General features: G+C 43.2%; 7 protein-coding genes, 1 long non-coding RNA gene and 3 pseudogenes across 10 annotated transcripts; 8 read left to right on the top strand and 3 right to left on the bottom strand.

Moving 5' to 3' along the window:
* The first annotated feature begins 32,402 nt into the window (after window positions 1–32,402).
* On the top strand, window positions 32,403–41,419 carry LOC136487434 (extensin-2-like). The gene is made up of 2 exons (XM_066484577.1): window positions 32,403–32,502; window positions 40,773–41,419. Exons 1-2 carry the CDS (start codon window positions 32,403–32,405, stop codon window positions 41,417–41,419), a joined length of 747 nt encoding a protein of 248 aa, XP_066340674.1.
* Window positions 41,420–60,797: 19,378 nt separating this feature from the next.
* LOC136487685 (extensin-2-like) lies at window positions 60,798–61,867 on the top strand (annotated as a pseudogene).
* Window positions 61,868–73,537: 11,670 nt separating this feature from the next.
* Window positions 73,538–74,611, top strand: LOC136487432 (extensin-2-like). Its single transcript, XM_066484576.1, has 2 exons — window positions 73,538–73,637; window positions 73,965–74,611. The coding sequence occupies exons 1-2, from the start codon at window positions 73,538–73,540 to the stop codon at window positions 74,609–74,611; spliced, it is 747 nt and encodes a 248-aa protein (XP_066340673.1).
* A 1,575-nt stretch (window positions 74,612–76,186) lies between these two features.
* Window positions 76,187–77,248, top strand: LOC136487436 (extensin-2-like; annotated as a pseudogene).
* Window positions 77,249–81,646: 4,398 nt separating this feature from the next.
* On the top strand, window positions 81,647–82,716 carry LOC136487425 (extensin-2-like). Its single transcript, XM_066484572.1, has 2 exons — window positions 81,647–81,746; window positions 82,043–82,716. Exons 1-2 carry the CDS (start codon window positions 81,647–81,649, stop codon window positions 82,714–82,716), a joined length of 774 nt encoding a protein of 257 aa, XP_066340669.1.
* Window positions 82,717–87,847: 5,131 nt separating this feature from the next.
* Window positions 87,848–88,920, top strand: LOC136487429 (extensin-2-like). The gene is made up of 2 exons (XM_066484574.1): window positions 87,848–87,947; window positions 88,274–88,920. Exons 1-2 carry the CDS (start codon window positions 87,848–87,850, stop codon window positions 88,918–88,920), a joined length of 747 nt encoding a protein of 248 aa, XP_066340671.1.
* A 1,320-nt stretch (window positions 88,921–90,240) lies between these two features.
* Window positions 90,241–91,524, top strand: LOC136489142 (extensin-like; annotated as a pseudogene).
* A 2,306-nt stretch (window positions 91,525–93,830) lies between these two features.
* Window positions 93,831–94,280, bottom strand: LOC136489141 (glycine-rich cell wall structural protein 1.0-like). Its single transcript, XM_066485858.1, has one exon. It carries the CDS (start codon window positions 94,278–94,280, stop codon window positions 93,831–93,833), a length of 450 nt encoding a protein of 149 aa, XP_066341955.1.
* Window positions 94,281–101,913: 7,633 nt separating this feature from the next.
* On the top strand, window positions 101,914–102,983 carry LOC136487435 (extensin-2-like). Its single transcript, XM_066484578.1, has 2 exons — window positions 101,914–102,013; window positions 102,340–102,983. The coding sequence occupies exons 1-2, from the start codon at window positions 101,914–101,916 to the stop codon at window positions 102,981–102,983; spliced, it is 744 nt and encodes a 247-aa protein (XP_066340675.1).
* A 3,743-nt stretch (window positions 102,984–106,726) lies between these two features.
* On the bottom strand, window positions 106,727–116,767 carry LOC136486907 (uncharacterized). Of its 3 annotated transcripts, XR_010767036.1 has the most exons (4): window positions 116,589–116,767; window positions 109,884–110,244; window positions 107,391–107,484; window positions 106,727–106,927 (listed from the first exon to the last, which is right to left on the bottom strand). It is a non-coding gene; the product is annotated as an uncharacterized lncRNA (long non-coding RNA). The 3 variants fall into 3 exon arrangements; XR_010767035.1 differs by lacking the exon at window positions 116,589–116,767 and having other exon boundaries at window positions 109,884–110,942; XR_010767037.1 differs by lacking the exons at window positions 109,884–110,244; window positions 116,589–116,767 and adding an exon at window positions 107,572–109,851.
* Window positions 116,768–117,802: 1,035 nt separating this feature from the next.
* LOC136489140 (glycine-rich protein DOT1-like) lies at window positions 117,803–118,135 on the bottom strand. Its single transcript, XM_066485857.1, has one exon. It carries the CDS (start codon window positions 118,133–118,135, stop codon window positions 117,803–117,805), a length of 333 nt encoding a protein of 110 aa, XP_066341954.1.
* Window positions 118,136–144,179: the final 26,044 nt, after the last annotated feature.

The following is a 144,179-nucleotide window of genomic DNA, read 5'->3' as shown; positions in this document are numbered from 1 at the left end:
TGACAAGTACTCCAACTTCACATAGAAATCTGTACCAACATGTGAAGTTTCGTGGTGCATGCTATACATGATTGGAAAGCCTAACCCAACAAACTGAGCATCTTTTGGACTTCCCACTAAAGAGTTATGGTTGATTTACTGAAGGCTGCGCAGAATCTCACAAGATGTGCGAGAACCTCAAGTGACTTCATGGAAGCTGAACCAATTGGTCTCCCACTTCCTCAAGTGGTGGCCTGCGCCCATAGCCTTCTATAGGAGTTGTTTTCTACTATAAATATCGCCTATGTACTGCTAGAAAACTTGGGTTGCTTAGATTGCATCTGCACACTTTGTTTGTGAGATTTCGCCTCTGTAACGGACCGACTAGGCTGCTACATTGGTTTGTGATTCCCCAAATTGCAGTTTCAGAATGCCTTTACCTGTTCTAGTTTGTGTTCTCGAATCGCTTGCAAGGACTAGCCTTCTTGGCAAGGTCATCCGGGTTTCGTGCTCGGTTGATAACCATCGGAGCAGTGGTGTTGTGATTGCAAGGGAGTCGATCTGCTCGGTCGGAGTCCTTGGATCAATCTACGTCGTGATGTCCACAATTCGACTTATCATCTACCTACTGGAAGATTGGGCCTCAGCCTGATTGGACGCGGTGACTCCGCAATCGATGTGCTCACGAATGAACATGACCGTTGGTGCCTAGAAGGAGAATCGTCAACTCGCCACCTATATATGTGGGGGAGTTGGAGGAGGCCCCCCCGTGTGCTAACTTAGCCGTCGCTTTTGTTGCTTTTCAGTTTCAGAGCTCTCTTTTTGCCTTCTTAGCCTCTGCTCAGTGCCGTGCTGTCTTCACTCTTCTCCTGTTTCGCTATTTGCTTTTTAGTGGTGGCTCCTATTGTCAGTCCTCCTCCTCACCGGGCTACCATCTTTGGTCCCAACTCCTAGCTTCGAAGAGTTAGGGCCAACGGGTGGTCTGCGCATTTCGAGGAGAGCATGATTGCTAGCGCGGAGGCTTAGGAGCTTGAGGAGGATCTTGCTAGGGTTGAGGCTTCCGTTGGTGATTTCATTGGAGCTAAGGAAGTGGAGGCCATGGCCGGAAAGACCTAGGACTTTGGGACTTCGTTGATGATCAAGAAGATGGTCCTTCAACTTGAGAAGGATGAGTGCATCCCCCAATGCCGGGCTAAGCTTCCACAAGACGAGATGGTACCTAAGCTTGGTAAGGACTATGCTGTCGTTTTCAAGGACTCCTTTGCCTATGGCCTTCGCCTTCCCTTCGTTAAGTTCCTGCATCAAGTGCTTGAGGAGTTTGAAGTCCAGATTCACCACCTGACCCCCAATGGTTTTCTTACTTTGAGTAAGTTTTGCTGGGCTTGCGAGTCCAATGGTGCTGAGCCAGATCTGGGTACCTTTTGCACTTATTATGAGCTTCAGTGCTAGCCTAAAAAGTTGGGCGACAATGATCTCATAGCTCAGTATGGCAGTTGCGCGTTTACGGTGAAGAGGCAGCAGGGAGAGTCCCGGCTAGAAATCGCATATTTTTCAGAAGAACAAGTGGGACAAGGACTGGATGCGCTATTGGTTTTACGTCCAAACCTTCGGTGTTACTTCTACCCATGAAGGCAGGGAAGAAGATTACTCGTTATCCCCTTGCCTCCGTAATGACCGAAATGAAGCCATTGACGAAGGTGGCTCCTAGTGAAGAGATTACGCCTCTTAGAGAGACTTGCTATAATGCCTTCGCCTTGGCTTGCCGGTACTCCGAAGGCCGTGACCTTGTGGAAGAAATGGTTGCTGCCAAGTTCTGGCCCCTTGGGAAGTCTAGGCCTTCATTCAAAATGGATATGGTGAATCTCCCTGTTTATGGCAAAGCTGATGGGGTTCCTTTTCCCTGTTTTCGGATAGCTCTATCAGAGGAGGAGACTTCCAAGGATTTCATTGTTGTCGTGGAACAAGAGGCATGGGAAATTGTTGGTGATATAACTGACAAAGAATTTCTTGCATGAAGGGCTATTGCGGGCACTATGCCCTGGCTAAATTGCGTGTTCGAAGAGTTGGGGATACACCACACGGAACACAAGGTTCCTGCGAAGGTGCTGAAATCCCTCGAGGATAAGGCAAGGAAGGCCACCGCAAAGAACACAACTGCTACAGTGGAGACGAAGAAGAGGAGGGGGGCTGGCACTTCTAAGGTTGTCAGCAAGAGGCGAAAGATCGCGCCCACCTCCGTCGCTGCCTCTGCTGATGCCGAGGAGGAGGTTGCAAAAAACATTGGTGGAAGCTCTACCTCCGTGGGTGCTGGGATGGATGGCTATCGCTCAGATGCCTCTTTGGATCTTAGAGGCGACGACTTCATCGAGACTGCCCTCCAAGGAATGGGTGGCGGTGCTACTATTGAACCCTCCGTCGTGGTGCCTATGCCCAGTGTTTTGGTTGATGATTCTTCTGGCTCTGAAGAGGAAATTGGTGGAGGCGATGCCTCCCCACCAAAGAATGTGGAGGTCGATAGTACGGAGCACCGTCGACAAGCTATTGCTCCTACTGTGGAGGTTTCCAAGGATGAGGCAGAGGCTCAGCCTCTAGCTGGTCTATTCCGTAGCGTGGTGTATCGGGCCACGATGCAACGTACCAAGGACGCTGGTGCCACGGATGTCATTCTAGACCCCATACATCTGGGTGAGTTGTCCTTTAACTTTATTCTTCTTTGTTGTTTGTGTTTTTATTTTATCGGGACTTGACTTATTTTGATTGCTTCAGCGGGTTTGACCAAGGCCCTTGGGAACCCTAATGAGAACCCTAATGATCCTTTGGGTGTGGACCTCACTAGAATCGGCTTGGGAGCGCTTCCGAGGCCTCCGCTGGTGGGCGCGACTCCTTGCCCATCTACCCCAGGCCTGGTTGGTGGTGAAGGTTGGTTTTGCTTATTTTCTGTTTCTACGCTATCTCCATTTTATTTAAGTTTTGCTGAGGTTTAGTTATTGTTTCAGGTGCTTTCGACAGCACAATAAGTGGGTGGTCGGATGCCCTTGAAGCTGTTTATAATGATAGAGGAGGTTGATATTTCTATTTTTTCTTGCTTTTGGTCTTACATTTCTTACGTTTGAATTGCTGTTAGGCCGCCTCCGTCACCACTTGAAGAGTGTTGATTACTTCAAGCTATTGCGGATGAATTTGGAGCAGCAATGCGTGGTATGTTTCAATTTTTTTCCTACCATTGCTTCGTTGTGCCATGGCTGACCTTCGTCTTGATAGAGCCACTATCTTTTGGAGGCCATCGAGGAGCGTGGCACACATGAGGTGGTTGACCACAATCTAGCTATCGAGACCCTGAAGAAAGAGGTGGACACTCTTGAGGCCATGAAGACCCGGCTTGCAGGGGAGGTTGGTGGCCTCCGCGCTGCGCAAGCTGACTTGGAGGGGCTACTAGAAGAATGTTGATTCGCTAAACAAGGCGGTGGATGGCGCGAAGGCTGCCAAGCAATTGGGTGTTGAACGCGCCCTTAAAGCTATTGAGATGGCTGATAACCTTGGCAAGGTGGTGGACGCGGCGAGAGAGTCCAGCGCTGCCTTGAAGGCGCAATTGGACGTACTGACTAAGTGCCTCGAGGATGCTAAAGCTATTGGATTGGGTATAGCTGAGCTCTATGTGGGTGCTCTCAAACAATTCGGAGGCTCTACGTCGTCGCTGCCTTCTGAGCCTTCGACATTCAACATCTTTTCATGGATGAAGGCCAACTTCCTGAAGCTCCTTGACTTCCTTGGCGACGCTACCTACTTTGGAGCCCTGGCCTCCACCACCAACCTTTTCCAAGATGCTGGCACAGGACGGCTGCCCGCACGTCAAAGACATGAAGATAAAGACCTTGAGTGCCTTGCCGAGCTTGGAGTGACTTCGTGCAATGTTAGAAGATCCATTCGTAACTTCATGAAGTCATTCTGGGTGAAGTATGGCTAGGGCGGAGGCTTGCTCGATGGTGGTGGCACGGCGTGCTACGGTTGGTTTTATGTGACTTGTTTTTTCTCTGGTTTGTATGTGCTTCGTTCATTGTGCTTTCATGCTTTGTTTTACTTTGTAGGAGTTGCAGAAGGTGGAGGCTGCGTGTGGGCGCACTCTTCCCAGGCTACAGAGGCGCCATCCTAGAAGGCTCCCTCCTATGGTGCTGAGGTCCCAAAGTCCAGGGAGCCTACGCCTAGCCCTTGCTAATCCAGAGGTGTAATGCCTAGGTTTTAGCTAGTCTCTTTGGTTTGGAATTAGGCGATGTGCTGTAAATGCCCGCCCTTTTGTGTATATTTTTAGGTTTAAAATGTGAACTTGTCCTGCGTAGGTTTCCTTTTCTAGGCCTGTGCAGGATGTATGTCCTGTGACTATGTATCAAAACAATGTTTCTGTTAGTTGTGAACTATGGCAATTTTGGCGGGAAGCTTTCCCCCGGCGTTCTGTTTGTGATATGTTTGCATTCGTGAGGTATGATATTAATGATGAACATTCGAAGTTTACTAGGTCGCTGGCCTGGCGAGGGCCCCAACCTCCTGTTTAGTATTAGGTTTATGCCTTCTGGGTTTTTGCCTCATGTATTGCCTTCGGTCTTTTGTATACTTGCGCTTGTAATGCGCTTTGTTGTAATATGTCTATTTCCTTTGATATAATATCCTTGCAAAGTTTGGCTCCACACTTGTTTTATTGAAGATTCTTGCTAGGAGTACTAGTTAGACTGAAGGGTTACATTTTGCGTGGCCTATTTCTTTTCCCTTGCCTCCGCTTCACTCTTCTCTGGTCGACGTTGAGTATGAGTCTACACGTCTGTGCGGAAAGTCTGAGGTGCTAGTCTCCGACCTTGTGTCTTGTGCGGAGGCTCTATTACATACTTGACTTGTTGTAGTCCCCGCTTCTTGGTCTATAGCTGTCAACAAGGAGGTTCTAGCACGTCACAGCGGAGAAGCTGAAGTGCTCATATTTGACCTTGCAGTTGTGCGAAGGCTTTGGTACAATTTGAGCACTCATCGGGGGTGTTGGTCTTCGATCTTGATGCTTCTCTAGAGGCCATAGAGCAATTTGGGCAAGCAGCGGAGGTTGATGAAGCATTTCTTGGACATTGCCTTCACTTGCATCTAGGTTGCTTTGGTGTTGCCTTCGGCCATGCTGAAGCAACTACGCTCCCATTGAACATGGTTGATGCCGGGTTGCACCAACTGATGTCTTCGGTTGCGAGGGGATGTTATGAGTCTTCGTGTGATACCCACCCACAACCTCTGACACTGACTGCTTGCTGCCGGACTATGGTCATAGACCACCCCATGGAGGCTGCACAGCATCATGTGGAAGATGCATACAACCTCAATGTGACCTTCGTCGTGTTGCGTGAGCTACTGTAGTTACGAGTCTTCGCATGGTATCTTTTGTTCTCTCGCTTCTAAGGAAACTCCAGCCTCCATGGCTCTCTCACTTTGCTCTATAGTGCACTGGCTCTTGGTTGGCTTAACTTTCCCCCTAGCGCTCTCTTGAAGTTAGGGATATGATAATGCGCTGACTGAAGCTAGTGCTGGGAGAGAACACTGTGTTTTATAGTCTACTACTTGTACGATTTAATAAATCATGGTGGTTGGCTGAGGTTTATTACTTAGATATGTTTTGAAGTTGTGACTGGACTGACAGATGCCATATCTTTGGCTCTTTACTCCTGTTGTACGTTAGTTATTAATTAATGATATTCACCAGGTGCCTGATAGAGTCAGGTCTTCGCTAGGTATTTTCTTGCCCGATGCCTATGGTGAAGGTAGGTCTTTGTCGGGTTTTTTGGCCTTTTTGCCATTTTGATGAATCCTTGATGCCTAATTGTGGATAGGGCTTTGTCAAGGTTGTGGGCTCATTTTGTCATAGAGGTCATTCCATGCTTTAGAGCCTTCTGCTAAGGCAGTGGAAGGTCCTCTTTTTCGTGATGTCATTGTCAAATGTTGTGGCTCCGTGGCTAGCCACTTTCGACCTTCACTTTCCATAGTATTTTTCTGGGTAATTCCTCTTTATATTTTTAGAGGATTTTACATGGGTCCTGCCTTATTAAAACCTCACCTCTGCTAGGAGCCCCCTTTGTGAGGAAAAAAGTACATGCCCTTTTTCAGGAAACTTGAAGAAAATGCTAATGTTATGAAAATCAAAGTGAGGTCACCTTCGCTTATATTCCACGGAGGCCACCCCTTACATTTATACATAGAACCTATGCAACTTGTCAATGTTCTAAGTGTGAGTTCTTGTTTTACCTTCAGCGTCTGTCAGGTGAAATGATCCTGGTCTTCCGGCGGCCTTCGTTGTATATGGGCCTTCCCATTTGGGCTAGAGCTTTCTAGTATTGGCCACGTTGGGCTTCCTTCTTAGCACTAAGTCTCCATCCTGTATTAGCTTTTTGACTACTTGGCTATCTCTCCACTTCCTAGTTTGTTCTCGATATTTGGCAATGTTTTCCACTGCTTCCAATCTTGTGCCTTCGATCGTTTATTTGGAGTATTCTTCATCTGCTGCCAAGGCCTGTTTCATCGCTCGGAGGCTCTAATGCTTGATCTCTTCGGGTAGCATCACCTCTTCGTCATACATGAGCTTAAACGGTGTAAAGCCTATTGTTCTGGACGCTGTGGTGTTGTGAGACTGAAACATCCTCAATTTTTCGCGAAGGGAAAAATCCACAGAATGAATTATAATATGATGAAACCAATAGTTGATTCCATCATATTATCATATATCAGTCGATATCACAGTCATACATCGTAAGATTACAAGAATACAAGATATTACATCACTGGGGAACACACCTAATACAGAGTTAATCTAGCGGAAGACTATCGAGTGAAGGCTCCTCCTTCACGGGTCATCATCAGAGTTGGCGTAGTGCAGTGTAGATTCCATCTCTGAACCAAACTTGAGCGTAGGCACGAGACCTCCTAATCCTTCTAAAGTCAGCATCTCTGTGAAATAGGAAATCTGTACACCGCTAGATGTGTGCAGGTCATGGTCAGCACCGATGAGCTTTAGTGGAAAAAGATAAACAAGGGATCTGGCGATCCTAATATTTGGCTGTAGTTTGTATTCTTAGCGCATGAGAAGTAAATAGCAACTGTATTATAATAACATTATCCAAGTTTTAACACATTCACCACCACACCATCCATATCCATCCACCAACCATCCACCCCAAACCATCTCCACACCACTACACCATATCTCATCTCACACACTCAGGTCGACAGGCCGACTCCCTCTCGGCACTTGTCTCAACGGCCCGCAGCCCCTGGCTCATGGCCGGAAAATACCCCAAACCCTAGAGGGAGGAAAGGACTCATCTCCTATCTAGTTTAAGCGAAACCCAGGAAAAGTCCATAGCCGACAAGTCGGCATATGTATCGATCGATCAACCATACACTCTGCAGAGGTTTTACATACCCACAAGATAGCCATCCTCGACGGTGCCCCTTCTAGGCAGATTCTGGCTGCTTGCTAGCCAAGAATGATGCCACCCTACCTCTCAGCCCTGGTACATCCCAAGTCTAGTCTGGGATGGCTGATACTATGAGTCGTAGACAGAGCCGGGGCCCTCTGGATGTCAAGAGCCATGTCCACAAGGCCTCCTAAAGTCTCGGAAGGGTGTGGGGGAAACTACGCACCCCGTACCTCCTTGCACATGTTCGCCTAGCAGTAGTGGCATTGTTCTACCAAGTAGTCCGACCGTCCCGCACCATATAGGGCGAGTGGGATGTAAAGGATTCCCGGTGAGTCTGAGTACTAGTAAGTCCTTAGGGATTGACCAAGCCGGAATGTCTTCATCAGGGTTTCCATTTTACATGCCACCACAGCACCTCTACCCCAGGCTCCACCTCTCCGAGGTTCACACCCAAGGACACCTCCAATTACCATTTACCTGCCATAGGTATTCCACATCCAAGTGCCCAGGTAGAACCGACATGGCAAGACTCGCCCCTAGGCTCGTCGTTATTCCAGCTCGGTCGACACAACCCTCACTCTCCATGCACCCAAGACACACGCAGCACGCTCACACACCACTAAGTCTGGCACCCATAGCCAAACCATTCCCCAGGGGTTCACCACCAGCATCACATCCCCGATATAATGTGAAGTGGAGTTAATAATAAGTATAGTGGTATAATATGCAAGCAAGCAGGCAAGTAAGCATATATAAGTGAGCGAATGCACAAAGCAGGGTGACGTGGTAGAGTGGGTTGCATCAGGGTAATAATGGCTCAGGTAGTAGCATGCATCAAAGTACTATCAAAGGAATAATTATAAAGTGCTAGCAGTTCTAGATATTATGCAATGTCTAATAGGATTCTCTAAAAGAGGGTGCTGCCATGACACCTGCGATGTCGAGGTAGTAGTGGTACAAATCTTTGTTAGTTGATGTAGTCGATCAGCAGAGTCTCCTCTTCTCAGGGTCCTGTTGTTGATCACGTTCTCCTTCTCCATCGGGTTCCGATCCAACATTGTCCTCATGGCAATTACCTCCAAAACACACTCAAGGCAAGAAAACAAACAATATTCCGAGAAGGTGACAAGACCTAGAAGGAGCGCAAAGAGGAAATGACTTGGCCCTCTCGGTGGATGTACGATTTCCTCGGGCCAAGAGACACTGAGTGGTGGTTTGCTGAGCACAAGCTTAAGTCATGGCCAAGGCCTAGTATGGCTTTACGATAAACTGGTTTAAGCCAGAGATTATCCAGAGCAAACACCACGGCTCACGAGCTTTCGATCCGGTGTCATTGAATTTGATGGGGATTGGAAGTCGGGCCCCAAGACAGAAGAACGACGGGGTTCGGCTCATGTAGCCTTTCCCCGCAAATCACAATTAGATGTGAGATGCAAACAAGAACAAGTAACACTATTGTGACTTGGCTCCAACGTACTTCAGCTCACCCGCTATGGTAGAAAGCAGTAGCGCAGAGAGATTGGACAACGATGGATCCTCTCGATCCATGCGACACAATAACATCGGGAACCAAGAAGAGAGTCGCTCAACACGGCAAAAGAAGCAGGGTTTGCCAGGCACATCCATGTCATGTTCTCAGGCACATCTTCGGGAAAGATGGTTTTAGATGGTCGATCGGGTCAACACGCACGGGTCCGAGGTATGACATAGACCATAGCCTTGCTAACAAAAGGGAATAGTCCGGTCTTTGATCCAATCATCACGGGCAAGACGGGGTCGAAGAGAGCGGGCTATCAGGGCAACCAGAGCAAGAACGTCCAAGAGCAAGGTCCACTTCTTCTAACGCACATGCTACGACAAAGACGGGGCATCAGAAGGAGCGACACTCAAGAACACCAAGTGCGTAAGCCACTCGTAGGGTACTCGACCTAGGTGTATTGGCACTGAGATATCTCTCGGATTTGAAGCGGTGCGGTTGTCACCGCGAGAATCAGAGAAACGTGATGGTCAAACGGGGTACAAGCATACAAGGGCTTGAGCACGAGGAAGCAGCTAAAAGCGAAAGAGAGGCGTAGCTCCATGGTCATGGCGAGGTGAACTCACGGCCACAAGCTATACCAATGAGTTGGCATCCATCGTTCCACGATTGTTATCTCCCAGGTCATCTCCCATAGGACTTGGTCATGGAGGGCTCAAGGTGTGCGGGTGATATCCGCATCGATGTTAGTATCAACATCGAATCCATCACGACCATGTTCCAGGGCCAAAGACAGGTGCTAACACTCGTGGTATTATGAAGTCAACTAAAAAGTGAGGGGTCGAATTACACTCGGCATCACGGTCATGACGAGACGGATCCCGTGATCGTAACGTCCGAACGAGGTACGATCCCTCAACCGGCTCGAAGGCTCGGCACACCGGCAATAACACCAACAATCAGCGATAAGAACCAAACACGACCGAAAGACGCAACAACTCGACTCAACTACAGAGTAGCACATTCCATAGCTAGGTGATGGATAGATCCTGTAAGATAGTCATGGGCAGATAGGTCGTAAGATTAGGGCCCAACAAGGTAGACATGCGCATACGGAAAGATGCGAGATGGGGCTCTCCAAGGTCTTGGTAAGACATACGACTAGGGTTCATGGTCCAAAGGGTATGGCTTGCAGAAGACGGGGTCATGATATCTTCTCAACGGCACACACTTGCAAGGCAAGGCGACCGGAACATCAAAAAGACTCCACTTGTCATCGGTACGATGCTAGGGATCACGCAGTTTCTCAACGACTCGCCCTCGTTTAAAGAGGCAGCCGGAATGTTGGGAATGGACTTAGTACAATGACGGCACGGTGCTAGGTCATGCGGTGTATACCAGGGCTTTGTCCGTGACTTGTGCAATGTGACTACTTCAACAGGCCTTTAGTGTGGGTCCCGGTAGATCTCGACGGCATATTCTCATGACCCGAGGTAGCTAGGAACAGTGGTGAAACACGGACACAGGGTTCCACGGAACTGTTAGGGCAACCAAAGAAAGGAAACCTGCAGTCCATGATGCGGTGATCAATGCCACATGGTCCAATTACAGCTTCGGGGTTCATGATGAGGTCATGGTAACTCTTCATCCGTGGCATGGCTTGGCCACGATGGGTTTTATAGGTGACAAGTCCTTTCCGACGTCTCCTACACTGTGGATCTATTTGGCTAAGTCTGGTCTCATGCTAGTGGGTGTGGGCGTGTCTAGGAGTGGTAGAGCTCCATCGTAACATCAGAGACGGCGATCAAGGCTTGACTCAATCGGGCATGGTTCATGGTGGACGAGACATGGCTTTAGAGAATGCTTCAATGGTGGTCGGCAACCACACCAGTGTTCTTGGAACTCCGGTGGTTCGATTTGGCTTGGGTTAGTCACAGTGTGTGTGCTTGTGTGTCCAAAGGCCGAAGGTGGCCTCGGTCTACGCGTTCCATGGTTGGAACGCCATGGCCGGTAAGCAAAGTCGGGGTTTTAAAAGAGGGGCACGGTGGTGGCTCACCGAGGTTTGTCGAAGTGGGAGAACGTGACCCACATTGCTCAGCATCGTGATCTTGGCGGAGCTTGTAGTTGGTCGCACCGGTGATCATCTAACGGCTTCGGCTCATCCGAGTGATCGGACGACAAAGACGTAGCACCTAATCGAAGCACTTGGGAAAAAGAATTCGTGGTACAAGAGATAGACACGCGTAATAGATAGATCGGCATGAAGGGAAATGGAACAAAGAAGTAGACCAGCAGCAAAGGCACAGCACGGGCATAGAATAAATAAAGATCATGATCATGTATCGGCAATGGATATTGATAGATCAAATAACAATGTAGATAAATGTTATTGATGATCAAGGTCAACAAGTACAAAAAGAACATGGAAAAGAAAGGCAAGGGTTTTAGGCGTTGGTGGCTCACCGGTTGTTCGGGCAAGGCACGGATTAGCGGGGAGGTGGTGCGGGATGGCGACCATGTACGCGTCCACGGCTCAAACGAGGAGACAGAGCATAGTATTATGGTAGCATGGATTTAGTGAAGACGAGGCATTGCAGTATGCGCTTATGCTTGTCGTGGCCAAGACAGGGTTGAGGCTTGGCACAGCCATGGCCTAGTGGTGGCGCTCAGCATGGTGTAGCAGGGCAGCGAGGCCGATAAGGTCGAGGTTGCAGCTCCGGTTGTGGTTCCGTGTCGAAGCAGGGGCACGTCGTGGTCGGCTTCATGGTCGAGGATGGCATCGGTGGTCATGGCCGCGGGCTCTGCTATGGCCGGTTAACGCTGTGTCATGCCCTGTCGAAGCCCTCGTGGTGGTGAGCGGTAACATGTAGAGGAGCCCGACGCGGTGCAGCTCTGGAGATGGGTACTATAGAGACGGGGCATAGAGGCCAGCGAGGCATGGTTGGCGTGGCTCGGCGAAGGAGAGGAAGGCGACGGTGGCTCATGGCGACGCGGTTGTGGTTGTGGCATGTCGACGCCATGGCCACGCTGGTCGTGCAGCCGCACAATGAGGACAGGATGGCTTAGGCAGGGAGGTCGATGGCGTCTGCGATGAGAAAAGGTGAGGCTTGTCTGTCACAGCGAGGTGCTCGGTGCGGTGGAACACGTCGTGGCGGATCGGCTTGGAGCAGCGATCGGTAACGAGGCCATGGACGAGGCGTGGAGCAGAGGCAGATGCGCGGTGGTGGACGGAGGATGGCGAAGGGTGCCACAAGGCCTGCTGCTTCCCTGCGAAGTGAAGGATTGTGGCACGAAGGCTGGGCTCAGCATGAGTATCGGTGGGAAGGGAAGGATGGGGTCCTGGGCTTTGGGTGCTCACCGAGGTCGAGGCAGACGGTGGCGATGCCGGCTTGATGTGGGAGCGGCGACATGGCCAACGGTGAGGTCACGGCTACAGACGTGATGGCGCGACGCTGGCTTGATGGTGGCATCGTCACAGCGCAGGCGCGCTGCTCTGAGGTGAAGCGGGCTCGGCGCCGAGGTCGCGATGGCGCTTCTGTGCGTGGGCACGACGAGGACGGCGTGGGCGCGGGGGCACGGCATGGCTGTGGATGTCGTCGCCATGGCGAGGCGACTGATGGCGCGGTGGCTCCCCATGGTGGCGTCGCGATGTGCTCCGGTGTCCCAGCCTCTGGTGCGGTGGTGGCGTGATCGTGCGGCCATTGCCGGTCATGGCACAGAAGGCTATTGGCGGATCATGCGGAGGAAGAGGGAGAGGGATGGCGCTGTGGGGGAGGAAGAATGGGGATGGCGGCGGCTGCTGGGAGGAGCGTCTGCGACGGCGTCGGGAGGGTACTTGTAGCGCGCTAGTTAGGGTAGCCAGGGGTCACGGACGGTGGCGATTCTCAGGGTCCGCGCTCCCCGGCCACGCGGTGCGCATCGAGCGAGGTGCGCGGGACTGGCGTTGCGCGCATGCAAGTGGTCTGGCAGCGGCAGCTGGGAGCACCTAGAGGCCAGGGCGCTGCCCTAGGGTTGGCAAGGGGGCGCCTGTTTTGGTTGCTGGCCGGGCTGGGCCATGGCTTGCTGGGTCGGCCAGCTGGCTGCGCCAGTTGGGCCAAGGCGCTGGCAGGGCAGGCTGGGCCGAGGCCAAGGGCGAGCGGACGGGCCGAAGGGGAGGAGTCGGGCCAGGCTAGGCTGCTGCGCCAGTTGGGCCAAGGGAAAGGGGATGGTGGGCTTGGAGGTATAAAAGGAAAAGGATTTTTCCTTTTATTGTTTCAAGGAATTTGAATGAGTTTTTAAGAGAGGTTACGTGGAATATAAAGAGAAGTTGTAGTACATCACAATGAATTTCAAGGGAAGTTCAAAATAATCAGAGAGGTGTGATTTTTATGATTTCGGATTAAATGAGTTCAAAGAAATGTGACAGGGATTTATGAGACATTCCAAAAGGAAATTAAGAGGGGTTGCTACGGATTTGTGCACTCCAACACAAAATGCTAAACCAACAAAAGAACTCCGGCAAACTCCTACAAGTAATTCTATATGTATGCAACAATTTATTTATAAATTGTTCTTAGTTTGACCTAGCATCTATATGTTTCACACATTGTAGGAAAATTTTTAAAAAGTTCGTATTTTTGGCTTCTCCAAAAGCCTGGGTTGTTACAGAGACCATACAACCTTCAGCAGTTGTTCTATCCATTTGCCTTTATGAAGGTTGAATAATGTTTTTGAGATTGCTGAGGACACTATTCTATTGGCTCTTTCCACCGCTCCATTTGACTCTAGGTGGTAGACTTTTGCAAAGGCTATCTTTGTGCCTATGCTTTGGTAGAATTCTTTGAACTTGTCTGAGTTAAACTGTTTCCCATTGTCTACTATTAAGGCTCTCGGTACTCCAAACATGCAGATTATGTTCTACCAAAAGAATTTCTTCACTATCTCTGAGGTGATTGTTGCTAGTGGCTTGGCTACAATCCATCTTGTGAAGTACTCGATTCCCACTACTATGAATTTGTTCCCTCGTGTGAAGGTGGTAGTGGGCCGGCCAGGTCCATACCCCATCTTTGCAAAAGGCAAGTGGGTGGGATGAGTTGTACTGCTGCCGAAGGTTTGGACTGGTGTGGGGATGTGGTCCGGCATGCTTTACATGTCTTAACAATTTGTTCTACATCTTTGATATGCATGAGCCAATAGAATCCCTGCCTCATAGCCTTCGTAAACAATGCCCTTGGACCAATGTGAGAGCCACATGTCCCTGAATGGATTTCTCAGATGGAGCTCTATGCCTTCGTTCTGAGTTATGCACTTGAGCAATGGTTGGACTACACCTTTTTTGTACAAGATGACATCTATTAGCGTGTAACTCCTTGCTCTTGCTACTATTCTTACTGTGCTTGCTTCATCTTCTGAAGGATGGACATTGTTCAAGTAATCTATAATTACCTGCCTCTAGTCTTCAGATTCAGTGATCAGAATTGTTTTGAATACCTTCATAGTTGCTTGGGTTGCTGGTGCTTGTAATATTTGGTAGAAACATCCCTCTAATATGGGCAAATTGTTTGTTGCTGCCTTCACCAGTTCATCTGCTTCTATGTTTTCTGTTCTTAGTATATATGCTTTAGTGTAAATCCCTCGAACCTCCGCTCGAGTGCCCTGTACTGTGGCAAGGTATTTGACTAGCTCTAGTTCTCTTGCCACATTTTCCTTTTCGACGTGCCCAGCCATGACTTGGGAGTATGTTTTTGCTAGTACTTGTCTTTGCACCGAGTGCCTTCATCTTGTTGAGGCCTAGTATGAGGCCTTCATATTCTGCTATATTATTCGTTGCTTTGAATTCCACCCTTGCTACATACTTCAAGTGGAGGCCTGATGGTGCTATCAAAACAGCGGAGGCCCCAACTCCTAGGTGTCCCTAGGCTCCTTCTGTGTAGAGTGTCTAGATTTGAGGTTGAGGCTATGGGGTTCGACATGTCAAAGGCATCTAGTCTATCATAAAGTCTACTAACGCTTGTGATTTGATTGTTGTTCTCGACACATAGCTGATTTCAAATTTGGATAGTTTTGTTGCCCATTTTTTGATTCTTTCGGAGGCCTCTTTTATTACTAAATATGTCCCCAAGTGGTTGCGAAGATGGCACTATAATCTCATGTGCTTGGAAGTAATGCTTCAGCTTCCTTGATGAGATAAGTACAATGTACACTATTTTTTTATCTCCATGTAGTTCAGCCTTGCTCCTAATAAGGCTACTGAGATATAGTAGATAGGCTGTTGAATGACCTTCGACTCTTCTTCCTTTTCTTGAACAAGCACCCCACTGACCGCATGGTCGGAGGCTGTCACATATAACAGTAATGGCGCCTCCGGATTTGATACTGTTACTAAGAGTTTGCTGGCCATGTAGTTTTTGAGTTGCTAGAAGGCCTCCGACTGTTCTGGTCCCCATTTCACCTTGTCTCCTGCCTCTTAGAGCTTTGAAGATTGGGAGTCTACTCTCTACAGCTTTTGAGATGAATCTATTTAGTGCTGCTATTCTTCTAGAGAGTTTTTGCAACTCCTTTTTGGTTGATGGTTCCACCATTGAGATTATAGCCATCATCTTCTCTGGGTTAGCTGGAATACCTTTTGGTCCTATGATGTACCCTAGCATCTTCCCTCTTCTGACACCGAAAACACACTTTTCTAGGTTTAGCTTTAGGCCTGCTTCCCTAAGGTTGGCGAAGGTTTCCTTTAGATCTAATATATGATCTTCTTCGTTCTTGCTCATTACCACAATATCATCAACATAAGCTATGATGTTTTTCTGCAGTTGTGGGCGAAGTACTGCCTTCATCATTCTTGCAAAGGTTGAGCCTGCATTCTTTAGTCCTTCATGCATTCTGGTGTTACAATAGGTTCCAAAGGGAGTAGTGAAACTTGTCTTCTCCTCATCTTCTTTGTTGAGCCAGATCTGGTGATATCCTAAAAAATAGTCCAGGAGGGAAAAGTGCTTGCATCTTGCCACCTTATCGATGGAGGCATCTATCCTTGGAAGCGGGAACAAGTCTTTTTTTTGCATGCTCTGTTTAGATCTACGAAATCTATGCACATCCTCATATTTCCATTTTTCTTTGGTACCAATACTACGTTTGCCAACCATTCTGAGTACTTGACTTCTCTGATGATGTTTGTGTCTAATAGTCTTCGTACTTTAGCCTTCGTTGCTAAGATTATATCCTCTAACATTTTCCTTTGTCGCTGCTTTCTTGGCTTCATTCTAGGGTTGATGTCAAGATAGTGTTGGATTATATCTCTGCTAACTCCCTTCAGGTCGGAGGCTGACCAGGTGAAGACGTCTTTCTTCTTGGCTAAGTTTTCTATGAGTTCTGCATCTTCTTCTCTGGACAGGTTGCCTCTTATTTTCTTGTCTAGGACTGCATTCTCCAATGGTACTAATTTTGTTTCTTTTTGATCTTTGAGATCTGTTTGACCCTTTGGCATATCCAGAGGCTCTGGTGAGTTACTTGTGGCCACCTCGATAGAATTGATGTTGCACTGTGATTTGTAGATGGCTCTTTCTATGTTTCTTGCCTCCTTCTGACTACCGTGGACTGTGATGGTCCCATGTAAGGCTCGCATTTTCATACACAAATAGCCCATATGGATGGCAGCATTGAACTTGTTTGCAAATCCTCTACCGAAGATGGCATTGTAAGGGTAGTAGAGATCTACTACATCGAAGGTCACATACTCTATTCTCGCATTTTCCTAGCCTCTAAAGGAAACTGGCAAGGGATATTTTCCTAGTGCATCGATCCTCTTTCCTCTGAATCCAATTATCGGCGAGTCCAAAGGCTACAACTGACTCCTGCTTAACTTCATCTAGGTCGAAGGCATTGACAAAGATGATATCTGTAGAGCTTCCAGAGTCTATGAGAACCCTATTGATTTCCCATCCTACAATGTTAGCCTTGATTACCATGCCGTCTGTGTGAAGGTAACTTTTTCAATTGTAGATCTTGCTCTTAGAAAGTGATTGGCGTCTTTGACCAATCTGTGCAGTGCACTAGGCCTTGGACTGCTATGTTGTTGACAAGCCTAAGGTGGTCCTTCTTCTATTTTTTTGTTTGGAACTCCATTAAAGAGCCTCTGGCTATAGGCAGTATCATGCCGATGGTGGGTAACGATGTATGGGGGTTGAGTTGGTTTTCCAGGGTTGGGTTCATTTTTGGGTGTGGGTAGCTATGGAGTTGGAGGAGGTAGAGGCAAGGCTTCTATCTGCCTGCTGTGTACTTGAGATGGCTCGTAGGTCTCAATGAATGTTATATGCGGAGGCCTCGGGTTTACGTAGGTGAGGCTGGCTTCTACTTGTTGGTTGCTAGCTTACCCTTGCTAGCTGAGTACTTGGTCGCCATGCAAGTCAGAAATTTGGATAGTAGGCGGCAACTAGGGTGGATGGGCTGAATTTTGGTGGAGTTTAGGCTTGGGTATATTGGGTAGTATTGCTGCTGAGATGCAACGAAGGTATGGTTTACCTCTCTTGTAGGTTGTTGTGGCGGAGGCTGCGGGTTTGGTCTATTTTTGATCCTTTCTTGGGTCTCCTTAGCATCTGGACAATCCCTAGTGATGTGTCCCTTGTTCTCTCCATGAAAGAAGCAATACTACCTTCGTTGCTTTTGATTTTGGTTTGTATTCTAGTTCTTGCCTTGGCCATTTCCCTTGACTTCGAATTGTTTTTGAGGCCTGTTGTTTGGACTTGACTTCGCTACCTCCTGCCCTTGCTAGCTGCTTCCTTGCTATTCTATATTGAAGACTTGATGGCTTTGCCCTTGCTGTGGATGTGGCTAGCCTTGGCTTCTATTGCCCCTCTAGGCATTCCTGTTGTTTCCTTGTTATTGCCTGTTATGGTTTTGTTCTTCTAGCCTTCTACGGAGGTCATTGTCAGATCTACAATATTTTTCAAATTTGCTATATAGGTCTTGAACGGTCCTTGGTTTTTCCCTGGCCGGGTGAGCTATGAACGGTCCTATGCAGAGGCCTTTAATTATTGTTTCATTGGCAACGTCTTCCTTGACATTGGGTGCCTTTGCCTTCATTTGCACAAATTTCTAGAAGTAATCTTTTAAAGTTTCTCCTTGATTTTGCTTACATTGAAATAGATCCATGGAAGTCAAAGATTCACGAGTGAATCCCTTAAAGTTTGCTAGGATCTTGTCACAAAGGTCTTCCCATGAATACTCTAAACTTGCCTTCATCATCGAATACCAGGCCAGCGCATCACCTTCGGCTACAATAACCGAAAGACTTGGCCAGCACAACTTCGTTTCTACCGACGGAGGCTACTGCTGCCTCATAGCTTATAATGAATTGGCGTGGGTCTGATCTTTCATTGAATTTCGGAAGGGTGATGGGTTTGTAGGAAGGAGGCTAGGGTGAGCTCTAGATGCCTTCAGGATAGTGGTGATTTGAAATCAATAGTTCTGTGGATTTGTGGCAAACTGTAGGGCATACCGAAGGTTGGTTGAGCTATTGTACTTGGCGGGGGGTTGGGTTGGCTTTGACTTGCTGAGTAGAACTAGGTTGGATGTGTTGAAGATATATTGCGGAGGCTGCATACTTTGTATCTCAGCCTATAGGACGACTAGCTGTTGCCTGATCTCCACTTGCCTGAGCTGATGTTTGGGATGCCTGTTGATTAGCGGCCAAGGCTACTGCAACCCTATCCCTTTCTTGCAGCATGCTCTACAACTGAGCATATAATTGCTGAAGCTCTTGCTTTGGGGTGGGATTTGGGGGTTGCTCCTCTTCGGATGCCGGAGGCTGGTCTTCGATGGCCGACTCCTATGTGGCCTGGTCTTCTGGGGTGGTGGTGTAGGTGCTATGGGTGCTATACCTAGGTCTTCCCCTTGGTGCGGGGTCCGTAGGTGCTCTTGCAGAGGCTGCTCTTTTTCTTGTCATTGTGGGTTTTGCTTGGCCAACATGCGGTGGGCGCCAATGTTGGAAAACCACAGGGCTCCCAATAGATGAGACACGATGGAGCCTTCACCTAGTCTATTGCTCTGAGCAAAGGTAACAAGCATGGAAGGTTGTTCCAGTCTTAATTAGGGTTTCATAAATGTATTCTCCAACCTCTCCTGCCATAGGGTTTTAGTCCCCCTTTTATAGGGCACTGTTAGATATGGCTGCTTTTTACAATTCCACCACCTGTCAGTTATGGTACATCCTTAGAATATTCTTATGCTAGTGCAAGCCACTAGGGCAGTTTGGGTGTCCTTCTTCTTCAACCGCCTTTGCTCGTTGGGCCTCCGTCATGGCCCACCATTGGCCCATGGTTCAACATTGCAACCGAGTGGGAGCTCTCCTAGGTTCCGGGGCCTCCGCCCGATACTCCTTCGTCGGGGCCTCCGCTCATCGTCACCTAGACTATGGCCTTCGCCTGCGCCGGTGGAGCCTTCGCCATGGCCTCCCAGGCGTTCGCCTACTAGTAGCCGCTCGCTCGGTGGCCTCCATCTCTTTTCCCTATACTAGGTAGCGTGCCCGTGCGTTGCTATGGGATAGCTAACATTTTGTACTAAAAACACACGGATCGCACGAGAATATAACAATACTGTAAAAATTAAATACCAACATTAAAGTGACATTTAATCCAAAAAGCAAAGTTTATGAATTTAACACAGTCACGGAGTGCACTGGCGTCGTAGGCTCACAAACTCTACTTTATAGACCTTTCCCTGATGCAGGCTAAGATAATGTTTTATATTGGTAGGAAGAAATCTCTGATATCCATTTCTTTCGTGCTCACAAACTAATGACCCTGGTGCAACAATGGAAAATACAAAGGAGCTATCCTCGTGAATGCGTGGAACCAATGCCACTACGATCGTGCCATCCCAGGACCAGTGGTATGGTGTTGTTTAGCACTATTGTTCACTATTATCGCTAACTTGCTTTGTTGGTTTTATTCAAGTAATTTATGTTTGTAATTATGCAGGTGCTAATTCGGTTGATCCCACATTGGCACATGAGAAAAGTGGGGAAAGTCGACCAAACTCATGGTTTTGAGAACATACACATGTAATAGTTATGAATGGTTACAAAATGAAATATTATGAACAAAACACTCCAAGTGTCATTTTTATAACAATAATATAACATATGTTCAATTTTCATTATGCCATCACACAAGTGTATATACAACATCTCCATATAGAGTCTGATAAACCATTTAAAAATACCTGGGAACAGCAACAAATATGGCATTAGTGAGATATTATTTGTACAATATAAATTGAATGGAAAAAATGCATTGTATGCGTTAGTAATGTTCTATTACCTCGCCTATGGCGTTAGAACCTCCTTAAATACAATATTCTTCATGAAAGTTCCATCTGCTATTGGGGTCTTCTTATCCTTATCTTTTTTATTTGATGCATTCTTATTTTTTCCCCTTGGCATTCTTTTTAGCATTTTTCTTCTCTATCTTTTTGGCCTCCTCCTCTTGTGCCTCCACATCATGTGGGAGGGCAACGATCTTAATATTGGTTCTTGATGTGGCTCTAGACATCGCAACGTACAACTGACCATGAGAGAACACCGGTGTGGGTAGGTACACACCCACGTTCGAGATAGTTTGGCCCTATGACTTTGTTGACCATCATGGCAAAGCTCAGCCTGATAGGAAACTGCTTCCTCTTAAACTGGAACGGGAACATCTCATCATCAGACGGGCATAGCAGTATTCGAGGAAGGAATACGTGCTTCCCAGCATGTTGCCCCACCATGATTTCAGCATCGATTTTATTTCTTCGGAACCCCCACACCACATGCCTTGTACCTGTTGCATAGCCCATTGGCAGGGTCAATATTCCTAAGCAATATGATAGGACACCCGAGCTTGAGCTTCAAGACGTGTGGAGGCAGCCCGTTCGGGGGTCAAACCTGTTAAGGAACTCTGATGGATAGTAGTTATGTGGATCATCTACCACGGAGTCAAAACTGTGATACACCGTCTCGCCGCCCTAGAACATATCAATCATTTTCATATTGATCATATCCACCCAATCGTTACGTGTAGATAAAATCGCTCTAGTGGTGATGTAGTCTTTGTCCGTCATGTTTGCATTTAGATCTGGAAAGATGATGTCGATCAATGTATGAAGATCTTTCTTGGTATCTCCAGAGTACGAGACACATATCTCGTATGGAATACGTACATTGCCATCTCCGTTAACCTCTTCCGTTCCACCACCAATGCGCAATAGATAATCTACAAACCACGGGTCACTCTGAGCCCTCATGTTGCGGACAAGCTTTAGGTGGCGCATGGAATCCCAAAGATACGACCTTTCGTAGAGAAGCACCGACTATTTGAGCTCTAGATCCTTTCCGCACAATAGGGAGGACCTGTCTGAAATCCCCACCAAGGAAAATAGTCTTTCCACCAAACAGTAGGTTTGACTAGCCCATTATATCCCGTAGGTTGTTGTCTAGTGCTTCCACAATTTGCCTCTGTCATAGATGCCTCGTCCCAAATTATGAGAGCTGCTTGCTGCAGCAACTTGGCAGTACCACTCTGTTTCATGAAGCTACAACAACTGCCCTCTTGAAGAGTGAGGGGTATCTTGAAATGCGAGTGCGCCATGTCCTCCCACCTAGCATTATGGCTGCTGCGACTCCAGATGTAGCTGTAGCCATGGCAAGCTTGTCCTGGCTGCGTAGTTTTTCAAGAAGTGCCCTATACAAAAATGTCTTTCCCGTCCCGCCAGGTCCATCCACAAAGAACGACCCAGCCTTGTTTGCTACAGACAGCGGCCATTATCTCATCATAGGCAGACCTTTGCTCGACGTTGAGTGAGTCGCACAATAGCACATCTTCGAGATTCTGCTCGACGCTAGCTTCGTCAAATATCTCATGAGGAATATGGCTAGCATCGTCATATGAGTGATAAATATCTGGAAGAGGAAATGACTTTATGTCCTTCCCTATAGACTGCAACATGTTTCTAATGTCTATCAAAACCATTTGTTGCACCAGATCCGGGGATGGATGATTGTGGCTGATTGCGGCTGTAGTCCTCTGACATTACATCGTAGTGTTTTTTCCACAACCCCATCACATCATGCGGCTCGTAGAATACCAATATTGTTGCAAATAGCCTCCGCAGTGAGGAAGGCATCATGGAATAATGTAGCTTTCAGTTAGACATTCATCCAGTGTATTGTCTTCTTCGATTAGATGCCTCCTTTCTGTAGCTTCACGGAACGAAGGTAGTAGCATGCCATCAACCATCCTTAAATGTTCATATGAGGTAGCACCAGTAACATTGTTCAAGAGAAGACAACGAAAGTAACGTTCTCCCTTAGCAGGATGAGCCGAGATGACACTTCCAACTTGAAAAATGGAGTTTTTCCTTTTCTACTAGAATTTACCATCAGACTGCCAGGTAAAATGCTCCAGGAAGTCCCGATACAAGATTCTGTGGGCTTCCTTATGATGCCTGTTTGCATCGAAGTATGCTGTCAATATTGACTCTTCTACACCTAGCCTATTAACGATTTGTTCGACCTTATCCCGTTTATGAAATGCCACCATGTGCATGTCGGGTAGATGACGCTGCAACTGCTGTACTGGTGGATGGTTCTTGCTCAAGTCAAAGCCATATATCCTCCATAGTGCTTCTAGAAGCATCACCCAACAGGCATCTCTATACTACTTGATCTCATCAATGTTCTCTTTCTCGTCTGCTTTGTCGGTCTCCCTCATCACCACCGATGCCCTGTCATGTCCCTTGTATATGTATTTGAATAGATACTTTACTGATTTAATGCTCCCATAGGCCTCAACATTGATATGGTAGTTGAAGGTACGTAGCAGGCAAGGGTTATAAGGCACAACCCATTGATTGTCTAGGTAATGGCCTCGAACGTTTAGCGTGCGGCCATCATTGCATCGCCGATAGATGGGGTACGAATCCTTTCCCAGTGATGTTGCCTCACAGAATGGGTGCGGGTAGCGGTTCTTGCATGACCCACAGCCTACCATGCAAGGACAGTATGGATTTAGCGTCCCGTAGGGACCATGCATCATATGCTTCGTCACCATCTTGTAGAGCTCAGGGTACTTCTTGTTTGGTAGCTCTACACTGATAATCATGTCATATTGCTCGGGACATGTGAGCTTGTACTTCTGTTCCATTATCAGCAAGAAGTGTGCATGAGGCAAGCCCCTCTTCTAGAACTCCACTACATATATGAAGGCCTTCACCTTCCCAAGTATGTCTTTCTCCATCAACATTTTCCTCATCGCCTCTAACTTTGCTCTGAAGACCCATGTGACGAGATCTGGGCGACCTATGGTGTCTGGCCTGGATAAAGTTCATTCTTGATCTCATCCCAGTTAGGGTTGCATGTCAGGGGTCTGGACTTCTGGATTTTGAACTACAGTCGGCGCGACTTTAACAGGCGTGCCCCTCAATTCGCGTATTTCCATCTCGTGTGAAGGCGCTTCATGAGATTGTGGTGAAGAAGGGAAAATAAACTGAGGGTCAAAGTGTGGGCTCTCCATGGCTATTGAGTCTAGATGCAAATTGTTGGCTTGGTGTTCTCTCATCATCATATTGTATTTTTTCTTGCTCTCTTTTCGTTTCAACTCCTTCTCTTGTGGAGTCATTTGCAGTTTTCTTGTAGCATTTTTTCTGTGCATACAAGTCACGCCGTCTCTTATTTAAAAGCGCCTTTTGTTCAGGAGACATTGCAGCCCTTCATGCTCTATCTAGCTCACGCTTACGCTCTTTTGCACACGTGACAATATTGTCGATGGAACTAGATGCATTTACAGCACCTATATATAATAGAAAAGTACGGTCTCAAATGAAATATAGAAGGGCACATATTGCAAGAAAATTAATTTATTTTTACATTGTCATGAACCACAATTGGGTTGCCCACTACACTTTTTATGCTCAAATAGATAACATTAATGAAAAAACAATGTACCTGGGTTTAGATCAGGTGATGCATCAGTCATGCCAATCATGCCACTTTGATCTATACATTTATCCGAGTATTCATCTACATATATATAATAACATGATATTAACCTTGGCCTCGGCATCATACAAACACAAGAAAAAATAATTAGTATTTAGGAAAAAAAACAAAATGGTACATGTGTTATCTTTATAAATCTTCATGGGATTGTATGAGTTGTTTCGATGTAGCCAATCACTATCTTCTTAGACATCAGTGCTTTCTGTGGTCAAATCAACTCCAACTGATACCACATTGCATTCACTATATATTAAATAAACTAAAAATGGCAACACTGAATTCAGAAAAGCAAAATCAGATTTACCTGCTTTTTTCTGATGATATCGTTCACGATGCTTTCTATTTTTTTTCATTTCTTTCTTCCTGAGTCATTGCCGCCAATCGTGCCTTTTCCCTTTCCCTTTTTAGCTTGGTGGCATCCGTGTTTTCCTTTGTCTGATGATACTTTTCCCTAAGTTTTTTATTTTTTTTTCATCCCTTTCTTCTTGAGTCATTGATGCATGTCGTGCTTTTTTTCTTTCTCTTTTACGCTGCACACGTTCATCTATTTGCGCTTGTGAATTTGATGCTATATGGTCACCTATTTGAAAATAAGTTGATTAATATTTGCTTAATTATCATAAATAATACAAGTGAATGCGTCGATGGACATGAGTATAAACAATTACCTCCATTGATGATGTTTGTCAAGTCTTCAAATGGTGCACGACCTTCATTATTTTGCATATGTTCCATTGTGATTTCACTGAACACAAAATTAACCAATAAATTCGTATTATCAAACTTGTCCATGGGAGCAATGATAAAAACTTCCATTGAGATACAAAATATGCAAAATAATGTAACACCTCCGTCTAAAAAATGTACTTTGACTAAGTTTGTATTAGAAAATACTGATATTCATGATACAAAATAAGTACCATTAGAGACACACATGCTAAAACTATTTACTACCTGAATGGACGCCGCCTCCTATCATGCCCATTCAGGATCCTATTTACTACTTGAATGGTCAATTGTTGTTAGGTCCTAATATCAATTGCTAATTATGTAACACCTTAACTGGTATATGCCCGTGCGCGCAATGAATCAATTCTTAAAAAAAATGTTCAGTACAAAAAAGCAGGTAGGTCGTCTGAACATATGGTAAGGGAAAGTCTTTTTCTATGGCAATCAGTACAAAGTTGCTTATCATGTATGTCAGTGTGTTCCTCTAGGTTCGTGCGTGTTCATTTCCTTCTGAGCTGGATCTCTTGATTCGTATGGCAAAACAAATATGTTAATTCTAGTTCGATGCTTCTATTTTTGAGGTGCACATTTTCATTTATAAGGTGAAAACCATTAGTGGTAGCATGAAGGTTCAGAGCTGTTGCAAGACTGACAATAGGTAGGTTTGCAAAGCAATGGATTCAAATTCGAAAAGAACTTAACAAACACAAACACTCACTGTATCAAAGAATTTCATAAGCATCTAAGCTAAAGTGTATTTATTCCAAGGAGTTTTCACATGGCTTCCACGAAATATGGGAGTTAGTCTTTCTTCATCAGCTATCTGAAGTAAGAAAAAAATTATTTTTTTTCTTCTCATGAGACTAATTTGATAACAACACTCCTCAAATTGCATATATTAAAATATTGCCCTGGATTATACTACAAGCAACAAGCAGTACTAAGATGATTAAAAAAACATCAGTTCATCAGGTCATGGAGCTCGAGCAAGCACCTTACATATATTTTTTCTTGGTAGCTCCTATTTTGTTTCAGATTTGCTTCTACACCCTGTGCCTGAACCACCTGCGAACAGAGATAGTATTTGCACTCGATTATTCAAGAAGCAATCTGCCTGTCTCCCCGTGAACACCCACCCATTCATAAAATTATGTAAACAACTACAGACTAAGCCCATTCAGTGCCTTATCAACATATCTATCTATATTTCCAGATCCAAAAATGCCAATAATCTTCGCAGCTAACCAATATTCCCAAGGAACAGTTAATATCTTTCTGAATCAAAGAGAAGGTAGGCACTATGCCTCGTAGATTACAGTGGAGGAAACACAGCAGAATGACGGTATAGTGCCCCAATATTATATATTTAAACCTCATCCCAAAATAGATGCAAAATGACAGAAACATACACCACACTGCAACTCTATTCATTAAAATATGGGCAGAATGACATGAACTCGAATCCTGAGAATTCGGGTGGCGCTTCACTCACCAGCCGATGCTCTTCTGAATGCCCTAGAAAATGTCGGCACTGCCCTTAGCCTCCTACTCCCATTAGTGGTAGTATGCAGGTTCAGAGCAGCTGCAAGACTGACAACAGGTAGGTTTGCAGAGCAATGGATTCAAATTCGAAAATATCTTAACAAACACAAGCACTCACTGTATCAAGAATTTCATAAGCAAATTGACTTGACAATCACAAACACTCAATATGAAGGAAAGACAAGCTCAGAATTTTGGGATCTTTAACAAACACCCAACTGGTCTGACAAAACAGACATTCAGTACCCATGACTTATCTCAAGTACTTAGCTAACATTGACACACACAGCTAGATTCAGTAAAACAAAGGGCGTCACACTTTTGCATCGCAAATAATATGACAACTGGCCAGACACCATCAGAAGTATATAAAGATGAAAATTCTTGCCTCAGTCATAGGAAATGTAAGTGGTTTACATTGCTACAAGGAGAGCTGGTAAACTAGGGTGTCTTGGGCAGGATTATGCAGTTATGCACTTGCTCTTTTGCAATCCAACAGCTTACCTGAGGAAACTTTGCAGAGCCTACAATGCAAGCTGCAAAATTGAGAACCTCGTCCAGCCCCTCCCTCTTTCTTTCAGCATCAATCAAAGTAGGGATTTTTCTTTGACTTGCCTGCACTGGATTGTTCCATAAACACAGGTTAGTCTCAGTAACAGTGCAGAAAAGGAGAAAACTATACATTAAAAGGCTTATGTGTGGCATTAATGCAACAGAAGTTGTAGGATGACAACATTAACAATATAAAAATAACTTTCCTATTCAGAGCCATATCTCTGATTTATAAGCTATTTGCAATCACTGCAGAAAGAGCGGAACTATATTTTGTTATTTCTCACCATCCTCCCGTACTGATTTGTTATTTCTCTATGCAAGCTCCTGCTCTCAATAGATAAAATACACTTATATTTACTGAGGTCCTTACCAATAATTATGGCAGAAGCAATTGAATTGAAAAACTGAAGGCTGAGTAAAATAATCGGAAATTCATTATCTGAAAGCTGAATTAGTGTCATGAGCTAAAATAATGTTATTACCATTGCTATGAAGTAAAAATCTAGAACTTTCATTTCGAAGGATTTTTAGGCACTCCAAATGACAATTTGGTACTGCTGTAAATCTACTCTGCATCAGGAAGGCTCAAGAGATCTAGGTAACCTACCTAATTAGTAGTTATTAGCAAGAAAAAGCATTACATTTAATAGTTAGTCTACTTATTAGCTGATCCACCAATTTAGTTTGAAAGATCTCATCAGTACTATCTCTTTCTCTGCTTTTATATTTTCTAGTGATTCATATGATTTGGTAATTGGTGGAGATTTTTTAGAAGGAAAAAGGAGCCCACACAAGGTGACAACTGTGGGCTGTCGCTCCTGTTCTACCCTCTGTGTGGAAACAGGAAAGCGGACATGATGTAGCATCAATAAACAACAGGTGTTGTAAAATATGATTTTCCAATCAATATACATCCAATATAAACAGCATGAATATAAAAATAGGCAGTAACCTGTGGCATGTGGAGAGATTTGCAATGTTAGGGTTGATGTAACGGCACTACGAAGTGTGCTGCAAAGCAAAGAAGGATTTAAGAGCTCAATAAATAACAGCATCCTAAAACAACAGAAGCTATAAAATGCAGTCTTCCAATCAATATTTTTCCGAGGAGCACAAAAAAAATGTTCATGAAGGAGAAAACACGGGTTAAGCACAGAAACTAAAAGTACATGGGCAGCAAGAAACATACTCATGTATTGTTCTTAGTTTAACTACTGAGGTCAGGAAATCACCATGTTCAGATACTTTAATGCAATAAGCTGACATTTTAGGAAAAGCTTTATTTCGTTTTCCCCTTTATTCAGTAATGGACTACAAAAATAGCAATTGCCAATTTAAATATTTATGGATTCAGTATCAAAGTATCCCTCAAGAGACTAACACCTTTATGGCAAGATGTTGAGAACAGGGCACGCCACTCTTCATTATATCAAACACTAAGGACTGCGTCCGAATTGACCATAGTGATATCCAAATTGCCTACACCAATATGAGAGAGAAAATTCCTATGTAGATTAGAAATGTTGAAGGCCAATAAAGAAGGGAAACTCATGAAAGTAATAGATGCAGAATTGGAGCCACAAACACCACAAGGAAGCTCAATCCAGCAAGTACATGTGCATATAAATTTTTCACATGAACTAAAAATGATGTCTGGTAGGTAAGAGTTTCCCCTGTTGGACAAACCGATCTCCTTAAAGTTTATCGTCTGCTTTCAGGAATCTTGTTCATATCAAGATGTTACTACAGTCCAAAACAAACTAAGAAAGTATATGCAATATATTAGAAGTACGGCAATGTAATATATGCAAATGCAAGGTATGAAGACAACCTAATAGATCATGGGTACAATAGACCTAGGAAATACTGAAGTGTTTATGCGCCAAAAGTCCCTAAAATGCAGCAAATGCACAGGTTAATAAGGTACCAAGTACATAAATCTGATGCAGGCAATGACAGCATGTTATGCATCACGCACTAATATTTCTGGTTTGAACTCTCAATTTGAGGATGGCCTAAGAGCGTTCACTGGACAATCAACAAACAACTTTGTATGAACACACATGTGAGATCTTTAAGTATGAGTACAATCAACCTGAATATTGTTGGGTACTCATACTTAAAGATCTCACATGTGTGTTCATACAAAGTTGCTTGTTGATTGTCCAGTGAACGCTACAGGCTACAACAAGGAAACAATTCAGTGTTGTTTGAAAAAGCTATCATTTACTTTGATAAATGGTTTTTTCATGAACAAAACTCATACAGGTATCCCGGTGTCATGTATTGACAAACAAGCCAAGCAAAATTCAAAGTATAGAAGAATCGTTGCGCTATCATATAATTCAAGGTACAGAAATAGGAGTTGTCCAAGTTCTAATGGAGAAGCATATAATTCCAAGTATTTGTACCATGAATATTTTTTTTCTTCATAGAGAAGCATATTTTGAGCACACAATCTTAATAACCAAAAAGGATGAACAATGAGCTGAGGATATGTAGGTAAACAATGAGCTGAGGAGAAAACAAAAAAGGATGAGTACCTCATCTATCCATGAGTTGTGTCGTGGCTGGAATCCTGCCTTCTCTCTGCAACAGTAGACATGCACTGTTTGTTTCTACTTTAGTTGGAGCTGTGAAAGATCAAATCATTTGAGAGAAATAGCTTCAGACTCTAGTACCCTAAATCCTCCCCCAAGATCCCCAAGATGGCGAGGCCGAGCAGGAGATGGCGGCCGCCGCTCCTGCTCGGGCGGAGCGGATCTCGCTCTCGCTCACATCCTCCGCTCTCCCCGCGTCCTCTGGGCGCCCGAGGATGGCCGGCAGCGGCGGTGACGTCAAGGAGCTAGCGGCCGTCCTCGTTGTGCAAGGAGAGGTCAGCAGGGATGATGGAGGTGAACGCGTCATCATCGCCTGACTCCGCGGCGCGGAAAATCTCCTTCTCCAGCGAGCATGAGGTGTAGCGCGAGTGTGATAGGCAGCGATGCCTTCCTTTATCGCGGCAATTCCTTTATCATGGCAATTCCTTCCTTTGTCACAGTCACAGGGCCTACGGCGATGGCAGCGTCTCACGCTGATCGCGTGCGTGGTTTGAGTGACGGGCGGGGACAGCTTTCCTTTTCTCGCTCGCCCGTTGGACAGCGTGGGAGGTGGGATCGATCGCATGGGGTGGCAGACGGACGAACCAAGACAATTGTCGCACCAAAACGGTGTCCACACTTTGTTCTTTTTAGTTGTAGGAGATGTTGTCCATGAAAACTAGGAAAAATGTTAGCGCTTACCATTGCCGTGAATCTTAGCCTCCATGACTCGTAACCGTGCCCCCAACAAATAGGTATTCTTAATAAAATAGAAAAAGGGATATTTATACCTAATAATAAAGAGGCAAAATTTCCTTGACCCGAGGGACAACATCAAGCGTGGGTTCGACATAAGGCGACGGACGTATACGGTGTGCCACGGCTGAAGCCTGAAACACTATAGTAGCACTCTTCCGCTCGATTGCAGCTAAACAAATAAATAAAGATAAACGACAACAACGTTGTCCTTGAGCTGGCTTGCACGAAGGCAACGATGGATCAACTGATATACCAAAATAATGTTTGAATTTAAATAAAAAAATCTGAATCCACAAGCTATTTAAAAGAAATTTGAATCCACAAGCTTCGAGGATTCTAATAAACATCCCAAAAATACAAACACACCAATCTGAAGACAATGATCAATTGATGTACCTAATACTTCATTAATTATATGAAAAATAATTAATTCCTGCATTCAACAATATAGCACCTATTTTTCATCCATCTCCCTCTAACTACTTGTTTAGTGGAGGGTTTCTTCCCTCCCGTTATTTTACTTCCCAAACTGCACTCATGCCTCCGTGTCTCGTAAGTGACCTGGACTCATACGAGTTACGACAACTCGCGTTTAGCAATGATTAATACTTAATAAGGAGTCTGATTCTAGTACGTATTGGTTGTACTCTATGTTTCTTGTATGTGACCTGCACTCAAGATTTGCACTCATACAAGTTAGAACACCACATATCTAGCAATGATAAAAAGTTTGATCCCAATACGTGTTGGGTCCCGTTGCAACGCACGGGCATATTTGCTATTTTGTCTATTTTGTATTGGTTGTTTGCATGTGTAGGCCAAGACCAGGCCCAGGCACGCCGCAATCATCCCCACAGGCCTAGGCCACCACCGCGGCCACGTACACCACCACCACGCAGTTTGTTAGAGATGTTGCAGCATCATCATCACAGGTCGCCTCTGCCTCCGCCAGTGCTGTCATCCCCACCACGCAGTTTGTCTGAGGTGTCACACCATCATCACCACAAGTCACCACCACTGCCGGCAGTGTAGTTGTCACCACCACCCAATTTCTCTAAGGTGGCGCACCATCATCACCATAGTTCGCCACCACCGCTGCCAGTGCTGTCATCGCAACCACGTAGTATGTCTGAGACGTTGTTGTCTCCAATGGCAAAGTCAAAGCCTGATACGTGCTATCCCTACAATAACAGATTCTGTCTGGACTCATGACTGCGAGAACATGTGCAAGGAAAACGGCTTTGTATCGAAGAAAGCTACTGTATTGAGAGAGCGGATGCTAAATGGGAATGTTGCTGCAAACATTAAGCAGTGTAACACAAGCATCTTTTTGATGCGAACTCAATAAGATGGTCTTTTTGTGCCTAAATGCTGCTGCATTCTGTTGCTATATAATGTACTATAAACAAACATAATGTGTACCGAGTGACATGCCAGAAAAGGAATACATACAGTAACCAATTGTGGAATAAACTAGGAAACAAGTTATTGTAAATTTTACTGGAGTTGGTCTGTGCTGATATTTTTATAGTGGTACTTATGTTTGCATCTTGTCAGGTCATTGGTGGAGCTTCATCTAGCTTTGGCTTATTGCTATAGTACCTAGAGAAGCCAAAGTCGGTCAAGCAAAAAATAGTGGTTTCACTGGCTTGTTGAGAAGGAGATTGAAAAAACAAGCTCCATGAGTAGTGACAAGAACTGTGTATTAACAGGTGAAGCCGAAGCCTTGATAAGCTTGACCAAAGAGCCTGATGGGAAATAATATAACTCTAATAAATAATCAATGATAAACATCATACATTTGTGCTGAAACCATTCAGATCGTGTCTGTTATTTTGTACAAGTGATGTTTCTTCACATATTAAAAGTATGTCATCAAATATTCACATGTTTCTTGGCATATTTTTTTCACATTAAAAATCTACACGAGCCAGAGAAAATGTGCGGTTCCTTCCGTCGCCGTACTTCCCATGGGGCTGTGGCAGGCTGTGGGGAGGCAATACAATTAGGCGTGGCCACGACTGACTATACGCCATCAACCAGACAGTCGACGCCTTAGCATGTCTTGATAGATTGATAGACAGATAGATAAATAGACGGACAGAAAGACCTACAGATAGATAGATAGATAGATAGATAGATAGAAGCATTAATGTAGAAGTAGATAAATTTTCATAATGACTCCTACTTAAGGTTTTTTTGTTTTCTATATAAACACTTGCACAGTGATACAAAAAAACAAATACAGATGCAAACTGCACCTCACCTCGTCACTCAAGAAAGTAAAACAAGAAAAACAAAGAGAGAGAAAGGAGACAGTAATATTGTCCACTCATCTCATGGTAGTCACCAAATGCAAGAGGACGAGTAATGTACAGCTGACATGTACTTTTTTGCTGATACTTGTGGTCATTTGTTCAACCTCTTCATCATGCCAAGGTATATATGTATATGTATATGTATATGGAGATCATTACTTCTATTGCGCATTGTTAGATATTACTCCCTCAGTTGCACATAATAGTTTACTTTGGCTTTGTGCTAAGTCAAATTGTAACACCCTAAAATTTGCACTTTTGAAAATAGGTTTAAAATGATTTATTTCTGAATTTTGTGCTCATAAAATATAGGAAAATAAAATTTTTCATTAAATTAAAATTCATCATAAGGTTTAGCAACATGTTTGTGCATACATGCCCTTGCATTTGATGTATTTGATTGAGTGGTTTAAATTGCTTTTCCAAAAGAAATTAAAAATGGTTTTAAAGTAAAAGAAAAGAAATTTTGAAAATAAAAGAATTTAGAAAGTTGTAAAAATAATTTTTGGGAAGACTTACAGAAATTCCTCATTTTTACTTGAGTTCAAAAAGTATATTTGAAACCTCATTTGAATTTGACTTTGGTCATGTTTGAATTTGGCTTTGAAAACAAAATTGGAGAAAGATTTGGAAAAAAATGGAAAAACTCTTCTCCCTCTCCCTCTCCCTCTCCCTCTCTTTCGGCCTAGCACCCCGGCCCTCTCCCTATCTCCCTCTTCCTCTCACCCGCGTGAGCCGAGGTTGGTGCGCAGGCCCACTGCTCCTCCTCCGTTTTTTTCCCATGGCCGTTTTCTCCCACAGGCCCACTAATGTCCCATTCCTTCCGCGTCGGCCCAGCGTCACGGCCAGCAAGGCCCGCAGTGCACCCTTCTTTCCTTCGTCTCGATGGCAGTCCGAGCCCGCCTTTCGGGTGCGCCATCTTCCTCTCTGCGTCGTGCTCTAGTCGGACACCTCCGCGCCGATGCTGCTCGAGTCTGGCCCCGCTACGCCTTGGAGCCGTGCCGCCCAAGACCCCACGCCCCTTTAAATGCCGCCTGAGCCTGCGCCGCCTCCAACCCATTAGCAAGTCTTCCGCCTCAGCTAAGAGCTCGCAACCGCCTAGCCCTAGCTGCCGCCATTGTTGATAGCCTCACCGAGCGCTGCACTGCCCATCGTCGCTTCACGCCGAGGTAATTCATTTAGTCGTGCTCGCCATCGTATTCTCCATCTTCTCGTGCTTTTTCTTCGTCGAACGGTGGTCCGTGGACCAAGTTCGCTGAGTGCCGCCCAACACCAGCCATGGAGCCACCGTGGAGCACGCTGTTGTTCGCCGTTGGTCACTTCTCATCTGTCGATCCAATCCCAGCCACCCATAACTAATCCAACGGCCTCCATCAACCGATACCCCTTTGCCGGCCAATATTGCAAAAGAACACCTGCATTTTCTAATATCGAACCCGTAGTCCATAGCATCTTTTCTGAATCCGTTTTCTTCTTTGGAAAGCGTAGTTTCGTCAGTTTAGATCCAAAATACGTTTTCACTTATTTATAGATTTGCCACTGATTTTGATTTAGCCATAACTTCTCTGTTTTAACTCTGATTTGATCTGTTCCACTTGTGTTAGGTTCGTAATTTATATAAGCTTCTATATAGTTAAAATAAATTAAGCCTATAAAGCAGATCTATCGGTAGATGCATCTTTTTCACCGAAGCTCTGATTAGCGTGCCTCTCGCGTCTGTGTGTTCGTAGCGATGCATAGAATCGTATTTCAAACTCTTTCACTTATTTTTCTATGGTTGGTGTACTGTTATGATTTAGTTCTATTGTTTGCTTCATGTATGATTGTATGGATGCTTGTGTGGTGCTTTATGATTAAGTCTAGTTGGTGAGATATACGTGGTGATCAAGAAGAAGAAGAAGAACATTGAAGATGAAAGCTTACCGAAGGATCGGTGTTTAAGGCAAGTACAGCATGGGATCTTCCTTGTTGTCCTATACACCTTTAACCATTTAATTCATACCGCATGTGTCTACCTTGACTGCCACTAAAAATATCCTAGTCTTTTGTACTTGTACCTTGATACCTTTGGGATATGCATTGGGTAGTATGATGCTAGTGCTCAACTACAACCATGATCTTGTAACTTGACTAATGTAATATGCAATAAACACTAAAAGATGCTTTTTAGCAACATGGAAGAAGGGGCTAGAGCATTGGGCTGTTTTATGGTGCTCAAGATTCCTCTCCCTAAGGACTTATCTGTAAGTGATCATCCGGGACTTACAGTACAGCTATGAGTGCTACATGGCTCTGGCTTTAGCTCAGTATGAGGACCTTTTCTAGCTTGTTAGTGGTTACCTTTATGGCGCAAGAGGGGTGTGTTCCGGGTTAGATATAGTGGGGCCTCTGTCCGTCAGTGTATAGGTTGCGCGTTATGGTGCCTGTCGGAAGGGGAGCTCTACATTCGTAGGCCACAGAAACCTAGCGGCCCTAACTTGTTAGACTTACCTTTGAAAGGCTTCATAGTGAACCCTGTCGACCTTCCTTGGAAGTGGGTCATGAGATTAGCTACCTCGGGCATAAGGGTAAATCACGACTCGCAGTGAAAGTGTACAACCTCTACAGAGTGTAAACCCGGTATATTAGCTATGCTCACGGTCACGAGCGGCATTGGAACATTTACGGAATAGATGATGAACACTAATGATACTAATGATAAAGATGCTCATTAATGATTACTATTTATGCTATTCATTATTCATGTTTACCAGATCATGTGTTTATGGGCTTGTGATAAACTTGTTGCCACCCAATTACTAAAAGATGACTCATGAAAAGCTAATCTTAGTAAAACCAGTGTTAGCCTTTTGACCCTCATGAACCCCATGTTATATTTGTTGAGTACGACATGTACTTACGCTTGCTTTACTTTTTAAATCTTTGGAAAAATCCCGGATGTGTACCAGGTTGCTAGAGTTTGAAGGAATTAGGTTTGTGATCAACCAGTCAGTTGTCCCTCTGGAATTGGAGTCTTCACACGAAGATCGGAGTTGTCTTTCCGCTGTTTGCTATCTAAGGCTATATTCTTTATACTAGGTACGTTATATATTGATCATTGTCTATTAATATTGCCCTTATCTATAGCTATATGTGAGATTTGACTTCCTAGGCTCACATATGGTTTTGTCCTTAAAATCGGGTGCTACAAAGTGGTATCAGAGCAATGCTGGATGTAGGACACAAGCCTAGTTAGAAATTGGCCATCTTAAGGTTTTGAAATTGCTATAAATTCCTTGTTCTATAAATCTTGATATTTTCTTCTCTACTATATTTCTATCCTTGATATTTATCTCCTCCTTGATGCTTGTTTTATGCCTTTGTTCTTATCTTCACTGCTTGATTTGATATGCTTTTAGAACTGTTCCTCACCACCTTCTTGCGTAATCTGAAGACGTGTCTTAGGATTGTTACCCCTAGTACAATAAGAACAATAGTATCGCAAGTTGAGTCCATGATTCAATTGTGCATCTTCATTGCTGGTTGAATTGCCATTATGCTTATGATTGTTTTGCATCTTTGTAATGATTGCAATGATCTTGTTGGGTGTTCCCATAATATCATTTAGTTTATAGGCCTAAGGTATAAGGATCAGTGCAATAAATAGTTGGGTTATGGTATTCTTTTGTTTCCTCTATCCTGTCTTTTCGGAGCAGTCTGCACTCTTCGGCTTATATCTCTAATCTTAGATGACTAAAAATCATGAGAACATTCTGGACAATAGTAGACTTCAATATCGTTTCCCTAAGCGCAAGAATCAGCTTGATATCTATTTTGGTTATGGAGATACGAAAATCACAAGGCGATGCATCTGTGCTGTTTGGAATCTGGAGTAGTTTCTGTTGTGCACTATTTTTGACCACGTTAACTGCAAAATTTGGAAAAGTGATCTATAAGGAAGTTGTGGATAATTTTATAAGGTTTCCAACGGTATAAGCTACAATATCATTGGATTAACAGAATGAGAGTTACAGCTGTTTTACTATGCTGCTGATTTTCTACTCGCGAGAAATTCCAGATTTCTTGTTCTTTCCCATACACATGAGTATCATTGGGATGATGGAACATCTAGATATTAGCTCATCTAAAAGAATGTGCAAGCTATGTTTGGTGACCCCTAGTTTATCTTTTCTTAAGGGGGTAGCCAAGTGGAAGAATTTGTAAGATGAAGTATCCTACGTTCTAGATTGCGCAGCGGAAGCGTTGTGGTACGCAAAAATGTGAGAGAAACTCAGAGTCTCAATGAGTTTTGGATTAAAGGTTCAAGGAAGGTTTATCCAAGATCAAGATTTTGGTAGAGCTATCGGAGAAGTTTACAAGTTAGTTTGGATCAAGAGACCTCAGCTAAGTGCTGAAGAAATCCAGGAAGGGGTTGGAGTAAAACTTATGTATTAGCTTTGCCAAATCAGGACAAGAGCTTTATGCCCATTAGGATGCACTTTATCAATGTGTGGAATGTGTTCTTATGCATGAAGAAAAGTAGTACCTTGTTCATCAAGTCAACTAAGGAAGCATGAGTTGAACTACCTAACATGCACCTAGAGTTATCCATTATGGAGCATGAAAGTAATATCTTCTTAGAACTAAAAGTGACATATAGGAGGGTCACAAGAATCTACAGGACATCTTCACTAAGTTGGTCTTGAGCTTGTGATAACCTTGTTGGAATGAGATTGATTAGGACTTGGAGAAGTGCTATCACTTCAAGAAATGAAGTCATGGCCGATGCCCTTAGCAATGGAGAGTTGTGCTAAGAAGGTTCGGGTGACACCAAGGACTATGAATTGTATCTCAGGTTCGAGCAACCTAACCAGAATCATTAATATTTCAAAGATTGGTAGTAGAATCTCCTTCTGACCAAGAGATTCGTCAGGCTTCGTTGGAAGTTGGATATTTTAAGAAAGAGAATTGGTATTATATGAATAGTGGCCTAGTGATTGGAGATACCAGAGTATGGTTGAAGTATTTGTCAAAATCCTGGAATTAGTTTGATGAGATATTTAGAATAAGGTCGACAGGAATGCAAAGTAAGACGGAATCCTTATCGAGAAGATGGAACTACGTGAGGAAGTAAAGAAGAATTCAAAGACAGAGTATTCTTATCTCCTAGTCGGCGTTCTCCAAATCTCGAGGACGAGATTCATCTTAAGGGGGGTAGAATTGTAACACCCTAAAATTTGCACTTTTGAAAATAGGTTTAAAATGATTTATTTCTAAATTTTGTGCTCATAAAATATAGGAAAATAAAATTTTTCATTAAATTAAAATTCATCATAAGGTTTAGCATCATGTTTGTGCATACATGCCCTTGCATTTGATGTATTTGATTGAGTGGTTTAAATTGCTTTTGCAAAAGAAATTAAAAATGGTTTTGAGGTAAAAGAAAAAAAATTGAAAATAAAAGAATTTAAAAAGTTGTAAAAATAATTTTTTGGGAAGACTTACTAAAATTCCTCATTTTTACTTGAGTTGAAAAAGTATATTTGAAACATCATTTGAATTTGACTTTGGTCATGTTTGAACTTGGCTTTGAAAACAAAATAGGAGAAAGATTTGGAAAAAAATGGAAAAACTCTTCTCCCTCTCCCTCTCTTTTGGCCCAGCACCCCGGCCCTCTCCCTGTCTCCCTCTTACCTCTCACCCACGTGGGCTGAGGTTGGCGCGCAGGCCCACTGCTCCTCCTCCTCCATTTTTTTCCCGTGGCCAGTTTTCTCCCACAGGCCCACTAACGTCCCATTCCTTTCGCGCCGTCCCAGCGTCATGGCTAGCCAGGCCCGTAGCACGCCCCTCTTTCCTCCCTCTCGCTGGCAGTCCGGGCCCACCTATCGGGTGTGCCTTCTTCCTGTCCGCGTCGTGCTCCAGTCAGACACCTCCGCACCGATGCCGCCCGAGTCCGGCCCTGCTACGCCTTGGTGTCATGCCACCTAAGACCCCGCGCCCATTTAAATGCTGCCCGAGCCTGCGCCGCCTCCAACCCTGTTAGCAAGTCTTCTGCCTTCGGCTAAGAGCTCACAGCCGCCTAGCCCTAGCCACCGCAATTGTTGACAGCCTCACCGAGCGCTGTATTGCCCATCATTGCTTCATGCCGAGGTAATTCATCTAGTCGTGCTCGTCATTGTATTCTCCGTCTTCTCGTGCTTTTTTTTCGTCGAACGGTGGTCCGTCGGACCGAGTTCACCGAGCGCCGCCCATCGCCGGCCATGGAGCCACCATGGAGCACACCGTTGTTCACCGCCGGTCACTTCTCATCCGCTGATCCAATCCCAGCCGCCCGTAACTAATCCAACGGCCTCCATCAACCGATACCCCTTCGCCGGCCAATATTTCAAAATAACCCCTGCATTTTCTAATATCGAACCCGCAGTCCATAGCACCTTTTTAGATCTGTTTTCTTCTTTGGAAAGCGTAGTTTCGTTGGTTTAGATCCAAAATATGTTTTCACTTATTTACAGATTTGCCACTGATTTTGTTTTAGCCATAACTTCTCTATTTTTAACTCCGATTTGATCCGTTCAACTTGCGTTAGGTTCATAATTTATATAAGCTTCTATATAGTTAAAATAAATGAAGCCTATAAAGTAGATCTATTGGTAGATGTATATTTTTCATCGAAGCTCCGATTAGCGTGCCTCTCATGTCTGTGTGTTCATAGCGATGCGTAGAATCGTATTTCAAACTCTTTCACTTATGTTTCTATGATTGGTGTATTGTTCTTATTTAGTTATATTGTTTGCTTCGTGTATGATTGTATGGATGCTTGTGTGGTGCTTTATAATTAAGTCTAGTCGGTGAGATATACGTGGTGATCAAGAAGAAGAAGAAGAACATTGAAGATTAAAGCTTATTGAAGGATCGGTGTTTAAGGAAAGTATAGCACGGGATCTTCCTTGTTGTCCTATACACCTTTAATCATTTAATTCATACCGCATGTGTCTACCTTGACTGCCCCTAAGGATATCCTCAGTCGTTTGTACTTGTACCTTGATACCTTTGTGATATGCATTGGGTAGTATGATGCTAGTGCTCAACTACAACCATGATTTTCTAACTTGACTAATGTAATATGCAATAAACACTAAAAGATGCGTTTTAGCAACATGGAACAAGGGGGCTAGAGCATTGGGTTGTTTTGTGGTGCTCTAGATTCCTCTCCCTAAGGACTTATCTATAAGTGATCATCTGAGACTTACAGTACAACTGTGAGGGCTACATGGCTCTGGCTTTAGCTTAGTATGAGGACCTTTTCTAGCTTGTTAGAGGTTACCTTTATGGCGCAAGAGGGGTGTGTTCCGAGTTGGATACAGTGCGGCCTCTATCCTGTCAGTGTATAGGCTACGTGTTATTTTGCCTGTCGGAAGGGGAGCTCTACATTCATAGGCCACAAAAACCTAGCGGCCCTAACTTGTTAGACGAACCTTTGAAAGGCTTCATAGTGAACCCTGCCGACCTTCCATGGAAGTGAGTCAAGAGATTAGCTACCTCGGGCGAAAGGGTAAATCACGACCCACAGTGAAAGTGTACAACCTCAACAGAGTGTAAAACCGGTATATTAGCCGTTCTCATGGTCACGAGCGGCCTTGGAACATTTACGGAATAGATGATGAACACTAACTGATACTAATGATAAATATGCTCATTAATGATTACTGATTATGCTATTTATTATTCATGTTTACCTGATCATGTGTTTATGGGCTTGTGATAAACTTGTTCCATCCCAATTGCTAAAAGATGACTCATTAAAAGTTAATCGCAGTAAAACCAGTGTCATCCTTTTGAGCCTCATGAACCCCATGTTATATTTGTTGAGTACGACAAGTACTTACTGCTTGCTCTACTTTTTAAATCTTTGGAAAAATCCTAGATGGGTACTAGGTTGCTAGAGTTTGAAGGAATTAGGCTTGTGATCAATCCAGTCAGTTGTCCCTGTGGAATTGGAGTCATCACCCAAAGATCGGAGTTGTCTTTCCGCTGTTTGCTATCTAAGGTTATATTCTTTATACTAGGTACGTTATATATTGAGCATTATCTATTGATATTACCCTTATATGTAGCTATATGTGAGATTTGACTTCCTAGGCTCACATATGTTGTGTATCTGGTTTTGTCCTTAAAACCGAGTGCTACACAAACTATTAACTTTGACCAAGTTTATGGAAAACATATTAACACGCACAAGTTCAAATAACTATACCATCGAAAAATATGTTGATTTGATATTTTTGATGTTGGTACATTTTTTTGTAAACTTTGTAAAATTAGAGAAATTTGAGGAAATCATAATTAATTGAAACAGAGGGAATATAGCTCAACATATTTTGACTATTTTGTATTGGTTGTTTGCATGTGTAGGGCAAGACCAGGCCCTGGCACGCCGCCCTTGTCCCCATAGGCCTAAGCCACCACCGCAGCCACGTACAACACCACCTCGTAGTTTGTTAGAGATGTCACACCATCATCATCACAGGTCACCTCCGCCTTCACCAGTGCCGTCATCCCCACCATGTAGTTTGTTTGAGGTGTCACACAATCATCACCACAAGTCACCACCACCGCCGGCGGTGTCATTGTCACCACCACTCAATTTGTCTAAGGTGGCGCACCACCATCACCACAGTTCGCCACCACCACCGCCGGTGCCTTCATCACCACCATGCACCTTGTTCGAGACATCACACCAACATCACCATAGGTCACCGCCTCCCCCACCAGTGCTGTCATCATCACCACCACGCCATTTGTCTGAGACGTCGCACCATCATCACCATTGGTCACCTCCGCCACCGCAATCAGTGCTGTCATCGCAACCACATAGTCTGTCTAAGACTTTGTCGTCTCCAATGGCAAAGTCAAAGCCTGATATGTGCTATCCCTACAATAACAGATTATGTCTAACTCATGACTGTGAGAACATGTGCAAGGAAAATGGCTTTGTATCCAAGAAAAGCTACTGTATTGAGAGAGTGGATGCTAAATGGGAATGTTGCTGCAAACATTAAGCAGTGTAACACAAGCATCTTTTTTATGAGAATTCAATAAGATGGTCTTTTTGTTGCCTAAATGCTGCTGCATTCTATTGCTATATACTGTACTATAAACAAACAAAATGTGTACCGAGTGACATGCTAGAAAAGGAATACATACAGTAACCTATTGTGGTACTTATGTTGGTATGTGCTGATATTTTTAGTGGTACTTATGTTTGCATCTTGTCAAGTCATTGGTGGAGCTTCATCCAGCCTTGGCTTATTGCTATAGTATCTAGAGAAGCCAAAGTCGGTCAAGCAAAAAATAGTGGTTTCACTGGCTTGTTGAGAAGGAGATTGACAAAACATGCTCCATGACTAGTGACATGAATTGTGTATTAACAGGTGAATCCAAAACCTTGAGAAGCTTGACCAAAGAGCCTGATGGGAAATAATATAACTCTAAAAAATAATCAATGATAAACATCATACATTTGTGTTGAAACCATTTAGATCGTGTCTGTTTGTAGCACCCGGTTTTAAGAAAAAAACCAGATACACACCATATGTGAGCCCAGGAAGTCAAATCTCACATATAGCTACAAATAAGGTTAATATCAATAGACAATGCTTAAATACATAATGTATTAGTATAAAAAATATAACCTCAGAGTATAGATTGCGGAAAGACAACTCTGATCTTTAGGCGAAGACTCCAAATCTATAGGGACAACTGACTGGTTTATCACAAGCCTAATTCCTCCAAACTCTAGCAATCTGGTACCATTCCGAGATTTTTCTGAAGATTTAAAAAGTAAAGCAAGCGTAAGTACATGTCATACTCAACAAATATAACATAGGGTTCTTGAGGCTCAAAAGGCTGACACTGGTATACTGCGATTAGCTTTTAATTGTCACAATTTTAGCATAGGAGTAGCAACAAGTTTATCACAAGCCCATATAAACACATGATCAGGTAAACATGAATAATGAATCGAATAAACAATTAACCATTAGTGAGCATCTTTATCATCCATATCATTAGTGTTCATCATCATTAACCATTAGTGATCATCTATTCTATAAGGGTTCCAAGGCCGCTCGTGACCGTGAGCACGTCTGATATACTAGTTTTACAATCTGTAGAGGTTGTACACTTTCACTATGAGTCGTGATTTACCCTTTCGCCCGAGGTAGCTAATCTCTTGACCTACTTCCAAGGAACGTTGGTAGGGTTCACCATGAAGCCTTTCAAAGGTTCGTCTAACAAGTTAGGGCCATTAGATTCACTCGGCAAACAGATATAGGAACCCCCCTGTCGAATGGCACAATGACACGCAGCCAATACATAGAAGAGTAGAGGCTATCCTATACCCGATTTGTCAAGCCATTCTTATGCCAATAAAGGTAACCACTAACAAGCTAGAAAAGGTCCTCATACTGAGCTAAAGCCATAGCCATGTAGCCCTCACAATTTTACTGTATGTCCCGGATGATCACTTACAGATACGTCCATAGGGAGAGGAATCTAGAGCACCATAAAATAGCCCAATGCTCTAGCCCCCTTGTTCCATGTTGCTAAAAAGCATCTTTTAATGTCTATTGCATATTACATTAGTCAATTTACAAGATCATGGTTGTAGTTGAGCACTAGCATCATACTACCCAATGCAATTTCCCATAGGTATCAAGGAACAAGGTAACAAAGTACTAGGAAATTCTTAGTGGTAATAAAGGTAGACACATGCAGAATGAATTAAATGATTAAGGGTGTATAGGACAACAAGGAAGATCCCATGCTATACTTGCCTTAAACACCTGATCCTTCGGTAAGCTTTAATCTTCAACGTTCTTCTTCTTCTTCTTGATCACCACGTATATCTCACCGACTAGACATAATCATAAAGCACCACACAAGCATCCATACAATCATACATGAAGCAAACAATAGAACTAAATTAGAACAGTACACCAAACATAAAATCAAGATGAAAAGTTCGTAAAACGAATCTACGTCTCGCTACGAACACATAGACGCGAAAAGCACTCTAATCGGAGCTACGGTGAAAAAGATACATCTACCGAAAGATTTGCTCATAGGAGAAAATATAAAACTATTAGCTTCATGTGTTTTAATTATACAAAAACATATATAACATATTTTATAGACATTATGATTTAAGTCAAATTTAGATTTGAATTATAAAACTAAAGTGAAACAAATCATATTTTATTTATAAAATCCAGTTGCATAATTGTTAATCAAGATATGATTTAAACCATGAAATTCCAGAAGTAGTGACATGATAAACATTGTCACTAACACATAGATCTCATTGTAATGAATCTAGCACAACTTGAACGGGTCAATTTGGAGCTAAAATGTAGAAGATATGAATTAAACAAGATTTTCTTTAATAAAATAATAGATTAAATCTAACCTCGAATTTTAAAAGTTGAAAACATATCTAATAGTAGCATGAGTATGTAGATTATAAAATTATGAACCTAACGCAAGCTGAACAGGTCAAATCGGAGTTCAAACGGAGAAGTTATGGCTAGAACAAAATCAGTGGCAAATCTATAAATAACTAAAAACGTATTTTAGACTTAACCGAACCAAAATACGTTTTCAAAAGAAGAAAACAAAATTTGAAAAGACATTTTGGACTGCGGGTTAGATTAGTAGAAAATAGAGGGTCTATTTAGCAAGTATGCCAACCGAATGGGTATGGAGGAATATCGGTCGTTAGATCAGATGCGGCGTGACCAAGATTTGATCAGGAAGGGAGAGGGAGGAGGCTGCCGCTGGAACAGTAGCCGACGCGGTGGCGCGCCATTAACGACAATGAGAAGCTTCACGACGAGCTCGGTTTGGGCAAATCCGAGCCCCATGAGACACGGGAAGAGGACGGGGAGCAAGAGGAGGAGATGGCGAACTCATCTCGGCGATCAATTGCAATTAAAAAGGCGCAAAGGCATGCAGGCAACAAGCTTTGGCTGCTTCAAAATGACTGCTACGCGGGAAGAACCATAACAGAGGAAGAAAGAGAGGAATACAGGCTAAACTGGTTCAAGAACTTCACGCGAGGCTCTGGGTTGTGCTTACCATGACGGAGGAGCAACAAAAATAGCACGGCGACTCTGGCTTCTTCACGGTGGCTTGGGACAGCTATGGAGCTAAGGTTCCCAGTGGCAGAGGGCTTGCACTAGGGCTTGGTGGGGAAGGATCGGGCGTGGGGCTTCACTATTTAAGGCCTGAGTAGCCATGGGGCCAAGACCAAGGGGCGACATAGTAGAGCCAGACATGGACTCTGGCTCAGTGTCTGGGTAGAACACGAGCTGAGGTTGATGACAGTGTAGACTGGTGGGGCCTAGGTGATAGTGGCTCAGGCGTGAGAGAGAAGAGGACGCGGGCGACATAGGCCTCCGGCTGGGCCACATGTGTTGCTAAGGCGAAACTAGGCCAGGCGAAGTAGAGCAGCGGCCCAAGAGCGGGAGCGGCTAGGCCTATGGAAACCAGAATGGCTGTGGGCGCGAAATAGGTCGAGCTAGAGCGAAGGAGAGCGGGCCACGAAAAATGGGCCAGCACAGAGGAGCAGGCCAAAAGCAAAGGAGGGAGAAGAAAATTCCTTTTCCAAATCTTTTTTCCATTTTGTTTTCAAAACTAACTCAAATTTAAATAGATTTTCAAATACACTTTTCAACTTAATTAAAAATAAGAAATTTTGGTAAATTCTCAAAAATAAATTTTATAACTTTAAAAATTCCTTTATTTTCAAATTTTCTTTTCTTTCTTTTCTTTTACTTCAAAGCCATTTTTTAATTTCATTTGCAAAAGCAATTTAAACCATTTGAAATTTTCAATCAAAACCACTCAACGAAATAAATCAAATGCAAGGGCATGTATGCTCAAACATGTTGCTACCTTATGATGAATTTTAATTTACTAAAAATTTTTATTTTCCTATGTTTTCATGAGCACAAAATTCAGAAGTAAATCATTTTAAACCTATTTTCAAAAGAGGCAAATTTTGGGGTGTTACAATTCTACCCCCCTTAAGATGAATCTCGTCCTCGAGATTCGGACGACGTCAACAAAAGAGATGCAGATTCTCCGCCTTTGGATTCTTCCTTACTTCCTCGTGTAGTTCCATTGTCTCGATAGGGATCCCGCTTTACTTTGCATACCTGTTGATCTTACTCCAAGTAACTTGCCAAACCAATTCCAAGATTCTGACAGGTACTCCAAACAACTCTTACGTATCTCCAATCACTAGGCACCTTTCCTATAATACCAATTCTCTACCTTAAAATATCCACCTTCCAACAAAGCCTAATGATTCTCTTGGTCAGAAGGAGAATCTACCACCATTCTTCAAAACATTAATGGTTCCGATCAAGTTGCACAAACTTGGAATACAATTCTTAGTCCTTGGTGTCACCCACACCTTCTTAGCACAATTCTCCATTGCTAAGGGCATCGGCCATGACTGTGCTCCTTGAAGTAATAGCACTTTTCCAAGTCATAACCAACTTCATTCCAACGAGGATAACACAAGCTCAAGACCAACTTAGTGAAGATGTCCTATAGATTCTTGTGATCCTCCCATATGTCACTTTTACTTCCAAGAAGATATTACTTCCATGCTCCATAATGGATAACTCCAGATGCATGTTAGGTAGTTCAACTCACGCTTCCTTAATTGACTTAAAGAACAAGCCACTACTTTTCTTCTGGTTTAAGGACACATCCCACACCTTGACAAGATGCATCCTAGTGGATATAAAGCTCTTGTCCTGATTTGGCAAAGCTAATACATAGATTTTCTTCAACCTCTTCTTGGACTCCATCAGACACTTAACTGAGGTCTTTTGATCCAAACTAACTTAAAAACTTCTCCGGTAGCTCTGCCAAAATCTTGATGATCTCGGATAAACCTTCGTTGAACCTTTAATCAAACCTCATTAAAACTCTGAGTTTCTCTCACGTCTTTGAGTACCACCATGCTTCCGCTGCGTAAACTAGAACGTATGATACTTCATCTTGCAAATTCTTCCACTTGGCTACCCCCCTTAAGAAAAGATCAACAAGGTAGCTTGAACCTTCTTCTAGATGGATTAACTAGCTTAAGGACATGCTGACATCCCAATGGTACTCTCGTGAATGAGCAAGAAAAAGAAATCTGAAATTCCTCGCGAGCAGAAAAATAACAGCACAGTAAAACAGTTGTAACTCTCATTCTGTTAATCTAATGAAGTTGCAGCTTATACCGTTGGAAAGCTTATAAAATTCTCCACAACTTCCTTATAGAACACTTTTCCAAATTCTGCAGTTAACTTGGTAAAAAACAGTGCACAAGAGAAACTGTTCCAGGTTCCAAACAGCACAGATGCATCGCCATGTGATTTTTGTATCTCCATAACCAAAATAGCTATCAGGCTGATTCTTGCCACTACGCCAGATTTGCACATCACTGCCGACATCTTCACTGCTGGATTTGTGAGAACCGGCAGTGATGTACCTTCACTGCCAGTTATGAGCTTGAAAATGAAAAAAATGATTGGGCTGGGCTAAAACCGGCGGTGAAGGACCATATCACTGCCGGTTTGTGGCTTGAACCTGGCCACTCATCACTGCCAGTTTAATCCAAGAGCCGACAGTGATTAGGCTCTATCACTGTCGGTTCTAGCCAAGAATCGACGGTGATAAGGCTACAACACAAAAAGGCTGCAGCCGTCCTCTCCTTCCTCCTCTCTTCCATCCCGAGAACAGAGGCACACATTTGGACCCTTCCCTCCATTGTTGCGGCTGCTCTTCACCATAAAGCTAGTGCTTGGATTTTGAAGAATGGCTTGATCTTTTTGCTTTAAGGTTAGTAACAAACATCCACTCCTTTGATTTTGTTGCTTAATTAGCTTCGTTTTGATCGCTACATTGCTTGATTCTCATTCTAGTTCTTTCTCCATTCTAGAGAACACTTTTCCAATTGGACATTTGTGCAAGGCTCAAATTGTGGTGAATCCATCATCCAAACGGTTGGTGTCTATGAACACATTTAAATTCCTAGCTAATTATTCCTTGGTGGTCAAGATCATCATTGTTAGTATGTGATGCTATAATTAGTTCTTAGAAGTAGAGTAGAATAGATGTTCTTCATTATTGCGCAATAATTGTTTTTTACTATGATTTTGAATTTACAGGGCCGGGGCTACCAATTTCAATTTTCCAATAATTAGTGTACAATAATGTTTTCCAAAAATAGTACTTTTGAGCTACAATTGTTGTTCATGAAGCATGATTTCTTATTAATTCTTTGTAATTACTTTCTCAGTATTTTTTTGTGCAGAGATGGATCGAGAGTGGATGCATCTATCCCGAACGGACAAGAGGTACATGCATGGCGTCAGCCAGTTTATCACCGATGCAAAGCCCATGCTGGGAATGGGAACCCTGTCTTCTGCCCATGCAAAGATTGCAAGAATCATAGGAACTTTCATCAAATTGAGTCTATACGATCGCACTTGATTACCAGGGGGTTCATGCCAAACTATACGATATGGACTATGCATGGCGAGGTTGGTGTGAATGTTCTGCAGGAACACGATGATGATGTGGACATGCCTGACGTAGCCATCCACGATGCTGACGAGGAACCCGATGTCAATAAAGAACCTATGGCCATAGTTAATAATGTGTTTAGGAACACGCTAGCTGACAACCCTGAGGATAACGATGGCATTTCTCAGCTGCTACGCAATGTAGAGACCAGATGTCTTAGTGAAAGACAGCTGAGAAAGCTAGCGAAAATGAGACAAGATGGCAAGACACCATTGTATAGGGATTGTCCAATGAGCAAACTGGAAGACGACATCATGTTGTTAGAGTTCAAATCGACAAACGGATTGAGCGATAAAGGCTTCGATCAGTTGTTAGGTATAATAAGCAAAATGCTCCTAGAAAAAAAATGAGTTGCCAGAAAAGACATACTTGGCCAAGCAAATGACCTGCCCCATCGGCCTCGAGGTTGAAAAAATCCATGTGTGTTCCAATGATTGCATATTGTACTGTGGAGAAAAATACAAAGACTTGGACAAGTGCCCCAAGTGTGAAGCTCCACAGTACAAGGAAGGGCTGTCAGATAAGGGTACCAAGACCAGAGGAGGCCCTGTAAAGGTCGTTTGGTATTTCCCTATAGCTCCCCGGGTGCATAGGCTATTTGCATGTTCAAAGTCAGCCAAGCTGTTGCGCTGGCATGGTGAAGAGCGTAAGAAAGATATAATGATGAGGCACCCCGCCGATGGGCATGACTGGAGGACTATCAATACTATGTTCTATAAGGACATTAGTGGAGAGGTAAGGCACCTTTGGTTTGCTTTGAGCACAGATGGGATGAATCCTTTCGACCAGGTTAGAAGTAATCATAGCACCTGGCCAGTGACGCTCTGTATATACAACCTTCCACCTTGGGTCTGTATGAAGCAGTCGTACATCCAGATGCCACTACTAATCCGACGGCTAAGACAACCTAGGAATGACATCGATGTGTTTCTAGAACCAGTGATCGATGAACTAGTGGAGATGTTTAAAAAGGGTGTGCCGGATGTTTCGGATGAGTATAAAAAGGAACATGTCACGATCAAGGGAGTACTTAGCGCTACAATCACCGACCTCCCAGGTCGAGGTTCATTGTCCAGAGAGAAGACAAAAGGCTATACTAGATGTGTCGAGTGCTTGGACAACACCGATGTGGTAAATCTGCCAAATAACTCAAAGATAGTTTATATGGGACACCGTAGATTCCTACCTAAGGATCACCCTTACCGTAGGAACAAAAAAGATTTCAACGGTACTATTGAGAAACGCTTAGCTCCAAAATATCAAGACAGGACTGCGATACTTCGAGAACTCAACAAACTGGAGGTTGTCCTTGGGAAGGGGGACAATGCAGTAGCAGTGCCTGATGGGAGCATTTGGAAGAAAAAATCTATATTCTGGAAACTACCTTACTGGCCATTTCTAAGTGTACGCCACTGTCTTGATCCCATGCACATCACTAAAAACATGTGTGCTAACACTCTAAACACCTTGATGGACACCAAGGGGACATCGAAGGATTCACTAGCCACATGCCTGGACATGCATCCCATGGAGGTAGAGAATGGCCAGTTCGAACTTCCGGTTGCATCATGGACATTGAAGAAGGAAGAAAAGCGTGCGCTTATTTCTTTCTTCAATGAACTCAAAGTCCCGATGGACTACTGTGTGAACCCGAAGATGCTAGTGAACATGAGAGAACTCAAGTTCAACTATGGCCCTATGAAGGCCCATGATTATCATGTCATTATGACTCAGCTGCTCGCTATTGCCATGCGTGGTAACCTCCCCCCAAAGGTCCGTGCCCCAATCATAAAGCTTTGCTCGTTCTTCAATGCAATCTCAAAAAAGGTCATTGATGTGTCCACGCTAGAGCAGCTACAGCAGGACATAGCCAAAACTCTTGTTAGGCTTGAGATGCATTTCCCACTGACTTACTTTGATATCTCATTGCATCTGCTCATTCATCTTGTTGACCCAATTAGAGCCCTTGGCCCAATGTACCTACATCAGATGTTCCCTTTCGAAAGATTGATGAAAGTTTTTAGGAGGTATGTTAGGAACAGATTCAGGATAGAAGGGGCATGGTTGAAGGATGGTCAATGGAGGAGGCCATTGAGTTCTGCACATATTATCTGGACATCAAAAGGGTCGGAGTTCTAGAATCTCATCACGAGGGAAGACTACGTGGTGAATGAACAATTGGGGAGAAATCTGTTACAGTAGACGTCCCTGTTTCTTTTAGGCAAGCATAGTTTGCTGTTCTCTAGCAAGCCGATGGTGTGATGCCATACATTGACGAGCACAGGCAATCGCTGCAAACTCTGTATCCGAGCAGGTCATAGGCTTAGCTAGATAAAAAATATAAGGAGGAATTTGTCAACTGGTTGCGACGTCGCTTGCTTGGAATAAAGTTGGGTAATCAACTGGATGCCTTTGTCAAGGGACCTTTGAGTACATATCTTAAGTATCAAGGGTATGAGATCAATGGATTCACATTTTACACAAAAAAGCAAGATGGAAAGAGCACATACCAAAATTGTGGTGTTCGTTTTGATGCTCACGACAAAAGCAGCAACATGCAGGCGACATATTATGGTTTCATAGGGGATATATGGGAGCTAGCCTATGGTCTATTGAAGGCAGCTCTTTTTTGCTGCCAGTAGGTCCGGCTCGAGAAAATCAACACTGACAGCGAAGGGTTCACTACCGTTGATCTCACTAAGACCGCATACAGAGACGACCCCTTCGCCCTTGCAAGAGATGTTATGCAAGTCTTCTATGCAAGGGACAACAAGACAAAAGGAAGGCTAAAAGTACTCCTAGAAGGGAAAAGGAAGATTTTTGGTGTCGATGGAGTGACGGACGATGAAGACTACAGGGGCTATCAGGAAATGCCTCCATTCAAGGCAAGCGTACCCCTACCTATCATTCAAGAGGGCGACGAACCTGCTTATGTACGGCTTGATCACAATGAGGCCCTCATTGTTGATGCACCTAAAGGTAGTTAGATTATTGTTCACTATGTAATCATTATGCACATAACCGTGAAGGATGTTTGATCCTGATGAAACTCTCATCTCCTCTCTCCTACTCGTTAATACTCTGCCAACTCAGCAAATATGCCGACGTATCATTTCTAAACTTTACTCTCTGAATTTAAACACCAGTTAAATATAAATATAAATATAAATATACATGTCTAGACTTCCGATAGAAGGACATTGGGGTGGTCATTCTCTTCCGAGCTACTACTAGTAGTGAGGGATCCACAGCTCCTCGGTGCCACTGGTCCTCAACTAGTTTGTAGTCCCTGCTCGCAATACTCGAAGGAGCCCAGCCCGGCACCGAGGAGCTGTGGATCCCTCGCTACTAGTAGTAGCTCGGACGAGAATGGCCACCCCATTGTCCTTCTATCGGAAGTCTAGACATATATATTATAAAATTGAAACAAAAAATTTAAAATTTGGGCCGCCACTACTACCAGAAACGTTTTTTTGTGGCGGACGGATTTGCTTTCCCGCAGCGGGCAAACGCGTCCGCCACCGCGTAAAGGTCACGGTAAATCGTGGCCTTCCTGCGGCGGGCCGCTTTGCCCGCTGCGGTTAATCGATTTACCGCGGCGGGCACATTAGGACGCCCGCCGCGGTAAATCATTAAAAAAAACAAAAAAAAACCAGGAGCCCGCCGGCGAGCCCATTCTCAAGCCCGCCAGCGAACCCGTACGTTCCCAGCCCAATCCACCGACGCACCGGCTGGATCCGCCCACCACCGCGGCTAGGGAGCTCCTCCGCACCGGATCCGCCCACCACCGCGGCCAGGGAGATGAAGGAAGAGGGAGAGGGAGGGAAGTGTTGTACCTACCTCCACGCGCCGCGCCGCCGTGGATCCCCGCCGGAGTAGGTGCCGCCGCCATGGATCTGGCCCCAACCGCCTGGGACTCGAACACGGGTCTCGGGGGCTAAGCTGCAGAGTCTTAACCGTTGAGCCGGTGGGTGGTATTCGAAATAATTGGAAAAGTTTACTTAACCCTTTACTGCTACACCCACATCACTGCCGGTTTGATGATTCTCCTGGCAGTGATAATTCCTCATCACTGTCGATTTAGAGTTAAAAACCAACAGTGATAACTCCATTCACTGTCGGTTTTTGAACTAAAACCAACAGTGATGTGTAGATGCTCCTCACATGCCAACAGTGCTCCCACTGACCACACCAGTTGGAACACTGCTCCCACCTACCCCAACAATTTTAGTTCAGAAATAAAAATGTCCCACGACTGCAAACCCCTATAAAATGGCCCTCGGCCAGGAGCTAGCCTCTCCATGCATTTTGGTTTCAGCCAGGCCTTATCAGCCGTGATACAATGTTTTTCTCTCACAACAAACCACAAATATCGTTATGCGTCGTAGTCCACCAAAATGGTGCACACAAGAGGTACTAGAAGAATGCTACTAAAGATAGAGCAACACCGAAGATTGGAGATGCCATGAGGTTCACAGAGCCATCCATTGAGGTGCGCATCTGGAAAAAGGCCATGTACAGATAAGGCGGATTCATCGATGCCACCTTGTCATCTCCAACTAGTATAGCTCGTAGACCACCTCGGTGCTGTTGTTTGCCCCTAGTTGGTGCTAGAAGAATGCTACTTAGGTGGTTACATTATAATGTGTTGATACACATTGATTGTAACATTGACCTGTACGCAAATAGGTCTTTGTTATCGTATATGGAATTTTTGTGTAAGGTCTTTGTTATCGTATATGTATTTTATTTCTAATATTTTTGTTATTTTATATGTATTTCATTACTATCTAAATAAATATATCATTGTTGTTAAAACTTTCCCACTATACTATCTAAATAAATATATCCTTTACATATATGCACCTTCACTGTCGGTTCTACTTAAAAACCGGCAGTGATGTCGATGCCCCCCTATATAAAACAAACCGCCGGCCACATACATCGATCCCACCTACCCACGAACTCTCACAGTCTCATTTCTCACGTTTCACTCTTACTTCTCAATAAATCCACTCTCTCTACGTGATTTGGTCATGGCTCCTGCATTTTTCGATGGTATTGATATGTTGTCTTCTCCAATATTCTATCTATATTCATTTGATCTATATTTATATTCATGTTTCTTTGCATTCTACATTTATATATATTCTTATTCCTTGCATTAGATCTATATTTAATTATGTTGCCACATTTTACTTGGAAGAATTTTTCGTGCATATATTTTATGTTCATATTTTTTTGGCATTTTATCGATCAGGTGGTATGAACAACGGACCTCTCCCACCACAAGAATTAGGTTTCCACCCTGGCGATGAGCCATTTGCTCCTAATGTGGCCATTCCACGGTTCCCTATTCTAGCTATTGTATGAAATATTTTCCAACATCTTTTGTTTTTTGATGCGAACAAATAAGTGTAATTAGTTTAATATCATTGTTGCATACATATATGTCGTAGACTATATCCCTAATAGATTGGCTGTGAACAACACTTAGCTAGTTCTTTATCTCGGACATCGTCGAGAACATGGCATCTAATGCAAGTGGTCCGCTATGGACGTCTAAACTCAGTTTTTCCATCCCTTTGAGGAGTGCAAATCATCGGAACCATATCCACGAGACGGGATGACAGAGCCCGAATGTGATAAGCGTCCAATTCAATGCCATGTGCATCTATTTAGAGGCACTTCAATGTGTTTGCTATGATGTGACTAATTTCTCGCACTTCAAGGCACTTGCTTTGAATGCTGGTGATATCCACATCCCACAAGCAAGCGAATGGTTTGCGAGCTACAACCGTGCGGATATGGTAAAATGGTCACTTATACCTGAGTCGTGGTTATTTGTTGTTTATTATTGTAATAACATTCTCTAATTTTTTGTTCTCTTTCTCCGCATGCAAATTGCGCTCCAGGACCTTACCTATGCTGCATGTGGCTTGTGGGCCGTTCTAGACCAAGCTACGGAGCAACTCGGGTACGATTGGGACTTCTACAATGGTAACCTTAGCCAGCTCACTATAGAAGGATGCCAGTACTACATAAGGATTACTAACAGGGGTAGTGGTCGTTCAGTAGGTTACATCTATGGCCGACCATTCTTTCGGTATTGTGAGGCACGAGAGTGACTCATATGGGCATTGGACTTCATCGATACAAGCGGATACATAATCCATGACATCAATTACCATATATGGCCACAGAGGCATGTTAGTGTGCGTGGCCCAATCGAACCCAGCAGTGATTCCGATAGTAATTAATGTTTATTAGGTTGGTTTCAAGGTTGTAGTTTAATTGGGTTCTAATTTTAATTTGTACGGCTTTGTGTGTTTAATTATTATCATGCATGTAATTTATGTAACATTTGTTGGGCAACTAGAAATATAAATTCCGATGTCGTATTTATCTCAACCTTTTTCTTAGGCTTCCATGTGCCATGTGTGAAGAAAACACCAAGTTTGGGATTTTTCGGAGATGGTTTGCTACTTTCTGAGGTTTAATTGAATTTCTGCGTGATGACACCGATTCATTATTGGTTGAACTGAGTCTACCCACGAAAAGATCCAGAATGGTGCCAAACTTTTACACAGACTCTAATGTGCCCTAGGGATAAGAATTTTGTGGAGGTGGATGACAAAATCTATTGGGTCCAAGATGAAATTCACCCTCTTTTGTCTCATTCGGCACAAAGAAAAATATAATAAATAAAAAAACTGATCAGAAAAACCTCAGATCCTGTGTGGGGTCCTAATTTGGGTGTACATGCTTGCCAATAAAATTTCAAGCTATTTCAATATAGGCGGAGTATACATGCTTCACAGAGGTACATGTGCCTTTTAATCGAACCATGACTATACACATAGGTTATCAAGGTTTTTGTGGTTCATAGGTATTCCGCTGTCACATTCATCTCAAACTTTTTCTTAGGCTTGCACGTGCCACGTGTGAAGCAAACACCAAGTTTGGGATTTTTCGGAGATGGTTTGCTACTTTCTGAGGTTTAATTAAATTTTTGCGCGACGACACCGATTAATTATAGGTTGAACTGAGTCTACCCACGAAAAGATCCAGAATGGTACCAAACGTTTACACAGGCTCTATTGTGCCCTAGGGATAAGAATTTTGTGGAGGTGGATGAAAAAATCTATTGGGTCCAAGATGAAATTCACCCTCTTTTGTCTCATTCAGCACACAGAAAAATATAATAAATAAAAAAACTGACCAGAAAAACCTAAGATCCTGTGTGGGGTCTTAATGTGGGTGTACAAGCTTGCCAAAAAAATTTCAAGCCATTTGGACATAGGAATACATATGCTTCTATTTATTCAGCATAAAAAAAGAAATTTTTTCATATATATAAACATCACTGTCAGTTTCAAAAAACTGGCATTGATGAGAATAAACCGACAGTGATAATGTTTATCACTGTCAGTTTATTTTGAAAACCGGCAGTGATACATAAAAAATTAAAAAAAATTGTGCCAGCCCTTGGGTTCGAGCGTGGGTCTTAGGCTACAAATTTCAGAGACTTAACCGCTGCGCTAGTATAGGATGTGTGCCAAGGGTTATTTAGTTTTTTCTTTTGACCTTTGGGCTGCTTAAAAATTATAAAATAGAACAAAAAATTTTGGGCCACCTAGGTCTCGAACATGGGTCTCGGGGGCTAAGTTGAGGGGTCTTTACCGTTGCGCCGGTAGGAGGAGTTCGAAAGAAAACAAAAACTTATCCTACTTAACTCCTAACTTAACACCTAACTGCTACACCACATCACTGCCATTTTGAGGAATGACCCGGCAGTGATGTACCCCATCACCGTCGGTTTACAAGTAGAACCGGTAGTGATGAGCTACTAGTATAAAAATGGTGCGGGTTGAAATTATCCAAATTGATTTCAACCCCACGCCAACCCCTCCCCTTGCGTCGGAGTACCACCCCACGCTAGAGCACCGTCGAAGCACCGCCCCATGCCAGATTACCGCCCCACGCTAGAGCACTGCCCCACGCCATCCACCGCCCCAAGCCGAAGCACCACGCCATCCGTGCCAAGCCGGAGCACCACCCCATCCGGAGCACCGTGCCGTCCGTCCCACCGCCGAGGCCTTCAGGAGCGCACGGACAACTTCTTTCCCACACCCACGGTGAGTGCATGGCTCACTGCCCGCTACGTGTCTGATGAAATGTCCCAAAGCTGCTTACTTGAATCAGTAGAGGCTTTTCATTTACCAAGTACTACAACTTATTGCTTGATATGATAATTTACTTGCCATAATTTATGTTACTGCTACTTTATTGCAATGCTAGCATACAGTTTGATCATGAATGTCTAGTCTATAGTGCCACCGATGCTCAATGTTTTTGGATGTGAGGATGGTGTATATAGAACTAATATATGCACATCTTAGCATGGAACAGATAGGTACAACTACAACTACAACCAATTTCTAAAAGATTTAGGTCTTCTTACTCCTTTCACAAATCTCATTCCTAGAGCTAATTATGAGTCACTTCAAGTTTCAAGCTTGTGCAAAAGCCAAGATAAAGAAAAGTTAATTGGACTGAGGATAACTACAAGCAAACGAGGGTTGTTCGATCAGTATTAGGTAGGAAGGAACAATCATTATCAAAGAAGATTGGAATTTGGAAAGATGCTTACCTACATTGATACTTGTGAAAGAACCTCGCGCCGATGGTTGGGGGATTTATAGTGAGACTAAAGACTCTGAGACATCTCTAGGAGTATATCCAAAAGTCTTAAACCTTAAAACGACTAGTTTCTAACTCGGCTTGCGTCCTATAGTTAGCATTGCTCTGATACCACTCCGTAGCACCCGGTTTTAAGAACAAAACCAGATACACACCATATGTGAGCCCAAGAAGTCAAATTTCACATATAGCTACAAATAAGGGTAATAACAATAGACAATGCTTAAATACATAACGTATTAGTATAAAGAATATAACCTCAGAGTATAGACAACGAAAAAACAACTCCGTCTTCAGGCGAAGACTCCAAATCCACAGGGACAACTGACTGGTTGATCACAAGCCTAATTACTCCAAACTCTAGCAATCTGGTACCCATCCGAGATTTTTCCAAAGATTTAAAAAGTAAAGCAAGCATAAGTACATGTCGTACTCAACAAATATAATATGGGGTTTATGAGGCTCAAAAGGCTGACACTGGTTTACTGCGATTAGCTTTTAATTCTCAACATTTTAGCATAGGAGTAGCAACAAGTTTATCACAAGCCCATATAAACACATGATCAGGTAAACATGAATAATGAATAGCATAAACAATTAACCATTTGTGAGCATCTTTATCATCCATATCATTAGTGTTCATCATCATTAACCATTAGTGATCATCTATTCTGTAAGGGTTCCAAGGTCGCTCGTGACCGTGAGCACGACTGATATACCAGTTTTACACTCTGTAGAGGTTGTACACTTTCACTGTGAGTCGTGATTTACCCTTTCGCTCAAGGTAGCTAATCTCTTGACCCACTTCCAAGGAAGGTTAGTAGGGTTCACTATGAAGCCTTTCAAAGGTTCGTCTAACAAGTTAGGGCCATTAGATTCACTCGACAAACAGATATAGGAACCCCCCTATCGAATGGCACAATGACACGTAGCCTATACACATAAGAGTAGAGGTTGTCCTATACCTGATTTGTCAAGCCATTCTTATGCCAATAAAGGTAACCACTAACAAGCTAGAAAATGTCATCATAGTGAGCTAAAGCCAGAGCCATGTAGCCCTCATAGCTGTACTGTAAGTCCCGGATGATCACTTACAGATAAGTCTTTATGGAGAGGAATCTAGAGCACCATAAAACAGGCCAATGCTCTAGCCCCCTTGTTCCATGTTGCTAAAAAGCATCTTTAATGTTTATTGCATATTACATTAGTCAAGTTACAAGATCATGGTTGTAGTTGAGCACTAGCATCATACTACCCAATGTAATTTCCCATAGGTATCAAGGAACAAGGTAACAAAGTATTAGGAAATTCTTAGTGGTAATCAAGGTAGACACATGCAGAATGAATTAAATGATTACATGCCTTAAACACCGATCCTTCGGTAAGCTTTAATCTTCAGCGTTCTTCTTCTGCTTGATCACCACGTATATCCCACCGCCTAGATGTAATCATAAAGCACCACACAAGCATCCATACAATCATACACGAAGCAAACAATAGAACTAAATTAGAACAGTACACCAAACATAAAATCAAGATGAAAAGTTTATAAAACGAATCTACGTCTCGCTACGAACACATAGACACGAAAAGCACACTAATCGGAGCAACGGTGAAAAAGATACATCTACCGAAAGATTTGCTCATAGAAGAAAATATAAAACTATTAGCTTCATGTGTTTTAATTATATAAAAACCTATATAATATATTTTATAGGGATTATAATTTAAGTCAAATTTAGATTTGAATTATAAAACTAAAGTGAAACAAATCATATTTTATTTATAAAATTCAGTTGCATAATTGTTAATCAAGATATGATTTAAACCATGAAATTCTCGAAGTAGTGACATCATAAACATTGTCACTATCACGTAGATCTCGTTGTAATGAATCTAGCACAACTTGAATGGGTCAATTTGGAGCTAAAACGTAGAAGATATGAATTAAACAAGATTTTCTTTAATAAAATAATAGATTAAATCTAACCTTGAATTATAAAAGTTGAAAACATATCTAACAGTAGCATGAGCATGTAGATTATAAAATTACGAACCTAACAGCAAGTAGAACGGGTCAAATCAGAGTTCAAACGGAGAAGTTATGGCTAGAACAAAATCAATGGCAAATCTATAAATAACTGAAAATGTATTTTAGACTTAACCGAACCAAAATACGTTTTCAAAAGAAGAAAACAAAATTTGAAAAGATGTTTTGGACTATGGATTAGATTACTAGAAAAGAGATGGTCTCTTTAGCAAGTATGCCAATCGAAGGGGTATGGAGGAATATCGGTCGTTAGATCAGATGCGGGCGACCAAGATTCGATTCGGGAAGGGAGAGGGAGGAGGCTGCCGCTAGAACTATAGCCGGCGGGGTGGCGCTGCCATTGACGACGACCAGAAGCTTCGCGGCAAGCTCAATTTGGGCAAATTCGAGCCCCATGAGACACGGGAAGAGGACGGGGAGCAAGAGGAGGAGATGGCAAACTCATCTGGGTGATCAATTGCAATTAAAAAGGAGCAAAGGCATGCAGGCAATGAGCTATGGTGGCTACGAAATGACTGCTGCGTGGGAAGAACCATAACAGAAGAAGAGAGGAATACGGGCAAAACTGGTTCAAGAACTTCACGTCAGGCTATGGGTTGTGCTTACCATGACGGAGGACCAACAAAAATGGCACAGTGACTCCAGCTTCTTCACGGCAGCTCGGGACAGTTGCAGAGCTAAGGTTCTCGGCGGTAGAGGGCTTGCTCTAGGGCTTTGTGGGGAAGGATCGGGTGCGGGGCTTCGCTATTTAAGGAATGAGCAGCCTGGGGCACAAGACCAAGAGGCGGCGTAGCAGAGACGGACATGGACTCCAGCTCAGTGTCCGGGTAGAACACGAGCTGAGGTTGATGACGGTGCTGACTAGCGGGGCCTAACTGACAGTGGCTCAGGCGCGAGAGAGAAGAGGACACGGGCGACACAGGCCTCCGGCTGGGCCGCTTGCGTTGCTGAGGCAAAACTGGGTCAGGCGAAGAAGGAGAGCGGTGGCCCAAGAGTGGGAGCGGCTGGGCCTGAGGATACCAGAATGGCTGCGGGCGCGGAACAGGCCCAGCTGGAGCGAAGGAGAGCGGGCCGCGAAAAATGGGCCAGTGCAGAGGAGCAGGCCAATAGGCCAAAAGCAAAGGAGGGAGAAGAAAATTCCTTTTCCAAATCTTTTTCCATTATGTTTTCAAAACTAACTCAAATTTGAATAGAATTTCAAATACACTTTTCAACTTAATTAAAAATAAGAAATTATGGTAACTTCTCAAAAATAAATTTTATAACTTTAAAAATTCCTTTATTTTCAAATTTTCTTTTCCTTCTTTTCTTTTACATCAAAGCCATTTTTTAATTTCATTTGCAAATCCAATTTAAACCAATTGAAATTTTCAATCAAAACCACTCAACCAAATAAATCAAATGCAAGGGCATGTATGCTCAAACATGTTGCTACCTTATGATGAATTTTAATTTACTGAAAAAATTTATTTTCCTATGTTTTCATGAGCACAAAATTCAGAAATTAATCAGTTTAAACCTATTTTCAAAAGAGGCAATTTTTGGGGTGTTACACTCTTATTTTGTACAAGTCATGTTTCTTCACATATTAAAAGTATGTCATCAAATATTCACATGTTTCTTGGCATATTTTTTTTCACAATAAAAATCTACATGAGCCAGAGAAAATGTGTGGTTCCTTCCTGTCGCCCTACTTCCCATGGGGCTGCGGCAGGATGTGTGGAGGCAATACGATTAGGCGTCGCCACGACTGACTATACGCCATCAAAATAGATAAATTTTCATAATGACTCCTACTTACTATCTATCTATCTATCTATCTATCTAGATAGATAGATAGAAGCATTAATGTAGAAATAGATAAATTTTCATAATGACCCCTACTTAAGGTTTTTTTGTTTTCTATATAAACACTTGCACAGTGATACAGAAAAAATAAATATAGATGCAAACTGCACCTCACCTCGTCACTCAAGAAAGTAAAACAAGAAAAACAAAGAGAGAGAAAGGAGACAGTAATATTGTCCACTCATCTCATGGCGGTCACCAAATGCAAGAGGACGAGGAATGTACAACTGACATGTACTTTTCTGCCGATACTTGTGGTCATTTGTTCAACCTCTTCATCATGCCACGGTATATATATATATGTATATGGAGATCATTACTTCTGCGCATTGTTACAAATTACTCCCTCAGTTGCACATAATAGTTTACTTTGGCTTTGTGCTAAGTCAAACTATTAACTTTGACCAAGTTTATGGAAAACATATTAACACACACAAGTTCAAATAACTATACCATCGAAAAATATGTTGATTTTATATTTTAGATGTTGGTACATTTTTTTTTGTAAACTTGGTAAAATTAGAGAAATTTGAGGAAACCATAATTTATTGAAACAAAGGGAATATAAATCAACATATTTTGACTATTTTGTATTGGTTGTTTGCATGTGTAGGCCAAGACTGGGCCCAGGCACGCTGCCATCGTCCCCACAGGCCTAGGCCACCACCGCGGCCACATACAACAGCACCACGCAGTTTGTTAGAGACTGTCGCACCATCATCATCACAGGTCGCCTCCGCCTCAGCCAGTGCCGTCATCCCCACCACGCAGTTTGTCTGAGGTGTCACACAATCATCACCACAAGTCACCACCGCCGCCGGCGGTGTCGTTGTCACCGCCACTCAATTTGTCTAAGGTGGCGCACCACCAGTCACCACAGTTCGCTACCACCGCCGCCGGTGCCTTCATCACCACCACGTAGATTTGTCGAGACACCACACCATCATCACCACAGGTCATCGCCTCCCCCACCAGTGCCATCATCGTCACCACCACGCCGTTTGTCTGAGACGTCGCACCATCATCACCATTGGTCACCTCCGCCACCGAAATCAGTGCTGTCATCGCAACCACGTAGTATGTCTGAGACGTTGTCGTAATGGCAAAGTCAAAGCCCGATACGTGCTATCCCTACAATAACAAATTCTGTCTGACTCATGATTGCGAGAACATGTGAAAGGAAAATGGCTTTGTATCCAAGAAAAGCTACTGTATTGAGAGAGCGGATGCTAAATGGGAATGTTGCTGCAAACATTAAGCAGTGTAACACAAGCATCTTTTTGATGCGAACTCAATAAGATGGTCTTTTTGTGCCTAAATGCTGCTGCATTCCGTTGCTATATAATGTACTGTAAACAAACATAATGTGTACCAAGTGACAAGCCAGAAAGGTCATACATACAGCAACCAATTGTGGAATAAACTAGGAAACAAGTTATTGTAAATTTTACTGGAGTTGGTCTGTGCTGATATTTTTATAGTGGTACTTATGTTTGCATCATGTCAGGTCATTGGTGGAGCTTCATCTAGCTTTGTCTTATTGCTATAGTACCTAGAGAAGCCAAAGTCGGTCAAGCAAAAAATAGTGGTTTCACTGGCTTGTTGAGAAGGAGATTGAAAAAACAAGCTCCATGAATAGTGACATGAACTGTGTATTAATAGGTGAAGCCGAAGCCTTGAGAAGCTTGACCAAAGAGCCTGATGGGAAATAATATAACTCTAATAAATAATCAATGATAAACATCATACATTTGTGCGGAAACCATTCAGATCGTGTCTGTTATTTTGTACATGTCATGTTTCTTCACATATTAAAAGTATGTCATCAAATATTCACATGTTTCTTGGCATATTTTTTCACAGTAAAAATCTACACGAGATAGAGAAAATGTCCGGTTCCTTCCGTCGCCCTACTTCCCATGGGGCTGTGGCAGGCTGTGGGGAGGCAATACAATTAGGCGTGGCCACGACTGACTATACGCCATCAACCTGACGGTCCATGCCTTAGCATGTCTTGATAGATTGATAGACAAATAGATAAATAGACAGACAGAAAGACCTACAGATAGATAGATAGATAGATAGATAGATAGATAGATAGATAGATCGGTAGGTATGTAGGTAGGTAGAAAACGGCTTTGTATCGAAGAAAAGCTACTGTATTGAGAGAGCGGATGCTAAATGGGAATGTTGCTGCAAACATTAAGCAGTGTAACACAAGCATCTTTTTCATGCGAACTCAATAAGATGGTCTTTTTGTTGCCTAAATGCTGCTGCATTCCGTTCCTATTAACTGTACTGTAAACAAACATAATGTGGCCACGATTGACTATACTCCATCAACCAGACAGTCGACGCCTTAGCATGTCTTGATAGATTGATAGACAGATAGATAAATTGACAGATAGAGAGACCTACATATAGATAGACAGACAGATAGATAGATAGATAGATAAATAGATAGATAGATAGATAGATAGATAGATAGATAGATAGATAGATAGATAGACTGTGTCACACTTAATTTTAAGGATAAAATGGGATGCAAAATCTTATATGCGCCCAGAGATCAGTCACACACATAAGCCGACAAATTATGAATAGTATCATCACAAGTGTTTATTACATCACGAATAAGAAAGAGTTATCACATAAATGTAGCGAAATTAATAAAAGATCTCTTGCGGAGGCTCTATTTCACAGTGACGTCGACTGGTTGACCACAAGTCTAGTTGTCCTCAGGAAAATCATCATACCCATAGCCATCTATTACCCATCTAGGATTTTTATCCAAATAATGAAAATAAACAAGCGTAAGTACATGTCGTACTCAACAAGTGTAACACGGGATTCATGAGGCTCAAAAGGCTTGACACAGGTTTAACAGCATTCAGCTTTTAGTCGTCACAATTTTAGCTTAAGGGTAACAACAAGTTGTTCAATTCCTAATGCAAAACAAATGATCAAATGTAAATATGAATAATGAATAGCATAAACAGATAATTCTTAGTGTTCATCTATTCCATAAGGGTTCCAAGGCCGCTCGTGATCGTGAGCACTGACTGATATACCAGTTTTACACTCTGCAGAGGTTGTACACTTTCACTGTGAGTCGTGATACCCATATGCCCGGGTTAATTAATCCCAAAACACTTCCAAGGTGAGTAGGCATGGGTCACTATGAAGTCTTTCAAAGGTTCATCTAACAAGTTAGGGCCATTAGATTCACTCGATAAATAGATGTAGCGCCCCCCCTTCCCGATGGCACATTGACACGCAGCCTATACACATAGGGACAGAGGCCGCACCATACCCGATTCATCATGTCATTCTTACGCATGGACTAAAGGTTTTTTTTCTTTTCTTTTTTGTTTCTATTTCTATTTTCCTTTTTTTTCTATTTTCACGCTGCTACCAGGTTTTTTTTGTTTCTATTTCTATTTTCCTTTTTTCTATTTTCACGGTGCTACCAGGTTTTTTTTTGTTTCTATTTCTATTTTCCTTTTTTTCCTATTTTTAATTGATGATTCGTTTTGGTTTTTGAATACGCATTCTACGCTGCTAGAATATACATACGTTTATAATGTTCAACATTTTGTATAAACTATAGTACAAAGGACCTTTAATCAAGGATCAGCGGTACAATCCTGTTCAAGTTCGTGCTGCATGGTTCGAGAGCTGAGCTTTTAAGTTAGCTTTCACTCTTCTGAGCAAGCGAGGTGGTGCTAATAGGTGGGACTGGCCAGCAATTCCAGCATATTGCGTACTGGGCCGGCCCATCGAGGCTCCTGTAAACGCCCGGGACTAAAAGACCTTTAGTCCCGGCTGATAATACCAGCCATAAGGTAACCACTAACAAGCTAAAAAAGGTCCTCATATTGAGCTAAAGGCAGAGCCATGTAGCCCTCACAGCTGTACTATAAGTCCTGGATGATCACTTACAGATAAGTCCTTAGGGAGAGGAATCTAAAACATTTAGAAAGTAGCTAAATACTCCAGCCCCCCTGTTTCCAAGTTGCTAAAAAGTCATATTTTAATGTTTATTGCATATACCATTAGTCATGTTACAAGATCATGGTTTAATTGAGCACTAGCAAAGCTACCCAAAGCATATCCCGTAGGTGACAAGGTATAAGTTCAATTCTAGGGAATTCCTATCAAGGTGACACATGCAACATGAATTTAATGAATTAAAGTGAATAGGAAACAAAGATGATCCCATGCTATACTTGCCTTGAGCAAAGTACTCCTGTTGGTCCTGCACGTCAAAGTAGTACCCTTGATAACACAGCAACATACGATCCAGGAGCAATCATGCAAAGCTAACAAAGCTATAGATTAGAACAGTACACCAACAGCATAAAATCAAGATGAAAAGTTTGGAAAATGAATCTACGTGTCGCAACGAACACACAGACGCGAACATTCACAAAATTCGGAGCTAAAACAAAGAAGTTATGAATTAAACAAGTTTTTCTTTAGTAAAATAATAGATTAAATCTAACCTTGGATTTTAAAAGTTGGAAAACCTACTTAACAGTAGTATGATCATGTAGATTATGAAATTACGAACCTAACGCAACTTGAACGGGTCAAATCGAAGTTAAAATAGAGATTTTATGGCTAAAACAAGTTGAGTGGCAAAACTGTAAATAACTGATAACGTATTTTCAATCTAAATGAACCAAAATATGTTTTCAAAAATAGAAAACAAAATCTAGGAAGGCGCTAGGGATGGCGGGTTAATACTGAAGTAATTATAAGGGCTCTTATGCAAAATTCTAGAACGAAGGGGTATCCTTCATCCTGGGCCGCCGGATTAGAGATGGACGGCCTAGATTCACTCAGAGGGGAGAGAGAGGGAGAGCCTGGCCAGAACAGGGCTGGCGGCAAGGTGGGCGATGGCCGCGCCATTGCCGGCTCACCAGAGCTTTCGGTTAGGGTCCTACATGCTTGGTTCGACGAAAGAGAAGCACTGGGAGAGAGAGGAGGGGATGGGCAATTCACCGGACCCAAGAGCAATGAGCAGGAACCAATAGAGGCGGCGCAGCGCTCGGCGGATGGCAGCTCTCACGGCGGCGCTAGGGCAAGGCTCAGCTACGGGCTCCCATGGGTAAAATCTTTACTGCAAGGAGGTATAAGGAGGTGGTGCAAGCTCAGGCAGATATTTAAGGGCGTGGAGGCGTGGGCGACACGGCATCGAGGCGTGGCGAGGGCAGAGACGACGTCGGTGCGGTGGAGGAATCCAGCCCAGGTACGGTGCAGGGAAGGAGAAACGCCTGACCGGTGGGCCAGGGCGGTCAGTGGCCGGAGGAATGGGATGCGCGGCGCGGGCGTGCGGACTTGGGCCGGGTGCCTTGCTGGCCGCTGCGGTGCGGCGCGGGAGAGAAGCTGAGCTGGGCTTTGGCCCAAGCGGGGAGGAGAGGAGAAGATGGCCGGCGGGCTTGGACGGCCGCGGGAGAACTAGGCTAACAGGCCGAATGTGGGGATGGGGAGGAAAGAAGCTCATTTCTTTTTCCAATTTTCCAAAGCAATTTCCAAATACAAATTCAAAACAATTTAGAATCCAACTTCAAACCAAGCAATTCAAAATAATATGCAGTTGCATGAATGCACATACATGATTGTTAACCTATATTTGATTTTAATTTGATAAAATTTATTATTTTTCCTAAATTCAAATTCCCACAAAAATGCATAATTAATCATTTTCTCCTATTTCAAAAAATATGCAATTTTTTTGGTGTTACAATTCTACCCCCCTTAAAATGAATCTCGTCCTCGAGATTCGGACGATGCTTACTCAAATAACTATGGGTATGTTTTCCTTAGATCCTCTTCTCTTTCACAAGTAGCCTCATCTTCGGTATACCGATTCCACTGAACCTTACACATCTGAATAACTCGGCTATTTGTAACTCTTTCTGCCGTCTCCAAAATCCTTATCGAAAACTCCTCATAAGTGAGATCTTCCTTAACTATAAGCTCTTCTAACAGTATCTACTCCTCTGGTACACGCAAACACTTCTTTAGTTGAGACACGTGGAACACATCGTGCACACCTGACAAACTCTCAGGCAATTCCAACTGATAAGCTACTTCTCCTCGTCTCTCTAAAACCTTGAAAGGTCCAATATACCTTGGTGCTAATTTTCCCTTCATGTTAAACCTTCTCACACTTCTCATAGGTGACACCATCAAGTAAACATAATCCCCTACTTCGAAAACCAATTCTCTTCTTCTAGTGTCGGCATAACTCTTCTATCGAGACAGAGCCACTCTCAAGTTATCTCTGATCAGCCTTACCTGCTCTTTGGCATCTCTTAAAACATCTGGTCCGAACACTTAAGTTTCTCCCTTTTGATTCCAAAACAACGGTGTTCTACACTTTTGTCCATATAAAGCTTCGAAAGGTGCCATATTGAGACTTTTCTGATAACTGTTGTTGTACGAGAACTCTGCATAAGGCAAACTCTTGTCCCAACTTGTACCATACCGCAATGCACAAGCTCTCAACATATCCTCTAATATCTGATTAATTCTCTCAGTTTGCCCATCTATCTGAGGATGGTATGCTGTACTAAAATTCAACTTTGTTCCCAAAGAACTATGTACTTGCTGCCAAAAATGAGATGTCAATTGAGTACCTCGATCAGACACAATTTTCTTGGGAACACCATGTAGACACACTATTCTTTCCATATATAACTGGGCTAACCTCGGTCCATTATAAGTAGTCTTGACTTGTATAAAGTGAGCAACTTTAGTTAACCGATCTATTATTACCCAGATTGAATCATAACCTCTCTGAGTACGTGGTAACCCAACTATAAAATCCATACCAACTTCTTCCCACTTCCACTCAGGTATCTTCATTGGTTGTAGCAATCCTACAGGTCTTTGATGTTCAGCTTTGACTCTCTGACATGTATAACATAAAGCAACATATTCTGCAACATCTCTTTTAAGTCCATACCACCAATACATCTCCTTCAGATCCAAATACATCTTGGTACTTCCAGGATGAATAGAATAAGCAGACTCATGTGCCTCACGAAGAATTGCCTCTCGTATAGCCTTATCCTCAGGCACACATAGTTCTTTCCCAAACCATAGAGTTCCATTGGCATCCATACAGAAACCTAGTGCCTTACCAATCACTATGTTTTCTGCTATCTCTTTCAACTTCGCATCCTGTAACTGTCCCTTACGTATTTCTTGCTCCAGTTTAGGCTCCAACACCAGCTCCACTGAATTAATGACAAAGCCCAAATTTAGTCGCTCAAACTCAGCACACAACTCACTTGACATCGATGTCACTTGCACCTCATTGGCATAACTCTTCCTGCTAAGAGCATCGGCAACAACATTCGCCTTTCTAGGGTGATAGTGTACCTCTAGATCATAATCTTTGATCAACTCTAACCATCGACGCTATCTCATATTCAGATACGTCTAAGTGAAAATGTACTTCAGACTCTTGTGATCAGTATAGATGTCACTCTTATGTCCAATGAGATAGTGCCTCCAAATCTTTAGAGCATGAACCACTACTACTAACTCCAAGTCATGAGTAGGATAATTTAACTCATGCTTTCTCAACTATCGGGAATCATAGGCCACTACTCTTCCTTCTTGCATAAGAACACATGCAAGACCTTGATGAGATGCATCACAATAGATCGAAAAGCTCTTGTTCAAATCAGGCAAAACCAATACTGGGGTTGTAGTCAATCTCTTCTTTAATTCTTCAAAGTTAGCGTGGCACTTCTCGAACCACACAAACTTGGCATTTTTCTCCAACAAAGCTGTAATAGGCTTTGCAAGTTTAGAGAAACCTTTTGTAATAGCCAGCTAATCCCAAGAAACTACGAATCTCTCCCACATCTATTGGTGGTTTCCCATTCAATACATCTTTCAGCTTGCTTGGATCTACTGTGATTCCACCATTAGAGACAACATGGCCTAGGAAAGAAACTTCCTTCAACCAGAATTCACACTTGCTTCGCTTCGCATACAACTAGTGTTCTCTGAGCTTCTGCAAGACCAACCTTAGATGTTCAGCATGCTCTTCTTCTGTTTTGGAGAATACCAATATATCGTCGATGAATACCACCACAAATTTATCCAAAAACTCCATTAACACCTTATTCATCAAGTACATAAAGTAGGCAGGTGCATTGGTCAACCCAAATGACATAACAGTGTACTCATACAAACCATACCTCGTAGTAAAAGTTGTCTTGGGTATGTCAGTTGCACAAATCTTCAACTGATGATAGCTAGAACGAAGATCAATCTTAGAGAAAGCACAAGCACCTCTCAACTAATCAAATAGGTCATCAATTCTAGGCAATGGATACTTGTTCTTGATAGTAACCTCATTGAGTGATCGATAATCAACACACATCCTCTGAGTACCATCCTTCTTGTCAACAAATATAATTGGTGTTCCCCAAGGTGACGAACTAGGACGAATGAAACCTTTCTCCTATAACTCCTTTATTTGTTTCTTAACTTCCTCTAGTTCGTTAACCCCCATTCTATATGGATGCTTAGCTATAGGTGCAGTTTTAGGTAATAATTCAATAATAAACTCAATGTCACGGTCAGGTGGCATACCTAGCAAATCATCAGGGAACACATCTAGAAACTCATCTACCACTGGGTCCTCCTTGTTGACGTGATCATCAAGCTGGTTCACTATGGCTGTCGGCTGTGCTTGTATTACAACATCAACATAGATTCCTTCTCCATTCGGTGCGGTCACAACCACTACCTTCTCCTTACACTAAATCACTGCTTGTTGTTGCATCATCCAGTCCATACCTAGAATCACATCAATACCAGATGCTCTCAACACAATGGGGCTCACTTTGAACTCTACCCCCATCAAGAGTTGACTAGTCGGAAGACAACGATATGAAGTTTGCATACTTCCACCCGGTGAGTTTACTAATATGGGATTTTGCATGGCACATAATGGTATGCTATGGTTTCTAACAAATGGTTGTGATATGAATGAATGTGAAGCTCCAGAATAAAAAAGAACAGTGGTAGGGGTTGAGTTGACATTGAACGTACCAAGCATGACTTCTGGCTCCACAAGCGTCGTCTCAGTAGACACATGGTTCACCTTTTCTGCGTTGGGTGCTGGCTTCTGATAGCTATTCTGCCTTTTGGGGGGTTTGCTGGTTGGGCTTCTCAGGGCAATTATAAGATAGGTGACCTTCTTTACCATAATGGAAGCACTTGCTGGGAGTGCTAGGGGCACTAGTCTTCATGGGAGTGTTGTTAGGTGCTCCCTATTGTGGTGTCTACTGAGCACTCTGCTACTAAGGACGTTGATTGGCATTCTGCTGCTGGTTCTGGTTGTGCTGGGGGTACTGGCCACGATTCCATTGAATGGGTGGTCTCTAAAACCTCTGCTGGAAGCCTTGCTGACGATTGGTGCGCGAACGAGTATTACTCCTAGAGGCCTGTCCCTGAAGCCTCCTCTTTTTGGCCTCCATCTCCTTGCGCTTATTGTCAATACCAATAGCACGATTCACTAGCGTCTGAAAATTGGGGTATGTGTTGGACATAAGCTGGAGTTGCAGAACATCATACAAACCCTTGAGAAAGTGGTGTTGCTTATTGGCATCATCAGCCACTTTATTAGGAGCATAACGTGACAACTGAGCAAACTTGACATGATACCAGTTAGCAGTGGAACTTGACAAACTACTGCCTGGGAATAGTTGGGTGATTGAAGAGAAAGACAACGATGCCTTTTTCACTAATTTCCCATCTTCTGAAGTGCTCAACCACATGGTGAATTGGCACCCAATGGACACAAAGACAGTGAAAGCAAAGATTCGGTTTGAGAAAGGAGCCGAAAATGATGTTTTTAAATATGAGATTGACAAGGTTTGGGTGCAGTTCAGAGGGCTCCCAAAAGAGTTACGGGAATTTCCTATTATCTGGGTAATTGGCTCAATTTTAGGGGTATCTCAGGCTGTTGATATGAAATTCATAAAGAAATATGGCATAGCAAGAATGAAAGTAGCAGTGCTAAATCCTAACCTCATCCCAAACCTTGTGGATGTAGTCATTGGGAATTTTGTATATGAGCTACAATTCAGAGTTGAGAAGGATATGTCTGATGGTGAGCCCCAAGTCATTGACATGGACTCTACCATGAACGAGGACAAAGCCCAGGAGGAGAAGGAACTAGAAAACATGGATCATGATGCTAACAAAACAACAGATCCACCAGTTGGTGAAATGTCTGATAGGCTGCCCAATGCCTCAGTTGTGCCAAGTGGACAGCACAAGAACAAGGCGGCCACTAGTATTACTCCTTGAGGCCTGTCCCTGAAGCCTCCTCTTTTTGGCCTCCATCTCCTTGCGCTTATTGTCAATAACAATAGCATGATTCACCAGCGTCTGAAAATTGGGGTATGTGTTGGACATAAGCTAGAGTTGCAGAACATCATACAAACCCTTGAGAAAGTGGCGTTGCTTATTGGCATCATCAGCCACTTTATTAGGAGCATAACGTGACAACTGAGCAAACTTGTCACGATACTCAGCAACGGACATGGATCCCTGCTTCAGAGCTCTAAATTCCTCCTGCTTAAGCTCTATCAATCCCTCTGGTATGTGGTAGGATCTGAAATTCTCTCTAAACTCCTGCAATGTGATAGGAGGAGCATTGGCGGGACGTCCATACTCGAATGACTCCCACCAGTCTTGAGCTTCTCCCTGGAGCTATCCTGAAGCATACAACACCTTCTGTTGATCATCACATTGTGCTATGTTGAGCTACTTCTCCACTGCATGAAGCCAATCATCTGCTTCCAGTGGATCAGTGGCAGAGAGAACACCGGGGGACGACCCTTCAAAAATTTACCGCACTTATCACTAACGCTTGCATGAGTTGTCTGTACTGCCAAGAGTTGCTCAATAGTCAGTAGCGGTGATGGTGGTGGATGTGGGGGAACACCTCCATGACCTCGGCCTCTTCCTCTTCCTGACATCTGCTATCCAACACAAATATTCAAGATTTAGAGATTTCCAAGTTAGAATATATTCTGAAAAATTTCTAAACGAGTCTCAACATCAACAGCTCTGTAAAATAATCATATCTCGAGTTCTAGAACCCAAATGGGGTGTACTTTATACGGTTGGAAAGATTAAGAAATTATCTACAACTTTTATTCAGACCACATTCCCAGATTCTGTCGTTAGGTTACTCAAAATCAGGATACAACCGAAACAGTTCTAGATTCCAGACTGTGCAGAAACCGCATTTTGAAACAGCTATATCTCACAAACCAGATCAGATATAAGGGTGATTCCAGAGGCATTGGAAATATACTTAAGTCTAGTTATTCCATAAAAAATTCATAATTTTTGGTCAAGTAGATTTTAATTGGCATTAAGATAAAGGCAGACTGCTCTGAAAAACAGATTCCGAGAAAAAAAGATATACCAACCCAACGATTTATTTATTAACCCAATCTTTAATATTCTTAACTATGAAACTTGCGGACATGCCCACAAAGTTCCAGCACTCATTACAAAGGTTCAACTCAGACATAAACACAATAACAAATCAACTAGGCACACCAATATTCACACCACAAGTCAATAAAATCTAATTTACTATATGTGGGATTTCCCAAACTAGGGGCTCCGCTTATGGTAGTTTTGGTGTGCTTTGCTCAAGGGGTTGGTACAAATATATAGGGAGAAAAACTCCCCACCTTCACATCAACTAGTAACATGGTACTAATTGATGTTGCACCCCCACCTTTACTAATGGGCCTAAATAATCATTAAAGCCCATTAGTAAATAAATGCATGTGCCTTTAGGATTTATTAGAATTATTGCACATGGGCTTTGAGCATTGGAAAAAATGAGAGATTTATTATTTTCGGAATTAATTAATTTCATGGATAAAATAATTCCAGAAATGTCTAGAATTATTATTTAAGCCACGAAAAATACCCCAAAAGCTCTAAAAATTCAGGGAAAATTTCCAGAGACATTATGGAACATGAGGGACCCAAATAAAGTATTTGGAGCCCATGATAAGATAATTTGGAGCATCTAAAAATTAAATTATGCTCATAGACAAGTATGAACAAGTTCTAGAAAAAGCTAGAAAAATTCCCGAGAAGTTTGTAGAGATTGATTGATGGACGATGAACTAAAAGGAGTGATTTGCATTACAAAGAAAAGATTTTAGGAAGCTCCCAACGAAAACTAGAGCCGAGAAACAAAGAATTTGAATGTAGAAAAAGATAAAGGCATGTCGGAGAAGAAAAATCGACCAACTAACACATTTTAAAGACTTTGCTCACTCTTAACACACAAAGAAGCAACAAGCAAACATCATATCATCCAAACGCCTGTCAAAATTAGAAACCTTTGAAAATTCACATTTTTTCCTATAACTAAATTTGCGCTAGCTCAAACTAAACTTGGTAAAATTTATCCAAATATTAAAATAATTCATTTTATTTAGTGTTTTCTATGCACAACTCAAAATCAGAAATTTTGGGGTATGAGATAGATAGGTAGGTAGAAAGATTAGCAAACAGACACAATACATAGATAGATAGATAGATAGATAGATAGATAGATAGATAGATAGATTGATAGGGAGGTAGGTAGGTATGTAGAAAGATTAGCAGACAGACACAATGATAGTAGATAGATAGATAGATAGATAGATAGATAGATAGAAGCATTAATGTAGAAATAGATAAATTTTCATAATGACTCCTACTTATGGCTTTTTTGTTTTGTATATAAACACTTGCACAGTGATACAGAAAAACAAGTACAGATGCAAACTGCACCTCACCTCGTCACTCAAGAAAGTAAAACAAGAAAATCAAAGAGAGAAAGGAGACAGTAATATTGTCCACTCATCTCATGGCAGTCACCAAATGCAAGAGGACGAGGAATGTACAGGTGACATGTACTTTCCTGCTGATACTTGTGGTCATTTGTTCAACCTCTTCATCATGCCAAGGTATATATGTATATGTATATGGAGATCATTACTTCTACTGTGCATTGTTACATATTACTCCCTCGGTTGACAATAATAGTTTACTTTGGCTTTGTGCTAAGTCAAACTATTAACTTTGACCAAGTTTATGGAAAGCATATTAACACGCACAAGTTCAAATAACTATACCATCGAAAAATATGTTGATTTGATATTTTAGATGTCGGTACATTTTTTTTGTAAACTTGGTAAAATTAGAGAAATTTGAGGAAGCCATAATTAATTGAAACAGAGGGAATATAAATCAACATATTTTGACTATTTTGTATTGGTTGTTTGCATGTGTAGGCCAAGACCAGGCCCAGGCACGCCGCCCTCGTCCCAACAGGCCTGGGCCACCACCGCGGCCACGTACAACAGCACCACGCAGTTTGTTAGAGACGTCGCACCATCATCATCATAGGTCGCCTCCGCCTCCGCCAGTACCATCATCCCCACCACACAGTTTGTCTGAGGTGTCACACAAACATCACCACAAGCCACCACCACCGCCGGTGGTGTCGTTGTCACCACCACTCGATTTGTCTAAGGTGGCGCACCACCATCACCACAGTTCGCCACCACCGCCGCCAGTGCTTTCATCACCACCACGCAACTTGTTCGAAACATCACACCATCATCACCACAGGTCACCGCCTCCCCCACCAGTACCGTCGTCGTCACCACGACGCCATTTGTCCGAGATGTCGCAGCATCATCACCATTGGTCACCTCCGCCACCACCATCAGTGCTGTCATCGCAACCACGTAGTTTGTCTGAGACGTTGTCGTCTCCAATGGCAAAGTCAAAGCCCGATACGTGCTATCCCTACAATAACAGATTCTGTCTGACTCATGACTGCGAGAACATGTGCAAGGAAAACGGCTTTGTATCAAAGAAAAGCTACTGTATTGAGAGAGCGGATGCTAAATGGGAATGTTGCTGCAAACATTAAGCAGTGTAACACAAGCATCTTTTTGATGCGAACTCAATAAGATGGTCTTTTTGTTGCCTAAATGCTGCTGCATTCCGTTGCTATGTACTGTACTGTAAACAAACATAATGTGTACCGAGTGACAAGCCAGAAAAGGAATACATACAGTAACCAGTTGTGGAATAAACTAGGAAACAAGTTATTGTAAATTTTACTGGAGTTGGTCTGTGCTGATATTTTTATAGTGGTACTTATGTTTGCATGTTGTCAGGTCTTTGGTGGAGCTTCATCTAGCTTTCGCTTATTGCTATAGTACCTAGAGAAGCCAAAGTCGGTCAAGCTAAATATAGTGGTTTCACTGGCTTGTTGAGAAGGAGATTGAAAAAACAAGCTCCATGAATAGTGACATGAACTGTGTATTAACAGGTGAAGCCGAAGCCTTGAGAAGCTTGACCAAAGAGCCTGATCGGAAATAATATAACTCTAATAAATAATCAATGATGAACATCATACATTTGTGCTGAAACCATTCAGATCGTGTCTGTTATTTTGTACAAGTCATGTTTCTTCACATATTAAAAGTATGTCATCAAATATTCACCTGTTTGTTGGCATATTTTTTTGACAGTAAAAATCTACACGAGCCAGAGAAAATGTGTGGTTCCTTCCGTCGCCCTACTTCCCATGGGGCTCTGGGGAGGCAATACAATTAGGCGTGGCCACGACTGACTATACGCCATCAACCAGACGGACGACGCCTTAGCATGTCTTGATAGATTGATAGACAGATAGATAAATAGACAGATAGAAAGACCTACAGATAGATAGATAGATAGATAGATAGATAGATAGATAGATAGATAGGTAGGTAGGTAGGTAGGTAGGTAGGTAGGTAGGTAGGTAGATAGGTAGAAAGATTAGCAGACAAACACAATGATAGTAGATAGATAGATAGATAGATTGATTGATTGATATGTAGGTAGGTAGGTAGGTAGGTAGGTAGGTAGAAAGATTAGCAAACAAACACAATGATAGTAGATAGATAGATAGATAGATAGATAGAAGCATTAATGTAGAAATAGATAAATTTTCATAATGACTCTAGTTAAGGTTTTTTTGTTTTCTATATAAACACTTCCACAGCAATACAGAAAAACAAATATAGATGCAAACTGCACGCCTTAGCATGTCTTGATAGATTAATAGACACATAGATAAATAGACAGACAGAAAGACCTATAGATAGATAGATAGATAGATAGATAGATAGATAGATAGATAGGTAGGTATGTAGGTAGAAAGATTAGCAGACAGACACAACGATAGTAGATAGATAGATAGATAGATAGATAGATAGATAGATAGATGGATGGATGGATGGATGGATAGATAGATTGATAGAAGCATTAATGTAGAAATAGATAAATTTTCATAATGACTCCTACTTAAGGCTTTTTTGTTTTCTATATAAACACTTGCAGAGTGATACAGAAAAACAAATACAGATACAAACTGTACCTCACCTCGTCACTCAAGAAAGTAAAACAAGAAAAACAAAGAGAGAGAAAGGAGACAGTAATATTGTCCGCTCATCTCATGCCAGTCACCAAATGCAAGAGGACGAGGAATGTACAGCTGACAAGTACTTTCCTGCTGATACTTGTGGTCATTTGTTCAACCTCTTCATCATGCCAAGGTATATATGTATATGTATATGGAGATCTGTGCATTGTTACATATTACTCCCTCGGTTGACAATAATAGTTTACTTTGGCTTTGTGCTAAGTCAAACTATTAACTTTGACCAAGTTTATGGAAAACATATTAACACTCATAAGTTCAAATAACTATACCATCGAAAAATATGTTGATTTGATATTTTAGATGTCGGTACATTTTTTTGTAAACATGGTAAAATTAGAGAAATTTGAGGAAGCCATAATTAATTGAAGCAGAGGGAAAATAAATCAACATATTTTGACTATTTTGTATTGGTTGTTTGCATGTATAGCCCAAGACCAGGCCCAGGCATGCCGCCCTCGTCCCCACAGGCCTCGACAACCACCGCAACCACGTACAACACCACCACGCAGTTTGTTAGAAATGTCGCACCATCATCATCACAGGTCGCTTCTGCCTCCGCCAGTGCCGTCATCCCCACCACGCAGTTTGTCTGAGGTGTCACACAATCATCACCACAAGTCACCACCACCGCCGGCAGTGTCGTTGTCACCACGACTCAATTTGTCTAAGGTGGCGCACCACCGTCACCACAGTTCGCCACCACCGCCGCCAGTGCCTTCATCACCACGACGCAGCTTGTTCGAAACGTCACACCATCATCACCACAGGTCACCGCCTCCCCCACCAGTGCCGTCGTCGTCACCACGATGCCGTTTGTCCGAGATGTCGCACCATCATCACCATTGGTCACCTCCGCCTCCGCCATCAGTGCTGTCATCGCAACCACGTAGTTTGTCTGAGACATTGTCGTCTCCAATGGCAAAGTCAAAGCCCGATACGTGCTGTCCCTAAAATAACAGATTTTGTCTGACTCATGACTGCGAGAACATGTGCAAGGAAAACAGCTTTGTATCCAAGAAAAGCTACAGTATTGAGAGAGCGGATGCTAAATGGGAATGTTGCTGCAAACATTAAGCAGTGTAACACAAGCATCTTTTTGATGGGAACTGAATAAGATGGTCTTTTTGTTGCCTAAATGCTGCTGCATTCCGTTGCTATGTACTGTGCTGTAAACAAACATAACGTGTACCGAGTGTCAGCCAGAAAAGGAATACATACGGTAACTGTGTGTGTTATTCAGGAGGACAGGGACGAGGAGAAGTCCTATCGTAACTAAGCCGCCGCCAGCAGCGTATACGACGCCATCGCGACCTTCGTTCGCAGGCGTCGTGCGAGTAGGCAAACAGATGGTGGCGTAGGGTTCAGGTCATGGCGGTGATCATGGCGCTCGTGGAGGAGGAAGGGGGGCGGGGTATAACCCTGGGTTTCAACCCAGGACACGGACGGGGCCGTGGCCGCGACTAGTTTCCCCCGCATGGTCGAGGCCAGGGTCAGGGGTACGGTGGCTTCGGCTACTTCAACCAGGGCTTTGGCGGGGCCGGGGCTAGAGTCCACAGGGCGGCAATGGAGGAGGGTTCAGCAGAGGCAGAGGTCGTGGGGGCTGGCCAAACCCTAGCCGCCCCCGCTACCAACCATCTTCGTCGCAGGAGCTGGGCGGCAGCCACATGCCGCAGCAACCAGCAGGGCCACCCCCTCTCCCAAACTCGATCCAGTGGGGAGGCGCTGGTAGGTGCGCAGGGGGCTGCTCCCCAACCGACACTAGCAAAGCTGTCATCGCAGCAGGTGACCTCGACTACTTCGAACAAGTCAGCACCGGCATCAGCTGAAACCCTTGCGACAGACACTGCCCCGCCAGGATCCAATTCTGCAGTTATTATGAGTGATGTGCCAGAGTTATCCTAGAAAGGATGAACTCAAAAAAGCAAGGGTAAACCTTACTGGTATTGATGCCACACTAAAGGGCATACGATTTCAGTTTGTACGGCTGTTCTTAGTTGTGAATTATGCTTTGGTGATCATGTTAAAAAAATATGTCCAAATCTGATGAATTTGAACTCTACTGCTATACCTTGTGGATATGCTGTAGAAGGCCTGGGCTTTTATTTCATACCTGTTGTTGAGAATCCGAAAATTGCTTCTGATGACAAATCCGCTGTGGTATGTGTTTCGGAGGGTTCTTTTACTGTTGACCAGTTAGCAGTGGAACTTGACAAACTACTGCCTGGGAATAGTTGGGTGATTGAAGAGAAAGACAACGATGCCTTTTTCACTAATTTCCCATCTTCTGAAGTGCTCAACCACATGGTGAATTGGTGCCCAATGGACACAAAGACAGTGAAAGCAAAGATTCGGTTCGAGAAAGGAGCCGAAAATGATGTTTTTAAATATGAGATTGACAAGGTTTGGGTGCAGTTCAGAGGGCTCCCAAAGGAGTTACGGGAATTTCCTATTATCTGGGTAATTGGCTCAATTTTAGGGGTATCTCAGGCTGTTGATATGAAATTCACAAAGAAATATGGCAGAGCAAGAATGAAAGTAGCAGTGCTAAATCCTGACCTCATCCCAAACCTTGTGGATGTAGTCATTGGGGATTTTGTATATGAGCTACAATTCAGAGTTGAGAAGGATATGTCTGATGGTGAGCCCCAAGTCATTGACATGGACTCTACCATGGACGAGGACAAAGCCCAGGAGGAGAAGGAACTAGAAAACATGGATCATGATGCTAACAAAACAACAGATCCACCAGCTGGTGAAATGTCTGATAGGCTGCCCAATGCCTCAGTTGCGCCAAGTGGACAGCACAAGAACAAGGCGGCCGCTAGTATTACTCCTAGAGGCCTGTCCCTGAAGCCTCCTCTTTTTGGCCTCCATCTCCTTGCGCTTATTGTCAATAACAATAGCACGATTCACCAGCGTCTGAAAATTGGGGTATGCGTTGGACATAAGCTAGAGTTGCAGAACATCATACAAACCCTTGAGAAAGTGGCGTTGCTTATTGGCATCATCAGCCACTTTATTAGGAGCATAACGTGACAACTGAGCAAACTTGTCACGATACTCAGCAACGGACATGGATCCCTACTTCAGATCTCTAAATTCCTCCTACTTAAGCTCTATCAATCCCTCTGGTATGTGGTAGGATCTGAAATTCTCTCTAAACTCCTGCAATGTGATAGGAGGAGCATTGGCGGGACGTCCATACTCGAATGACTCCCACCAGTCTTGAGCTTCTCCCTGGAGCTATCCTGAAGCATACAACACCTTCTGTTGATCATTACATTGTGCTATGTTGAGCTGCTTCTCCACTGCATGAAGCCAATCATCTGCTTCCAGTGGATCAGTGGCATGAGAGAACACCAGGGGACGGCCCTTCAAAAATTTACCGCACTTATCACTAACGCTTGCATGAGCTATTTCTGTACTGCCAAGAGTTGCTCAATAGTCAGTAGCGGTGATGGTGGTGGATGTGGGGGAACACCTCGACGACCTCGGCCTCTTTCTCTTCCTGACATCTGCTATCCAACAAAAATATTCAAGATTTAGAGATTTCCAAGTTAGAATATATTCTAAAAAATTTCTAAACGAGTCTCAACATCAGCAGCTCTGTAAAACAATCATATCTCGAGTTCTAGAAATCCAAATGGGGTGTACTTTATACGGTTGGAAAGATTAAAAAATTATCTACAACTTTTATTCAGACCACATTCCCAGATTCTATCGTTAGGTTACTCAAAATCAGGATACAACCGAAACTTTTTACATTATTCCAGACTGCGCAAAAACCTCATCTTGAAACATCTATATCTCACAAACCAGATCAGATATGAGGGTAATTCCAGAGGCATTGGAAATATACTTAAGTCTAGTTATTCTATAAAAATTTCATAATTTTTGGTCAAGTAGATTTTAATTGGCATTAAGATAAAAGGCAGACTGCTCTGAAAAACAGATTCCGAGAGAAAAAGATATACCAACCCAACTATTTATTTATTGACCCAAACTTTAATATTCTTAACTATGAAACTTGCGGACATGCCCACAAAGTTTCAGCACTCATTACAAAGGTTCAACTTAGACATAAACACAATAACAAATCAACTAGGCACACCAATGTGCACACCACAAGTCAATAAAATCTAATTTACTATATGTGGGATTTCCCAAACTAGGGGCTCCGCTTATGGTAGTTTTGGTGTGCTTTGCTTAAGGGGTTTGTACAAATATATAGGGAGAAAAACTCTCCACTTTCACATCAACTAGTAATATGGTACTAATTGATGTTGCACCCCCCACCTTTACTAATGGGCCTAAATAATCATTAAAGCCCATTAGTAAATAAATGCATGTGCCTTTAGGATTTATTAGGATTATTGCACATGAGCGTTGAGCATTGGAAAAAATGAGAGATTTATTATTTTTGGAATTAATTAATTTCGTGGATAAAATAATTCTAGAAATGTCTAGAATTATTATTTAAGCCGCGAAAAATACCCCAAAAGCTCTAAAAATTCAGGGACATTTTCCAGAGACATTATGGAACATGAGGGACCCAAATAAAGTATTTGGAGCCCATGATAAGATAATTTAGAGTATCTAAAAATTAAATTATGCTCACAGACAAGTATGAACAAGTTCTAGAAAAAGCTAGAAAATTTCCCGAGAAGTTTGTAGAGATTGATTGATGGACGAGGAACTAAAAGGAATGATTTGCATTACAAAGAAAAGATTTTAGGAAGCTCCCAACGAAAACTTGAGCCGAGAAATAAAGAATTTGATTGTAGAAAAAGATAAAGGCATGTCAGAGAAGAAAAATCGACCAACTAACGCATTTTAAAGACTTTGCTCACTCTTAACACACAAAGAAGCAACAAGCAAACATCATATCATCCAAACGCTCGTCAAAATTAGAAACCTTTGAAAATTCACATTTTTTCTATAACTAAATTTGCGCTAGCTCAAACTAAATTTGGTAAATTTTATCCAAATATTAAAATAATTCATTTTATTTAGTGTTTTGGGGTGCGAGATAGATAGGTAGGTAGAAAGATTAGCAAACAGACACAATACATAGATAGGTAGATAGATAGACAGACAGACAGACAGACAGACAGACAGACAGATAGATAGATAGATAGATAGATAGATAGATAGATAGATAGATAGATAGATAGATTGATAGGGAGGTAGGTAGGTACGTAGAAAGATCAGCAGACAGACACAATGATAGTAGATAGATATATAGATAGATAGATAGATAGATAGATAGAAAGATAGAAGCATTAATGTAGAAATAGATAAATTTTCATAATGACTCCTACTTATGGCTTTTTTGTTTTGTATATAAACACTTGCACAGTGATACAGAAAAACAAGTACAGATGCAAACTGCACCTCACCTCGTCACTCAAGAAAGTAAAACAAGAAAATCAAAGAGAGAGAAAGGAGACAGTAATATTGTCCACTCATCTCATGGCAGTCACCAAATGCAAGAGGACGAGGAATGTACAGCTGACACGTACTTTCCTGCTGATACTTGTGGTCATTTGTTCAACCTCTTCATCATGCCAAGGTATATGTGTATAGGTATATGGAGATCATTACTTCTACTGTGCATTGTTACATATTACTCCCTTGGTTGACAATAATAGTTTACTTTGGCTTTGTGACAAGTCAAATAACTTTGACCAAGTTTATGGAAAACATATTAACACGCACAAGTTCAAATAACTATACCATCGAAAAATATGTTGATTTTTGTAAACTTGGTAAAATTAGAGAAATTTGAGGAAGCCATAATTAATTGAAACAAAGAGAATATAAATCAACATATTTTGACTATTTTGTATTGGTTATTTGCATGTGTAGGCCAAGACCAGGCCCAGGCACGCCGCCCTCGTCCCAACAGGCCTGGGCCACCACCGCGGCCACGTACAACAGCACCATGCAGTTTGTTAGAGACGTCGCACCATCATCATCACAGGTCGTCTCCGCCTCCGCCAGTGCCGTCATCCCCACCACGCAGTTTGTCTGAGGTGTCACACAAACATCACCACAAGTCACCACCACCGCCGGTGGTGTCGTTGTCACCACCACCGCCGGTGGTGTCATTGTCACCACCACTCGATTTGTCTAAGGTGGCGCACCACCATCACCACCGTTCGCCACCACCGCTACCAGTGCCTTCATCACCACCACGCAGCTTGTTCGAGACATCACACCATCATCACTACAAGTCACCGCCTCCCCCACCAGTGCCGTCGTCGTCACCACGACGCCGTTTGTCCGAGATGTCGCACCATCATCACCATTGGTCACCTCCGCCACCGCCATCAGTGCTGTCATCGCAACCACATAGTTTGTCTGAGACATTGTCGTCTCCAATGGCAAAGTCAAAGCCCGATACGTGCTATCCCTACAATAACAGATTCTGTCTGACTCATGACTGCGAGAACATGTGCAAGGAAAACGGCTTTGTATCCAAGAATAGCTACAGTATTGAGAGAGCGGATGCTAAATGGGAATGTTGCTGCAAACATTAAGCAGTGTAACACAAGCATTTTTTTTGATGCGAACTCAATAAGATGGTCTTTTTGTGCCTAAATGCTGCTGCATTCCGTTGCTTGTAACACCCTAAAATTTGTTTGAATTTAAAGTAGATGAAATGATTTATTTTTGTTAATTATGTGAGCATTTAATATAGGCCAAATAATAAATTTATAAAAATAAAATCAACATCAAAGATAGATACATGCTTGTGCATTCATGCTGGTGCATAATTTTTGTTGAGTTGATTGGATTTTGTTTAAATTCAAAAGGAATTCAAACTCTATTTGAAAATGGATTCAAAAGTTTGGAAAAAATAAAAAGAAAAAGGTAAAACCCTCACCCTCTCACTCTGTCTGAATCTGGCCCGAGCAGGCCCAAATCCTGGCCTTTTCCTTTTCTCTCTGGCCCGCTCGGCTTCCTCTCCTCTTCTTCTTGGGCCGGATGGCCACGGCCCGAACTACAGCGCCAACCCGTCTCCTCCCCTTGCTGAGTCCTGCTGACATGCCGACCCCACTTCTTGTCTCTCTGACGCGCTGGGCCAGTGTGCAGGCCTTCGTCTTCCTCGCGCCATGGCCGAACCGGACTCCGTCAGTACAGTCCGTGCTGCCCCCGCTCGCCATCGCGTGCGCCCCATGCCTTGGCCGCCTTAAAAAGCGAGAGCGACCGCGTCCACACGCCCTTCCGAACCCCTAGCGCAAGCAACCGTCTCGCTCTCGAGCACCCACGCCACTGCAAACCCTAGCTCGCCGCCGCTGAACGCAATTCGCCGCAGTCGTTCCCCCTTCGCCCCTGTAAGCTTGCGAACAAGTTCGCCTTGACCTCGCGAACCTCCCGAGATCCTTAACTTGGTCCAATTTTGCTCACCCTGTGTTGTCATCGTGTGCAGTCCGCCGCCATCCGCCACGTTGAGCCGCGCCGCTTCCTTTAACTGCCTCAGCCTCCGTTTTCGCGTCGGGTGAGTTCGCGTTGAGTTTCTCGACCGATTGGTGCAACTCCCATGTCGAACCGCTACCTGTAGGGCCCGGTTTAGATCCGCCAGCGAGAACCAACGCCGCTGGCAATGGCCGCCGTTGCGATCCCCCTTCTTCTCCGTCCGGAGCGCCGCCGCTTCGTCCTTGATCAAATCTGCGCCGTCGGTCTTGGATTGGATGGTCCTTATTGGCCCGTACCCCCTTCGGGTGGCAAATTTGCTAAATAGCCCCTGAGCTCTTTGGATTTTGAACCCGCAGTCCAAAGCGTATTCCCTGGTTTACGCTTTCGTCTCTGGAAAACGTATTTTTCATTTGTCAAATTCAAATTAAAGTTCTATCTAATTACAGATTTGCCGCTATCTTTAATTGCTCATAACTTCTTCATTTTAACTCCGAATTGACCTGTTCAACTTGCGTTAGATTCGTCTTTTTGAGATCTACATGTTCATATAATTTGTCACCATGTTTTTGAACTTTAAAATTCGAGTTTTGATTTAATCTATTTCTTTAATAGGAAAACCTATTTTAATCATAATTTTCTTGTTTTAGCTCCGTTTTTCGTGATCTTCGCGTTTGTGTGATCGTAGCAACGTATAGAATAGTTTTATAAACTTTTCAAAACTATTCGTCTCTATTGGTGTACTGTTCTAATTACATCTATTTGTTTGCCTCGTGTATGATTGCTTGGATGATTGTATGTTGCTGCCTGGTGATGTTGATCGAGTATAGACGGTGAGGTTTTCGTTGGTGATCAAGAGTTCATCTACGACCAGCAAGACCAGCAGGATCTTCAGGAGCTTTGATCAAGGCAAGTATAGCTAAGGACCTTCCTTGTTGTCCTATTCATGATGCTCACTAAAATACGTATGCATGTGTCTTCCTTGCTACCTATGGTAGGATTTCCTAGCTTTTGAATACTCAATTACCTTGTCACCCTAGGAGGTTTGCATTGGGTAGTTCTATTGCTAGTGCAACAATCATGATCTTGAAACTTGATTAATGAATATGCTATAAACATAAACAAGATGACTTTTTAGCAACAGAAGGACTTGTCTTATAACTGATTATCCGGGATTTAACATACAGCTGTGAGGGCTATATGGCCTCAGGCTCTAGTTGCTTGAGAAACCCTTTTCTAGCTGATTAGAGGTCTGCGAGTTGGGTATAGGACAGCCTCTGTCCTGTTGAGCCTAACTATGGAAGCGGCCTTTTACATTATTGGAAGGGGGTCCTATATCTGATGACCCTGCGGCCCTGGCCGGTTAGATGAGCTCTTGGGTGGCTTTATATGGTTTCCAGTGTTTTGGGAGTAATTAACCCCCCCTCATTTGGGAAACATGACTCACAGTGAAAGTGTACACCTCTGCGCAGAGTTAACAAACTGGTATACTAGCCGTGCTCACGGATACAAGCGACCTTGGAACACTTACATTAAGGGAAAATGACTTTTACTTGTTAAGATGATCATTTATGTTAATTGTTTAAGATATTGATTATTCATGTTCATTGATCATGTGTGATGGGATTATTGCTACCTAGATGTTAATAAATGCTAAACTTGATGATGACTTAAATGCTAACCGTAGTAAACCAGTGTCAGCTATTTGAGCCTCATAAACCCCTGGCTATATTTGTTGAGTTCGACATGGACTCACTCTTGCAATTTCCCCCACACCTCAGGACGAAGTTCAGATTGCTAGTTTTCAAAGGAGTTAGGCTTGTGATCAACCAGTCAGTTTGGATCCAGTGGAGTGGAGTCTACACCTAGAGATCGGAGTTGTTTATCCGTTGATTGTTCCTAAGGTTATATCTTTTATACTATGTACATTATGTTATTAAGCATTGTTATTTGATAACACCCCTCATTTGTAGCTATATGTGAGATTTGTTTCTAAAGACTCACATATGGTGTGCATCAGGTTTTGTCCTTAAAGTCGGGTGTTACAGAGTGGTATCAGAGCAATGCTGACCGTAGGACGCAAGCCTAGTTAGAATGGTCATTTTAGTGTTCTTTGCTTCACCTACTTCTTGCTTTCCGTCTTGATCTTGTTATTTGCTAAACTTTGATGCTCTTCTATCGCATTCTATTACAAAATATTGCTTCTTTCTAACCAAAGTCTAAATTCTAAGATGTCTCGTGCACCCAAGAGCGCTCGCATGTCCGTTGGAGGCTGCCATCCACCACGTTATGTGTATGAGCCTATGGAGCAAGATGAAGAGCTGAGTGTGTATCAAGACAAGCAAGTGGTCTACCCTGTCGAACCACCATCACCAATGCCATCTCCTACAACCGAGCCTGAAGAAGAAGAAGAAATAGAACCTATGGAGGAGATCCCTCAAGAGATCATCGATGTGAGCAGTGATGAAGAACAATACGTTGATCAAGGTGATGGACAACCCCCGTCGCTGTCACAAGATGGATCATCGGGAAGTGTGCCACCCCCATCAATGGGATGGACTGAAAGAATACTCCAGGATCCAGAATGCAACGTCAACGCTCACCATCGTCTTGTAGCGCTCCTCACTGATCACTACGTTGATTGGAACGCTTATGTACACTACACATGCTTCCGGTTTACTCACCCCTTGGAGAACACCTACTGGAAGACCATTGTGACCATCAGCGCAAGGAATGAAGAGGTAAAGGCTAGTGAGGTGGAGATAGCGCATCGACACATGGGTCGTCGAGCTACTATGAAAGATAGCATTGAAGCTGCTGCATACCATGCTTGGGTGACTCTCCGGGGCAAACGCTTTGATGCTATAAGGCAAGGCCATGATCGTCATCTTCCCCGTGCCGATAAGGACTTAGAAGATGGATGGGGAATGCTGGAACCTTTGGGTTTAGATTCAACTGCACGTGGCATGCCAGAAAAGGCATACATACAGCAACCAATTGTGGAATAAACTAGGAAACAAGTTATTGTAAATTTTACTGGAGTTGGTCTGTGCTGATATTTTTATAGTGGTACTTATGTTTGCATCTTGTCAGGTCGTTGGTGGAGCTTCAGCTAGCTTTGGCTTATTGCTATAGTACCTAGAGAAGCCAAAGTCGGTCAAGCAAAAAATAGTGGTTTCACTGGCTTGTTGAGAATTGAAAAAACAAGCTCCATGAATAGTGACATGAACTGTGTATTAATAGGTGAAGCCGAAGCCTTGAGAAGCTTGACCAAAGAGCCTGATGGGAAATAATATAACTCTAATAAATAATCAATGATAGACATCATACATTTGTGCGGAAACCATTCAGATCGTGTCTGTTATTTTGTACATGTCATGTTTCTGCACATATTAAAAGTATGTCATCAAATATTCACATGTTTCTTGGCATATTTTTTTCACAGTAAAAATCTACACGAGATAGATAAAATGTGCGGTTCCTTCCATCGCCCTACTTCCCATGGGGCTGTGGCAGGCTGTGGGGAGGCAATACAATTAGGCGTGGCCACGACTGACTATACGCCATCAACCAGATGGGCGATGCCTTAGCATGTCTTGATAGATTGATAGACAAATAGATAAATAGACAGACAGATTGATAGATAGATAGGTAGGTAGGTAGGTAGGTAGGTAGACAGACACAATGATAGTAGATAGATAGATGGATAGATTGATAAATAGACAGACATAGATAGATAGATAGATAGATAGATAGATAGATAGATAGATAGATGTAGAATTTGATAAATTTTCATAATGACTCCTACTTAAGGTTTTTTTGTTTTCTATATAAACACTTGCACAGTGATACAGAAAAACAAATATATATGGAAACTGCACGCCTTAGCATATCTTGATAGATTGATAAACAGATAGATAAATAGATAGAGAGAAAAGACCTACAGATAGATAGATAGATAGATAGATAGATAGATAGATTCATATGTAGGTAGGTAGGTAGAAAGATTAGCAGACAGACACAATGATAGTAGATAGATAGATAGATAGATTGATAAAAGCATTAATGTAGAAATAGATAAACTTTTATAATGACTCCTACTTAAGGTTTTTTTTTGTTTTCTATATAAGCACATGCACAGTGATACAGAAAAACAAATACAGATGCAAACTGCACCTCACCTCGTCACTCAAGAAAGTGAAAAAAGAAAAACAAAGAGAGAGAAAGGAGACAGTAATATTGTCCACTCATCTCATGGCAGTCACCAAATGCAAGAGGATGAGGAATGTACAGCTGACATGTACTTTCCTACTGATACTTGTGGTCATTTGTTCAACCTCTTCATCATGCCAAGGTATATATGTATATGTATATGGAGATCATTACTTCTACTGTGCATTGTTACATATTACTCCCTCGGTTGACAATAATAGTTTACTTTGGCTTTGTGCTAAGTCAAACTATTAACTTTGACCAAGTTTATGGAAAACATATTAACACGCACAAGTTCAAATAACTATACCATCGAAAAATATGTTGATTTGATATTTTAGATGTCGGTACATTTTTTTGTAAACTTGGTAAAATTAGAGAAATTTGAGGAAGTCATAATTAATTGAAACAGAGGGAATATAAATCAACATATTTTGACTATTTTGTATTGGTTGTTTGCATGTGTAGCCCAAGACCAGGCCCAGGCACGCCGCCCTCGTCCCCACAGGCTTAGACAACCACCGCGGCCACGTACAACACCACCACGCAGTTTGTTAGAGATGTCGCACCATCATCATCACAGGTCGCCTCCGCCTCCGCCAGTGCCGTCATCCCCACCACGCTGTTTGTCTGAGGTGTCACACAATCAACACTACAAGTCACCACCACCGCCAGCAGTGTCGTTGTCACCACCACTCAATTTGTCTAAGGTGGCGCACCACCATCACCACAGTTTGCCACCACCGCCGCCAGTGCCTTCATCACCACCACGCAGCTTGTTCGAAACATCACACCATCATCACCACAGGTCACCGCCTCCCCCACCAGTGCCGTCGTCATCACCACGACGCCGTTTGTCCGAGATGTCGCACCATCATCACCATTGGTCACCTCCGCCACAGCCATCAGTGCTGTCATCGCAACCACATAGTTTGTCCGAGACATTGTCGTCTCCAATGGCAAAGTCAAAGCCCGATACGTGCTATCCCTACAATAACAGATTCTGTCTGACTCATGACTGCGAGAACATGTGCAAGGAAAACGGCTTTGTATCCAAGAAAAGCTACAGTATTGAGAGAGCGGATGCTAAATGGGAATGTTGCTGCAAACATTAAGCAGTGTAACACAAGCATCTTTTATAATGCGAACTGAATAAGATGGTCTTTTTGTTGCCTAAATGCTGCTGCATTCCGTTGCTATGTACTGTGCTGTAAACAAACATAACGTGTACCGAGTGTCAGCCAGAAAAGGAATACATACAGTAACCAGTTGTGGAATAAACTAGGAAACAAGTTATTGTAAATTTTACTGGAGTTGGTCTGTGCTGATATTTTTATAGTGGTACTTATGTTTGCATCTTGTCAGGTCATTGGTTGAGCTTCATCTAGCTTTGGCTTATTGCTATAGTACCTAGAGAAGCCAAAGTCGGTCAAGCTAAATATAGTGGTTTCACTGGCTTGTTGAGAAGGAGATTGAAAAAACAAGCTCCATGAATAGTGACATGAACTGTGTATTAACAGGTGAAGCCGAAGCCTTGAGAAGCTTGACCAAAGAGCCTGATCGGAAATAATATAACTCTAATAAATAATCAATGATGAACATCATACATTTGTGCTGAAACCATTCAGATCGTGTCTGTTATTTTGTACAAGTCATGTTTCTTCACATATTAAAAGTATGTCATCAAATATTCACCTGTTTGTTGGCATATATTTTTGACAGTAAAAATCTACACGAGCCAGAGAAAATGTGTGGTTCCTTCCGTCGCCCTACTTCCCATGGGGCTCTGGGGAGGCAATACAATTAGGCATGGCCACGACTGACTATACACCATCAACCAGATGGACGACGCCTTAGCATGTCTTGATAGATTGATAGACAGATAGATAAATAGACAGATAGAAAGACCTACAGATAGATAGAGAGATAGATAGATAGATAGATAGATAGATAGACAGATGGATGGACAGATAGATAGATAGATAGATAGATAGATAGATAGATAGATAGATAGATAGGTAGGTAGGTAGGTAGGTAGGTAGGTAGAAAGATTAGCAGACAAACACAATGATAGTAGATAGATAGATAGATAGATAGATAGATAGATAGATAGATAGAAGCATTAATGTAGAAATAGATAAAATTTCATAATGACTCCTACTTAAGGTTTTTTTGTTTTCTATAGAAACACTTGCACAGCGATACAGAAAAACAAATATAGATGCAAACTGCACGCCTTAGCATGTCTTGATAGATTGATAGACAGATAGATAAATAGACAGACAGAAAGACCTACAGATAGATAGATAGATAGATAGATAGATAGATAGATAGATATAAAGATAGATAGATAGATATATAGATAGGTTGGTTGGTAGGTAGGTAGGTAGAAAGGTTAGCACAAACACAACGATAGTAGATAGATAGATAGAGAGATGGATGGATGGATAGATAGATTGATAGAAGCATTAATGTAGAAATAGATAAATTTTCATAATGACTCCTACTTAAGGCTTTTTTGTTTTCTATATAAACACTTGCACGGTGATACAGAAAAACAAATACAGATGCAAACTGCACCTCACCTCGTCACTCGAGAAAGTAAAACAAGAAAAACAAAGAGAGAGAAAGGAGACCGTAATATTGTCCACTCATCTCGTGGCAGTCACCAAATGCAAGAGGACGAGGAATGTACAGCTGACATGTACTTTCCTGCTGATACTTGTGGTCATTTGTTCAACCTCTTCATCATGCCAAGGTATATATGTATATGTATATGGAGATCTGTGCATTGTTACATATTACTCCCTCGGTTGACAATAATAGTTTACTTTGGCTTTGTGGTAAGTCAAACTATTAACTTTGACCAAGTTTATGGAAAACATATTAACACGCACAAGTTCAAATAACTATACCATCGAAAAATATGTTGATTTGATATTTTAGATGTCGGTACATTTTTTTGTAAACTTGGTAAAATTAGAGAAATTTGAGGAAGTCATAATTAATTGAAACAGAGGGAATATAAATCAACATATTTTGACTATTTTGTATTGGTTGTTTGCATGTGTAGCCCAAGACCAGGCCCAGGCACGCCGCCTCGTCCACACAGGCCTAGACAACCACCACGGCCACGTACAACACCACCACGCAGTTTGTTAGAGATGTCGCACCATCATCATCACAAGTTGCCTCCGCCTCCGCCAGTGCCGTCATCCCCACCACGCTGTTTGTCTGAGGTGTCACACAATCAACACTACAAGTCACCACCACCGCTGGCAGTGTCGTTGTCACCACCACTCAATTTGTCTAAGGTGGCGCACCACCATCACCACAGTTCGCCACCACCGCTGCCAATGCCTTCATCACCACCACGCAGCTTGTTCGAGACATCACACCATCATCACCACAGGTCACCGCCTCCCCCACCAGTGCCGTCGTCGTCACCACGACGCCGTTTGTCCGAGATGTCGCACCATCATCACCATTGGTCACCTCCGCCACCGCCGTTAGTGCTGTCATCGCAACCACATAGTTTGTCTGAGACATTGTCGTCTCCAATGGCAAAGTCAAAGACCGATACGTGCTATCCCTACAATAACAGATTCTGTCTGACTCATGACTGCGAGAACATGTGCAAGGAAAACGGCTTTGTATCCAAGAAAAGCTACAGTATTGAGAGAGCGGATGCTAAATGGGAATGTTGCTGCAAACATTAAGCAGTGTAACACAAGCATCTTTTTGATGCGAACTCAATAAGATGGTCTTTTTGTGGCTAAATGCTGCTGCATTCCGTTGCTATATAATGTACTGTAAACAAACATAATGTGTACCGAGTGACATGCCAGAAAAGGCATACATACAGCAACCAATTGTGGAATAAACTAGGAAACAAGTTATTGTAAATTTTACTGGAGTTGGTCTGTGCTGATATTTTTATAGTGGTACTTATGTTTGCATCTTGTCAGGTCATTGGTGGAGCTTCATCTAGCTTTGGCTTATTGCTATAGTACCTAGAGAAGCCAAAGTCGGTCAAGCTAAATATAGTGGTTTCACTGGCTTGTTGAGGAGATTGAAAAAACAAGCTCCATGAATAGTGACATGAACTGTGTATTAACAGGAGAAGCCGAAGCCTTGAGAAGCTTGACCAAAGAGATGATGGGAAATAATATAACTCTAATAAATAATCAATGATAAACATCATACATTTGTACTGAAACCATTCAGATCGTGTCTGTTATTTTGTACAAGTCATGTTTCTTCACATATTAAAAGTACGTCATCAAATATTCACATGTTTCTTGGCATATTTTTTTCACAGTAAAAATCTACACGAGCCAGAGAAAATGGGCGGTTCCTTCCGTCGCCCTACTTTCCATGGGGCTGTGGCAGGCTGTGGGGAGGCAATACAATTAGGCATGGCCACGACTGACTATACGCCATCAAGCAGATGGTCGAAGCCTTAGCATGTCTTGATTGATTGATAGACAGATAGATAAATAGACAGATAGATAGACCTACAGTTAGATAGATAGATAGATAGATAGATAGATAGATAGATAGATAGATAGATAGATAGATAGGTAGGTAGGTAGGTAGGTAGCACTACCAGACAGAGCATCTTTGCCGAGGGCCTGAGGATTTGCTGAGGGAAAATGCTCGGGCACTCGGCAAAGACTCTTTGACTCTTTGCCGAGTGCCTGACCCTTGGCAAAGACAAGCACACGGCAACAATAATTATTTGCCGAGGGCTTAGCCCTCGGCAAAGGGCCGGCCCTCGGCAACACCGCCTGACACGCCATCCATCCCCTGCCGTCAATCTCTGCCGAGGGCATCACCCTTAGGCCCTCGGCAAAGTCTTTTTAACCGTTTTTGAAATTTTTCTTTTAAAAATTTTTTTGCCGAGTGCCCCTGGACCAGCACTCGGCAAAGACAGTCTTTGCCGAGTGCCAAGCTGGCACTCGGCAAATTTTCAATTTTTTTTGTTTTTTTTTTGACCCTAAATTTTTTGTTGGGTCCGCCTACATTGTTTACAACTTCATGTTCAAATTTGGTGCTTTTTTCTAGTTTTTTTGTTATATTTGGTTGATTAATTTGATTATGTTGAATTTTTATATATAATTCAAATTTGAACTGCAAGTGCATGGAATATTGTTATCTAGTGCTTCGAAAAATGTTATTCATGGTATTTGGTGTATGTTGAGTCTCTATCCACGAACTCGCATCAAATTTCGCGCATCTTCTTTACATAACATGACGAGCCACTTGCCGGAAAAGTGTTTTAAAATTATATAAAGTTCATACGAAGTCCGAAAATCATGAAACTTGTCGAGGTGTCATGTTGTCGCATGTGTTGGCTGTGGTAAAAAATTGAGAATGTTTCGAGCAAGTTACGACGTCAGATGCATAAAACCCATCTGACATCGCAACTTGCTCGAAACATTCTCAATTTTTTACCACAGCCTACACATGCGATAACATGATACCTCGACAAGTTTCATGATTTTCGGACTTCGTATGGACTTTATATAATTTTAAAACACTTTTTCGGTAAGTGGCTCGTCTTGTTACGTGAAGAAGATGCGCGAAATTTGATGCAAGTTCGTGGATAGAGACTCAACATACACCAAGTACCATGAATACCATTTTTTGAATGACCAAATTCAATTATTTCATGTACATGCAGTTCAAATTTGAAATAGTCGAAAAAATTCAACGAAACAAAACTAATTAAGGAAACAAAGTAAAAAAACTAAAAATTGTCCCAAATTTTGAAAAGGAGTTTTAATTATTGTAGCAAGGCCCCGGAAAAAATGGGGCGAAAAAAACAAAAAAAAATTATTTGCTGAGTGCCAACCTTGGCACTCGACAAAGAAGCCTTTGCCGAGCGCCAGGTCACAGGGCGCTCGGCAAAGAATTTTTTAAAAAAAATAAAAAAACCTTTGCCGAGTGCCGCTGGGCCTGGCACTCAGCAAATCTTTTAACCTAAAGGCCCAGAATGGGCCGGCCCAACCCCACCCCCTCCTCACTCGTCTCCCACCCGCCCCTGCATCGCCGCGCCGCCACCGTCCTCGCGCCCCTGCCCCGGCGGCCCTGCGCGCGCGCCTCGGCGGCCCCACGCCCGAGCCCCGGCAGACCCGCTCCCCCGCCCCGGTGGCCCCACGCCTGCGCCCGTGCCCCGGGTCCCCGGCCGCCGCCCTGAGCTCGCCGGCGCCTCGGGCTCCGAGCTCCCCAGGGATAGCGACCCGGCCGACCCTGAGCTCCCCCGCCGGCCCCGAGCTCCACCGGCCCCGCCGTGCCCTGCGGCCGGCCAGCAGAGGGAGAAGGAGAGGAGCAAGAGGAAGAAAGAGAAGGGAGAGGAGGAAGAGGAAGAAAGAGAAGGGGGAGGAGGAAGAAGAGGAAGGTGCCGACCCGACCGCCCGTCGATCCTCGCGCCGTTCTGACCGCCCGTTGATCCTCGCGCTGCTGCGGTCATCCCCGCCGTCGTCGCCGGCCCTCGCTCTTGCCGTTCTTGCCGCCAAGGTAAGCCCTACCCTTGTAGTGTTAGTAGTAGTAGTAGTTAGTAGTGTTAGTTGTAGTAGTTAGTAGTGTTAGTTGTAGGGTTAGTAGTAGTAGTAGTAGTTAGTAAATAGTTGTAGTTAGTAAGTAGTAGTGGTTGTTAGTAGTAGTTAGTAGTGTTAGTTGTAGGCTTAGTAGTAGTAGTAGTTAGTAAATAGTAGTAGTTAGTAAGTAGTAGTGGTTAGTAGTAGTAGTTGTTAATAGTTAAGTAGTTCTTAGTATTAGTACTGTTAGTAGTTAAGTAGTTGTTAGTAGTAGTGTTAGTAGTAGTTGTAGGGTTAGTAGTAATTGTTGTTGTACTACTTCAATACTTTCATCTGCATGGAAAGAGAACTAAAGTACATGGCTCCTCTTGATATATTGGTGGTTGTTGGCCTTCGTGCCCATGTTTGGTATATATGTGGTTGTTGGCCTTTGTGCCATGTTTTTTACAGGTTTTGGAAACCTCCCCGTGCAGGGGAGGTGCTACCGAAATTTTGAGTTGACACTAACCATTTTTGCCCTTTTTTGCAGGAGGACCTGTGGGAGGGACTCAGCGACCACGATCGTCTTCGTCGGTGCTACGGGTCTTCCTGCACCGCATTGACTCACCACTACACCGACTCTCCACCGCCCCACTACCCTAACCTCACCAGCACCCTAGGTATAACCCCTCTATCCGTATGTGGTCTTTGGTCGCGTAACCTAGTTAGGTGTCTCCCATCCGAAAGAGATACGGTTGGAGGTATACAGATCTTTGTATATCTACGACCGTATCTGTTCCGGATTGTCCATGTTCTTTGGACAGCCCACAGATGCGTAGATGGGTTAGTTTCCATGGTCCGCTCTGGTCTGAGATGGTGTTTTGGCATCACCCCCTGTTGTTCTCCGGATACACACTCTACCTTGCTGGACGTGCATCGGGAGAATAGCGGGGAGGTGCTGCCAAAATTCTATCTCGGATAGGGAGCGGAGCATGGAACCTAACCTCATCTACGCATCCGTGGGTGGGATTAGGACCTATCCTCACCTATTAGAGAGTAGGAACACCGCGTAGATGCAATTGATGGTTACATTACTATGTGCTGTATATGTGGAAGGATGGAAGACCGTCAGTGGATGTACATGGCCTGGAGAAGCAGGAGTGACTTTGACATTGAGTGGGTGAATGGGACAGATGCTTTCTTGGAACATGCATGGAGCTCGGGTGTAGCTAAAGGACATTCTAAACTTTGGTGTCCCTATAGCAAACATGACAGCAACAGAAGGGTAGACAAGGTGACCATGGGTAAACATCTTGTGTACAATGGTTATACGGCTGGCTACCACTAGTGGATCCACCATGGTGAAGCAGATCATATAAGAGTGGAGGTGGTGAGACCACTCCTCGAGGCTTTTGATGATGATGCCAGAGTAGCAGACATGCTAGATGACACTCACCAAGCTCACTTCGCAGAAGGACATGAGAAGGAGGAGATGGAGGAAGCCGTTAAGGCCTTCTACGAAATGTTGGACTCAGCACAGAAACCCCTTCATGAGAGTACAACGGTTTCTCAGTTGGATGCCATTGGACGTGTTATGGGGTTGAAGGCCGAGTTAAATTTGAGTCGCGAAGGCTTTGATAAGATGTTGGACATGTTTGGCAGCATGTTACCGGAGAAGCACATTCTACCGAAGAACTTGCACGAGTCACAAAAACTACTTCGTATGCTTAAGATGCCATATGACAAGATACATGTTTGTCCAAAGGGGTGCGTCTTATTTAGGGAAGATCACAATGATGCAAAGTACTATCCGAAGTGTAAATCCTCAAGGTACCTAGAGGTAGACTCTGGAGATGGCCAGAAGAGGCAGCTTACGATCCCCGCAAAAGTCCTACAGCACCTTCCGTTTGTGCCGAGGATCCAACGGCTTTTCATGACCGAGGAATCCACAAAACAGATGACATGGCATAAAGAAGGTGTATGGTACAAGCCATGGACGATGGTGCATCCGTCCGATGCTGAAGCATGGATGTACTTTAATGATAAACATCCTGACAAAGCAGCTGAGGCTCGTAATGTACGTGTTGCACTGCCAACAGATGGGTTCAATCCTTATGGATAGTTGTCTGCCCCGTACACATGTCCGCCCATGTTTGTTATCCCCCTGAATCTCCCCCTGGCATCTCCTTTCAATGGCATAACGTCTTCTTGTCGTTGATAATTCCTGGACACCTGGGGAGTAATATGTGTGTGTACATGGAGCCTATGATTGATGAATTAATCGACGCTTGGGAGAAGGGGGTATGGACATATGACCGAGCTACAAAATCATCTGTCAAGATGCATGTTTGGTACCACTACTCCCTGCATGACTTCCTGGCGTATGGGTTATTCGCCGCCTGGTGTGTCCACGGGAAGTTCCCGTGCCCAATATGCAAGGAAGCTGTGAGGTTCATTTGGTTGAAGAAGGGTGGCAAGTATTCATCATTCAACAGGCATCGTCAATTCCTCCCTTCTAACCATCTATTCAGACAAGACATCAAGAACTTTATGAAAGGTGTTGCAGTGATAAACCCTAAACCACGCATGAAGAGTGGTGCTGAGGTGTGTGCTTAGATAGATGCTCTCGTGCCCAATGAAGGAGGTGGTTTTGTGGGATATGGTGAGGAACATATGTGGACTCATAAGTCCAGCTTGACGAGGCTCCCCTATTTTGATGACCTTCTTCTGCCACATAACATTGATGTAATGCACACCGAAAAGAATATCGTTGCGGCACTCTGGGGAACTCTCATGAACACTGACAAGTCTAAGGACAACGTTAAGGCTAGAGTGGACCTAGCGACGTTGTGTGATAGACCGAAGCAAGAGATGCGGCCTCCTAGTGTCCAAAACAAACAATGGAAAAGACCAATGGTCGATTTTGTCTTGGAACCCGATCAAAGAAGGGAAGTACTAAAATGGATCAAGACGTTAATGTTCCTAGATGGATATGCAGCGAATCTGAGCAGGGGAGTGAACTTAGGCACTTTACGAGTCAACGGGATGAAGAGTCATGACTACCACATATGGATTGAGCAGCTTCTTCCGGCAATGGTCCGAGGCTATGTCCCTGACCATGCCTGGCAAGTGCTGGCATAGTTGAGCTTTTTCTTCTGTCAGCTTTGTGCCAAGGAGATATCTCGGACCATCGCTCAGGACTTGGAAAAAGCGGCACCTATGTTGCTCTGTAAGCTAGAGAAGATCATTCCACCCAGCTTCTTCTTGCCCATGTAGCATCTGATTGTGCACCTCCTATCTGAGGCACGTTTGGGGGGGCGTGCAAGCCCGGTGGTGCTATCCAATCGAGAGATGTCTAAAGACTCTTTGCAAGAAATGTACAAATAAAGCCAAAATTTAGGCTTCCATTGCAAAGGCAAGTCTAAGGGAGGAGGTGGCAAACTTCACAACACTATACTACAAGCTGAAACTTCCTAGCAATCATAATCCACTCCCTCGTTACAATGTTGGCGAAAATGAATGGACCCACAACCTGTTCCAAGGCCAACTCGGCAGCGCAAGTGGATCGACCAATAAGATATTGGGAAATGAAGAGTGGCGAATTGTCACGCTATATGTGTTGACCAACCTTCCCGAGGTGCAGCCGTTCGTCGAGTAAGTTCTCAATGAACTTGTTTCAATACACCTTGAATATTCTTCATGCAACCCCACTGATTCTCGTTCGGACAGGAAATTTATTCATGAGTCCTGGCATCAATCAAGGGATCCTACCTCGCAGGAACATGACACCCTTCTTTCTCGGGGTGCGGGTGCGGGGTGGCCTGATTTCATTTCTTAGTTCAAACAAAAGGTAATGTCCAATTTAGCTCCCATGTTCCATATTCCAAGTTTCTCGTTCGTTCGATTAATATAACGACCTATCATGCTTGAGCTTGCAGGCCCAAACTAACTCGTCCATGAGTAAGGAGTTGAGACAGGTTGCAGGCGGCTATGACGTTAGGGTGCAGTCATTTACCAGTTATGACGTGAACGGATATTGCTTCCACACAACAAGATATGAGCAGACTCAGCCCAAACAGAAAACCAAAAAAAGCGGAGTTTGCACGCCCGGCACTGATGGCCTCAACTATCATGGTAGAGTTGAGTAAATCTATGAACTCTCATTTCATGGTCACAAACATAAACCTGTCGTGTTCAAATGCCACTGGTTTAATCCTCGAGAAACGAGATGGACCCCTCATCTTGGGCTAGTCGAGATTCGAGAAGATTCCGTCTATCTAGGAAAAGATGTCTACATTGTGGCTCAACAGGCCATGCAGGTGTACTATACGCTATATGCCAACCAAGACAAAGCGGATCTTAAGGGTTGGGCTATTGTGCACCAGGTGTCTCCACACGGTAAACTACCTGCCCCAAACGATGACGATTACAACTTCAACGCAAACACATATGATGGACAGTTCTATCAAGAAGATGGGCTACCAGGCACGTTTGAGATAGTCTTACCCAAAGCGATCGAAATGGAAGTAGACAACGAAACGGAGGATGACGAGGTTGATGGAGATGTGGTGCAAAATGCCAGGGACATAGAAATGCTTGATCGATTAAGGCTAGGCAATGACGACGAAGACAACATAGAACCTTCAGATAGTGTTGCCCATTTGGATAATTTTGACAGTGATGATGACACCTATGATCCTAATCATGAAGATTATTCCTAATACATGTAATACTACGTTTGTTTTAGTTTGTGTTTTCTTTATTTATTTTGAATCTATTTCTAATATATATACTAATAAGTCTTGTTCATTCTTTGTGATTGCAGGTGATGGTGAGCATCCATCCACAATGTGAGACGACCTCCCTTTACGGGAGACCACGCCCTCCCGTTTCAGACGAGGGGTCGGGGTTAGGGGTAGTGTCCATAGGAGGTCAGAGGAGGAGGACCAGGGTCAGCAAGAGGCAGCGGACTCCTTCCCCACCACCTTCAGACGAGGTGATGGAGGAGGAGCACGTGATGGCCACGCCCGAGGACGAGGTTGAGGACAAGGATGTCCAACAGACCGAGGATGAGGCGGCCGAGGATGAGGCCACCGAGGGTGACAGTTCTGCTACCCCGACTGTCTACCAGCGAGGTCCTATGAGCCTCCCTCAGCCTCCGCTTCCTCGCAACTGGGCACTGATTCGCCCTATGGCAAAGAGGTACGTAACTATAGATGTTATCACAACTACTTCATATGATAATGTTGGAAATCAAAAGAGGAACTGATAAATCTTCTTAATCACTTGTGCAGGGCCTGGTTGGTTTTGTCGGGTACTCCTGCATGCTCCCCCGCGAGCATCCTTGGTGTTTTGTGCAGGAAATGGTACCCCGGCCATGTGAACATGTCCAAGGACGTGCGGGAGCCGGCCTACACGTGGGACAGGTACCAGTTGGCCCCTGACGACAGGTACCGCAACAAGCAGGAGTGGGTACTGGTGGAGTTTTGGGTAAGTCTCTCTCGCACAACATTTTCATTGGGCAAGTCTTTTATTGAAATAATGAATGGATACATCGGTTTTGTATGCAGAGGTATTTCAAGCCGGAAGAAGGACTTGAGGCCCAGGCAGATCAGGCGGCTGCCGCCGCCTGTAGGAAGTACGTCACCGACATGCACCACGAGGCGCGCGTGTAGGCCCATAGAGACTACTTCACCGTGGTGTTGAAGTAGTCCATCAGCAAGCCTGATGCAAGACAGGTGGAGCTGTCCCGGGCCCAGTACCTTGAGGTAGACGAAAAACATTAATAATGATTCGTTTTGAGATTAAGTCGGTTTAATTTTATCTTTTTCTATGTCAAATAATTGATGACTTGTAGGTGATTCCCTGGTGGTGCCGATCCCACTCCGTGTGCTAGGAGATGATCGTGGACAGGTGGTTGTCCAACGACTTCGCTGAGAACCACGCGAGGCAACGGGACCAGCGTCTGCTGAGGCGAGGTGCTACTCACCATCAAGGCAGCCGCAACCTCCCCGCCTACAAACAAGCATATGTAAGTGATTTCTTTTATCTTATTTGACGCTGAGTTCTGCCTTATTTCTCACCATCTTGCCGTCTTACTCGCAGGAGGCTGCACACCCGGGCGTGGAGGTCTCGGAGTTCTCTGCGTGGGCTATGTCCCACATGGGCAGGGCATCTTCCTCTGTCTCCTTCGACCCGTCTGCCCCGCGTGAGGTGTACTCTGACCCGACCATGCACACTAAGGTCCAAGAGTACACCTCAAAGGTGAGGGAGGTCCATGGGGAAGATTACGATGTGCGCACTGAGCCCATTGATGCAGAGACCATCATGAGGCTAGGAGGGGCAAGAAGCATGGGCGGCTGTGGATTGCAGACGATGCCATCAACTCCACCACTGTTCCCTCTCTCGATGTGCTCCAAGCACGGAGCACGAGCTCCAGCCAGCCCATACGCCCATGGCCTACTCTGTCACTGCAGCGAGTCGACACTCTCGAGGTACATCCTGTTTTACTCGTCATACGTTCATCTTTGCACACCTAAGTTACATTTGCATTACTGAAACATTGAAGTTTGTATTGCAGGCCGAGCTGCAGGCCCAGAAGCTCGTGGCCGAGGCTCAGAGCGTGTAGCTGCAGGCCTAGAGGGAAGCGTTCGTGTCCCAGGAGAGGAGGATGCAAGAAATGGAGGCCTTCATGCGGAGTGTCCAGCAAGGGGTTGTACCTTTGCCGTTGGCAGCTCCTCCACCGCCTACTCCTACAGCCACTCCTGTAAGTATGAAAGTTCACTCTTACTAGATGCTTCCTTGACATACAACCATGGTTGACATACAAACTTACTAGATGCTTGACATAGAAACTTACTAGATGCTTGACATAGAAACTTACTACATGCTTGCACTAGCTATGACATACAACCATGCTTGACATTCTCAATTTACTAGATGCTTGACATAGAAACTTACTAGATGCTTGCACTAGATATGACATACACCAATGCTTCACATAGAAACTTACTAGATGAATGTCTCAGACCATCTTTGCCGAGGGCTCTTTGCAGCATTTAGGCACAAAAAGACCAAGATATGACACAGCTTCTTTGCCGTTAATTTTTTTTCCGAGGGCTCTTTGCCGAGGGCGGCGCTTGGCAAAGCCTTTGCCGAGGGCTTTCGGGCCTTTGCCGAGGGTTTTTGGGCCTTTGCCGAGTGCCGTGGGCCCTCGGCAAAGAGGCCACCTCCGGTAGTGTAGGTAGAAAGATTAACAAATACACACAATGATAGTAGATAGATAGATGGATAGATTGATAAATAGACATACATAGATAGATAGATAGATAGATAGATAGATAGATAGATAGATTGATAGGTAGGTAGGTAGGTAGAAAGATTAGCAGACAGACACAATGATAGATAGATAGATAGAAGCATTAATGTAGAAATAGATAAATTTTCATAATTTTCTATATAAACACTTGCACAGTGATACAGAAAAACAAATACAGATGCCAACTGCACCTCACCTCGTCACTAAAGAAAGTAAAACAAGAAAAACAAAGAGAGAGAAAGGATACAGTAATATTGTCCACTCATCTCATGGCAGTCACCAAATGCAAGAGGACGAGGAATGTACAGCTGACATGTACTTTTTTTCTGATACTTGTGGTCATTTGTTCAACCTCTTCATCATGCCAAGGTATATATGTATATGTATATGGAGATCATTACTTCTACTGTGCATTGTTACATATTACTCCCTCGGTTGCACATAATAGTTTACTTTGGCTTTGTGCTAAAGTCAAACTATTAACTTTGACCAAGTTTATGGAAAACACATTAACACGCACAAGTTCAAATAACTATACCATCGAAAAATTTGTTGATTTGATATTTTAGATGTTGGTACATTTTTTGTAAATTTGGTAAAATTAGAGAAATTTGAGGAAACCATAATTAATTGAAACAGAGGGAATATAAATCAACATATTTTGACTATTTTGTATTGGTTGTTTGCATGTGTAGGCCAAGACCTGGCCCAGGCACGCCGCCCTCGTCCCCACAGGCCTAGGCCACCACCGCGGCCACGTACAACACCACCACGCAGTTTGTTAGAGATGTCGCACCATCATCATCACAGGTCGCCTCCGCCTCCGACAGTGCCGTCATCCCCACCACACAGTTTGTCTGAGGTGTCACACAATCATCACCACAAGTCACCACCACCGCCGGCGGTGTCGTTGTCACCACCACTCAATTTGTCTAAGGTGGCGCACCATCATCACCACAGTTCGCCACCACTGCCGCCAATGCCTTCCTCACCACCATGCAGCTTGTTCGAGACATCACACCATCGTCACCACAGGTCACCGCCTCCCCCACCAGTGCCGTCGTCGTCACCACCACGCCGTTTGTCTGAGATGTCACACCATCATCACCATTGGTCACCTCAGCTACCGCCATCAGTGCTGTCATCGCAACCACGTAGTTTGTCCGAGACGTTGCCTCCAATGGCAAAGCGAAAGCCCGATACGTGCTACCCCTACAATAACAGATTCTGTCTGACTTATGACTGCCAGAACATGTGCGAGGCAAACGGCTTTAAACGCAAGAAAAGCTACTGTATTGAGAGACCGGATGCTAAATGGGAATGCTGCTGCAAACATTAAGCAGTGTAACGCAAGCATCTGTTTGATGTGAACTCAATAAGATGATTCTTTTTGTTGCCTACAAGCTGCTGTATTTCATTCCTATATACTGTACTGTACACAAACAAGCCGGGAAAGGAAAACATATTCGATGTGGTAATATAAAGATAACCAATAGGGGCGTGACAGCTAATGCCGTGTGTGGACCGATCAATTTCCAAAACTGAACAGGCAATGGTGCTGGAAACTGGCCGGCATATGCAACACACAACCACAAATGGTTGCTTTCTACGGTTGTAAATTAAAAACAATGAATACACATGTAGCAAGAAATGCGTAGTGTGCCACGCTTTAGATAGAGGAGAGGATGCTCTGGAGTATATCAACACGGTTTTGATCGTCTAATACAGCAGCTATGGAGTCTGGATGCTGAACCCTTTTTGATGACGTTGAGAAACATCCTCCATAGACCACTGGTTCACACAATATCTCTGCTTGAGAAAGAAAATAAAATATGGACAGTACTGACACATGCAGGCAGCACCATACAAGCATATTACGTGGCATCCACCAGCAGCAGCATGCAAACTGCCACCGTAACTTGCCTTTTCCGTTTGTTTTCTCTTCTCAATCTTGCACACAATCAAGCCCTAGCTACTCCGTGCTGCACTAGCTACTGCTACACCGTACCAGCATCATTGCCCTTTGCCCACACGGCCACACCTGAGGCTCCAGCAAATGAAGATTCGCCACCACGCTCAGCCGTGACCAATCAGGTCACGAGTCCTGCTCCCGCACGTACCTACCAGGCCGGCCATGAACCGTTCAACATGTATGTTATTGCTCTTGGCTCCAATTCTCGTGCTGTACCAATCTTCCTCGCTGCGACTCCCCCTCCTCCATGTACCATGTGCCATCCAGATGTGCTACACCGATTTAATTACGGGCTAACACCGCACCACCGCACGTACCAACAACGTGCATCCGTGTTGTCCTGAAGACTTCGCCCACGCGTCGCAAACCTGTAGCTGCTTCCTTGACGACAATATCCGGCTAGAAATCTAGCCGCCATCAACCCTGCCGTTGACCCGCCATGACTGTATGCATGCTGTCAATGCATCCTGGTCACAACTATGCTCCACCTTGCATTGTATCTGCTTCGTACAACCCGTATGCTGCAATGACGCCTTATATATATGCATAATCCTCAAGCCTTTAGATGATCTTCCGCAGAGCCTCCAGATCTAATCTAATCATAGCTCTAGATATCAATTGTTAGAAATTAGCCTCCACAACGCCAAATTGTCTACTAATCTCCATGCGAAAGCGTTGTTTAGATCTACCGAGATGAACATGGTGCAAGATCACAGATGGCACTAGAGGCATGATACTTGTTAACGAGGTTCAGCCGAAGCCTACATCCCTGGGGCATGACTATGGGCGCTCCTACCAATACCAGCAACACTGGTCACTCCAAGATCGCAGCAACGTGCCGCCGCCCTCACGCGAACTTGTCGCTATGTAGTCATGGTTACAACAAAAGCCCTCCTCTCATATTTATAAGGAGGCCGGGTTAGACAGTCCAACTCCAAATCTACCCTATACTGCCAAATACTACTCAGAATCCTAGCGTAACCAAACCCGTACATAATATTCGACACATATCTAAGATAGATAATGGTCATAACATTGTCCGACAAAACTAACACAAGAAAGAGTAACAAGTAAGAACCAAATAACCCTAAAAAGAGCAAAAACAGATATGTATTTTTTAAAAATGTGTGTCAAATCAGTTAATTCTGTTTTTTTATATGTAACCATACTTTTACTCTCTTTTTTATATGTAACCATAGTTTTAATTCTGTTTTTTATATGTAACCATACGAGTTTGATGCCGAAAATCATACTCGGGCAATAATACAATGGCAGAAGAAAGGCTCCCTCCATATATTCATATATTTATATGTATGCATATTTATGTATGGATCTCTACGTATACTTATGTATGTAAAGACATGTGCGCACCAAAAGATTTTACGAGGTAGTAGGCTAAGATTAACGGAGGGGGACACAATCGTCACCAGGCCTCGCTACTAAGCAGACGCCTCCGTTAATGGTTAACAGAGGCATCTAGTATAAGACAATAGCCTCCATTAATAGTCCTTTAATGGTGGCGGATGCCTTACGGCAAATGCCTCTGTTAATATATTAATCGAGGTGACCGTCCTAAGCAGACCGCCTCCGTTAATAGTACATTAATGGAGGCAGACTCCATAAAAAGGATGCCTCTGCTAATCGGTTAACGGAGGTGGCGCTGGTAAAGTGACCGCCTCCATTAATGGTATATTAATGGAGATGGTAATCCTTAGGATGCCCGCCTCTATGAATCCTAGGCTATAAAACTAGCCCCCAACCACCCCCATCTTCTTCCACCATGAGCTCCCCCTTTCATTTTGCTGGGGTTCGATTCCTTGAAGGATGACACCATAGGAAGTTGCTATGTGCTATCACATCCTTATTCTGCTCTCTTTTTCATGTTTTGGGTGATCTAGATCGAGATTTGTAACTAGATATGGTGGAGGAGAGACAAAACAGATCTAGTTCTTCATTTGTTTAAATTTCTTTGTAATACTACTATACTATGTTTTGTTCACAACATACATGGTTAACTTGCATGGAAAAGTCAGAATGGATGTACAAGATATCGAGGCTATGACAACCCAACATAGATCAGGTGAAAATGTTTGTTGACATTGCTCGAAAGCATGCTTTGAGTATGAGATTACAAGAACAAGTGAGTCTGGTTGCTAGAAGGTGGCGAGGTGCAATCTGACATGATCAAGTGGGGTTTTGTCAAGGGATACAGGGTCTGGATGTTTCACGGCGAAGGATGTGAGTGGCGGTGCATGCGGAGGAAACTCATCATCGATGGTGAATGTAGAACATGGAGGAAGAGCCTCATCATCATTAGCCGGGCACAACGTTGCTGGTGAGAACGATTTCATCATGATAGATGATTTGTCAAAGACATGGCTGATGTGGGGTAATGGTGATGAGGATCATGGTGAGCCAAACTTGGAGTACCCCAAGGACGCTGAGGTTTTCGAGGAATTCACCAACTGCCTTGACAATGATGACCTTCTGTTTGCGGGCCAAGGTGGCTAGGGAACTTCAAAGATATGAAGCAAGCGACAAAGGATTCACTTTATCGGTACTGTCTGAAGCAATGGATGACACTGCGTTTTGATCTCTAGATGCTGCTGAAGGCTCGTTTTGGATGGTCCAACACTAGCTTCAATGAGCTATTATGTATCATTGGTTCCATGCTTCCAATGGATAACAAAGTGCCCACCAATAACTATTAGGCGAAGAAGCTGATCCGGCCAGTGCCGCTAAGTCTTCAAAAGTTCCTTGCTTGCCCTAACCACTGTATATTGTACCAGGGAACACTACAAGAATTGTGGTTATACATGATGGATTACTTTGGTCACAGATAGTCAAAAACGCATCACGGTTAACTGGCCATGATGATCGAAAAAAATCGTCATGTATCTCGCGTCATACATTTGCTGGACCAAATTGAGCCATCACAGATTGGTATTTGTGGTCGTCATGGATTAGTTGCCAGTCTCTTATAACCAGCCCATATCCAAGCCCAGATCCAAACCATAGTGACGAAATGGAACATCACAAATTAGTGCCAAATCATCACTGCATTAACATGCATCATAGCTCATAAGATACACCAATCATAAAAACAAACATTGATTCATTCATATATTAGCATGTCCACAACAGTCACACTGAACATCAAACTACAAATTGGCCTAGCTCACAACCATTTAGTTTGACTATCACAACAACTAAGTTTGAACTTAAAGAGTTGATCTCTAGGGAGTCTAAAATAACTAAACTTTAGTATCCACGAGCACTTTAGTTAGCTTGCTGTCCTTAAGATGTGCTACCTGAAAATCAAATGAATATAAGTCAGTTTTGCTAGCAAAGATTCTAAAAAAAAATGTCATCTATTTATTATGAAGCTTTGAAACTAGTTAACTAGTTCAATGCATATATTTTTGAGAGGCCAACAAGTAGAGCATGAGAATCTAAATATGATAGAAACAGCTTGTAGATTAAATTTGAGAGCAAACAAGTAGAGCTACAATATGTCCAACCCACACATCTAGCCCTTGTAAATTCAGCTTGTAGATTAAATTTGATATATACACTTATACAGTAATGGACTGAGGTGTTGGCTGACTTGCATATACCATCCCTTGTTGGATTGGAAAGCTAATGTATAAACAGAGAGAAAATTATTTGACTGTACAGTACCAACTTATACATACACTTGTCAAATTGTTATTCTATATATATATATATAGTACTGTGGTAGAGCTGAAGGGTGAATGACTGAATTTTCTATACCTTCAGACAAGATAGACTCAGCGTGGCAATGGCAACCAATCTTCATAGTTGCATTAATCTTCAGAAACATGTTAATCAACCTTGCTGCTATTGGCTGCACAAGGAAATCCCAGGCTAAGAATCAAATAACCACATGCAGAACCAATTGAATGGGGGGGGGGGGGCAGTTCTTCTTTCTTACTAAGGATTTCATTTCTCAGACTTCACAGGGAAAGCCTCCTGGCATTATTGCTTAACGAATACAAATTAAACTGAATCATTGCTACAAGTTAATCACAGGGAAAGCCTCCTGGCAGTATCTGTGGATGTTAATTCATTGAGGAAACCATGCATGTACATAAAGGGAGGAAAGCTAATGTAGATTGGACTCAGAGTAGCACGTAAGAGTGGTGCACTGGTGCTGCAGAGATGAACGCACACACTAAAATCAACCGAGAAGCATTCAGAAGCTCAGACCAAGCTTTCACCTATCAGTGCAAATGGAGAAAAATACTTTGAAGTTTGAACACATCTTGATATAGATCATAGCTATGGAAAATTGTAAGGTTGACTAATTTTATGTCACCTAAAGTACCACAGCACACGGAGAATGGATCTGACGCAGGTGGAGAGGATTCATCGCGCCGCTCCCGGCTCACCACTGTCACGGTGCTGCCATCGTGCCACTCCCGCTCGCTGGGGCCGCCCACGAGTGCCGCTCCAGCGCTCCCTGTCTGCCCAGCCGCCATGCGCGCCGCTCCCTCCTCGCTGCCATGTGCGTCGCTCGCTCCTCACCGCCTCCTCGTCACTGGTGCGCGCTGCCGCCCGCAACCCCTGCTCGCGTGGTCGCGGATGTGCCGCGCCGCGCAGCTTCCTCCTCGCTGGTGCGCGCTGCCGCCCACACCCTCTGCTTGCGCGGTTGCGGATGCGCTGCCCTGTGCCGCCTACTCATGCCGTCGCTGGGTGAGGAAGGAAAGGTTAGGGTTTGGAATTTGGGATGGAGAATAGAATGGCCGAGTGCATATGGGTAATGGGTTGGTGCGGGAACTAGAGAGAGGAATTGAGAACCGAGGAGGGATCAGCTGGCCATGGGAGTGGTTTTGGGCCTCGTCGCTACTGGGCCGGCCTCTGGGAGGGAGAGGGAAGCAAAAATGTTCTGTGATGTCCAACCATGACGATAACTAAACCAGTTGTCATAGATAAATCACCTGTGGAATTAACCGTCACAGACAATATAAGTCTATGATGTTTTCTTAGGTCACCAGTGAACCGTCATGTATAGACCTATTTCTTGTAGTGAAAGCCAGTTTGTGAGCATGGAGAGCTGTCCGCACTACAGCATGTGTTGATACAAAGACGGAGCCTTGGTTGGGCCATACAAGAAGGCTATCAAGAAGAGTAGTGCGAAGAACATCTCATCTCAAGAGGAGGATGAAGAAGGTTGCACATAGAGAAGAATTCTTGCCCTGTCGATGTGGTATCCGCCCATGATCGATCACCTATGTTGTATATTCGGAACCCCAAGGATGTAAACTTGATGTCCTAGCATGCATCTGTTGATCGCACAAAGGACGAGGGCAAGCTGTGACACCCTGTCGATGCCCTATAGTGGAAGCATTTCGATGCCACATTCCTTGAGTTTTGCCATGAGGCGAGGAACATTAGGTTCATACCGAGTACCAACGGTTTGAATCCATTCAGTGACCTGAGTAGCTCGCACTACACTTAGCTGATCATCCTTACCATCTACAACCTACCTCTGTGGCTATGTTAGAAGCGCATGTATGTTCTACTCACCATCCTTATTTCTAGACTGAAGTAGCCGATCTTTGATATAGATGTGTTACTGGAGGACATGAAGAATACTATGGGATAAAGGACTGGACATAATGCATGCATCCATAAAGGAGTTCACTCTAAAAGCCATAATCGTTGTCACCATCGTACATTACCCTAGTCTACTTTCACTATCATGGTAGATCAAAGGGTAGATCGTCTGCGTAGTTTGCCTTCACGGCACCTACTACGCTTACCTTAACGGATATAATAAGATGGTGTACATGAGGCATAGGTGATTCCTCGATAGAGGGTGCAGGTACCGATCTAGTATGATGAATTAGTACTTTGACAATAAGGACAAGCCGCAACCTGCCGAATTGGTGTGCAAGAGAAGTATTGGAAACTGGTGTTTGGCATGGTGAAGGACATGGAGGTCGAGTTTGCAAGAATAAAAAGAGGGGAACATGATAAGAAAGAGAAAGTGGGAGAAGATGGAAGAACCACCTACCATTATCATGACAAACACTAAGCTCCTCATGATTCAATTTTAGCTCCTCATGTGAACAACTAATGACATAAAGTAGATGATTTTGTTGTTCACATGCATTCTTTAGAAATGAGTTTTCATTTTTCAATTTCATTTGTTTTTGCCATCTCATTTTCTAAGGCTCTAGTAAGTCCACTAACAAGCTCAACACATGGATCAACATGATCAACCACATTAGAATTAGTTACCTTGGTGTCACCTTGTGACATGAAGCAATGTGGTGATGTTGGTGAGCTTCTAGAGACATCACTGTCATGGCCATCATCATCATCATCAAGTGAGCATGGAATAGAATCATTATGTGCATCACTTGACGCACCACCATCAATCTCGTCAAGTGAACTTGTGGTAGAATCATCATCATCCTAGACCGTGAGGTGGAGCAATATTCCACAAATCACCAAGTTGTGGTCATGCTCAACATCCTCTTGCTCACTTTCCTTTGGATTATCCTCCTTGAATTTGCCATCATCTCACGTGGAGTAGTCACCAAAGAGAGGTTGGAGTGTCGTCCACATATCATGGCCACTCTCCATATCCCACACTTGTCTAAACACATGTAATGCAAAGCACACATTAGATAATAAAGAGCATGTGCATCAAGTTGTAAGCAATCCTCTTATGCTTGGGTTAGATTACTCTCATCCAAAGCATTACGAGTAAAACCAACAACAATGATCCACCATGCTTTGGGACCCATCTAACAGAAATGATCAAGCATATGGTGTTTCCACCATGCATAGTGTGTGTCACAATCAACATCTAGCCTGAAGGTTCTCCTTCCTCTAGGGTCTATGAAGACTACAAATGAGAGACCTAGCTCTAATACGACTTGTAGGATCAAGATGGCGGACTAGAGGGGGTGAATAGTCCTTTCTAAAAATTAATCGTGCTGGCCAACTGAGATAAATACGAAATTAAAACTAATGGTCTAGCCAAAACTACACCCATCTATCTAAGTTCTCAAGTGTCTTATAAAAGGTCCTAATTAAGCACCTAAGGTATCGGGCTAGCTAGAGCTCACCTAAACTATTCTAGAGGCAAAGTCATAGAAACCTATGCAACTAGTACTTCAAGCAACGAGAGAGCTCCTACGCAAACTAGTAAGCAAAAGTAGAAAACCTAAGCTCACTAGCAATGCTCAATAACAAGGCTACTCAAGCCAAACAAACTAAGAAATGTAACTAGCAAGGCTACTCAAGCCAACTAGTTATGCAAGGAAGCTACTTCTATGCTACAGAAGCAAGGTAGCAACTAGCAAGCTACTAAAGCTAAACTAGTTACAAGAGCAACTACACAAGCACAAAGTATATAAATGTAAAAATACAGCCATGTGCAAGGGGATTGCAAACCAACAGGAAGAACAATGTTAACACGGTGATTTTTATTCCGTGGTTCACCTGTTTACCAACAATCTTGTCCCTGTTGAGACAAGCTCCAAGGTCACCACTGGTCCTCTTGCTAGTGGTGACCTGCAAGTCACACTCTCCCACATGGAGTGCTTACCACAAGCTTTGACATAGCCACACCACTTGTCGCCCTTCGTGTCTCGATCTACTAGAGTTGCTCTTCGTGGCACCCGCGGGGCGAGCACAACACCCCTCACAATCACTTCTCCGGAGCACCGCACGATCTTCTTTGCGTGCTTTGACAGAGATCAGGCCACCAAGACATCTAAGTGGTGGCAACCTCCCAGAGTAACAAGCACCGCTGGCTTCCAACTCGAACACCTAGTGCCACTTGATGCATTCTCGTAATGCAATGCACTAGAATCACTCACTCATGATCGATTCACACTCTTGTAGGCACAAGTGAGTTAGAGGGCTCCCAAGCACACTCAAGCATGGACACTAAGGCCACCAAGGTGTTCAGCCTCAGCCATGGCCGAGCATGACCTATATTTGTAGCCCAAAGGCCAAATAGAGCCATTGCTCAAAACATAGCCATGGAGGCTTCAGACCAAAGCTCTGAACCAAGGGTCTAGACCATGAACAATAGGGTTTGGAGCATCGATTGCCACCATGTGTCCCCGACCATTTGAAGTCGACTGTTGGATTCCAATGGCTACTTCGCACTCACTCAACCACCTTCGGACCAAGGGTCTAGTCCAATGCTTCTAAGGGTCTGGAGCACTCCAGAGAGCTCCCAAGAGCACCAAAATTCTCCAAACTGAGCCCTTAGCTCCGGACCAGACAATCATATAGTCTTGACCCCTCCAATACAGTGTAAAAGGGCACCTTCAAACTTGGAGGACATAGTCCTGAGCCTAGCTCTGGACTGAGTCCAGAGTTGGAGTCCTGAGCTCCGAACTTAGCCTCAGGACCATTGCGCACCAGTGTCCTGAGCTCATTTTTCATCTTTTTCAAGCCCAACTTCATCACCCTTGCTTCCATGTGCTAACACCATTGTGTCCCAACATATGTGCACGTGTGCAAGCATTTTCCAAAGACTTTTCAAGGGTTAGCACTCTATTGACCACGACACTCGATCCTAGCAACGCATGCAATGTTAGATAACTCGAGTGGCATTAGATGACCGACTTGCAAACATGTTTGCCCCTCTTGATAGTACAACCAGCTATCCTAAACCCGATCATGTACTATCTACACAACCTTTGACTGGTGAAATAAAATGCCCTACAAATATACCTTTGCCATGCGCATTCAATTTCATCTCCGCCAATGTTGATGCTACACAAGCACCAACCTCGCCCAACAAATGATATGATCCACTTCATATCATCATGTGACCTTATTGGTTCAACGATCTTGACCTCAGTTGCTCTTCAACGTTGCCTTGGTCCATCAGTGCCAAGTTTGTGCTCAAGCTTCCCTGCCACGCGGTTTATCGCTTCAAAGCCTCTGATTTGCCCTTAACGCTTACAAATGGTCCATCAAGCCAAGCATGATCTTGATCTTCTCCACCTAGTCACATGACTCCATGTCATGTCTCATGTGCAATGAGCTCCTTCATCACATGTGTGAGCCATGCAACCAATCCAAGCCATTTTCACCACCATGGCATATGTTGCTCACACTAGTGTACCTATGGATTAATCACCATTGTCTCTCACATAAACACATATTAGTCCACCTAGGTTGTCACTCAATTACCAAAACCAAACAAGGGATCTTTCAGTGATGAGCCGAGGAACGTTAGGTTCGCACTGAGTGCCAATGGTTTGAATCCATTCGGTGACCTTAATAACTCGCACTGCAGTTAATTGGCCGATCATCCTTACCATCTACAACCTACCTCCGTGGCTATGCCAGAAGCATAGGTATGTTCTACTCACCATGCTTATTTCTAGACCGAAGCAACCAATCTTTGACATAGATGTGTTACTGGAGCAACTCGTGGAGGACGTGAAGAATACTATGGGATAAAAGCCTGGAGATAATGCATGCATCCATAAAGGAGTTCACTCTAAAAGCCATAATCTTTGTCACCATCGTAGATTAACCTAGTCTACTTTCACTGTCATGGCAGATCAAACGGTAGATCGTCTGCGTAGTTTGCCTTCACGGCACCTACTACACTTACCTTAAGGGATATAATAAGATGGTGTACATGAGGCATCGGTTATTCCTCGATAGAGGGCGCAGGTACCGATCTAATATGATGAATTAGTACATTGACAATAAGGACAAGCCGCAACCTGTCGAATTGGTGTGCAAGAGAAGTATAGGAAACCGGTGTTTGCCATGGTGAACGACATGGAGTTCGAGTTTGTTAGAAGAAAAAGAGGGAAACATGATATGGAAGAGAAAGCGGGAGAAGATAGAAGAACCACCTACCATCATCATTCCTTTCAGGAAGTCAGGTTTCTTCAAGTACCTACCGTACTTGAAGGAGCTGGACATGGCCAATGCCATCAATTGCATGCACCTAGAGAAGAATGTCTTCGATAGCATGATTGGCTTCCTGATAGACATCAAGGGAAAAACATAGGATGGTCTGAAGTCATGGATGATTCTTTCCAATCAAGAGATTAGATCAAACCTTGACGTGAGTCCACTGCGGAATAGGAAAGTCAGCCTCCTGGCACCAGCTACAATCTAATGAAAGATGAGAAGAGGGCTTTGTGCTAGTGGCTTATGGGGGTCAAGGTGCCGACCTGTTTAGATTATCATCCGAAAATTTTCTCCTGTGAGTTTCAAGAATGGCAATGAAATCTAGGTCTTTCCCAACAGATAAATCATGCAAGAAAGTAAATATAGCCAGGTCTCAAAGGCCTCTGCTATTCCAAAAAATCCCTATCATTGGAAGACTTTTTGTTTTTTGCATTTCACCCTCTACGAGACCTAATACCCTTTTTCTGTTTTGGATTTGTTGTGTTGTGAATGTCAGCATCAACGCGATTTATAAAATCGCCACTGTCTTCATCCACCGCATCATCCATTAAATCACCACATAAATTATTTAACTGTAAGACGTCTAAATCCGAATCATCTAAACTTATGTCAGAGTGGCTATCCAGACCAATTATAACAGGAGGACAATAAGTCTATCTTTTTCAACTTTCTCAATAGGAGCAACAAAATATTGAACCCCCTCATCCTTAGTGCCCAAGGAAATGCCAATGTTCTTAATTTATCTGTTACAGCCTTAATTTTATCCTTAGTTGTAATACATACCGTCCTGTTCATCAAGGTTCTTCTTAGCCACCAGTCTTGCTGCTCGCTCTAAAGAATCCCTGTCCACAGATGCTACACGCCTTTTGCTCCTCCGTTTCGGAGTGGTAAGAGAACGAGTCGCCTTTGAGACTGGAGGAAGAGCTGATCCTCCCAAAATCTCAGGCAAGTGTTCCCTCCCTACATCCCTGGAGCTATGCAGTTCAGCAAATGCTTTGTCCACGAGAGGATTAGGAACTGGCTGTTCGTCCACCAGCCCCACTTTTCAGATGTCGCCGTCGTCAATTCATCGTTGCCAGGACTAAGTCACACCCCTGCTTTGGCCGCAAGTGGCTCCCCCATGCTTGGCGCCATCATCACGTCGCTACGAGGACAAAGTCCCCGCCCTGCATAGGCAGCAGGTGGCCCCTCCATGCTCGCCACCCTTGAGCCTTCGTCATTGTTGCGTCGCTGCCTGGAATAATTCCCGACCTTGCTTTTACCTCAGGTTGCCCCTCCAAAACGAGTTCCATCTCCCTGGCATTGGCAGGAGGCCATCCTGACCCTGCTATGGCCGCAGGCGGTCCATCTAGGCCGAGCGCCAGGGCAGCGCCCTCCCTCGTTGTCTCCGAACCGGGTGGAACGCTGCTGCTGTTGCCGATCGTACGTACACAGTCTAAGGTACAACCTTTTGCTGCATGTCCTGAGCCATTGGAGGTACTAACCGGCATGCACAGGCTGCACCAAAACAGATGGATCCCAATCGTCAAGCAAGTCATCCTCATCAAGGTCCAATATGTCTTCTTCCATGATTTGATTATACGTATTGCCACCCAGATTTTAAGTTTTCGAGGTTCCTGAAGTCACATTTAACTCTTTTGCCACTTTTGTCCTCCGTCATGCCTTCCTTATTTGACTTCCCATTATTTCCATCGTTGCCATCATTGCCATCTCGGATACCCACTGCCTGAGGGAGATCTGGCATCCATTTGGGTAGGCACCGTGTCAATTTTTTGTGTTGCACCAAACATATAGAACCAATCGCCCATAAAACCTCAAACTTCCATAAAACTCTTGGCAGATTTGTTACTCGCATCCCAATGCTCGGAAGCTCGTGGACAAAATCCTCCTCTTCTTCATAATCTTCAAACCTGAGAAACATCCCATCTTTTAGATCAGCTGTAACAAAGTTGACCGTTCGACGTAACTCAGCTTTGCAATGGAAGAGGGCTGCCCAACCTATGCAAGTGACCAACAAGCTGCTCCTCTGAAAGATGTCCTCCTTTCACTTTAATCAAAGCTGTGGTACTGTCCTTTTTTGCCATCGGAATCGGACCATGAGGGATATAAAAGAAACCAAGATCGTCATGAGCATATCCTACCATATGTGCAACTGGTTTCGGAATTCTCTTTTGCGGGCACTTGGCCACCACATGATCATCTCCTTCGCAAATCTGACAGGAAAGCATAGCAATGCAATCAGCCATGACGTGTCCCTTAGTGCAACACTTGTGACAATAATTTAAGTTTTTGGGGCCGTTTCCTCCTGCTGAAACGTCTTCCCTTTAAGTTTATCAGCTGGCAGAACCACCTTGTCAACGACAACGGAGGAGTTTGGGATCGTGCCCAACACCATGTGCTGGTGATGAGATGTCCCGGACACTGTAGACATATCCCCAACTGCTGCTGAGTGAGCTGCTGGCAAATGTTGATCCCTAATTGGAATATTCGCATTTGCAAACTATGGCTGTATTGATGTAGGATCGATTCGCACTTAGATAGGCAATCAGAGGGGGGTGAATGATTGGGGAAGCCAAAAACCAATTTTAAAACTCCCCCCTGAACACAAAACCTAATTGAGGCTCGTTTTCAATTCTGGACAGAAGAGTGCACTGTTATTAAAAATAATCTCGACAAAACACCGTAGCTCCTATTGATCTCAAATTTTTACAGATCAAAGTACATGAAATTCTTGAACTAACCCAGCTGGAATCAATTCAATCCGATGTCTAGAGCTCGACATATAAAATAAACAAACACACTGTGTCTGATAGTGACGAGAATTGTTTAAGCCATAATCCCATGATTAAGCAAAATCTAATAAAGTGTAATCAATCAAACTGCTCAGATAAACAGCATAAAGCCCTAGCACAGTTTTAGATAAATCAAATCAAGTCTAAACTTGCAAATACGAAATTAATCTAAAACTAAAAGCTAGGCATTACATAAATCAAAGAGCTGAGCGAAAGAATGAGATTACCGACACATCAATTTCCAAACCTTGATCTTTATTGAATCGTAGATGTGTTTACAAGATGCATCACACAAGCATCCACAAAAGGATTCCCCACAAAATCCCCTAAGCCCTAAAGCAGCCGCCAGAAACAACTCTCCTGCGCTGCCTCTTCTCCTGCCATCGCACAAGACCGAAGCTCCTTTTATCTACCGAGCCAACTCCTTCTCGGCCATGCACGAACGTGTCCAGCACGTTGGACACAAGCCAGGTTCCAAACAGAACCGGACCAAGTCTGTTCTGCATGTCCTCCCGCACCTCTCAACTTGGCCCTTAATCCACTAAACAGAACAAGTCACAGCCGTACATTATTGCTCATGCATCCAAACCGAACTAGACCAAGTCACGGTCGAGCCAACGGCACCAACACCTGCCTACTCGATCACCATGGAACCAGCACGGCCAATCACAAACGGACTTGATCTCCCAAGTCCAACTCGGCTTGCATATACCACACACACGAGGCATACCACGCTTGACACATACGGCCTACATACAATCCACAAGCCAAGCTGCAATCTCAATGTCCTAGCTGCACCAGCCAGAACCAACACCACACCATAGCCTATACATCTCCTATATACGTCTCATGGAGTGATCGCCTTCACGTACATTGTTCTCCATCCCGAACGTCCCGCATGACATCCTTGATTTATGGGTCCTCAGTTCCTCACTGAACTTAGTCTCGAAACCTCAGTTCCTCCCTCAACCTAGTTCTAGTCTGTGATCGACCACGTTCTGTCTCAAGCAACAACTGAACATGAACAAACACGCAAACTGCGTCCGAGCCCAAGTCCACGACTTGACTCAAGTCAATCCGCACAACACCTCACACGAGCATGTCATGCAACAATACCAAATCACTATGCTATCACAATCATATATAAGCATCACCTGCATATCAAACTGTGTCACAATCCAAATCACTTTGCAATGTCAATTTCATGTCAAACCAATTTTTCATCACATGATCTCACAATTAAGGTACTTGCAATCTCCTTTGCACCAACCACACTCTCTCCTAGGATCAAAGTTGATGCTCCCCCTGCCGTACCCATTATTGGCTGTATAAGATGAGTCAAAGTTCCTCCAACACTAAGACCAAGACCACCAGATGCCCGCTTACCGGGACCCCTTGCTGCGGCCCAAAGAAACCTCGATCTTGGGCGTTCCTCCCTCTCCCTCGATCCCTTCCATGTCCTTATTGCCTTTGCCCACCTCTTCTTGCACCATCACCACGCCCACCACCATAACCAGGATCAAATCCTTGATTTTGTTGATGGAAAGGCTGGCCAAACCGCATCTGACCACCCTGCGGACCTTGCACTGCACCAGAGCCAAAACCAAAACCTCCACCATCTCTCTGCACTCCCTGACCGCCAACAGCATGAGCATCGAAAGCATTTGCATTGGCTGACTGAAAAGTGCCGACCGTGTCTTGAGACAGACCATGGAAAGCCTGGAAATTGTTGTCACCGCTACCATGACTGCCGGCTGGACCTGCACCCCATCCAAACAGAACCGTGTTCCCCATGGCAGATGCACCGGTGAAGGCACTGCCAGGGAAGAAACCGCCACCTCTTCCTGCTCCTTGATTCCCACCAGGGAACCTACGCGCGCCTGATCCAAAGCCTCCGCCCTCAGTTGGACACCGACGAATAGCGTCGGTGAAAGACTTGAACCATAACCTGGAGTCCTGGACGCGAACGGAGTTGATGTAGAGCGACGGAAAAAAATCAGGAAGTCTTCCTCTCTTAGACACAACCTCGCCCACACTGGTGCTTAGCCTCACCCTGGCCCAATCCGATTGGAACTTGATCTAAACTCGCCTAGACAATTACGTGGCAGTGAAGCCGATAAGAGTTCAAAAATTCGTTTTCCTCCTCCGGCCATCGGCGACCCTTGACACTGCCTTCGTTTCTCCCGCTGGGAAGTGGAGGTGCACGAAGGAGACAATCAACAAACGTCAACGGTGGTGAAACACGTGGTGGCAGCATCGGACCAGTCCAGGGCTTCACTGCTTTCCGACGACCCTCAACCAAAGCAGCAATAATCAAGCGAGCCTTCACCACAGAACTTTCTAGAGAAGCTGGAGGACAAATCACAATGACACTACAGATTTGGATATCACTGCTGGCCTCATCACTGCTGGATTTTAAGAAACCGACAGTGATAGCCCATCACTACCAGTTTTTTGCTAAAACCGGCTGTGATAGGACCAACCGACTCTGATATTTGGGTCTTCACTGTCGGCTCATATCACTGTCAGTTTTAGCCAAGAACCAGTAGTGATATTGGGTCATCACTGCCAGTTTTAACCAAGAACCGACACTGATAATGTCACTGCGTTTAGTGGCTTGAACCGACAGTGATATCTTCATAAGTTTCTCATATGATGTCCGATGAAGACAAACTTTATATCAGAGTTGTAGTACTCGACGAGATCTACAACTTTGTAGTTCAAATTTTCTAATTTAAGATCATTTGGATATCCAAATATTTTCATTTGAAATCATCTATCTAACGAAAATTACGTTTGATTTTTAAAATTTAAAATTTAAATTTTTTAAACGACCTCGGATGGAGAAACGCCCAAAACAAAAGTGGTAGACTTCGAAAAGCTATGCCACTTTGTAGTTGACAACTTTTCATTTGAAATCATTTACTACTTCAAAATAATATTTGAAATTCAATTTTGAAATTGTTGAAGCACTCTGATTTCTCTTTTTAATCTCTAGCTAAAACTTGTAACTAGTTTTTCTCCCTCATACTAACTTGAAATTTGATGATTTTTTTCCTAAAAATTTCTAAAATCATGCTCTATCAATTTGTTATGTTCTTACAGCTATTATTTTATTCATCTTTTCATGTGACTGTGTTTTATCTATTTGAATTTTGTATTTAAAAAAATTACAATTGCAAACATCATTTTGGAACACTAAATGATTTCAGCTGAAAAAGTCATGAACATAGAAGTTGTAGAACTTATCGAGATCTACAACTTTTATTTTGGTCATTTTTCATCCGATAAAGTGACAGTAATATTGTTTACAAAATTTACCTCTCTCTCTTATAATTTCATAAACTATAAGAGGGATACTTAACATTTGTGAACAATGTTACTACCATTATGTCGGATGAATAAATGATCAAATGACTAAAATAAAAGCTGCAAATCTCGGAAAGTTATGAAACTCTGTAGTTGACAACTTTTTGATTTGAAATCATCTTGTCAAGGAAAACTACATTTGAATTTCTAAAATTTGAAATTCAAATTTTGAAAACGACCTCGGATGGAGAAACTACCAAAATAAAAATTATAGATCCCAAAAAGTTATAAAACTTTATAGTTGACAACTTTTTGATTTGAAATCATTTTGTCCAGGAAAACTACGTTTGAATTTTCTAAAATTTGAAATTTGAATTTTTTTAAACGGCCTCGGATGGACAAACAACAAAAACAAAAGTTGTAGATCTCAAAAAGTTATAAAACTTTGTAGTTGACAACGTTTTGATTTGAAATAATCTTGTCATAGAAAACTACGTTTGAATTTCTCAAATTGGAAATTCAAATTTTATAAATAACCTCGGATGGAGAAACTACCAAAATAAAAGTTGTAGATCTCGAAAAGTTATAAAACTTTATAGTTGATAACTTTTTTATTTAAAATCGTTTAGGGTCCCAAATACTTATTTCAAAATTAGATGAACATAAATTGGACGCAAACAGATTGTAGGCGCAGTGGTTAGGGACCGAAGACGTGAAGCAGGAGGTTAGGGGTTTGAGCGCCAGTGGCCATAAAGCAAGTGTTTTTTGCGCGAAAAATCATGTGACTTGTGACTTGCGACCTTGGGACGGTCCAATGGGGCCTCTCCCTGAACTAAAAAGATCCTTATATTTTTCAGCCTGTTTTTTGGATTTTCTGAAAATCACATCACTGTCAGTTTTTTTATAACCGGTAGTGATGAGCCCCCTTCATCACTGTCGGCTGTCGGTTTAAAATCTGACGGTTATTTGAAGCGATTATGATGTGAAGAACTGGGATAGTATGACCTATGCTTGAAACTCGTCATTTGTATAGCTGTGCATCGGCCTGTTGAAGATCGGCCACAGAGAAGCCAGCCAAGGCCGCCTGCCTGAGCATGGAATACCAGGTAGGCAAATCCGGCTCGAGGTCCTCATCGGATTCCGCTTCAGGAAGACTCCAAAAACGAGAATGAGAGACACCATGCCAGCATCCAGCCAAAGGATCAGCGATCATGTCGCAGTCCACATGACGATCCTCCTCCCCATTGTGCTGTGTTCTTCCCCGGGCACCACAACTGCCGTTTCGATCAATTAATAGCACCACGCGAAGGGACAGACTGGGCTGCTGTCGACAGAGATCATCGACCCGAGTGATCCTTAGGGTCCCTCGACGCCGGCCTGGCCCCCTTGCCCTCTCATCACCCTCTCATGCTCACCGACGGGTGCTCTCCTAGGAATTTGATTGGTGTTGTATGGGTAGTCGTATGATATGTATTATAACAATATTCCTCCCAAGGTAACCATCTTATCCATTATTTGGGTCTATCCCATGTAAGCATCTGAGGTACATGGTGATGACTTTACTAACCACTTCAGATTGCCCATTTGATTGAAGATGATACACTGAAGTCATATTGAGTTTCACTGATGTCAGGCGAAACAACTCCGGCCAGAATCTACTGGTGGAGACAATGTCTCTATCACTAACAATAGAACCAGGCCGGTATGCCATGTAATCTCACACCCTCTGTAAATAAATTCTGAGCACTGTAGTTGCTGAGTATATGGGTGTAAAAGCGAAACTAAGTGAGCATATTTTGATAGGTCCAACACTACGAGTATTATTGATTTCCTTTGATTTTTGTATATATAAATATACATCAAGATGCAAATGCGAATGATGTAATGCAATGCATGACTTCACTTCTAGAAATATGTCCCAAGGAGAGGGAGTGAGGGCTGCAACCACATTGCTCATTTCAACGTGCGCTATTGTACTGGCACTTATCACACTAATCTAGCTACAGTATCTTCAAATGCATCTCAACGGAAAAATGCAAATGCAATGCTATAGTGTATGTACTTCACATACGTCATACTTCATACTTCATAAATCAAAATTTATAGATACCACGCAATCTATGAAAAGTATGATGTATGATACTTCAAAGTAAATAAATAACTTCAACTTCAGATTATCTAGCTAGTGTGAGAAACTGAAATTTAGTGGAGGCAATTCAAACAACAAAGCTAAAGCATGTGGACCATAGCACCACATTTACTTTCCTTTACCAATGATTTATCAAAAGAGCTGGGCACAATTCAACGACATACCACCAGATCACAAGTAATACTGATAAGGCCATGAGAAGCATGCATAATTAGTGTTATATTTTGTGATTTGCTGGCATCAATTTCTAAGTTTTCAGCATTCATATGCTATATCATTGGAAAGATATACGAGGCTAGTTTCAAACACAACAAACGGTACATCATTTAGACTTCCGGGCTTGGAATTATGGCTATTTTGGTGGAGACTGCACTGGCCATTGGTTGCTGCGCGAGAATGAATGAAGACTCCTGAAATAGTCCACTAAGATGACCTTCTACTTGCTTTTATTTATGCTTATGTTCACACTCAACTAGGAGGGATGCTCCTAGTATAAATAAACCATGTAATCCACGATTTGAGAGGGAGTTGATATTGATAAGATATGAGGATTGAGCTAGTTGATCTTGTTCAGTCATCTTCAAGTGATTCTAGTTTTATCCTATCCACCACCACGTACCCTTCTGCGAGTCGATCCTTATCAAATACGCAATACCAACACCATCATGCAAACAATGACATACGCACAAGAACACCCTAAACCCATATCTTAAGCCACTACCGATGCACTTCGGTTAATCACAGAAGCACTGTTGCCTTTCTATTTTGTACAGTTTTAGCCAAACATCCAAAAATTCTCACAATTTTTCAGATGATAGAAAACTCCATTATCAAGAACTTTTCTATATTAAGAATCAGCATAAGAGATCTCCAACATGGCATAAGTAACCTCTGAACTTAATTGAACCTTTCTGACGATCAAAATAGAACAGGAAAATTATAAAATCTGTAACTGGAGATATACTCATCCAACAAATGTGTTCTTTAACAATCTGGAAAGCTTAAGAAAACTACTACAAATTTTGTTTATACCAAAAGTTCAAATTCTTCCATTATGATGGCCAAAAATTGAATACATCTAAAACTGTCCAGATCCTTATCACTGAAAAACAGTCTACTTAAAACCATCGTATCTCCAAAAATATGTGATCTTGGTAACAAAGGTATTGAAACAGTCACAAAATTTCTTAAGGCCATTAAGATGCCGTAAAATGATGATATATAGGAACTGCACAGTTTGACGGGATTTCTGAACGTGAACAAGATCATCAAATTCAGAAATTTCAGAAATTGCTCCAACTAAATCCTTTCTGAATAGATATTTAATTCAACAAAACTAGACCGAAACAAGTGTATTAGAATTTGGCATCTTAGGGCAACCACGGCGGTGGATCTAGGATTTTACCATAGGGTATGCCACGCTTCAATTTTCACATACATTTCGGTAAAATCTATCTACCAACTCGGTAAACAACTATAAAAAATTACAACTCAATTCGGCATACAAGCAATAAAAAATTTGATAAATCTATAATTTAAAGATTAGCCTCTATTATCTTTTATAAGACCCCACACGTATACCAAGAATCAAACTTTAAAATCTTTAACCAATAATGTAGCCGACCAAACAGTATACCAAGAATCAAACTTTAAAATCTTTAAACTTTAATGTAGCCAAGTTACTGTAGCTTATTTCCCTTTTCTAGATTTTGCAGAATGAGCAACTTAGTGATCCTAGTTCCAAACAACACATATGAGTAGTCAAATGAAAAGTGTTCAGCGAGCTCTGCATATTGGTAGTCTCCATTTGTCCACCCGAGTGACGGATGAAAAGGTCCAATTTTTGGTCCCTCCTTAAATTAGGTCAACCTTTGTTAAAACAATGTTGAATCCATACTAAAAATCCGTATTTATGCCAAGTATTCTCGGGTGTTACATTATATATGGTCTATTGCATTGGGATTGCCTTAACAGAAGTGTTTCTTGCTGTTAATGAGGATGCCATTGCAATCAATCATGAAAAGGACAAATGATGATTTCGGCTACAAAAACCACTACAAGAGATGTGCTATCAACATTTCAATTTTGTCATAATACATGGATTTATGTTTGTAGCACCTGGTTTAAAGAACAAAACCAGATATACACCATATGTGAGCCCAGGAAGTCAACTCACACATACGGCTACAAATAGAGGTAACATCAATAGACAATGCTTAATATATAGCGTACTTAATACAAAGAATATAACCTTAGATAGTAGATAGCGGAAAGATACTCTGTTCTTCAGGCGAAGGCTCCAAATCCACAAGGACAACTGACTGGTTGATCACAAGCCTAACTCCTCCAGACTCTAACAATCAACCTCGAGCCGGATTCGCCTACCTGGTATTCCATGCTCAGGCAGGCGGCCTTGGCTGGCTTAATGAGGCCCCAAAGAATTAAAAAAGTAAAGCAAGCATAAGTACATGTCGTACTCAGTAATATAACATGGGGTTAATGAGGCTCAAAAGGTTGACACTGGTTTACTGTGATTAGCATTTTAGTAAGTCAAATTTTAGCGTTAGAGTAGTAGCAAGTTTAGCTTAAGCCCCAAATAACCACATGATCATGTAAACAAGATTAATGTATAGCAAAAACAATAATCATAAGTGAGCATCTGTATCATCAGTATCATTAGTGTTCATCATCTTTTCAGTAAGGAGCCTCGGCTGCTTGTGACCTTGAGCACGACTGATATACCAGTTTTACACTCTATAGAGGTTGTACAGTTTCACCATGAGCTATGATTTACCCTTTCGCCCAAGGCGGCCAACCTCTTGACCCACTTCCAAGGAAGGTCGGCAGGGTTCACTATGAAGTCTTTCAATGGTTCATCTAACAAGTGTAGACTGCTAGGTTTCCCCATCAATAAGCATGAACGTCGCTTCAAGGGGTGACTAACAAAAATACAAAGAAACCAAAGTGTACCCTCTTGGCATGCCGAGAACATACAGATTGGAGCCCCACTTGCGCCTTTCGTTAAGTTACTACGAGCTAGAAAAGGTCCTCATACTTAACTAAAGCCAAAGCCATGTTGCACTCATGGTTGTACTATAAGTCCTAGGGGAATCCCCTTATAGATAAGTCCTTAGGGAGAGGAATCTAGAGCACCACAAAAACTATACTCTAGCCCCCTTATTCCATGTTGCTAAAAATCATATTTTAACGTTTATTGCATATACCATTAGTCAAGTTACTGATCATGGTTATTTAATTGAGCAGTAGCAAAGTACTACCCAATGCATAATCCCACGGTGTCAAGGTACAAGGTACAAAAGCTAGGATATCTTTATAGGAATCAAGGTAGACACATGCATATGAATTAAGTGACATTAGAGTGAATAGTTAACAAGGATGATCCCATGCTATACTTGCCTTAAACTCTGATCCTTCTTCAAGTCCAAAACTTCAAATGAACTCTATCTTGATCAACATGTAAAGCTCACCGACTGGACAAGGTCATAAAGCACCACACAGGCATCCATGCAATCAAACACGAAGCAAACAATAGAAATAAATTATAATAGTACACCAACCATAAAATCAAGAAGAAATGTTTGTAAAAATAATCTACATCTCGCTACAAACACACACAGACGCGAAGATCACAAAAATCAGAGCTATAACGAAGGAGTTATGAATTAATCAAGATTTCCTTTAATAAAACAATAGATTAATCCTAACCTTGAATTTCAAAAGTTGAAAACATGTTCAACAGTAGGATGAACATGTAGATTATGCAATTATGAATCTAACGCAACTTGAACGGGTCAAAACGGAGTTCAAACGAAGAAGATATAGCTTAAATAAAACTAGTGGCAAAACTATAAATAGATGAAAGCGTATTTTGGATCTAACCGAAGCAACTATGTTTTCAAAAGAAGAAAACATATTTTGAATCTAACAGAGGAATTCTATGCTTTTTGAAAGTGAAAACGCATTCTAAAACTAATAGAGAGAAACTACGCTTTCAGAATAAGAAAACGTATTCTGGGAGTACGCCATGGACTACGGGTTAGATTATTCAAAAGCGAAGGGTCTCTTTAGCAAAATTGCTGGCCAAAATGGTATCTTCTAACCTGGGTCATTGATCTCAGATCAGGCGGTGCAGATCAGATGGGAGGTGGAGAGAGAGAGGCTGCCAGCCGGCTACAATGACCAGCGCGGCGGTCGGCCATGACCGGCGACGAAGAGCTTGCTAGCGAGCACGAAGAGGGCCCTAGAGTCCACAATTCGATGTGGGGAAAGCATGGGGTGGAAGCGGAGATCAAGGCGAGCTCACCTAGGGTCTTAACACGGTCGGAGCCTTCACAGAGACGACGTGGGACACGGTAGGGCGGACGGCGAGCTCCGGTGGTGGCAGCTAGGGTTTCGCCGGCGCGGCAAGCTTGGGTGGAGGTGGCGGCTCACGATAGGGCTAGATCGGGGTGGCGTGGCACTAGGGCTGGCTTTTGTAGGGGCAAATCAGTGTGGGGTGCACAACAATGACGCGGGGCCGGGGTGGCTGCGGACTCCGGTGGAGTCCCGCGTGGAGACGGCGCGAGGAAGACGATGATGCGGCAGACATGAGGGGCCGCCATGTCAGCGAGCCAAGCGAAGGAGGAGGTGGGGCGCATCCACATGGCTTGGTTGGGCCGGCCTGCTGGCTCACGAAGGGGAAGCTGGGCATGCGGGAAGGTGGGAGTGGGCCTACGCGGTGGAGCTGAAAGAGGGAGCTACTCGGGCTGGGCTACAGGGAGAGGGGAGAGAGAAAGGCCAAGCGGGCCAAAAGCCAGGGAAGGAAACTTTCTCTTTTGATTTTCTTTTTCTTTTATTTCAAAACTATTTTCAAAACTTTGCATAAGAATTTGAATTCATTTTGAATTTTAGTCGAAACCACTCATCATAATAAATCAAATGCACAAGCATGTATGCACTACAATGTTGCTAAGCCTTATGATAAGTTTTAATTTAATGACAAGATTTGTTTTCCTATATTTTCATGAGCACATAAATACAAAATTAATTCAATTTCTCTCTATTTCAAAGGGAGCAATTTTTAGGGTGTTACAATTCTACCCCCCTTAAGATGAATCTCGGCCTCGAGATTTGGACGATGGTGATCAAAGAGATGCAAATTCTCTGCCTTTGGATTCTTCTTTACTTTGCATACTTGTTAACCTTACTTCAAGGAACTTACCAAACTGATTCCAAGATTCAGACAGGTACTCCAAACACCCCTCAAGTACTCCAATCACTAGACCACCTTTCCTTTTTAGTCCATACTATCAATTCTCTTTCTTAAAATATTCACCATCCAATGGAACCTTCTTACTTTCTTAGTCTAAAGTAGGTTCTAGTACCAACTTTAAAACATTAATGACTATATATGCCTAGGTTAAGTTGCTCAACTCTCAAACACAATTCTAAGTCCATGGTGTCATCCAAACCTTCTTAGCATAACTCTCCTTCGCTAAGGGCATCAGCCATGACTTTGCTTCTCGAAGTGATAACACTTTTCCAAGTCATAAAACCTTGATTGCTTTAATCCAACCCTTCTTGTCATTCTTAGTATATCATTGGGATTTCTTGAGACTCAGTGGAACTATCTATAGTTCATAGATATCTCATTCCTATGTCATCAACGCCTACTTGTCTTGGGTATGTTGAAGATTGGACTCCCAGCTGAGGATAGCTCGAATGTAGAGCCATATTGTTGAATGCATCGATTCCTCATAGATGATCCAATAACTTATCAACCAAGCAAAGGATACTTACTCTGGATGATGAAGCCCTTAAGTGATATACATCCTCTGGGTACCACCTTTCTTATCAGATTAATCGATTCTTCCAAGTGAGAGCTAGAGAGCATAACTGAACTTCATATGGCACCTTCTCATGGTCATCACACTAAGCTATGTCCAATTGTCACTCCATAGCTCTCAACCAGTCATCAGCTTCTAGTGGTTCACTTGTATGAGAGAATGTCGGTGGGTCCCTTCATAAATTCACCACGATTGTCAATAGGTGGTGCTTGGTGTGGGTTATTCAACACACTTTGAGCAGTAGTCTGTATTAACTAAGTTTGCATCATCAAATCTTGGTCTATAGATGGTGGATTTGATGGCAGTGGATTAGAATTGGCAGGATTCCTTCGGTCATCATGCGAAGCACTTCTCCTGGTAGCAACCATCACAGAGATAATCGATGCTTCCAAGTGAATAATTAGAACGTATGAAACTTCATCTTGCAAATTTTCAACTTGGCTACACCCCTTAAGAAAAGATCAACTAGGAGACACAAAAAGGGAAGCTTGCACCTCCTTCTAGATGGGCTAACTAGCATCATGATGTTTTGACATCCCAATGATACTCTCGTGTATGGGCAAAAACAAGAAATCTAAAATTCCTTGCATGCAGAAAAACAGTTGTAACTCTCATTCTGTTAATCCAATGAAGTTGTAGCTTATACCATTGGAAAGCTTATCAAATCCTCCACAACTTCCTTATAGAACACTTTTCCAAATTCTGCAGTTCAGATAGTTGAAAACAATACACAATAGAAATTGCTCTAGGTTTTAGACAGCATAATGAACTAAATGAAATTGTGGGAACACCCAACAAGATCATTGCAATCATTACAAAGATTCAAAGCAAGTAGAAGCATAATGACAATTCAACAAAGCACTAAAGGTGCACAAGTCAATCATTGACTCAACTTACGATACTATTATCCTCGTTGTACTAGAGGTAATAATCCTAAGACTCATCTTCAGATTACGCAAGAAGGTGGTGAGGAAAAGTTCTAAAAGCATATCAAATCAAGAAGTGAAGATGAGAACAAAGACTTTAAAATAAGCACGAAGGTAGATATGAATAGCAAGGGTAGATATATAGTAGAGAAGAAAATATCATGGTTCATAGAGAAGGGTTTTTATAGTAACTTCTAAACTTTAGAATGACTAGTTTCTACTAGGCTTGCGTCCTACAGTCAACATTGCTCTGATACCACTTTGTAGCACCTGGTTTTAAGAACAAAACCAGATACACAACATATGTGAGCCCAAGAAGTCAACTCACACATATGGCTATAAATAGAGGTAACATCAATAGACAATGCTTAATATATAGCATACTTAATACAAAGAATATAACCTTAGATAGTAGACAGTGGAAAGACACTATGTTCTTCAGGCGAAGTCATCAAATCCATAGGGACAACTGATTGGTTGATCACAAGCCTAACTCCTCCAGACTCTAACAATCTGGTACCCATCCAGGATTTTTCCAAAGAATTAAAATGTAAAGCAAGCGTAAGTACATGTTGTACTCAGCAATATAACATGGGGTTCATGAGGCTCAAAAGGTTGACACTGGTTTACTGCGATTAGCATTTTAGTCAGTCAAATTTTAGAGTTAGAGTAGTAGCAAGTTTAGCTTAAGCCCTAAATAACCACATGATCATGTAAACAAGATTAATGTATAGAAAAAACAATAATCATAAGTGGGCATCTATATCATTAGTATCATTAGTGTTCATCATCTATTCAGTAAGGAGCCTAGGCCACTTGTGACCATGAGCACGGCTGATATACTAGTTTTACACTCTGTAGAGGTTGTACACTTTTACCATGAGCCGTGATTTACCCTTTCGCCTGAGGCGGACAACCTCTCGACCCACTTCCAAGGAAGGTCGACAGGGTTCACAATGAAGTCTTTCAATGGTTCGTCTAACAAGTGTAGCCCGCTAGGTTTCCCCGTCAATAAGCATGAACTCCCCTCCAAGGGGTGACTAACAAAAATACAAAGAAACCAAAGTGCACCCTTGTGGCAGGCTAAGAACCTACAGATCAGGGCCCCTCTTGCGCCTTTTGGTAAGCTACTACGAGCTAGAAAAGGTCCTCATACTTAACTAAAGCAAGAGCCATGTAGCACTCATGGTTGTACTATAAGTCCTAGGGGAATCCACTTACAGATAAGTCCTTGGGAGAGGAATCTAGAGCACCGCAAAAACTATACTCTAGCCCCCTTATTCCATGTTGCTAAAAATCATATTTTAACATTTATTGCATATACCATTAGTCAAGTTACTGATCATGGTTATTTAATTGAGCAGTAGCAAAGTACTACCCAATGCATAATCCCACGGTGTCAAGGTACAAGGTACAAAAGCTAGGATATCTTTACAGGAATCAAGGTAGACACATGCTATGAATTAAGTGACATTAGAGTGAATAATTAATAAGGATGATGCCATGCTATACTTGCCTTAAACTCTGATCCTTCTTCAAGTCCAAAACTTCAAATGAAGTCTATCTTGATCAACATGTAAAGCTCACCGACTGGACAAGGTCATAAAGCACCAAACAGGCATCCATGCAATCAAACACGAAGCAAAGAATAGAAATAAATTAGAATAGTACACCAACCATAAAATCAAGATGAAAAGTTTGTAAAAAGAATCTATGTCTCACTACGAACACACAAACGTGAAGATCACGAAAATCAGAGCTACAACGAAGGAGTTATGAATTAATCAAGATTTCCTTTAATAAAATAATTGATTAATCCTAACCTTGAATTTCAAAAGTGGAAAACATGTTCAACAGTAGGATGCACATATAGATTATGCAATTATGAATCTAACGCAACTTGAACGGTTCAAAACGGAGTTAAAACGAAGAAGATATAGCTTAAATAAAACTAGTGGCAAAATTGTAAATAGATGAAAGCGAATCTTGGATCTAATCGAAGCAACTATGTTTTCAACAGATGAAAATATATTATGAATCTAATAGAGGAATTCTGAAACTTATAGATTGAAACTACGCTTTCAGAATAGGAAAACGTACTCTAGGAGTACGCCATGGTTTGCGTGTTAGAGTATTCAAAAGCCAAGGGTCTCTTTAGCAAAATTGCTGGCCGAAACGGTATCTTCTAACCTGGGTCGTTGATCTCAGATCGGGCAGTGCGGGTCAGATGGGATGGGGAGAGAGATGTGCCGACCGACTATAGTGATCGGCGCAGCGGTCGGCCATGACCAGCGGCGAAGAGATTGTTGGCGAGCGCGAAGAGGGCTCTAGAGTCCACGATTCGATGCGAGGAAAACATGGGGTGGAAGCGGGGATCAAGGCGAGCTCATCTAGGGCCTTAAAACAGTCGAAGCCAGCACAGAGATGACACGGGACATGGCGGGGTGGACGGCGAGCTCCGGTGGCGGCGGCTAGGGTTTTGGCGACGCGGCGAGCTTGGGTGGAGGCGGCGGCTCGCGATAGGGCTATATCGTGGCGGCGTGGCACCCAAGCTAGCTTTTATAGGGGCAGAGCGGCGTGGGGAGCACGGCAACGATGCGGGACCGGGGCGGAGCGGCGTGGGGAGCACGGCAATGGCGAGGAAGACGACGACACATCTGATGTGCGGGGCCACCTTGTCAACGAGCTAAGCGAAGGAGGAGGAGGTGCACGTCTGCACGGCTTGGTTGGGCCAGCCTGCTGGCTCGCAAAGGGGAAGGTGGGCCGCATGGGGAAGGTGGGAGCGGGCCTACGCGGTGGAGCCGAAAGAGGGAGCTACTCAGGCTGGGTTGCAGGGAGAGGGGAGAGAGAAAGGCCAAGTGGGCCAAAAGCCTGGGAAGGAAACTCTCTTTTGATTTTGTTTTTCTTTTATTTCAAAACTTTTCAAAAGAACTTGAATTCATTTTGAATTTTAGTCAAAACCACTCATCACAATAAATCAAATGCACTAGCATGTATGCACTGCAATGTTGCTAAGCCTTATGATAAGTTTTAATTTAATGACAAGATTTGTTTTCCTATATTTTCATGAGCACATAAATACAAAATTAATTCAATTTCTCTCTATTTCAAAAGGTGCAGTTTTAGGGTGTTGCAATGTTATATTGGACCATTTATGACATCAGGTTAACGAAAATATAAACATCAAAAAATGCGTGTCACAAATGACATTTTTTGTCGTTTGCATTTTTCATTTCATTATTTTTTGACATTGGTTTTTACGTCATGAATGCATAGACTCCTATCATGTGTGCAAGTGTGCAGAGTCGAATGTAGACATGGTGCTGAGTTGGCAGATCCTGAAAACATCATAAAATAGAAATGTGGCCTATAATGCCCATACGACGTGCAGGCTTGAAATGGGCCACAAATATTGTTTAGGCTGTTTTTCTAGCGTGGCCCATAGTTGTTTTAGATTTTTTTCGTCCATTTTTTCTCATACCAGGCTAGCCCAAGCCAAAATTAAACCTAGGCCCATTCGATAATTTTTCAATTTTTTAAAGATTATTTGCAACCCAATATTGAAACAACACAGCCCACTCAATAATTGTCTCATATATTGTAGAACATTATCTTAAAAATAATCAATACCAATTAATAGTTATAGTACACTTGAGGAGTACATAAATTATAATAACAGCAATACAAATGCATAAATAGATAATCATACAAACAAAACAGAATAGAGAACTGGGATGGTAGGTATAGATAGATAGACAGACAAATAGACAAGTAGGTAGGTAGACAGATAGATAGATAGATAGATAGATAGATAGGTAGGTAGGTAGGTAGGTAGATAGATAGAGACATATAGATAGATAAATGGGTAGATAGATAAATAGATAGACATATAGATAGACATATAGATAGATAGATAAATATAGATAGATAAAATGTAGGGATTTATAGAATGATAGATACTGATTGATAGAATGTAGGTAGGTATATACAGATATAGATGTAGGTACGAATACTAGGTAGGTAGGTATATACAGATATAGATGTAGGTATGAATACTGATATAGATATAAAAAAATAATTTAGAAATGAATAAATCTAATGTTCACATAGATCCTTACTTCTATATAAACATCTGCATAGCGAAAAAGAAAAACAAATAGAGTGAGAAAAAGAAAAGAAGAGATTAGTATCATCCTCTCATCTTATGGCAATCATCAAATGCAATACAGCGAGAAATGTATACCTGACAAGTATTTTTTTCCTGATACTTGTGATCATGTGTTCAACCACTCCATTATGAGAAGGTATATACATATATATCTATATATATATAGAGAGAGAGAGAGAGATCACTGCTTGTACATCGAATGTCACTTGTTACTCCAAATTTTCGTAATAATAGTTCATTTTAGTTTTGTGCTAAGTCAAACTACCAAGTTTTTCAAAAAAAATGTAACACCCTAAATTTTACAACATTTTAAAGTAGGGGAAAATGATTTATTGAGCATTTTTGTGAGCATTTAAATTTAGGAAGAATAATAAAGTTTATCAAATTAAAATCAAATATAGGTCAATACCATGAATGTGCCTTCATGCTGCTGCATATTAATTTTTGGAATGGTTTGATTTGAACTCAAATTTGAACTTGATTTGAATTTTGTCTTCAAAATTGCTTTGAAAAGAAATTAGAAAAAGAAAAGGACAAATTCTTTCGCCTTCCTCTGTTTCTAGCCCGCTCCATTTCTTTCCGCGCGGCCCATTTCCTTTTCCAGGCCGCTGCTCTCCTTTCCTCTCTGCTCGGGCCGAGGCCCAGCGCTCCCCTGAGCGCCAGCCCAAGCCGGCCTTTCCTTTGCGCATCGCGTGGCCCAGCGCTGCAAGCCGAAGCCCAGCTTCGCCGGCCCAGCCAGACGCCAGCCGCTCCCGCAGCCCGCACATTCCTCTCCGCCCGCTGACCCCTTGGGGCCAGCTGTCGGGCTCTCCTCCTTCCTCCTCTGTCTCGTGTCCCAGTCGGACACCGCGCCGACGCCGCCGAGTCCGGAGTGGCCACGACCTCCTTGATGCCGTCGCGCCCAAGTAAATCCTTCCTCATGAATAGCCGGCCACGCCACCTCCCCCATCTCATCTGTTGCACGTTTTTTTCGCCCAAGCAGTCGCAGCCGTGTGTAACACCCTAAAATTTGCTCTTTTGGAAATAGGTGTAAATTAAGGTAATTTTGAATTTTGTGCACATGAAAACATAGGAAAATAAAAAAAAATCATTAAATTAAATTTTAACATAAGGCATAGCAACATGTTTGTGCATTCATGCCGGTACATTTGATTTGTTGATTGGGTGATTTTGAATAAAATTCAAAATGGCTTGAGTTGCGTTGAGATAAAAGAAAAGAGAATTAGAAAATAAAAGAATTTAAAAAGGTGTAAAATTTATTTTTGAAAACTTACCAAAATTTCTCAGTTTACTTTGAATTGAAAGTATAATTTAAATGATATTTAAATTTGGTTTGATTCAAGGTTCAAATGGATTTAAAACCCATTTGAAAAAGTATTAGGAAAATCAAATTTGAAAAAAAATTGAGAAAGCCTTGCTTTTGGCCTGTAGTTTTTTTTTCATCTGGCTTTCTCCTTTCCTCGGCCTCTCTCGGCCCAACTGCCGAGCTGGCCCATCTTCCACTCCCGCCGGCCCAGCAAGCCAGGTCGTAGCTCTTTCCCGCTGACAGCCCGGCCCCAGCGTCAGCCATCTTATTCTTCGTGCCGTCGCCGAACTGGACTCCACCGCCGCCGCTCGACTCCGCTTTGGCCACGCCACTGTTGCCTTGCGCCCTACGAATACCGACCCTTAAATAGTGAGCCCCGTGCCGAGCCACCTACCCCGCGCCCTATTCCGCACCGCCCTTGCCCCGAGCTAGCCAGCGCCTCCGCCTAGATCTCGCCGATGAGCAAAGCGCATCCGCCGCCGCTGTTGGACGCCTCCCCATCATCATGCTTTGCCTTTCGCTCTCCACATAGAGGTTACAAAGCCGCATGCTTCGTTTTCCCTCTCTCTCTCTCTCTCGGTCTCTGTGTTCCTCTCACCGCCACCGATTGTTCGCAGGTAGACCAGAGCCTCCCGTCGAGCCACACGCCACCACCGAAACCCCCTCAGCCGACGCAAGTGCCCTTGGTGAGTTCGCCTTCCCGTGTTCTATCTTCTAGTATTTTCCCCATCAAGTTTGGAGCTTGGAAACCCGATTCCGACGAGGTCTCGCCGCCATCAATGGTAGCCACCGCGCTGGAGTTCTGTTCCAGACGGCCTGAGCTTCCCAACCCACCGCAGCCGTCCAATCTAAAATCAAAGGCCTGGATTAGAACTTACCCCTTCGCGGGTGATTTTACAAAAAGGCCATAATAATTATTTCATCCTTAACCCGCAATCCCTGGCTTATTTCAAAAGGACCTCTACACTTTTTGTTATCGAACCCGCAGCCTATAGCACTTTTTTAGAATACATTTTCTTCTTTAGAAAGCGTAGTTTCTTCGGCTTAGATCCAAAATACATTTTCACTTATTTACAGAATTGCCACTGATTTTGATTTAGCCATAACTTCTCCGTTTTAACTCTGATTTGATCCGTTCAACTTGCGTTAGGTTCGTAATTTCATAATCTACATATTTATACTACTGTTAGACATGTTTTCAACTTTTAAAATTTGTGGCTAGATTTAATCTATTATTTTGTCAAAGGAAATCTTGTTTATTTCATATCTTCTGCGTTTTAGATCCGTTTTGACCCATTCAAGTTGCGTTAGATTCATAGCGACGAGGTCTACGTATTAGCAACAGTGGTTACAATATTACTATTTCTAAAATTTCATGGTTTAAATCATATCTTGATTAATAATTATACAACTAGGTTTTATAAATAAGATATGATTTGTTTTACTTTAGTTTTATAACTCAAATCTAAATTTGATTTAATCCAATTTATATAAGCTTTTATATAGTTAAATAAATGAAGCCTATAGTTTTCTTTTTCGTGTGTAAAGTAAATCTTTCGGTAGTTGTATCTTTTCAACCGTAGCTCTGATTAGCGTGTTCTCGCGTCTATGTGTTCGTAGTGAGACGTAGATTCATTTTACAAACTTTTCGTCTTAAGTTGAAGTTTGGTGTATTGTTCTAATGTAGATCTATTGTTTGCTTCGTGTATGATTGCATGGATGCTTGTGTGGTGCTTTATGATTTCGTCCAGTCGGTGAGATATACGTGGTGATCAAGAAGAAGAACATTGAAGATTAAAGCTTACCGAAGGATTAGTGTTTAAGGCAAGTATAGCATGGGATCATCCTTGTTCCCTATTCACCTTTAATCATTTAATTCATACTGCATGTGTCTACCTTGACTACCACTAAGGATATCCTAGTCTTTTGTACTTGTGCCTTATTACCTTTGGGGTATTGCATTGGGTAGATTCGCTAGTGCTCAACTACAACCGTGATCATGTAACTTGACTAATGTAATAAGCAATAAACATTAAAAGATGCTTTTTAGCAACATGGAACAAGGGGGCTAGAGCATTGGGCTGTTTTATGGTGCTCTAGATTCCTCTCCCTAAGGACTTATCTGTAAGTGATCATCCAGGACTTACAGTACAGCTGTGAGGGCTACATGGCTCTGGCTTTAGCTCAGTATGAGGACCTTTTCTAGCTTGTTAGTGGTTACCTTTATGGCGCAAGAGGGGTGTGTTCCGGGTTGGATATAGTGCGGCCTCTATCCGTAAGTGTATAGGTTGCGCATCATTGTGCCTGTCGGAAGGGGAGCCCTACATTCGCAGGCCACAGAAACCTAGCGGCCCTAACTTGTTAGACGAACCTTTGAAAGGCTTCATAGTGAACCCTGCTGACCTTCCTTGGTAGTGGGTCAAGAGGTTGGCCGCCTTAGGCGAAAGGGTAAATCATGACTTATAGTGAAAGTGTACAACCTCTACAGAGTGTAAAACTAGTATATCAGCCGTGCTCACGGTCACGAGCGGCCTTGGAACCCTTACGGAATAGATGATGAACACTGGTGATATGGACGATGAAGATGCTCACTAATGGTTAATTGTTTATGCTATTCATTATTCATGTTTACCTGGTCATGTGTTTATGGGCTTGTGATAAATTAGTTGCTACTCAATTGCTAAAATCATGACTCATTAAAAGCTAATCGCAGTTAACCAGTGTTAGCCTTTTGAGCCTCATGAACACCGTGTAATATTTGTTGAGTACGACATGTACTTATGCTTGCTTTACTTTGCAATACTTTGGAAAAATCGTGGATGGGTACCAGATTGCTAGAGTTTGGAGGAATTAGGCTTGTGATCAACCAGTTAGTTGTCCCTGTGGATTTAGATTCTTCACCTGAAGATCGGAGCTATCTTTCCGCTGTCTATACTTTGAGGTTATATTCTTCAGACTAATACGCTATGTATTTAAGCATTGTCCTTTGATATTACCCTTATTTGTAGCTAGATGTGAGATTTGACTTCCTGGGCTCACATATGGTGTGTATCTGGTTTTGTTCTTAAAACCGGGTGCTATAGAGTGGTATTAGAGCAATGCTGACTGTAGCACGCAAGCCTAGTTAGAAACTGGTCGTTCTAAGGTTTAGAAATTCCTACAAAAATTCTTGCTCTATGAACCTTGATATTTTCTTCTCTACTATATCTCTACCATTGCTATTCATCTCTACCTTGGTGCTTATTTTAAAGTCTTTGTTCTGATCTCCACTCCTTGATTTGATATGCTTTTAGAACTGTCTCTCACCACCTTCTTGCGTAATCTAAAGATGAGTCTTAGGATTGTTACCCCTGGTATAATGAGAACGATAGTATCGCAAGTTGAGTCAATGATTGAATCGTGTATCTTTATTGCTTGTTGAATTATCATTATGCTTATAATTGTTTTGAATCTTTGTAATGATTGCAATGATCTTGTTGGGTGTTCCCACAATTTCATTTAGTTTATAGGCCTAAGGTATAAGGATCAATGAAATAAATAGTTGGGCTATGGTTTTCTTCTGTTCTCCCTATCCTGTCCTTTCAGAGCAGTCTGCACTCTTTGGCTTATATCTTTAATCTTGGATGACCAACAATCATGAGAAAATTCTGGACAATAGTAGACTTCAATATATTTCTCTGAGCACAAGAATCAACCTCATATCTATTTTGGTTATGGAGATACAAAAATCACAAGGCAATGCATCTGTGCTGTTTGGAACCTAGAACAGTTGCGGTTGTGCACTAATTTCGACCAAGTTAACTGCAGAATTTGGAAAGGTGTTCTATAAGGAAGTTGTGGATAATTTTATAAGCTTTCCAACGGTATAAGCTATAACTTCATTGGATTAACAGAATTAGAGTTATAGCCGTTTTACAACACAGCTGTTTTTCTGCTCACTAGGAATTCCAGATTTCTTGTTCTTACCCATACACAAGAGTATCATTGGGATGACAGAAAGTCTTAATGTTAGTTAACTCATCTAGAAGGAGATGCAAGCCATACTTTGGTGACCCCTAGTTTATCTTTTCTTAAGGGGGGTAGCCAAGTGAAAGAATTTGTAAGGTGAAGTATCCTACATTCTAGTTTGCGCAGCAAAAGTGTGGTGGTAGTCAAAGATGTGAAAGAAGTTCAGAGTCTTAATGAGGTTTGATTAAAGGTTCAAGGGATGTTTAACCAAGATCATCAAGATTTTGGTAGAGCTACCGGAGAAGTTTTCAAGTTAGTTTAGATTAAGAGACCTCAGCTAAGTGTTTGAAGGAGTCCAAGAAGAGGTTGGAGTAAAGCATAAGTATTAGCTTTGCCAGATCCGGACGAGAGCTTCATAACTATAATGATGCACCTTGTCATGGTGTGAAATGTGTCCTTATATGAGAAGAAATGTAGTGGCTTGTTCATTAAGTCAGCTAAGGAAGCGTGAGTTAAACTATCTAACAAGTTATCTAAAGTTATCCATTATGGAGCATGGAAGTAATATCTTCTTAGAAGTAAAAGTGATATCTAGGAGGATCACAAGAATCTACAGGACATCTTTATTAAGTTGGTCTTGAACTTGTGATATCCTCGTTGGAATGAGATTGATTATCGTTGGAATGAGATTGATTATGACTTGGAAAAGTGCTAACACCTGGAGAAGTAAAAGTCATGGACGATGCCCTTAGCAACGGAGAATTGAGCTAAGAAGGTCCGGGTGACACCAAGGACTAAGAATTGTATTCCAAGTTTGAGCAACTTTATCGGAATCATTAATGTTTTGAAGAATGGTGGTAAATTCCCCTTCTGACCAAGAGATTCGTAAGGTTTCATTGCAAGGTGGATATTTTAAGAGGAAGAATTGATATTATAGACTAAAAAGGGAAAGGTGTCCTAGTGGTTGGAGATACCTGAGAGTTGTTCAAGGTGCCTGTTAGAATCTTGGAATCAGTTTGACAAGTTACTTGGAGTAAGATTTGCAGGTATGCAAAGTAAAGTGGGATCCTTATCAAGATGATGGAACTACATGAGAAAGTAAAGAAGAATTCAAAGGCAGAGTATCCCTATCTCCTAGTCGATGACTTCCGAATCTTGGGGACAAGATTCATCTTAAGGGGGTAGAATTGTAACACCCTAAAATTTTCTCTTTTGGAAATAGCTGTAAATTAAGGTAATTTTGAATTTTGTGCACATGAAAACATAGGAAAATAAAAAAAATCATTAAATTAAAATTTAACATAAGGCATAGTAACATGTTTGTGCATTCATGCCGGTACATTTGATTTGTTGATTGAGTGATTTTGAATAAAATTCAAAATGGCTTGAGTTGCTTTGAGATAAAAGAAAAGAGAATTAGAAAATAAAAGAATTTAGAAAGGTGTAAAATTTATTTTGGAAACTTACCAAAATTTCTCAGTTTACTTTGAATTGAAAGTATAATTTAAATGATATTTAAATTTGGTTTGATTCAAGGTTCAAATGGATTTAAAACCCATTTGAAAAAGTATTAGGAAAATCAAATTTGAAAAAAATTGAGAAAGCCTCGCTTCTGGCCCATAGTTTTTTTTTCATCTGGCTTTCTCCTTTCCTCGGCCTCTCTCGACTCTTGTTCTCCCCGCGTTGGCCCAGCTGCCGAGCTAGCCCATCTTCCACTCCCGCCGACCCAGCAAGCCAGGCCGTAGCTCTTTCCCGCTGACAGCCTGGCCCCACCGTCAGCCATCTTCTTCCTCGTGCCGTCGCCGAATAGGACTCAATCGCTGCCGCTCGACTCCGCAGCGGCCACGCCGCTATTGCCTTGCGCCCTACGAATACCGACCCTTAAATAGTGAGCCCCGTGCCGAGCCGCCTACCCCGCACCCTATTCTACACCGCCCTTGCCCCGAACTAGCCAGCACCGCCGCCTGGATCTCGCCGACGAGCAAAGCGCATTCACTACCGCTGTTGGACACCTCCCCATCATCATGCTTTGCCTTCCGCTCTCCACATAGAGGTTACAAAGCCGCATGCTTCGTTTTCCCTCTCTCTCCCGGTCTCTATGTTCCTCTCACCGCCGCCAATTGTTCGCAGGTAGACGAAAGCCTCCCGTCGAGCCACACGCCACCACCGAAACTCCCCCGGCCGACGCAAGTACCCTGGGTGAGTTCGCTTTCCCATGTTCTATCTTCTGGTATTTTCCCTGTCAAGTTTGGAGCTCGGAAACCCGATTCCGACGAGGTCTCGCCGCCGTCAATGGCAGCCACCGTGCCGGAGTTCTATTTCGACCGGCCTGAGCTTCCCAACCCAACGCAGTCGTCCGATCTAAAATCAAAGGCCTGTATTAGAACTTACCCCTTTGTGGGTGATTTTACAAAAAGGCCATTATAATTATTTCATCCTTAACCCGCAGTCCTTGGCTTATTTCAAAAGGACCCCTGCGCTTTTCTGTTATCGAACCCGCAGCCTATAGCACTTTTTCAGTATACGTTTTCTTCTTTAGAAAGCGTAGTTTCTTCGGTTTAGATCCAAAATACGTTTTCACTTATTTACAGAATTGCCACTGATTTTGATTTAGCCATAACTTCTCCGTTTTAACTCCGATTTGATCCGTTCAACTTGCGTTAGGTTCATAATTTCATAATCTACATATTTGTACTACTGTTAGTTATGTTTTCAACTTTTAAAATTCATGGCTAGATTTAATCTATTATTTTGTCAAAGGAAATATTGTTTATTTCATATCTTCTGTGTTTTAGATCCGTTTTGACCCATTCAAGTTGCGTTAGATTCATAGCGACGAGGTCTACGTGTTAGCAACAGTGGTTACCATATTACTATTTCTAAAATTTCATGGTTTAAATCATATCTTGATTAATAATTATACAACTAGGTTTTGTAAATAAGATATGATTTGTTTTACTTTAGTTTTATAACTCAAATCTAAATTTGATTTAATCCAATTTATATAAGCTTTTATATGGTTAAACAAATGAAGCCTATAGTTTTCTTTTTCATGTGTAAAGTAAATCTTTCGGTAGTTGTATCTTTTCAACCGTAGCTCCGATTAGCGTGTTCTCGTGTCTATGTGTTCGTATTGAGACGTAGATTCGTTTTACAAACTTTTCATCTTAATTTGATGGTTGGTTTATTGTTCTAATGTAGATCTATTGTTTGCTTCGTGTATGATTGCATGGATGCTTGTGTGGTGCTTTATGATTTCGTCTAGTAAGGATATCCTAAGGAAATCCTAGTCTTTTGTACTTGTGCCTTGTTACCTTTGGGGTATTGCATTGGGTAGCTTTGCTAGTGCTCAACTACAACCATGATCTTGTAACTTGACTAATGTAATATGCAACAAACATTAAAAGATGCTTATTAGCAACATGGAACAAGGGGGCTAGAGCATTGGGCTATTTTATGGTGCTCTATATTCCTCTCCCTAAGGACTTATCTGTAAGTGATCATCCGGGACTTATAGTACAGCTGTGAGGGCTATATGGCTCTTGCTTTAGCTCAGTATGAGGACCTTATCTAGCTTGTTAGTGGTTACCTTTATGGCGCAAGAGGGGTGTTTTCCTGGTTGGATATAGTGCGGCCTCTGTCCGTCAGTGTATAGGCTGCGCGTCATTGTGCCTGTCGGAAGAGGAGCCCTACATTCGTAGGCCATAGAAACCTAGCGGCCCTAACTTGTTAGACGAACCTTTGAAAGGCTTCATAGTGAACCCTACCGACCTTCCTTGGTAGTGGGTCAAGAGGTTGGCCGCCTCAGGCGAAAGGGTAAATCATGACTCATAGTGAAAGTGTACAACCTCTGTAGAGTGTAAAACTGGTATATCAGCCGTGCTCACGGTCACGAGCGGCCTTGGAACTCTTACAAAATAGATGATGAACACTGGTGATATGGACGATGAAGATGCTCACTAATGGTTAATTGTTTATGCTATTCATTATTCATGTTTACTTGATCATGTGTTTATGGGCTTGTGATAAATTTGTTGCTACTCAATTGCTAAAATCATGACTCATTAAAAGCTAATCGTAGTTAACCAGTGTTAGCCTTTTTGAGCCTCATGAACACTGTGTAATATTTGTTGAGTTCGACATGTACTTATGCTTGCTTTACTATTCAATACTTTGGAAAAATCCCGGATGGGTACCTGTGGGGGTATGGCCCCCAAGACATGGGCCGCACCATCAAAGGTGCCCCGGCCCGCAAGATCAAGGCATGCACGGTGTTGCTCGGTGTGCACTGCAAGACATTGTATAGTACCAAATAGGATACTTTACTTGTAACCCTGCCCCTCTAGAGTATATAAGGAGAGGCATGGGTCCTCTACTCGACATCATGTATTCAATACAATACACCAAAGACACAGGACATAGGGTATTACGTCGATCAGACGGCCCGAACCTGTCTAGATCGCTGTCTCTGCGCCTTGTGTCACCATCTGGTTCCTGATTACATGCATCCCCACCGACAAATCTACCATCGTGGGATAACCCTCGGTGGACTGCCGAGCATATTCTATCGATAGTTGGCGCGCCAGGTAGGGGTGTGCGCTTGATCCATGGCGAGCCAAATGGACCTCAAATCAATAACGCGTTCTTGTCGTCAATCTCGTGGAGATCCATCCTGGTCCACAATGATGATTCATCGCTACTACACCAGCCCCTGCGATAGCAGATCTGATCTCGGAACCACCTCCAAGGTCGTCTTCACCAACAACTCACCGCCGCTGCTCTCGTCAGCCCTCGTCGATGACAAGCCACCGCTGCTCTAGTTGGCCCACGTCAATGACTCACCGCTGCTGCTCGCATCAGCCCTCGTCAACGACTAGCCGCCGCTGCTCTGGTTGGCCCTTGTCGATGACTCGCCACTGATGCTCTCATCAGCCCTTGCCGACCACTCGTCGTCGATGCCCTCATCAGCCCTCGTCGATGACTCGCCGCCGCTGCCCTCGGCGGCCTTCGCTGACAGCCCTCGCTGACATCTTTCACCGACGTCCCTCGTCGTTGACTCGTCGTCACCGCTCGACGGCCTTCGCCGACATCTTTCACCAACGTCCCTCACCATCGACTCGTTATCACCGCTTGACGGCCTTCGCTGACATCCTTCGCTGACGTCCCTCGCTGTCGACTCGTCGTCACCGCTCGGCGGCCTTCGCTGACGTCCCTCGCCGTCGACTCATCGTCACCGCTCGACGGCCTTCGTCGACATCTTTTGCCGACATCCCTCACCGTCGACTCGTTGTCACCGCTCGGCGGCCTTCGCCAACATCTTTCGCCGACGTCCCTCACCATCGACTCGTCATCACCGCTCGACGGCCTTCGTCGACATCTTTCACCGACGTCCCTCGCCGTTGACTTGTCGTCACCGCTCAACGGCCTTCACCGACATCCTTGGCCGACGTCCCTCGCCGTCGACTCATCGTCACCACTCGGCGGCCTTCGCCGACATCTTTCGCCAATGTCCCTCGCCGTCGACTCATCGTCACCGCTCGACGGCCTTCGCCGACATCCCTCGCCGACGTCTCTCACCATCGACTCATCGTTACCGCTCGGCGGCCTTCGCCGACATCCTTTGCCGACAGCCCTCGCTGACATCCTTCGCTGACGCCCCTCACCGTTGTCTCGTCGTCATTACTCGGCGGCCCTCACCGACATCCCTCGTCGCCACCAAGCTGCAAGCGAGCTGCCCACGTCGCCGACCAGATAACACCATACGCCGTTGACCAGATGCTCCGTCGAAAGCTAAGTCACGCTTTAATATTCTTCTAAATATTCTCCGATCTTCGTATATCGCCATAATGTTTCTCCGAGCTGTTTTCTCCATATTTGCTCTTCAAAACGATTTTTCGAACCCTCGAACAGTCCTGTTAATGCTTGGACGCCTCCAGAGACGGCCCTGTCTCTGGCTCCTCCCTACATGTGCTACGAGCTCCATGCTCTGCGTTATGGGTGGTCGGCAGCGGCTCCTTGGTCACGCCTGTTCCTCCTACATGTGCACGGGCTCCGCGCTCGACGTTGTGGACTATGGGCTAGCTAGGGCAACAGACTCAGCTACACACTAACTGTTCGGGCGGTTTATATTAAACATAAATATATTTTCACGCCAACTGATCATCGAACTACATACGTCGTTTCATC

This window comes from Miscanthus floridulus, chromosome 10 (genome assembly GCF_019320115.1).
Source record: "Miscanthus floridulus cultivar M001 chromosome 10, ASM1932011v1, whole genome shotgun sequence".
Classification (NCBI taxonomy): domain Eukaryota; kingdom Viridiplantae; phylum Streptophyta; class Magnoliopsida; order Poales; family Poaceae; genus Miscanthus; species Miscanthus floridulus.
Note: the sequence above shows the minus strand (reverse complement) of the source record. Positions and strands in the feature narration are given on the sequence as shown.

Bases quoted from the DNA above. Each gene is read 5' to 3' on its own strand.
- LOC136487434 (XM_066484577.1), top strand. From the start codon at position 32,403: ATGGTAGTCACCAAATGCAAGAGGACGAGTAATGTACAGCTGACATGT. The intron at 32,503-40,772 runs GTATATATGTAT...TTGCATGTGTAG, and splicing joins AACCTCTTCATCATGCCAAG to GGCAAGACCAGGCCCTGGCA.
- LOC136487432 (XM_066484576.1), top strand. From the start codon at position 73,538: ATGGCAGTCACCAAATGCAAGAGGACGAGGAATGTACAGGTGACATGT. The intron at 73,638-73,964 runs GTATATATGTAT...TTGCATGTGTAG, and splicing joins AACCTCTTCATCATGCCAAG to GCCAAGACCAGGCCCAGGCA.
- LOC136487425 (XM_066484572.1), top strand. From the start codon at position 81,647: ATGGCAGTCACCAAATGCAAGAGGACGAGGAATGTACAGCTGACACGT. The intron at 81,747-82,042 runs GTATATGTGTAT...TTGCATGTGTAG, and splicing joins AACCTCTTCATCATGCCAAG to GCCAAGACCAGGCCCAGGCA.
- LOC136487429 (XM_066484574.1), top strand. From the start codon at position 87,848: ATGGCAGTCACCAAATGCAAGAGGATGAGGAATGTACAGCTGACATGT. The intron at 87,948-88,273 runs GTATATATGTAT...TTGCATGTGTAG, and splicing joins AACCTCTTCATCATGCCAAG to CCCAAGACCAGGCCCAGGCA.
- LOC136489141 (XM_066485858.1), bottom strand. From the start codon at position 94,280: ATGACCGCAGCAGCGCGAGGATCAACGGGCGGTCAGAACGGCGCGAGG.
- LOC136487435 (XM_066484578.1), top strand. From the start codon at position 101,914: ATGGCAGTCACCAAATGCAAGAGGACGAGGAATGTACAGCTGACATGT. The intron at 102,014-102,339 runs GTATATATGTAT...TTGCATGTGTAG, and splicing joins AACCTCTTCATCATGCCAAG to GCCAAGACCTGGCCCAGGCA.
- LOC136489140 (XM_066485857.1), bottom strand. From the start codon at position 118,135: ATGGGGAACACGGTTCTGTTTGGATGGGGTGCAGGTCCAGCCGGCAGT.